We start from the raw sequence: 144,179 nt of genomic DNA on the forward strand, positions 1-144,179 counted from the left end.
AGATCCACCTCCAGTCCACGGATTTAGACATGGGAGTTGAGCAACTGCTCTGGTGACTTTTATGTTCAGGCACCGTATGGGGGTTAAGCACTTGAGAGCCAAGACATGGGCTGCCAAATGTAGCCAGGACACATGTCAGATTCCTTAAACCTTGAGTTTGTGCTGTGCCAGTTTAGATGTGCCTCAGGCTGCTGGAAGTGATGAGCTCCCTGAGCAACGAACCTGAGCAACAGCAAATTTGCCTTTGGTTCTCCATCTGAACATCTCTCCAGCTATGCAGTGCAGGGGGATTTCTAATCAATACATTCAGTGGGTTACTTCAATCTCTAGTCATGATGTGGTACCCAAAAGGTGATTTTTGCCTCTTTTTTTCCTTCTTAATCCCCAGATTGCTTATGAAATTTTAAAAGCTTCACGTTGCAGAACAATTTTTCTTTGCTTACTTGGTGTGATTACAAAAAGAGCTGCAGGAAGATGTGCTGTAACTACAATGTCATTAAAAAACATTCCCCATTGGTGGGTTTATTCTCTGCTTCATGTGAATATTGAATTGTCATTGGTGCTAACAGGAATTGGGGGTCTTTGGAGGGTGTGCAGATTAATACTGAGATGGTTGCCCAGCCAAGGAAAGCAGCAAAAAATGAAAGGAACATGTAAGAAAAATTCTGTAAATAAGTATCTGCCTCACAGTAAGGTCTGTAAAATTTCCCCCCCTCATTATGCAGTTTTCCCTTGTAGTTCAGATCATACTATGAAGGGAAGTTAAATTACACAGCAGGGGATGTGTCTTACAGATAGGTTCTGCAACCAGCAGAGCACCCGCCAGAGTTAGGAAAGTAGCAAGCACAAAGTCAATTGAATGGCACACAATTATCTCCCAGATTATAAAACATGTTTTTCAACCCCCACAGCATTTTATGGAATTGGAAGTTAGATTAAGGAATCCCACTTCACCTACTGCTGACCTTTCTCTGGCTGAAAATAACCTCTGGAAAAAATCCAGGGTGATTCTAACTACCAGCTCATAAAGCTAGTTGAGCCTCTGTGATGAGAGCAGATTTGTGTATTAATATGGCACATTGCTATTCCCAGAGAAATAGGAGCACTATGAAACTAGCCAGTGTTTGGTTAGAGTTAGCTCTCCCAGGACAAATGGCTTTGTTAGCCTAAAGGGGCAGAAATGGATTTATTTAGATATTTCAGATGCATTTCTCCCCACCCAACAGCTGCAGCTGACCAAAATGCAAATATCAATCTAGTTTCCCTAGGAAATATTTAATTCCTCATGAATGGAAATATGAGTAGAAATGTAATGTAGACTTCTTTTCTGTAGTTCTATAAATCCATTTCTAAGTGGAATGTGGCTATTTACATGCATGAAGTAGACTTCTTCTCCTCTCAAAATCTCCATAGAGGGAAAAAAAACCCCTTTTCACAAACTGAATCACAGAATCATAGAACAGTTTGGGTGGAAAGGGACCTCCAAGGGTCATCTAGTCCAAAGCCTCTGCCGTCAGCAGGGACATCCTCCACTAGATCAGGTTGCTCAGAGCCTTGTCAAGCCTGACCTTGAATATCTCTGGGGGTGGGGCCTCAGCTACCTTCCTGGGCAACCTCTTCCAGTGTTCCACCACCCTTACACTGAAGAAATTGTTCCTAACACTCAACCTAAATGTACTCTTCTCTAATTTGAAACCGTTGTCCCTCATCCTGTCACTGCAGGCCTTTGCAAACAGTCCCTCTGCGGCCTTCTTGTAGCCCCCTTCATGTACTGGAAGGCTGCTATTATGTCTCCGTGGAGCCTTCTCTTCTCCAGGCTGAACAACCCCAGCTCCCTCAGCCAATTGCTTTTTAGTTTCTAAGGCCCTGCAAGTTATTTTACTTAAAAAAACCTCAGACTTAAAGTCCTAAAATATTTTGAAAGTTTTACCTATCATCTCTCCCTTGTCTGAAAGCATCAAGCAGATCTGGCAAGAAGCCCAAAGTGGTATTAAGATGTCTATAATGTCATTCCTAATTTGCTGAATGATAAAAGCTCTAGCAAGGAGTCATTTGCTATTCTGTAAGGTTTGTACTAAGAATCCTTGACTCTGATAGGATTTAACCTCATTCTGACACAGAGCTGTAAAGCAAATGAATATTTTATAATGAAAAAGAGAAGCATTATGGTATTTGGGAGTGGGGGTGTGTGTGGTTCTGAGTTCATGGTTTGAGCCACCTTCAAGGCACTTTGCGGCAGCTGAAATCAGGCTTTTAAAGATTCCTCAAACAGAGCAAAAGCCTGGTGTGATAATTAGAGAAAAAGCTTGTGTGGGGCTGTCTGAATATCCACACCTCTCACTGAGGGCAGGCAGGGCTCAGGAAAGGCAGGCCCGCAAATCTGGGGCCCTGGAATGCATGGTAATGCGTAATGGTATATGTATATAATAATATATGTGTTATATAATGGTAAAACTTGCCTGAATTAATGTCACCTGCTGAGAAGGAGGAGGAGGAGGAGAAGCAGGGAGGCAGAGGATGAGGTCGATGGCACTCCCAGCTCTGGTGCAGCCAGCACTGTAAATCCCACACTGTCACGGCCGCTGCATTAAGGGCAAGGAAAAGCCTCGAGGAGAAGCAAAGTCAGTGCACGACTTGAAATAGCTGGCAGAGGTTATTGAAGAGCAGATTTTGGCTTGGAAGATGGGAAAGAGGTTTTAAGGAAAGAAGAAAAGCTCTCCCTCTAATACACCATCAGAAGTGTTTATTCTGTGGCAGTGAGAAGAACCAAGGATAAGGTGTGTGCACATCAATCTTGTAAAACAATTCCAGCAAATACAGCCTCTGACCTCCCTCACCACCCCCCCAACAAAAATACTTTGAGTGAACAAAACCTTATTTGACTCCTTTTTCTTCCACACCAAGTATTTGTTCAACTGGATTTGCTGCCATCACGTAGGAGGGGAGAGAAAAGTTGTGTGTGTGTGGGGGGAACCAAACCAAAAAGAAAAGAGCTTGAGCAAGAGAGGGAAGTTCTTCCTCAGCTCTGTCAAGAGGGTGTCTTTTGTTTTGAAATTCTACAGAAATGATAATAAGTCTTAAAAAAGTTTTCCAGTCACTGGGGCACTGAACACTTCAGAATCTGTGTCGCTTGCAAATCCTTGCTTGTTTTTTGTAGCTTGGCTAGATAGGATAGTGACAGAGGAATCATATCCATTGACATCCGTTGAATCCACCCTCTGCAGTCACATTAAAAGGATGAACTGGAAGGCAAAAAAAGATAAAACAGAGACAATGTAAGAAATGTTGTCCAACAGGGAAATTCCTATCCCAAGAACATACACTTAGATAAATCTCCAAAGCAGCAGCTCCTGGCAGAGATGTATGAACTAGTACAGTGATGGACAGGATGCTAAAGCTGAGTTTCATGATCTGATATGAACAAGGATAAATACAGTGAGGTGCTCATATGGGATTTCAGCCTCTGGAGAATGGGAGTATCTACTGGTAGGAGAGAGATGACACTGCAAGCTATGAGCTAGAATGACAAAGTTAAATTGCATGTACAAAGAGAGCTTCTCCTGACGCTAGCAGAGAACTTAATCCTACTTAACCGAGATAAAATTAGACACTTAGTCTCTGCTGATTTATATACCTGTGTTGTACCAGCTTTACACAGCTGCCACATGCTCCCACACCTATTGAAAGCATCCATTCTAAACCAGTTATAAGCATGATTTACTACTGATGGAAACCAAATGACCAGTTTGGACTCAATGGCTGACTTGAAGGTGGCCCATCTTAGGGAAAATGAGCACCTTGCACCCAATTTAATCACTCTGGAGATGAATAATGTTCCCCCATCTCATGGGCTCTGCCTGCCACATGCTTTTCAGATGCACTGTGCTGGCTCAACATTTAGCTGAATGGGAAGGAAAAGGTGGAGAGGGAAGGAAAAGGTGGAGAGGGAAGGAAAAGGAGGAGGGGGGAAGAAGAGGAGAAAACATTCAGTGTCTGCTTTTGTATTCAGGGCATGTCCCTGCTGCTTTATTATCACATCAGAGCCTGGACCCATCAGTGCTTTCATTACGCAACATTTTCCTCCCCCAAGAATTTCTAATTCCGCCATCTTAATTTGTTTTGGGGACACTCAGCAGTCTGATTCCCTATCAGAGAGAAAATTTGTTTTATTAGAAAACATCTCTGAGCAGTTAATCCAGCAACTTTATTTTAGACCTTGAGAGGTCAATGCATAATTTAGAAGATTTTGGATTCCGTTCTGATTGCTTCTCACTCAAAGACAACCTTGATTATACAGCTCAAGCTGCTGAGGGCCAGAGTCCTGCTTTAATCATCAGATGTGCTGCCACAGACCCCAGTCCCTCTGTCTGGTCTGCAAGGTTTTCTGTTGCTTGCAGACAGGGAGGCGGGAGGGTGGAGCAGACAGGGACCTGCCTGCTAAAGCAAGACCAGAAACAGCATATTGGCAACCTTGGTGGGGGGGTGCTGGAGGTGGAAGACAGCAGAGCACCAGACAATAGAGGTGTAGGGAAGAAATCAGCACTCAGTAATAGACATCAAACTAGTGATGGATTTCCAGCTGTGAATGGGCTTTGTGATGCTGGATCCACACAGATTGTGCCTTGTGAAACCAGCTTTTGGGGGCCAGCTGGGGCCTGCTGGAATTGATAGGAAATGAAGCTGGTGAAGGGTCTAGAGAACAAGTTTTATGAGGAGCATCTGAGGAAACTGGGGCTGTTTAGTCTGGACCAAAGGCTGAGGGGACACCTTATTGCTCTCTACAACTACCTGAAAGGAGGTTGAAGTGAGGTGGGAGTCCATCTCTTCTTCCAAGTAACTAGTGATAGAACAAGAGGGAATGGCCTCAAGCTACACTAGGGGAGGTTTAGGCTGGACATTAGGAAAAGGTTTTTTCACTGAAAGGATTGTCAGGCATTGGAACAGTCTGCCCAGGGAGGTAGTAGAGTCACCATCCCTGGAAGTGTTAATGAAATGTGTGGATGTGACAATTTGGGACATGGTTTACTGGCTGTGGTGGTGTTATGTTGATGGTTGGACTCAATCTTAGAGGTCTTTTCCAACCCAAACAGTTCCATGATTCTATAATAGGAGACTCACAGTGATCTCCACAGGCAGTAGGTCAGGTCCTCAGCATGCCAAGGCACCCTCAAACCTCTGCAGCAATCCATATTTTCAGGGGAATTGGAACAAACTGCAGCTGCAGCCCTCCGGTGTGTAAAACTCCTATTGATTTACAGCCTGCAGTGCATGGAGGGCTTGTGGAGATGAATCCTGTCAAGTCTGAATAGGGAAGAAGGGCTGGCATTATCTCAACAGCTACAGCCCCCTTGCCATGAATAAATGTTTCATTTTTACTGCATTTGTTTTGCTGGTCTTTACGAATCCCCACAATTACGCGGTCAGCGATACGAAAGGCATAAAAGGAATGGAGATCATTTACAGCTAGATGACAAAGGCTCCTCTGTAATACAGTGGTGCAGAGAAATTCTGTGTTGATGGGTCCTATTACAAGTGGAAGGAATGAAACTTTGAAATACTGTTATTTCATCTCTGTATGACACAGAATGAAGTCAATTCAAATGTCAGCTTTCAATGGGAGGCGAGATCTGTCGGGAATGGGATGTCCATTCAAACTCAAAAATAACAATGAGCTGCAGCCATACCCAGGGGGCTTTAAGGACAGGAGGCTGCAAATGAGGTGAAAAAACTTCTTCTTTTTTTTCCCTCCTAATTTTAAAGCTAAGAACAGGAAATAGTTCTCCAGATTTTACAGCATTTGTCTCATTTCCTTGAAAACCTCCAGAAAACAGTTTCATAGAATAGAATAGAATAGACCAGACCAGGTTGGAAGAGACCTTCAAGATCATCGCATCCAACCTATCATCCAACACCACCTAAACAACTAAACCATGCAACCAAGCACCCTATCAGGTCTCCTCCTGAACACCTCCAATGATGGTGACTCCACCACCTCCCCGGGCAGCCAATTCCAATGGGCAATCACTCTCTTGGTGTAGAATTTCTTCCTAACCTCCAGCCTAAACCTCCCTTGGTGCAGCTTGAGACTGTGTCCTCTTGTTCTGGTGCTGGTTGCCTGGGAGAAGAGACCAACCTCTGCCTGTCTACAACCTCTCTTAAGGCACTTGTAGAGAGCAGTAAGGTCACCCCTGAGTCTCCTCTTCTCCAGGCTAAGCAACCCCAGCTCCCTCAGCCTCTCCTCGTAGGGCTTGTGTTCCAAACCCCTCACCAACTTCGTTGCCCTTCTCTGGACTCGTTCCAGCAAGTCAACATCCTTCCTAAACTGAGGGGCCCAGAACTGGACACAGGACTCAAGGTGTGGCCTAACCAGTGCAGTGTACAGGGGGAGAATCACCTCCCTGTTCCTGCTGGCCATACTGTTCCTGATGCAGGCCAGGATGCCATTGGCCCTCTTGGCCACCTGGGCACACTGCAGGCTCATGTTCAGCCTACCATCGACCAGTCCCCCCAGGTCCCTCTCTGCCTGGCCCCTCTCCAGCCACTCTGACCCCAGCCTGTAGCACTGCATGGGGTTGCTGTGGCCGATGTGCAGAACCCAGCACTTAAGTGTGTTAAATCTCATGCCTTTAGATTCTGCTGTTAGATTCATGTTTATTTAGCTTTTAATCGAGGAGATACAAAGTCATCTTTTAATTAGTGATGAGCCAAACCTCATTCATTGTAACAGCTTAAATTTTATCAAATGGTTGATTTAGACATCCTTTTCTGACTCTCTTCAGACTAGTCATCTTGGGCACTATCAGTGCTAAAAGCCAATGTAACTAGGTTTTCCCTAAAAAAGGCATTGGAATAGGTTTTCCCAGGAAGGTGGTGGAGTCACCATCCCTGGAAGTGTTCAAGAAATGTGTGGACATGGCACTTAGGGACTTAATGGCTGTGGTGGTCTTAGGTTGACAGTTGGACTCAAGATCTTAGAGGCCTTTTCCAACTGAAAAAAAAAACTGATTCTAAAAATAAGGAAGGAGAAAAAAGCCCTCCAAAAACCTACATAAAGTTCCTTTCCTTTGGCACTTAGTTTGCCCTGGCTCATTTGAAGTGTTCTACAGTTTGAAACAGAACTAAAAGAATTACTTTAGGAAAACAAGCCAAACCCAAACCTTCCCTCAGACCCTCCTAGCCCCTTCTCATCTCCCACAGCTGTAGCCTGTGAGATAAAGCAGCATCCCCTCTTCAGCTTTTCCTCTGAACAAGTTGTCTATTGTTCTTTTACAATCGATAGAGAGGAAGAGGCAAGATTAATCTTGCTCATTTAAGGAGCCTGCTTTGTGCTGAGATGAATGGTGGCCTAGAAGTGCTATTTCCCTTCATCACCTATAAAATAAAATAGATGTCTCACTTAGGTGACATGAATCCCATTTCAATATTTAAAAGCAAACATGAGGCTGGGCAGCACTTGCCTTTCAGGCTTCCCTGTGTGCTCCTGTACCTCCCTGTGTGAGTGCAGCACTGGTGGAGCTGGGCATGTCATGCTCTAGCCACTGGTTGGTTGGTTGTTTTCCCTGAATGACTGAGACCCTCAATGACTAACCCAATCTCTTACTTGGAGGGCTTCAGAGCAAAACCATTGCTTTCCCCAAATTGGTGATATTAGGCTATTGTCAGTGCACTGCTTGCACGTTGTGCTTAGATTTTGACAGGATTTGATAGTGTTTTAAGGACTCCTAGGGGCATTGTGACCAAATATTTGATATGATTTCACATCTCGGTGTCACAGCTGCTGTAGGAACCCAGCAGAGGTGATAGTAAACCTGATCAGGGTGGTAAAGTAGCCATGGCCAAAAAGCAGGCAATGGATTTCACTGAGATCTGGGAAGAGGGCCACCTCCCTGCCTTGCACCTCACAATGCACATGGCTCCAGTAAATCCGGATGTATTTTGTTGTGAAGGAAAAAAGCCCTGAAACTCAGCAGAAGAAAGGTCACAGACTGACAACAGTTATTACTGCAGGAAGGTTGGACTAGACGACCTTTAAAGGTCCCTTCGAGCCCAATGCATTCTATGATTACAGGAATCTGTGATTTCAACCCAATCCAACCTTCCAGTCCAATGCATTCTATGATTGCCCTCCCCTTCCCTGGAGGTGTTCAGGGCCAGGTTTGATGAGGCCTTGAGCAATCTAGTCTAGTGGAACATGTCCCTGTCAGTGCCAGGGGGTTTGGAACTAGATGATCTTTAAAGTCAACCCAAACCATTCTATGAATCTCTGAATCCCAGGGAAGCAGGTGAGTTAAGGACTTAGCCCACCTCTTTCTGTGGAGAAAGCAATGATGGTGCATCAATACCCCATGTATCATACCCAGCAGGGATCCTACTGCAAAGTGCTGAATATCTCCTTATAAAATGGTCAGAAAACTTGCAGGGTAGGAAGAGAAAAGCAACAGAAAACAAATAAGGGATGACCAACCTCACAGTCCAGTGAGAGATGATCCCATCCTTTGCTTGTGTCCTGACAGACCACAGTTTGTCATGTAGTCATGAAGCCAATCCATCCTACACACAGTTTCTGGTACTTCCTGGTGAACAGAGGAACTAGGCTATCCAGGAATCCTGGTCTGGAGAAAGAGTAATGCCACGTAGCTCTGTATTATTTCCTGGAAGCTGACAAAAGGGGTCGATGCTAAGAGCTGTCAGCACGTGCAGAAAACCAGTTGTTGGGTTTGGGTTCCTTCATTCTTTTGTGGGCTTTGTTGTATTTCTTTTTCAATAGAAAGAGTGTTGTTCATGAGGTCCTCTACTGACGAGCACAAGTGAGTCGGAGAAGCAAGGGGTTTGACGGTGAAGGAAATGGTCCTTGTTTGGGTCCCCTGCCTTTGTGTGCTACCTGACCTTCTGCAGCTCCTGTCTCAGCCAGGAGGGGAGGGGCTGCCCCAGCCTGTGCAGCAGCTTGGACAGCTCCACATTGTGGTCTCTGTAGTAGCTTGACAGAAATGCTCGAGACTGAGAAGGGTCAGAAAAAAACGACAGTTAGGTGATGGAAACTGACCTGCTGGCAGGTCTGGGGAGCTCCCAGGAGGGGCTCTTGACAGGGTGGTTAATCTCTTGTCATTCAAAGCTCATTAAAAGTTTCTGATTTTTTTACAAGTATCAAGCCAGCAAAATTAATTAATTAATTAATTAAATAATAGTAATTAATTAATGGGTTGGTTTTAGGAGTCAAACACAAGGCCAATATGAAACAAAATTAACTTCAGTCTCCAGCAAGCCCTTACCTCTTGGTCCATGGGTGGGTATTTTCGACCTTTGCTTTTCCCCAGGCACTTTGTTTTCCCTCCTTCCAATAACTGGCACCAAAAGCCTTTCTGAGGGTCAAACCTAGAGAGAGTTCTATTTTGAGAAACATCTCACTGCAGAAGAATCTCCCAGCTACAAAGACATCAGTGTTAGCCAACAATTACTGCTGCATACATCTCTCTAGGTGACTGAAATACTGAAGGCAGAGTGGGAAACAGCTTTCCTCTCCTGGGAAAGCTCTGGGAATTTATTTTTTCCACAAATTTTCCTTGGGAGTGGCTCAAGGTGAGAAGTTTTTTACCTGCACTGCCTAATCTACATTCTAGTTGTCCACCATACAAGGTACAAGGGTTGGACAGATCTCTGAGCATACTGCTCATTGCAGGGAGGGTTGGATTAGATAATCTTTGAAGGTGCCTTGCAACCAAAACCACTCCATGATTCTGCTCCAGTTAAGTCCTGAACCTCAGTGTCAAGGACCTTACATGGCCCCACTCCAGCCTGTGACTCATCTTCTATTGTCTGGTTTTGGTCAGAGATTTTATCCATGTCAAACTGATCTCTTTATCCCCCTGAGATGTTAATGTTTTGATCAATTAACACTTGATCAAAGAATGTTTTGTTGAAAAAATATCTAATAGGTTCTTTTCCTGCAATTAGATGTGCTACATTCTCTAAGACATCATCAGCTGGGCCCAGGAAGGACTCTTCAGTATGGCCAGCTGGAGCTGATGCTGATGTAGGTCAGCACTGTGAAGGTGAGTGGGGCTCAAAAGGGCAAGTGGATCTGTTTGCTGACTTGGATAGGAAGGGAGTCATTTTCTGGGTCTATACAGAGAAGTGTGTGGCTGTTGCATGGTGAGGAATATAACACTGAGATGTTTGATGTTGATTTTTGGGTGAAATATGCAGCGTTCCGGTCTACTGAAGGAACCTCTGGTTTGTTGATAATTTAACTGCACCTGAGAGGATGATGGTTCCATATCATTAGATCTAAATATAATTCCCATTCCAGAGATGGCATTAGAGCATAAACACTGTCCTAGCAGTCTTCTCTGAGATATGCAATTTGATTTTGATGTTTGAGATTCAAGGAGATAGACATTTTAGATTAAGGCTTTAAGCAACGTTCTCACTGAGGAATGAACAAACAAGACGTGGCATTAAGTTTGGGATTTATTGCTGTGGGACTTGCAGCATGCATTAAACATTGGGAAAACTTAGGTTTGTGCTTCTCAGCAGATGTTTGGGAAGCAGAACTGGCTGGCACATGGTGTCAATTAGTCACAGCCTACCATTTTTGCCCTGGGTCTATCCCTACGCCTGCAATTGGCTGCTGTATGTAAGTGATTCTGCTCTGGTGAGACTTCACCTGGAGTAATGTGTCCAGCTCTGCAGCCCTTTACACAGGAAGGACATGGAACTGATGGGGCAGGTCAAGAGGAGAGCCATGAGGATGATCATGGGGCCGGAATACCTCTGCTATGAGGACAGGCTGAGGGAGCTGGGTTTGTTCAGCCTGGAGAAGAGAAGGCTCCATGGAGACCTAATAGCAGCCTTCCGGTACCTGAAGGGGGCTATGAGAAGGCTGCAGAGGGACTGTTTGCAAAGGCCTGCAGGGATAGGACAAGGGGCAATGGTTTGAAGTTAGAGAAGAGGATATTTAAATTGGATGTTAGGAACAAGTTCTTTAGCATCAGGGTGCTGGAACACTGGAAGAGGTTACCCAGGGAGGTAGTTGAGGCCTCATCCCTGGACATCTTCAAGGTGAGATTTGACAAGGCTCTGAGCAACCTGAACTAGCAGAGGATGTCCCTGCTGACTGCAGGGATGTTGGACTAGCTCACCTTTGGAAGTCCCTTCCAACCCAAACCATTCTATGATTCTGTGACTTATTTTTATTGCAGATTATTGTAACTAGAGCAGGTTGCTCAGAGCTCCAAACAACCTAACTTGGAATGTTTCCAGGGGTGGAGCATCTACCACCTCTCTTGGCAACTTGGGCTAGGGTCTCACCACCTTCAATGTGAAAAATTTCTTCCTCATATCTAGTCTGAATTGGGCAGTATGTGTAAGAAGTGACAGTCTAGTTGCTCATCTCAGCTGTGGCTCTTACTAACTTGGTGTGACCTCCACTTCCCTCTAGATGCTTGAGTCCTGCCTCTGCCTTCTCTCTGCTCTCTTTCCATGGCTCTGATCAGTACTTTCCCTCCTCCTGGGTTGAATTTACTCTCCTGGAAGACGTTCATTAGTCAGGGTGATGAACTTGTTGCTCACTGGTGTTTGCAGGCCTGGGTCCTGAGGCTGCTTTGTGACAACTTTAAAAATGTGTGGTGCACAGTTATTAGGCAGTAATGACTAGGCACCATCCTATGCAATCTTTTTTACTTTGACAGCCCTGCCATAAAGCAACTCCATTCTTTAATGCATTTTTCTCTTCCATCCTAAATCCATACTGAAGTGTGTGCTTCCACAGCACATTTGCATTCTTGATGCCTCTAAACAGTGATTGCATAATTTTATAGATCTGTTTACAATCCATTTTTCCTGTCCAAACAAATATGAGAGGCCAAATTTTTTTTTCCTGCTGTGTGACTCCAATGGATTTAATTTAGTTGCAGAAAGGAAGATCTATGTCTGTGGGTGTGTATTTTTCAAAAGCTAGCAGAAGGCACTGCAGATGTGCAGCAGCAGTTGTTCAAACATCACTAGTTCAGCTGTGTATTCAAACCCCTCCTCCTGTCTGTCCACTTCAGAAAGCAATGACTGACAAATTCAGTCTGAAATGCAAAATTTTTCCTCTCTTAAAAACAGAAAGAATTTGCCAGAGCAAGATGTTTAAGACCCAAAGCACAACAAGCACTCAACTCTCACTTTATAAGTAACTAGAATTCTCCCAGTAGAGGGAACATCAACCAATAAGCAGAAGCAGAGGGCAGGTGAAAAGACCTTGCTCTCATTTCCCCTCCGTTTTTCCTGGTACCAGCTTGCAGAGAAGGTGAGCTACAAGCTTTTTGACTTCCCACTCTACTTGCAGGCTTTCTGCTTGCACACAGATGTGATGAAACCTCCACCACAGTGTGAGGGTTGTCATGCATGTCCCAGGGCTCTCCCAGCCCAGCCCCATTAGGAGATGATGCTCCTCATACACAGAGGCTCAGAGCTAAAGCCGCTTACAGTTTTCTGATGGACTAAAAGAGAGATGTTCAGCCCACTCTCACCCCAGCAGGGACTCTGCTTTCCTGCAGGGGACTGAGGAGTGTCAGAGAGTGCCACCCAGGCTATTAATCCTCTTTCACAGGGAAAGCCTCACCCTCTGGGCAGCAAGTATGAGAAATGGGATCTGAGCTCATCACAGCTGCTGGATTCGAAGCAAAGGCTGTGGGAAGGCAGTCCAAGGGTTTTCCCTGTGTTCAGAGGACCTTGATTTGGGCTCCTGCAGAGCACTTGCAGTTTTGGCACCCAGGCTATGAACAGGCTTCTCAGTCTGAGGTGTTTGTGCTTCAAAGGCAAACACAAGTTTCTCCCCAGGCTCCAGGAGCCCAGCACTTCCAGGATAGGGATGTACTATTAGTAGCTTATTTTGTCAAGCTCAGGCTAAATTCTTCTGTGCCATGTGTCTGGCTGCTGCCAGGTAAAAGGCTGGCAGAATTTGTTCAACCATCTATGAAACTGGGATTAGGGAATGATAGATTTGGTCCATGTTAGAAGCAAACAATCAAAGAAACCATGCAACCAGATGAATCTTCTCCTACTGGGTGCCTCTAACTCTGTCTCTGTCCTCAGACTGCTATAGGAATGGGATAAAAATGTTCAAGGCAAACTTTTCACACCTGACACATGTTTTACATGAATCTGGGCTTATGTTTTGTGTCTAATCAAAAGACTCAGCAGTCATTTGTTCTGTGTGTTCTGCAGATGTGCTCATGCAACTAAATTCTGCAATGTATTGTGGAAGTTCAAGGGAAGCTGGGTGAGTGTTCAGCATTACTTTAAGGAAAGCCCAAGCTTCCAAAATTATCAGTGTTGGAATGTGGGGTTTGTTTGTTTGTAGTTAATGATGAAGTGATCTTGGTGGGAGGGGATGGACACCCTGGTCCCATAGGGCAGATGATAAAGGAACAGACTCACGTTAGAGCTTCGGAGTAGTTATAATGAGGAGTGACTCCAAGAAACTTCTGCACTTCATCCATCACAGTAGCTGGGTCACTTCTTAGCTGTTGTCCATCAATAATAAGCAACTGTAGGGATAAATAAATTTATTATTTATAAATAATTTACTGGAACAGGCTGCCCAGGCAAGTGGCTGAATCGCCATCCCTGGATGTATTTAAAAGCCATCTAGGGGTGCTCAAGGGTATGGTGTAGTAGTGGCCTTGGTAGAGTTAGACAATGGTTGGACTTGATCTTGAAGGTCTTTTCCAACCACAGTGATTCTGTGTAAGAAAGACACAGAATTATTCCCCTTCTGTGAGAACTTGGATTGAAATTAGCCCATGACTTTGTACAGTGCTAGTAACAATCATATGGGTGAACCTCTTGTCAGGCTTATATTTCACTTCACACTGTTGAATTTGTAAGGGAGGGCACCTTGTAATTCTGTGAGTTGCACATCATTCAAATGGAAGAGTTAAATTACACAAGCCCACGACAAGTCTTGGAGAATCCTGAGGAAAAGATAAGGAAGGACAGCAAAAATATTGTGAGTTGTGCGTGGAATAAGGAAAGCACCAAAAAGCTCGAATATATCTTAGAATGAAATGCTCAGAAACTTTAGGGCAACAAAGCTGGTGAGGGGTCTAGAGAACAAGCCTTGTGAGGAGTGGCTGAGGGAACTGGGTTGTTTAGTCTGGAGAAGGCTGAGAGGAGACCTCATTGCTCTTTACAGATCCCTGAAAGGGGAGGCTGGAGCTCGGTGGAGCTTGGTCTCTTCTCCCTAGTATCAGGTGATAGAATGAGAGGAAATGGCCTGAAATTGTGCCAGGGGAGATTTAGGTTGGACATTAGGAAAAATTTCTTCCCTGCAAGAGTGGTGAGAGATTGGAACAGGCTGCACAAGGAGGTGTTGGAGTCACCATGCCTGGAAGTGTTCCAGAAATGCATGGCCATGAAACTTTAGGACAGGGTTTAATGGCTATGGTAGTCTTAGGCTGACAGCTGGATTCAATGATCTTAGGGGTCTTTTCCATGAAAAGGTTCTATGATTCTATGGAGTTACATGTTCAGAAGTAATACTGTGGCAACGTGTTTGAAACTTGCCAGCAGCCTATCAACCATACAGGCAGGCAAAACTGTTAGCAAGGAGGTGGGGTTTGTTTTGTTTTTAATTAAAGATTGATGTGCTGTAAAGGTACATTGACTTCCAGCAGCAAATGTATCAGAAGTCTAGTGGAGTACCAGGCAGTATTACTAATAACTATTCTGGGCAGACCTGTTTTGTATTTATTGTGAGGGCTTATTATGAATTATTAAGTTTTTGAGTGCCCAGGCTGAGTGAATGCACGTTACTGAGTGCCCATTAGTAAGCGCCCCGAGTGCACTCTCTGTGTGCACTGTATTAAGAATGAGTGCATTTTGTTGTGTATCTTGTAAAATTAATCACCCTAACGAGGGAAGAGGAGTGGGTGCTGCTTTTACAAGAAGTATGTCAATGGGCCCCTGAATGTTTAATAAGGGGCTGCACTTGCTCTGTGCTATAGAAGAGCGATCTTCGTAAGGTGGGGCAGCAGTTGGGTGAGGGCAGAGGAGGGGCATGGGTGACAGGACATAGCATGTTCAGCACCCTTTGCTTGCTCCAAGTGTGCCAACCCCTTCTCCTTTGGAGGAGTAAGTCAGGACATGGTGGCTGATGAGCTGTGTCCCCTTTGCTACTGCCTACTACTGCCCAGGGATGGCCTTCCCTGTAAGCTCAGCCGCTTTTGAGAGTGCTCCTTCCCCGCTTAGGAAAGAGTAGAAAGGCCAGAGATGAAAAAAGAAAGTAAATAACTAACTGAGACTTTCTCCTGGAAATGGGATTGACCTGCTTCTCCTCTCTGTTGTACAACTGTATAAAAAGAAAAGTGAGGACTGCAAAAAGACAGAGCTTCTGTTTCTTCTTCTTGTTGGTTTGTTTGTATTTTTTTTCCAGGTCCCTGACTAAATAGGCAACACTGAGTTCTGCCTCCTCTCAGCAAAATTCTGTCCCACATAGAGCAGTCTCTGGAGACATTTGTTCACTTAGCTTGTGCATTAAACACCTTTTGACAACTTTTTCACACAGTAAATAGGCATGAACTGAACTTTGGACAATGCCCCTGGGGAAAGAAGGCCCACACATATATTTTGTAGTACTAAAATGTTGCTTTAGGTTTGTATCTGCAAGCCAATTGTTATTTAGTGGTGGGAATATTTTTTAGGTCTCTGTGTGTTTCATGGGCAAGATTACAAAGACAATTCAATAAAATGTCTGGAGGGAGATGGGGTAAAAAGAAGGATTTTTTGCTCTAACACTGAGAAAGGCTAAATCTGTATCAGGATCAAACAAATCTGAGATTTTCTATGAAAGGAAGTGAGTGGGAAGTAGAACCAAATTTCATTATAGAAAAAGCCCTGGCATTTCCTAAATGAACTTGTCAAACCTACCTACAGTATCTCATGATGCAGCCGCTTGTTTCATGGGACCTAGAAGCCATGATGACCTTGCTTGATCCTGGAGGGAAACCCCAGAGTTTTTCATCAAGCCCATGTGGCAGTTTGTAGAATCCTCCCGTGGCAACTTTTCCATCAGAAGACAGGAAAAGTCCACACATTTCTGCCAAATATCCTGATCTTGTCAAATCTGCATTTCCTAACAGCTGAGATTCCACCTGGGAATCACAGGATGTTAGAGGTTGGAAGGGGCCTCCAGAGACCATTGACACCAACCATCCTGCCAGAGCAGGATCACCTAGGGCAGGTCACACAGGAATGCATCCAGGCAGGTATTGGAAGTCTCCAGAGAAGGAAACTCCACAACTTCTCTGGGCAGCATGTTCCAGGTGCTCCATCACTCTCACAGTGTAGAAGTGTTGAGGTGGAACCTTCTGTGTTCCAGCTTGTACCTGTTGTTCTTTGTGCTGTCACTGGGCACCACTGAAAAGAGCCTGGCACCTTCATCTTGACACCCACCCCTCAGATATTTATAGATATTGATAAGATCCTCTCTCAGCCTTCTCTTCTCCTGACTAAATAGCTCCAGGTCTCTCAGTCTTTCTCCATAGCAGAGATGTTTCAGTCTCCCAGTCACCCTTAGAGTCTCTATTGGACTCTGTCCAGCAGATCCCTGTCTCTCTTGAACTGGGGAGGCCCAAGCTGGACACAGTATTCCAGATGTGGTCTCAGCAGGGCAGAGAGGGAGGAGAACCTCTCTAGACCTGCTGGACACAATTTTCTTAATGCATCCCAGGGTGTTGTTAGCCATCTTGGCCACAAGGGCACATTGCTGTCCCACGGAGAACTTGCTGGGTGCTACCCTCTAATGATGAGACCAGACTCATCTGGGGACACCCCAAGAGCTGATGAGCTCGGTGTAAGAGCAGGCTGGCAATTACCTGTGAAGCAGGGTAGTGTGCTAGCCATCGCTCGATGTGGACAGCGTACCAGCCGGGTGTCAGGCATCTCTTCTGCAGAGCCCTGATCTCGGAGGGGGCCCACGGGGTGGACGTAATGACTTCATAGAAATTGAACTTCAGGGCGGTGGGGTCCTCATGGGATCGCTGGTGCTACCAGGAGATAAGTAGACACATATCAAAAGGATGCTGAAAATGAAGCTGTGAGTGTCCCAAGAGCTGTTGGGAGGGCTGTGCTGGCACTGCCTCCCTACTAGGGCCAGTTCTGCTGGGTAGGAGTAGGGAGGTGGGTGAGGAAGCAGGACTGGGCCACCACTCACTCAAGGGACAGGCAGGAGAAGCCAAATTCCACCAAACTAGGGCACAGTATTTTTTTACTACTTTGCATCTTTCATCAGCAGTTGTAAAGGTGCAATTGAAACATCAAAAAGGGTGGAAATGGCAGCTTCAGGGCATGTTTTATTCCTTGCAGAGCTCATAATGACAGGGTGAGAACCAGTGTGGTTTATGCTTATTGAAACAGTATTATTTTGGCTCTGTTTTAACGCTGCTTTTAGCATTTCCTTTATCTGTATGACTGTGTGCTTCAACGTCTCTTCAAAAAGAGTGTTTAAACAGAGCAGATTTTGTTGGAAAAGTGTGGGCTCACTAAAAGGCAAGAAAGAGCATCCCAGAGTTTCCCTGGAAAAACAGTAGGCTTTCTTTTGTTTCCAAAGGGAGGGAGGAAAAAAACCCCACAACTCTCCAGACAGCTCTTTTTCACTGCTTGGAAACTTCAGAAGCCTTTGAATACATTTGTGCATCACTGCTCAGCTTGCTCGGGAAGGAAGGGCTGAGGCACCTGCTTCTCAGCATTAATAGCTCTGATTTTCTGGCTAGGCCATGTTCATTTTCTCTTCCCGGGTGAGGAACACTGCTTTTCCTCTCCACAGTGTCAGCTGTAATTGAGATTAAACTGTTTGTTTACAGCTCATGGCAGCCCTGTGCCGAGAAGTTTCATCATTTATGACACTAGTGTCACAGGTGCCAACTGCAAAAGCTGGCATTCAACATCCTTCCACTTCTACACAGCACAAATGCTCTGCAATCAATCCCATTCTTGCTGAAGGACACCAATTTCCCCTGGTGCTGGCCGTCATCACCCCTGCCATTGCTTTCACTGGCCTTTTCTCAAAGGCAAGGTCCATACCTGGTACCAGGAATATGCCCGATCAGAGGGGTCAATGAGGATGGTGATGATCTTGGCCTTGGGGATGAGGGAAGCAGCTCTCTTAGGAGCTTCCTCAGAGTGGAAATAGTTGGCACTTTTCTCAAAGAGGAGGTCAGTGGTGATGTTGGAAGGAGTGGGGAAGAAATCCATGTACCTGAGAGATGAAGGAACTTGTTAGAATTAGCAGTATGACCAAAGGGTTATATCCTTGTGTTTGCCTTTCCATGGAGGGTGAAAAGGTAAATTTTCAGACATAATTCTTAAGAAACAAAATTGAATTTCCCAGCTTGCTCCAGAACTGGAACAGGGAGAACACATCTTGGCTCTTACATGGTGCTGGTAATAGCTAAAGCCTCCATGAAGTCAGGTAATTAGATTTTTCCCTTTGATGGATGGGATTTTTGCTAGTAAGTTCAATGTCAAAGGGATATCTTTCACCAGTTTGGAGTGAGTTCAGTTTTAGCTGCAGAAAAAAAAAGGGGGGGAGGGGGGAGGGGAAAGCTTCAAAATGTCAACCATTTCATTTTAACATTGTTGAAGTATTTCATTTTGGACCTGACATATCTTTTCTTTTAGACATTTGCAGACTGCAGGATTTGAATTTTGGCTTTGGATGGCCTTTTCCATTTAAAATCATCAACCAGAAGGTTCAGCTGAAAGGGGGAAGAATACAAATGAAGGAAAAGATGAAATTGGTTTGAAGGCATTTTGGGGTTTGTTTAGTTTTGCTGAGCACTCCGGGAGGAACTTCCAGTTATGATGGGACTGGTTTTTGTGTCCTTTCTATGGAAACAAAGTATGTGGGGCCTCTCACCCTGCACACAAGACCTTACTGATGTTTGGACTTGCAGGTCAGTTTTGGAGAAGAGTTGCTGAAAAGAGATCATCATTGTGTCCTCTACATGGTTGTGCAAAAGGCTGCAGAGGCAAGCTGCCCTCTGTCACTGCTGCTTCTTCTCTGAGTCTATTGCACCATGTACTTTATGAAAGCTATAGGTGATCTTTTCCTTATGCAGCATGGGGAAACAACCTCCAAACATTTCTTTTCCCTTATTTTCCATGACACCCTGAACTAAGAAGCTGTCTGATAATTGCAGGGACAACCTGCTTTCATGGGCCAGCCTCATTAACTGCTCCTCACGCTCTCCATACCCTACGTGGGCAAGGAAAAGCACTGGAGAGGAATCAGTTTTGGTGTGGTGTGATCTTTGTGTCGTATTTCAATTTTCACACAAGGATGAGAACTGCTGTTCCCTGTGGAAATGAAAGCCTGACAAAGAAATGCTTTTCTGAAGCTAAAATAGTAAAAGCAGTATTTAAAATGGTGAGAGGAATAGCAGCTGGAATGCTTTAAAGTGTGTTTGTGTGTGGGTTTTCTCAGGAAGAGATAAATCAAACCTTACTTCATGAAAAGCCACTTTTGAAGGAAAAGAGGATAATTCAGTGTAGAATTACTCAGTTATGAAAGACAGCAATGCTATTGAGCAAGAAGGGAGACATCCAAACTGAGCTGGCTATTGCATTCCTTTGTGAAAGACTAAGGAAATGGTTACTGTAATACCTAAACAAAATTAAGGGCTTGATGAAATGTCCCCTCATTCCAAATTAGTTTCTCTTTCTGTCTGATAATGCCAAGCACAACAAATTCAGCCAGTAGTGATGCTGGTGTTATGCATGCTTCTGGAACTGTTCCATTCTGATTTAGCATGCATGTATACTGAACACTCCTTTGTGGTTATTCTTCTTACCAGTCAATTCCTTTGTGGTAGTTGTTTCCATTGAAGAACTGAACTTCTTCAAAAGTTTTTGGACTAGGGAGGTTACTGATAATGGAAGGATGCATCAGGAGAAATAAATAAAGTGCTGTTGTTCCTACAACAATGGAAAGAGATGCCATTAGGAGAGAGGAAAAAAACCCTTTGACTTTATTCAATCAACAATGTGCTTTAAATCAATGCACATTGAGAGAGACAGGAAAATGAGATCACAGAATCATAGAATGTTATGGGCTGGAAGGGACCATCAAAGATCATCCAGTCCAACCCCGCTGCCAGAGCGGTATCACCTAGAGCAAGTCACACAGGAATGCATCCAGGTTTTCAATGTCTCCAGAGAAGGAGACTCCATCACCACTCTGGGCAGCCTGCTCCAGGGCTCCAGCACCCTCACAGTGGAAAAGCTTTTCCTTATGTTCCCATGGAACCTCCTGTGCTCCAGCTTGCATCCAACTGTCCCTTGTCTTGTCATGGGACATCAGTGAGAAGAGCCCAAGTCTGGCCTCCTAACACTGCCTTTCACATCTTTATAACCATGAATGAGGTCACCCCTCAGTCTTCTCCTAGCTGAAGAGCCCCAGCTCCCTCAGCCTTTCCTCAGGAGTGAGATGTTCCATTGCCTTCAGCTTCTTTGTGGCTCTGGGCTGGACTCTTTCAGTCAGTTCCCTGAGGTCCTTCTTGAACTGAGGGGCCCAGAACTGGACACAATATTCCAGATGCAGGCAGGGATCCCCTTTTACAAGAAAGTTTCCTGTTGATGGCAGGCCTGTGTAAGCACAAGAAGCTTTTAGGGGAAGGGGAGGAATATGTGCAAGCTTTCCTGCTCATGAAACATTTCACATTTCCAGACTCCACTGAATTCCACTCTCTGATGCAAGCATGCTCGACTGTGCTGTTCCCCAGGGAGGGGATTTGGCCTGAACATGTTGGTTTTCACACTATGTATATTGTACAAAATATTTCAAAAGCACTAATTGTGGGAATACATTCTTCTTGCTCCCAGAGCTGCACTTTTGCTCTCCCTCTATTTTTCTGGAGGCCTGCTGTTGAGGAATAAATTGTTTCTTTCAATGTTGACAAGTCTGTATGTGAGAAGTGTGCTTTAAAAATCCCAGTAACAGTACTTTAGATACTTGTGACAAAAGCAACTGGAAAAGATAAGTGACAGTAACCAGAATTTTGGAGATTGTAACTCTTAACTTGCTCTTCAATGATTTATGGACTCACAGAGTTGTTTTGGTTGGAAAAGTCCTCTAAGATCATTGAGTTCAACCACCGACCCAATATCACCATGGGCATTAAACCGTGTGCTGTGTTTCTTGAACACCTCCAGGGTGGGTTCTTAACCACCTCCCTGAGCAGCCTATTCCAATGCCTCACCACACTTTCAGTCAAGAAATTGTTCATAATCCCCAACCTAAACCTCCCCTTGAGGCCATGATTTTATGCTGTTCAATTACCATTGAGCTGTGAATCAAGACCTGCTGTCTCTGTCATTGTCACGGTATCTCTATATGGCCTTGGATTAGTCATTTAGTTCCCTACCTCAGCATCTACTTTCTATCAGATCTCCACAACAGTAATCACTGTTTTGGGACTGGGAATATGTGGCTTAATTCAAATATTGGCCTCAGACCCTTGGAGGCCTGCAAAGTGGGAAAGTAATGTATTGTCAGTTAGGGTCTCAAATGGTGTTGAAATAATTTGCCAGAGTAACTATCTGAAGACAGAGCAGCCTGACAGCAGGGGATGGATAATGGGGAATGAAGGCAATTCTACTATATAAAACAGTTGTCCCTGTCTGTTGGCAGTGGAGATCCTTGATAGGATGTCTTGATAGGAAAAGGAATCATTGCTTTAAACTGAAAAGGGGGAAATTCTTCACCGTGAGGGTGGTGAGACACTAGAACAAGCTGCCCAGAGAGGTTGTGGGTACTCCATCCCTGGAATTGTTCAAAGCCAGCTTGGATGGGGCCTTGAGAAACCTGGTCTAGTGGAGGTCCCTGGCCATGGCAGAGGGGTTGAAGCTAGATGATATCTTAGGTCCCTTCCAACCCAAACCATTCTGTGAATCTGATTCTATGATCTCAATAACATAGGGATCAAGAGTGCCCCAGTTCCACAGCAGGGAGCTGGTTTCAGTTTCCAGGACACAGAGGCTGGGTTTGGTTACAAATTCATTACCTCTTACCTGTTTTCTGGGGTCCTATCACAAGAAATTTGGGTAGGTGGTCACAAGTTTTGTCTCTGGACCAAATGTCCCTGTGTCGTTTATCATCACATGGATTCTGAAGAAGAAAAGGTGGTTGTAAACATCACTTTGTGGGGATCCTAGAGGTTTGCATGCACACAGGTCTTTGCAGGATGTAAATGTTGCACACTAACACCAGAGCCTTACACTAAGTAATAAAATCCCACATTTCCTCCTAGTAATTTACTCTGGACAGATATTGAGCACTCTGGTACGGATCTGTGGAAGCATTCAGGTACAGAGGGAACAAACTCCTGAGTATCCTTTAGGACCAGTCCTTCCAGTGGTCCCAGTGAAATCAGTAACGCTACAGAGTTGTGCAACTGTGGTTTCAAAAGCCACACTCTGTGAGACCGCCGCATTTCCTCCTCTCTGTTAATCAGGCTCATTTCATAAACTCAGAGACCACAGGCACCTATGTGGTCCCTTTGCCTAAAATTCAGTCTGTCTATAATGGTTTTGCATGACTGAGGATTAAGTTCAGTCATTAGGAAAAAGAAAAAAAAAAAGGAACAGAAGAAAAAAATAGATTAAAACATTGATTTAATCAAGTTTTCATTTGAGGTTAAAATGGAAACTTCTGTTAAAATAGCTTCAAGGCATTAGTTTCTTAGGTGACAAAATGGTTTCAGATGCACGGGACTTAGTGCCAATTTGAATTTACATAAGAGCCCAAAAGGAAGGACAAATTAGAAATGGGGGATGTTATTCATCTCCTTATCTTTCTGCTACCTGTGAATGCAAAATAAAGGCCCACGTGAACAAAAGGCTCGACAGAAAAGGTTAGGGCTGGCTGCTCTTTAAAGCACTTAATGTATAGATTATGCTTTGGCATAGTAGTGGCTGGTAATAGCAGATACACTTTGCTAGTAAATAAAATTAACAAAATATAATGGAGGAAATCATTAACTGATGTGAATCACTGCAGGTCCACTCAACTCAATAGAGATTTTATAGATTTCTACTTCTCTTGCATTCAGGCCAGAAATAATAGGGAAATTTTCAGCTCCTATTTTCCAGCATAAGCCCAAAATAACTGCACAGATCTCCGTGGTGTCACTCTGGATTTCTGCCTGCATAGCGAAAAGCCCAGTGTGGCACTTCACACTCTGAATAAGAGAAGAGCCAGATATGTGTAACAATGATTAGGAAATTACAGTGTTGAGATTACAAGCAGCACTATTGTGTGTTTGAAACAGAGACAGCAAAATGGTCTGCGTGGAAATCCTTTTCCACTCTTAAAAGAGCTGCCCATTCTGACCCCTCCTGCCCTCCTATTTCCTTACTGTTCCATTGAAGGGGGTTCAGATGGTGAGAAATCCTCCTTGTCCTGCAGTGATCCCACGTCAGTGATGCCCCGTTAAGTGGTGCAGTGAATCTTCATCGTTTGCTTTGTGGCAGCTCTGGCCGCCAGCTGGCTGTGAGCACCTCACTGATGGTACAACACCATTAGTTAACACAACACACTGCTTCAGCAAAACTGCACACTGGAGGGAGGGGAAGGGAAGTTTTCTCCCACTGAACTGGCAGTTAGGTGTTTTTCCCATGCTGGATTTTGTGTGAGTGGAAGCTGGTCCATTCCTAGTCAAAAGCAGCGGCCTCGCTGAAATAATTCAATAACCTCAGGAGGTGTGCAAGTTTATTTTTACATTCCAATCTCAGCAACCGAGATGTGAGGAAGAGGATGTGACATTACCTGCCAAAGAGGGTCTGTCTGCTCTGGGAAGAGCTCAAAGTACTTCTGAGCCAGCTGAACTGGGGGCAGGGTCTGCAGGTTCAGGTTTGTTGAGCTCTTAACAAAGCTGGCTAGGTTAGCAAAGGTGTATAACCCCAGGCGATCGTTCCCGTAATTAGACAAATGGGTCATGAAGATGCTGATCTGAGAGGCAAGAGAAAACTTTCAGTCATGGCACATCAGGAGGTAGCAGTATCTGGCTGGAAGGGCAGGTCTGGGGGCTCCCAGGAGGTTTGCCAAACCGTCTTCCCCCCACCCAAACCCAAAAGAAGACAATGAAAGCCTTGAATTTGTAAAGAACATATAGAGCAATCCATTCACTTTCAGGCTGGACTGGGTTCAGAAGATGAGCATGGGTTCTATGTGCCTGATTTTGTGCCTGATTTTGGTTAGGAAACTGGTTTGTACACCCTTGGGAGGGTGAACCATGGCTGAAGCAATAGCCAGCTGTGTTGCGTTACCCAGCAAGGTTACTCAGGCCTACAGGCAGGGGTAGGGCTATAGTTGAGGCATATTTTGTGGTCTGAAGCACCTGACTCTGACGAGACTAATCACCAGAAGTGAGGACACCTGCTTCACAGGGCAGCTGCTTGTTTTGCACACAGCTATGTCCAGGTGAATCTCATTGTGAGTGATTAGAAAGGGTGGGGCTGAGGGTGAGCTTATAAAAGGGGCTGCTGAGGAGGGGTTGGCGTGTGGGTCTGCCTCAGTTGGGAGCTGCAGCTGGACACCCGGGCTTCTCTCACCCCACCTTTTGTGTTAAGGTAAGTGAGCTTTTTTTTTTGCTCTCTACTGGTGTTTTGAGGGAAACTGGATGCAGTTTGAGTGATTCCTTGCACAATTGAGATGCAGGAGACAATGTTTAGAGTCACAGAACGCTGAGCTGGAAGGGGCCTCAAGGAGCGCCTGGTCCTGCCTCTTGAATATTTCGGCCGCAATCCTTCAAAGCCTGACACACATCTTAGGTAAAATGGAGATGTGAAGGTGTAAGCTGTTCTTGCTTGGGGTAGGCTATGGCTGGGAAACCAGATGGGTTCTCCTGGCCCCCCAGTCCCTGAGTTAAGTGCCCTGGAAACACATATCTCAACTGGGTGGCAACCGGGCTCCTCAGTAGCTAAGCTGGTGGAAAGTGCTGAGTCTGAAAATGACTTTCACACCTAAAATGACTGCAAAATGCCCAGTGGTGTCTCGGGGAGGTTGTTATCACTGATCCTTGGTCTTGCTGACTCAGAAGCACTTTCCAAAACAAACCACTGCTGTCACCTGAAGATGAAAATTGTTGCTTTGTGGTCCCAGGCTTGAGCTTTAGTAGAAGGAAGTAATGTGTTGGTAGCACACCAGGCTGTCCTGCCTTCCAAAATAACCACTGACTAAAAAGCCACAAGCTTTCCACTTCCACTATCTTGCTCTGCCAAGGGGGTGCTCCTTTAAGCATCAGCCCACAATGTTTAAAAACACATCCATTAGCTTGGTAAATCATTGATAAGGCTTTTAGTACTTCTATAAGGTGAGGATGGATGGTCCCTCGTGGCCTGTCTGCAATGTGTTTGTGCTGTGCCCACTTCATTCCACAAAAGGTAATTTATTCTTCACTTTTATTCTGCTCTGAGCCTCAGCTGAGCAAAGATTGGCAACTGTACAAGATCTTTTTTTTTTTCCCCTTCTGTTGGCTTGACTTTGTGGGTTCCAATGCCTTTGTGTTCTGTGACTGTTGGTGTTTGGCATAACTGGAGTGAATTCTAGAGTTGTCCTGTATCTTGTCTATCTCTGTCTGTAGTACCCTAGGAACTTATAAGCAAGGTAATGAATCTTTGCACTGCCGGTTTAGTGACCTCCCCACTGGAAAAATCCCAACAAACAACACAGCACAAATGTATTCCTCTCAGTTTAGAGTTCAGCTCCTCAATGTCTGATGAGTGCTTCCTGCAAACTATGTCAAAGTGATGAGAAGGAAAACTCTTAGGGGAGATGCTGCTGGAGAATATCATCTTGTCTCTGAAGTGGTTTTTGGTAAGGGCTAAAAGGTCTGTCAATGCCATTTAATATTGCACCAATTGAATATTACTGCAACAAATAAAGTGTGCAAGTAAATCTCCTTGCTCTTTTTGTCCTTCCCCCACCCCTCCCCCCCTTGAATTGGAACAATATTTTAATACAAAAATGGACTTACAGGAGATGGATATTGGCTTATTTTAAGAGTTTCATTAGGCTGCAGTCCAATTCAAAGGATTCAACTGACCACTCTTTATGGATTCAAAAGATCTTGGGCATCTCTCTAGAGTTTTTTGCTCCACTGATCTTTTTAAATTAAAAAACTTCCAAATGTGATGCATTATTGATGGGATAAAATCATGTCTAATTCTTTTGTATCTTCACATCAGCTGGGACAAAAGGAGATGGATATTAATTGTTCATGTTGGCAGCATGGGTAGACATACAAGCTTGTTTCCATGCTGCTGCACCAATCCATAGGAAGTGCAATGGTCTAGAAATGTGTTGAGGTGGCAAAATGCTGCTGTGTGCCTCGAGGCTGGAACTAGGGTAGGCAATGATGTGCTCGTTTGGTGGACCTAAAAATGCTTCGCATCCAGGGCAAGAGCCTAAGAAAAAAATATCCAAGAACTATGCTTTGTCACAGTGGTCTCAGTAAAATTGGTAAATAGAAGCCAAGAGTTTTTTTCATGCTTTCTAAGACCAAAAATAAGCTGGAGAACACAGGCTGATACTAGCCAGCAAGAAGCTCTTTGTCAAGGTGAGACTAATATTTCTGGGAAGGAGACAAGATGCTGCTCTCTGCAACCCTGTGCTACAAAGACAAACTGTTTGGAATTCTTGAGGCTGGGAAAAGGGCTCTGGCTGCATCCTATTACTTCTAAGACTCTAATGGCTTAAGCAATGTGCTGCGCCAGTGCACAGAGAGGCCTTGAGTAAAGCTCCTTGCTGTTGCTGTACAATTTCTTGTGTTGGGTGTGGGTTACTTTGGTGCTGGTTGTGTTCCCTCATCCAGTTGTCATTTGCTGTCTCTCTCTCATACCCCTTAATACGGTTTTCTTAAAATCACTTTCTCTTTTCTGCAACCAGGATCCTTTTGTTACAGAAACACTATTTGAGATTGTTGTTGTAGCCCTTCCTTTTATTGTAAGAACATCTACATGTCTTAGATATGGCTTTCAAAGACTTGACCTCCTCCCCCCCCCCACCCACCCAAGTATTTATATTTTGCTAGTGACAAAACTGAGGCAGAGAGCAGCCCTTCCAGGAGCATCCTATTTATATAGAATGCATTGGGTTGGAAGGGACCCTCAAAGGTCATTTTGTCCAATGCCCCTGCACTGAGCAGGGACATCTTGAACTAGATCAGGTTGCTCAGGGCCCCATCAGTATTTGCATTAACTAGAGAGCTGTGGCCCACAGATGGTAGGAATTCTGATTTTGCTGTTGCAATGGGCTTTTTGTAATGGAAGGCCTGTGAATAGATGGTAGGTATCATGTGGGAATCCTGCTCCTCTAGGAGCAACCTGTTGCTCACTGTCAACAACTTTTTTTCCTCCCCATGCTTCTGCACCTCTGAAATAAAATTTGCAAGAAGGAAGAAATTCATGTCAGCAAAATCAACCAAGGTATAACAAGACAAAGGCATAGGGAAATAGATGGCAGAGAGATCCTAGTCTTGTAGAAATGCAGTGGTGTGTTTACTGCTCTTCTCTGCTCCTCTCTTTGCATGAATGTTACCCAGGAAAATGAATTTTGCTCTTCCATCTTTTTCCATTGTGTTCAGCAAATGCTGTAGGGTTGCTCCAAGAGCCAACTCTCATAATTGGATCTAGATGGCAGCGTGTTGTATTTCTGGATGTGTAAATGGGATGTCACAGCTGAGAAATGCAAAACTGTCAAGTGTCCATTTCCTAATTCCAAGTAGCTCTATGCTAGGCTGACCGCAGAAATACCTCTTTCAGTTTCAAGTGTTTAATATATTTCACATCCTGACAGCCTCCCATTAGGGATTACAGACTTTTCTGGTACCTTATGAGCCAGAGCCCCATTCACTGGTAATGAATCCCAGAACACTGGGGCCCTTAATGCAGCTATTTGTGCAGCAGCACGAAAAGGAAGCCGGGAGTGAGATTTTTAGTGTTGACAAAGCACTAATTTTAATAATGACAAATTGTTTCTCTAGAATTCAGCACTATTCATATTCATGACCCTTCTGCCACTGAAGCAAAATCATTTATGTGCCTGAAAATCACTTTTCCCCCAGTTTTCCTCTATTTCCACTCTGCACATCTTTTTGTATTTTAGCATTCTTGACAGAACAATAAAATATTTTCCAAACTGGGAATCTCTAAGAGAAAGCAGCAAAGGCAGTGTTTGGAAAGAACATTTTTGTCTTTTATTGTAGGGGAAGCAAAATTCTGGGATGGTGTTTTATTTCCCATCAGTGTCTGTATTCCACCCAGAGTGCTCCCCAGTGATGGGAGGGGACAGTGCTGTTGGGCGGTGGTAGTATGTGGCATTGGGACAGCCCTATGCATGCTGCAGTGTATCTGTCTTGTTTTAACCTTCCCTAGTCAAAGAGCAAAATTGTTTCTCTTTTGCCTAGGAATGCTTTCTGCTTTTCCATTATTTACTTGGTATGACTGAATTCTTTATTATTGACAGAAAAATCTTGTGTGCTGTTCCTCTCCCTACTGAGAGTCAAGTTGCTGTGTTTCTTTTTTAATGTTTATTCTCTGATATCTACCTGTCTCTCACTAAAATAAGGTGAACTCATGACCATATTCCAGTACAGCAACTCTTCCCTTTGTTAATACATCTTTGACACATGGGGTCCTAGATGGTGAAAGCTTGTTGGAAGTCTGTTAGATTCATAGAAAGATTTGAGTTGGGAGAGACCTTGAAGATCATCTGCTTCCAAATGCCCCTGCTGTGGGCAGGGACACCTTCAATTAGACCAGGTTCTTCAAGGCATCATCCAAGCTGGTGATGAACACTTCCAGGGAGGGGGCACCCACAGTCTCCCTGGGCAACCTGTTCCAGTGTCTCCTCACCCTCACTGAAGAATTTCTTCCTAATCTCCAGTCTAACTCTCCCCTCCTCAAGCTTCAATCCAATCCATTCCCTCTCATCCTGTTGCTACAAGCCCTTGTAGAATGTCCCTTCCTGGTTTTCTTGTAGGCCCTTTTCAGGTACTGGAAGGCTGCTATAAGACCTTCTCTTCTCCAGGCTGCACAGCCTCAACTTTCCATTAGTTATATTTTCAAATTTTTTAAAGCCTACATTTTAAAAAGTAGCTTTTTAATTTTTGTTATTTTACTTTTTTTTTTTTTTTTACACTCTTAGGGTCTGCTTTCAAAGCCTGCAGAAAAAATTGCTGGTTGATGGCTTTATGCAATCAGTGCAGAGCTGCATTAGGGTGGAAAAACCTAAATGGATTTTTTTTTTATGTCTGTTCATTTGTCACACTTGTATAAGTGATCAGCAGCACATCTAATTGTGGCCAGAGTTTAATGAATTCTGCACAAATGTGGTGCTATCAGTTACATCTGTGGCTCCCATGAACTCTTTGCAGAGCTCTAGAGCAATTCAATCCTCCTCTTACAAGCAAATATTTGCAGTTTGAAGTGAAATTCATGATACAGGAATTTTGGTTGCCATCTGTGTTTTCTCATTGAAAAGACTTCCTTAGACTAAACTTCCTCTAAGAATAAAAATAATCTCTCAGCTCAAACTCGAGAATAACCCCAACTTCAACTCGGGCAAACAGACCGGATGAAAATGGATTTGGGTGCTACTGTCTTAAGTCAGATTTGTACACCAAGCTTTTCAGACAGAGCAGTAAAAGTACCATCAAAGAGATGGTTCTGGGAAGTCTCAGATGGGTTTGGTCTTCAGCTTTCAAACATGATCAAAGGAGTTTGTCTAAGGAGATAGCTATCAATAACCTATTTCCCTGATGGTGTATGTGTTGCCTGATCCCTGTTAACGTCTATGAGACAACTACAAAATGCTGGATGAGGCTGTCAACCTCTTTAGTCACAATCCTCTGCAGATAAAAATCAGCTCAGCCTCAATTATTTTGTGCCAGTGAATAATGTGAGCATTTCTTGGCTTCAGTTTAGGACACCAAATTGCATCCCACTCTGGCAGCATCTACAGAAAATTGCGAAGCTTTCTCTATTACTGCGTTGAAATAATGACAGCTCTCCCTTAATGTGACAAACATTGTCCTGACAGCACCCCCATCACAGCAGGAGGGCTGTTCTGAGCTTCTGGCTTAATGACCACCATGGGCCAACCTCAGTCTAAGGGCCTCTGCAGTGCCTTTGAGTGATGCACCATAGGCAGCACCATCTTCCAAGCCTGATATTTATCCCAGCATGGAGAAATGCAAAACCAGTTCTAAATAGCACACTCTCTTCTATACATGGGTAAAGTAAACATTTTAGCTTTTGGGATTGCAGGAGTGAAATAGTGACAGCCCTGATCATTTGGGCTCCTCACTACAAGAACATTGTGATGTTAAAATGTGTCCAAAGCTGGTGAAATATCTAGGGCACAAGTCCTGTGAGATGCAGCTGAGGGAGCTGGGATTGTTTGGTCTGGAGAAGAGGAGGCTGAGGGGAGACCTCACTGCTCTCTACAGCTCCCTGAAAGGATGCTGGAATGAGGTGGCAGTTGGTTTCTTCTCCCTAGTAGCAAGCATAATATAAGAGAAAATGGCCTCAAGTTGCAGTAAGGGAGGTTTAATTTGGATATTAGGAAAAAAACTCTTCACTGAAACAGTTGTCAAGCCTTGGAACAGACTGCTCAGGGAAGTGGTAGAGTTCCCACCCCTGGGGGAATTTAAGAACGGTGTAGCTGTGGAGCTAAAGGACATGATTTAGTGGTGGATTTGGTAGTGATAGGTTCATGGTTAGACTTGATGCTCTTAAGTCTTTTCCAACCTAAATGATTCTGTGGAAATATGTCACAGGGTGTTAGTGCTGATTGGTGCTGCACAGCAACCATAGGAAGGGTGGGAAAGAGCCATGGATCAAGCCTGTTCTTCCTGCAGGAGAGTGGGCTGGGGATGGCACTTTTGGACATGGTTTAGGGGCTATGATCTTGCTGAGGTGACAGTTGGACTCCATGATCATAGAGGTCTTTTCCAACTTTGTTTTAATTGCAAGGGTAAATAGAATCACAGAATCATTAAACCTCTGAGCTAGCTGAACTTCTGGAGACATGTGCTCATGTATCTACTGATGGTAAATAATGGTGAGCATCCTTCTTCCTGTGGATGAGCATCCATAAATGACTGTTTCTTTGCTATTTCTCTTTATGGATGTGCTTAAATAAAAATCTGATTTTGTGTTTCGAATGATGGAATGAATTATGTCTACTGTCAGTAATATGGCACTTCATAGTCTCCAGGAGGATGAGTGTCTCTCCAAGCCTAGCTGACATTCCCTGTGGAAATGGCTGCCCAGGACCCTGTGCAGCGCACAGTTGTGCAACAACTATCAATCATCCTCTTCAAACCGAGCCCTTTTATAAATACTGAGTAAGAGTTCTTTACATTCAAACTGCAAAGGAAGATATGCCAGGCACGTTGATATAGATTAGAGATGCAGGAAATCTATCATTTGTTTTTCTAACTGTTCTGCTGTCATGTTGCTATTCCAGCAGTTTTATGAAGAGCTGACTGCTTTACGCCATGGAGTATTCATAAATGATGATTAATTAATCCATTTTGGTGGCCTACTCTGAGCAAACAAATCTCAGAGTTAATTTAATTCTCCACTCTTGGTTTCAGAGGAGAGGAGAGGAAAAAAAAAAAAGGCAACAAAAAAAAATTCCACCATTTTCAGTTCACTAGAGGATATAATATTCTCAAATCAGCCACTTTCCAATTAATTTTGAATGGTGAACACAGCAAGGAAATTTTGTTCTTGTCCATTTACTCCTATTAAGGACTCATTTTCAATAATCAGGGAATTCTGACTCAGCTCATTTTTACCTTAAAGGCTTGCTCCTGACACTTTAATAAATTATTGTATGGTGTGTGCTTGAAGGTAACAGATTCTATTTCTCTTTACCCAATAACCCTCTTGTTGACACACAGTCATTTATTACTGTTTCTGCCATCACCTAAACCTGCTGGGAAGTAATTCTGATAAAGTACCAAAAGGCATGGTGTGGAGTATCAGCTTCCATAAAGAAGGAAAATGTCATGTAGGAAAGAAAGGAGATGTGTTCTTAAAATATTTTCTTCATGCTCTGCGTTTCAAGCTAATTAGTTTCTAAATATGCTGCTGAAGGCTTGAGTTTCCATGGGATAATGTTCTCCTATAGCAGCTCTTTGCAGCTGGGGTAGCCATGAGGGGTGAAGGAAAAAAAGAATCATGGAATCACTAAGGTTGGAAAAGACCTTTGAGTCCAACCAGAACCTAACTACCGTGACCACTAAACCAGCTCCTGAAGCACTACATTCCTTGAACACCTCCAGGGATGGTGACTTCACCAGCTCCCTGGGCAGCCTGTTCCAACATCTCAGCACTCTTTCATGAAAGAAATTTTTCCTTATATCCACTTTAAACCTCCCCTGGCTCAACTTAAGCCCATGATTTACAAAGGGGGAAGCCAGAATGATTTACAAAGGGGAAACAAAGGCCGATTCAAAAGGCCAGGCAAGGCTGGAGTGGATTTACTCATACACCTGGAGCTGCAAGATAAAGGTGGCTTCAACTTTTATGTTTGTATAATACTTCTATTGTATTATCAGTGCTTGCAGGACTTTGAGTTGCTGAAGGTGATGCACCTTCTGCAGGGTGCTGTCTTTCCAACCAATTGTGTGTAGGTTGTATTGAACCTGGACACCTGCTGTGGTAGGAAGACAGCTGAAGGGCTTATGATGCTGAACATGCAGGGGATGCAGAATCATAGAATTGTTGTGGTTGAAAAAGACCTCGAAGAGCATCAAGGCCAACCATTAACCTAACACTGCCATGGTCATTAAATGGTTTAAGAGGTTTTCTGAATAAACAAGAGATACTATCCTCTTCCTCAGGCAAAGGTAAATGAAAGAGTGGTCAGGCATTGGAACAGGTTGCCTGGAGAGGTGGTGGAGGCACTGGAGGTGTGTAAGAAATGTGTAGATGTGGCACTTTAGGATGTGGTTTAATGGCCATGATGGTGAGTGTCTGGCCACGCTCTCGTGCTTCACTGTAACACTCCATGCAGTTAAAATGGTCCTTCCTACAGCTATGCTCAGAGAAACAAAGTAAATAAAAAGGAAAATATTATCAGCACTCCAGATGCTTCACAATAACATTCCCAATTCTCTTGTGGAAGGTATAAATTAACCCCTCTCTGCATTTACTTTCAATCTTCCAAAGCAGTAATGTGTGATTCTCATCTGGTTTTGTGAGGGGTGAGAGCAGGAAACAAGAACAAAATGTCCTGAGTATGGCATGTGTGGTACATGCAGAACCTACATCTACCAGACTGGAAACCAACAGTAACCTCTTAGGTACAGAGAGAGCTTAAAAACCTAAACATATTGAAGTGGTTTTCAAAATGAAGTGTCCCATCACACTTGGAAAGAGTTTGCCTCTCTCTGCAGTGTGTGGTTACACCTTGTTCAAAGGAAGCATAATAAAGGCCCTTATTATGGACTGTCTGCAGTTTCTCCTGAGTTGAGTTCAAAGTTACCTTTCAATCACAAGTCTGACTTCACTCTTGACAACCAAATTCCTGCAGAAGAAGCTAATCTTCGAGATTCATATGCTGCATTTTCATCTCATGTTAAAGCATCTTAGAGACATTTGATTGAAGCAGGAAGAGGAGTTTTAAAGAGGTGTTGAACTTTTCCCTTTTTCTGCTACTTTTCCTTTCTTTCTTTTTAACTTCAAAAATGGCTCAATCTGCTGCTTGCAAATATGCTTCATTTTGTTGGCTTTGTGGACAAAGAGTTTTGTGCAGGGCATGCATGTGTTTCTAGATATGATATGGTAATACAGATATAAATCAAGAGTTCAAATGGTTTATGTGTACCTATAAATAAAATGCAGGAATGACTTATCAGAGCATCTCATGAGTTAAGACACTGGGTATAAATCATGATCTGATTTGATCCTTGGTAGAGATCTTCAGCTTAACCACCTCTAAGGATATCTGACCACCTCAGTTTGGGATACAGAAAACCTTCATCCATTGTGTTCAGCTGTGACCAGGATGAAGATGTCTTGACATTGTGAAGTCTCATATTAGGTTTTGTTTTCTGCAAGCTTTTCTGCACTATTTAAATGTGGCCAAGGATTGGGTCATACTTGGCAGGAAACTTTGCCCTTGCATACACAGCAAGGTCTACAGCTACTTTGACTTCATGGAAGGAAGGGTGCTGCAGGGAGGTGGGTGACAGGATTAAGTTTTATCTATTAGCTGTTTAAAGTGAATAGGTAACGAGAGAAACATACTTGGCAAGTAAATCAAATTAACTGACTGCTTAGCTGAGCAACTAAGGCTTGCTAGTTCTTCTCAAAGCTTGAAGCACTTAGCTTTACTCTTGGTGCTTGATTGAGGTGCCTTTCGTGCTGTCACTTGCTGGCTTAATAAAAAGCTTTCTGGTTTAAAGAGAGTTTCAATTTTATTTTTTTCCAGGAGGAATGTCTCTTGCTCTTGTTTGTAGGGGCAATAATATTTAGGGCTGTATTTATTAGCTTATCTTGGCTGTTAAAGGTTTATGACTGTTCTTTATTGTCAGTGAAGCAGGGGAGTAAGGGAGATGAACTAGAGAACAGATACTGGAAGACCTTGTGGATGCTGCAGATGTGATGTATAGGACAATTTGTGAAGGCACGCTTTAAATATGTAAGTGCATTCCCCAGGAGACTGAATGGAGGGCAATGGTCAGAGAGCATGGACTGAACCCACTTAGTTTGGAGCCTGACATTTGGATGTGAAAATTCTCCTTTAAATTTTGCACTCCACCAGAGTTCCCTTGCTGTTCTTATGAGAAAGTTGCCCTTTTTTTGGCAGTTAAAATATTTCTGTTTGGGAACAGCATGTCATGACTGTTTAATTATAGATTGTCATGGCTTACATTTTGAAGCAAAGCAAGGGATTTGCTCTGCTCATCCTATTTCCTCGCTCCACCTCATGCTCCATGTTCACGAGAGCAGATGATGTGACCATGAATGTGCCTTAGGAAACATGTTACTGTGACTCGCACATCCCAAAGCTCTCTTTTAAAAGAGTGTAGGGATCTTAATGCAGGTTTATTTTAATACCAGTTAACTTGTCTTTCTCTGTGTATGTTGGAAATGGAAGTGAATAGAATAAACCAGGTTGGAAGAGACCTTCAGGATCATCGCGTCCAACCTATCATCCAACACCACCTTAGCAACTAAACCATGGCACCAAGCACTCTATCAATCTCCTCCTGAACACCTTCAGTGATGGTGACTCCACCACCTCCCCAGACAGCCCATTCCACCAGGCAATCACTCTCTCTGTGTAGAACTTCTTCCTAACCTTCAGCCTAAACCTCCCCTGGTGCAGCTTGAGACTGTGTCCTCTTGTTCTGGTGCTGGTTGCTGGGAAGAAGAGACCAACCTCCACCTGTCTACAACCTCCCTTCAGGTAGTTGTAGAGAGCAATAAGGTCACCCCTGAGTGTCCTCTTCTCCAGGCTAAGCAACCCCAGCTCCCTCAGCCTCTCTTCATAGGGCTTGTGTTCCAAACCCCTCGCCAGCTTTGTTGCCCTTCTCTGGACACATTCCAGCAAGTCAACATCTTTCCTAAACTGAGAGGCTCAGAACTGGACACAAGACTCAAGTGTGGCCTAACCAGTGCAGTGTACAGGGGCACAATGACCTCCCTGTTCCTGCTGGCCACACTGTTCCTGATGCAGGCCAGCATGCCATTGGCCCTCCTGGGCACACTGCAGGCTCATGTTCAGCCTACCATTGACCAGTACCCCCAGGTCCCTTTCTGCCTGGCCACTCTCCAGCCATTCTGACCCCAGCCTGTAGCACTGCGTGGGGTTGCTGTGGCCAATGTGCAGAACCCAACACTTGGATGTGTTCAATCTCATGTCATTGGACTCTGCCCATCTGTCCAGCCTGTCGAGGTCCCTCTGCATGCAAAGTTGGTTAATGTTTGATGGGAAAGTATTTAAAGAAAAAAAAACTAAGGGGCAAAGTTGAGAAATAAGTTAGCTGAAAAGAGGGAATCTGTTCACTGGAGGAAGAGGGATTTTACAAACATATCCTGGAAGTGACTGAAATGCTTCAAAGGGGCAATTAAGCTAAGTAAATAATAAGTAGAATAAAAATAAAAAGCTGAAGGTCACTGAAATGTTGGACTCCTTCAGATGCTGTATTGTTTTGATAGTTATGTAGCCCAGTGAAGAAAACAGTCAAAAAAAGTTCAAATGGTCTCAAAGCAGTGCAAAAAGGTTGTAAAAATCACCAAGGTTGAGGAAGAGAGAAAAGGAAATGATGCTATTGGAAATGGCTTGCAAAGTAAATAAAAGTAAAAGATGACTTAGTTGTTGTTTTTTTTTCCTGGAGCAGTGGAATGTTGCACACCTGCAGAAAAAGTAAATATTTTTTTTTCACAAGGAATGGAGTTGCTACAACACTGCTCAGAGGCAGTTTTCTGTCATGGTTACATAGCTGGGTAGTGTTGTAGTCACATTAAGGACATGGTTAGTCTTCCCTGGTGCTCTTCAATTTGTGTTTTTGAAGATGTAGCTTGAACAGCAATGTGTTTTCTTGAATTATAAGCATAGAATCATAGAATGGCTTAGGTTGGAACAGGCCTCAGAGATCACCTACTCCAACTTTCCCTGCCATGGCACCTCTTGATTAGGCTTGGTTGCCCAAGGCCTCATCCAGTCTGGCCTTAAACACCTCCAGGGAAGGGGCAGCTGCAGCCACTCTGGGCTGCCTATTCCAGAGCCTCACCACCCTCGTATTGAAGAGCTATTTAATCCAATCTAAACCTGGATTAAAACTATTACCCCATGTCCTGTCTCTAGACACCCCCATGAAAAGTCCCTTTCCAGCCTTCCTGTAGGTTCTCTTCAGGTATTGGAAGGCAGCTCTAAGGTCTCTTCTCCAGGCTGAACACCTCCAGCTCCTTTAGCCTAACCTCATTGCAGAGGTGTTCCAGCCCTTGGATCATCTTTGTGGCCCTTGTCTGAACTCGCTCCAAAACCTCTGTGTTCTTATGCTGGGGATGCCAGAACTGGATGCAGATTTCAAGGTGGGGTCTCCCAAGAGCAGAATGAAGGGGCAGAGTCCCCTTTCTTGCCCTGCTGGCCACACTCCACTTGGTGCAGCCCAAGACACAATTTGCCTTCTGGGCTGCATAAGGGCGCTGCTGGCTCACAGAGAGCTGCTCACAACAATGACCTGTCTTGCTTTAAGACCTGACTGCTATTAATAGAGACATACCTGATCTGCTAGCACGGTGGGAAGAACCTTAGTCTTGCAAAAGGTTTTATTTTACTGTCAAAATTAGACTAGGTACAAAATCAGTTTGGTAACTTTTTTGGTTTGTTTTTGTTTTTACAGAAGGTGTACATGTCTTTTTCTCTCTTCCTTTCCTGCTTTCTTGTCATTGTGGTGGTTTTGCTGCTTTCTTTTCACCACTGACACACAAGTGCTGAGGTTATGAATGAGTTTTAGGAGATCTGCCCTAATTAAGATTTAGAGAACCACTGATTTGTTGATGTTTGTCAAGCCACAATGTAAATAACATTGGTAATAACAAAACACTGGCTGAACATCTACCTTTGAGCTGGCAAGGGAGAAAAGAATATTTCAGTTGAATGCTTCAACGCTTTTCTTGTATTGCATAGCAAAGGAAAAAAACAAGAGCACAGTGGTCTCTAAGTTTGTTCCAAACTGTGTATTTTTTACTTGTAAATACATCTGAAGATCCTTGATATTGTTCTAAGCCTCCAAATGAAGGAAACCCTCGAAAGAGAAGCAGAGTGATACTTTCTGAAAGAGCAGAACTGTTATTTCAAACATAGTCTGTTCACTGAGGCTTTTCCCACTGACTTGATTGAGCTTTGCTTTGAAGTGTTTATGCAAAGAGTAAGCACCCCAAACTCGAGATTTGAGCAGCCTCCTGCATTAGCTGGAGCTTGGAGAAGTCTGGCTGGGATTCTTGTAACTCCCTTTAAAGCTCAAAGGAAAGTTGGTTTGATTTCTTTGTCCTGGTGGAATATATCCCTCCTCTGCATGCTGCAAAATTGTCCCTGCCAGACATGACTCATGTTTAGGATTCATAAATGAGAAAGTGGAAATATCTTTCTGGGCCACAGAGTATTCAGCAGAAGCCATTTAAAAAGAAAATTCACCAGAAGATCCCCTTGGCAATCTCTGCAGACCCTTAATCCTAGTGCAAGGTCACTTGGGCATTTTAATTTAACCATCTCTGTGGTGTACTTTCATGGCATTGCAAACATTTTAGGTAGACAAGTTTAATATTTATTTCTAATGTGTTTTCCAAAATTGCCAACTCCAGCCTGAGGCATAGAGAGGGTTTGGGTTAGCCTCTTGCTTGTCAAGGCTTGGGGGGGGGGGGGGAGGAGGGGGAGAGATAATTTACCAGTAATATTCTTTGGTGGCATGGTTTAAAGTTAGGAAGAACTAGCAGATATTCAGCTCTCTTGTCTTTATCAAGGTTTGGTTGCAGATCCCTTACCCCATGTGACAAATTCATTGTTTCCCACCTGCTCCCTGCTGAGGCCACTTTGTGATATTCTAATATATGAAGTATGTGGAGCAGGCTGCCCAGAGAGGTTGTGGAGTCTCCTTCATCTGAGACATTCAAAACATGCCTGTGTGACCTCCTCTAGGTGGTCCTGCTATAGAAGGGTGATTGGACTGGAAGATTTTTTTTGAGGTCCCTTCCCACCCCAAATATTCAGAGAATCACAGAAGACAAACATCAAAAGCTCTGCTTGCTATTAACATTAAGAAAGTTGCATCTGACCTTAAATTAGCTGTAAAGAAATTCTTCCCATCTGATACATTATTTTCATTTAGTACATTTGCTTCCCACACTTAATTATTCTTGAAATGTGCTTCAGTAATCAAACTAATTGGGGGAAAAAAACCCCAATGTTTAATCAAAATTTAAGTTGTTCCTACTTGAACTTGTTTGGGGGGATGGGATAAAAGATTATCAAGGCATGTCAGAACAGCCTGCGGAAACACGAACTTCTCTGTGCTGTAGTTGTAGAAGGGGCTCTATGAAATTAGAGAGTCCCTTTTTGTATTTGATTGATTGTTGTTTTTATGGTTGGTGGTTGCCCCTGTGACTTTCAAATGGCACCTCACCCTACAGGGCAAATAACTACCTGCATAAGGAGATTTGTAACCTGACTCTGGACCATGGTGTTTGATGGGAATAACACACATAATCTGCACGTAACTTCAGTTGTCATGGTAGCCTGGCAGTGCTGAGAGAATGCACATGCTATGTCCTCCTTCCCATCTTAACCCTCCAGCAGAGCACTCTGGAGGGGTTGCCCTTTCCCTGTTGTAACTCATGCTGATGCCACACTTGACACCAGAGCCTGCTGAGCAGGAGACTTGTGCAGTCCTGTGGCAACAGAATTAATAGGAGCTCCTCTGTTTCTGAGAGTCTCCTCCCCACTAGGAATATGTCTGGCTGATGTTTTTAGGGAGTACATGGAAAATATTTGTGAACTATGTCAATAATGCAAAAATAATGGTTCAGGCAGATGTACAACAGGATAACGGAGTGTGTAAAGCAGCCCATAGAGAATGTATTGGATTGGAAGGGACCCTTGAAGGTCATCTTGTTCAATCTCTGCAGTGAGCAGGGACATCTGACTAGATCAGGTTGCTCAGGGCCCCATCAAGTTTGACCTTGAATGTCTCTAGGGATGGGCTCTGAGAAACCTGATCTAGGGAAGGATGTCTTTGTTGACCGCAGTGGGATTGGACTAGATGACCTTTGGAGGTCTCTGCCAACTCAAACCAGTCCATGATTCTATGATCTCTGGCCAACCTGTTCCATTATTTCACCATCTTCATTGTAAAGGACTTCCTCCTTATGTCTAACCTAAATCTACCCTGCTCTAGTTTAAAACCACTCTCATATGCTAGAGGGGACAGTGTATTCTGTTTTCTGGATATGGTTTCTATCTGTGGACTGCATTAAGTACCTCATTCTATGTAACTCAACAACATTTTAAATTAGGGTTTTGAAAAGGTCTTCACATTCCAGACTGTTCTTTTCTATAACCCAAAATACTAAGGAAGCTTATTAATGATTAAAGTATGTGAAAAGCTTCTGGGATATAAGATGTGAAGTGTCTTGTTGCTATTCAGTAAGAACTGCTGCCAGGTTGGAGAACACTTCACATTCAAAGCAGATTTTTTTTATTGAAGTGAATTTGTGACTGGCCAGTGGAATAGGCACTTGGATCCTTTTCTGAAGATGCCTTGAATTTTTAGATACCACTCTGTAACCTTCTCAAAATAACCACCAAAACACTCCACCTTCTGTTAAACTGCATAAAAGAAAGGTCTTCCCATGTGTTCCTTTGTACTGTCTTGGGGTGCAGTTCGTTAAAGACAAGTGAGGAGTCCTGCATCTGGGGAGGAATAACAGCAGGCACCAGAACAAACTAGAGGTCATGCTGCTGGAAAGCAGCTCCGTGGAAAAAGACCTTGGAGCCCCAGTGGACAGGAAGTATTCCAAGGGTCAGCAATGTGCCTTTGTGGCCAAGAGGGCCACCCTGGGGTGAATTAAGAAATTTGTGTCCAGAGGTCTAGGGAGTTTCTTTTCCCCTCTGCTGTGCCCCGCTGAGACAGCACCTGGAATACTGTGTCCAGTTTTGTGCTCCCCAGTTTGAGAGACAGGGATTGGTTGGAGAGAGTCCATCGGAGATCTGTGAGGGTGACTGGGGGACTTGAACATCTCTGCTGTGAAGAAAGACTGAGGGACCTGGGGTTGTTTAATCTGGAGAAGAGAAAGCTGAGAGGGGATCTGATTAACGTCTCTAAATATCTGAGAGGTGGGTGTCAAGATGAAGGTGCCAGGCTTTTTTCAGTGTTACCCAGTGATAGGACAAGGTGAAAAGGATTACAAGCTAGAATACAGGAGGTTCCACCTCATCACAATGCTACCCTTCTTTACAGTGAGGGCAACAGAGCATGGGAAGAGGGAGCCCAGGGAGGTGGTGAAACCTCTTTCTCTGGAGACTTTCAAATCCCCCCCTTCCAACCACTAACATTCTGTGATTCTGTGAATATAGCTGACTTTATTTCCTACTCACACCAGTTTCCTTCTGAGATAAGGCGAGGTTTTGCCTTTACTGTTGTCAGTCAGCGTATTTCACAGTGTGTACCAACCTGCCTTGAATGATGGTGGGAGCTTGTAGTATATCTTACTTCAGCTCACACATGATTAAATTATATTTCTTCCTGTCTGAATAAGCACTTACATTGGAACAGATTTTTACTGAACTGAGAGTTAGGCAAGTGCATGTCAGTATTTCACTTCTGTTGCTTAGCTCAATAAAATAGCAGTTTTGATGAAGTAAAGATAGAAAATCATAAAAGATGGAGGGGGAAATCAAACATTAATAGTATGGAAAATTTGTTCTTTGCAAATACCACCCAAAAACATGCACTGAACTCTCAGGTTATTGGAGTATAGCTTGGTCAAAACAGTGGCTTCATGTACTGCAGAAAACCAAATAAAATCTTCCCACTCTCCTCCTTTTTTTTTGGCTTTAGAAAATGGTCTTCTAACACTGTCAGGAACATCACAGATGCATGATTCAGTCTGGGGCATTTTGCCTGCCGTTGCATATTGCTTTCCTTGGACACGTCCTGTTTCGCATTGCTCCTGAGATCTAAAAGGCAGAGGGTAGAATTGTCTGAAGTATTTTGTGCCATACTCAGCAGGGCATCAAGAGCACCTTTCTGTGCTGCAGGACCTGCCTCCATTTTTCCAGGGATGATATTGGCAAAGATGGCTAGATGTTAGGAAAAAGTTCTATACAGAAAGAGTGATTGCACATTGGAATGGGCTGCCTGGGGAGGTGGTGGAGTCGCCATCACTGGAGGTTTTCAGGAGGAGACTTGATGGGGTGCTTGGTGCCGTGGGTTAGTTGTTTGGGTGGTGTTTGATTGGTTGATGGGTTGGACGCGGTGATCTTGAAGGTCTCTTCCAACCTGGTTTATTCTATGCATATGTATTCTATGTATGTTCCAGCACCTGGGGGACTGGTCTTGTTTGGGAGCTACCTAGAGAGCCCAGGTTAATGGATTATAGGGAGTGTAAGAAATGGTGGTATGTGCCTGTCCGATTTCATTCAGAGTTCAAGAAGTAGCTGCAGAAATATCCTTCCCCATAGCCTCAGCTTGTCCTTGGAAAGAACACTCGGTTATCTTGAAGTTGTGCTTTCCAACTGTAATGATCTATGATGCAATCGTTTTAAAGATCCAAAGGCTGAAATTTCTAACAAGCAAATGTGAGCTTGTGTCTTGCTTATTTGTTGTCCTGGAGAAAGAAAAGCCTGTAAGTTGGAGTGGCCTGAGCGTGTTCACAGGCTGGGACATGGTGACAGACTGAGGAATTGGGGTTGTTCTTTGCATCTCTCATGGGGTAAGAATGTACTCTGCTACAGACTGCTGCACTGCCTAAACCTGAGGAAATCTTCAGATTGCAGTGGAAGGTGCACAGGTATTGACCAAAGCATTCTAAAGCTAAAGATGAATTCCAACAGCATCCTAAGAAATTGATGAGCCAAGCTACACCTAAGGAAACTATAGGAAGAAAAGCTAGCCTGAGAGATCTGTGGGTAATAGAGAGACAGCATAAAGGACAGGGATATTTTTTATTCTCAAATTAGGTGTCACATGTATGGTCCAGAAAAATTCCTAATAGAAAGGTCCTATTTCTCTAAGTCCACTGCATCTTTGTCTCTGCTCCCCAACCAACATTTTTCACTTCATTATATCGTACCAAACTTTATATTTGGGACTCTAAATAAAAGTGACCTGGATTTGAGAGCTAGCTCCACCTGAAGTCTCCTTAACTGTGCAGAGAAGTCAGTGAGCACTACAATTTAAACCCACTGAAAATGAGGCCAGCTGGCAAGACACAAGACATCTATCTTGTGAGTGGTGTGGCTTGTTTGGGTGGAACACGAAGGAAAAACAATAGAGAAAAAATAATTAAGATGCGAATTTTTTTCTTGTCCTTTCTTCTTCCACCTCTAGCCTGCTGTTCTATATGGTACCAGACTACTCTTATTCATAGGCAAGAGAGTCATAACTTCAAAATACAGCATTTGCAGTCAGGTTGCTTTCTTCCTTATCTTTGTTAAGCCTCATCACAACTATACCGGCCACCTACATCATGTTGTGAGTGTTTGTGCATTAACACAGCAGAGTTCAGCTTACTTGATTAGCTGAGAGAGAAAACTGTGTGATAGTTGTGCAAGCTACTCTTAAAATCAATGGCACTTTTGATGCAACCATGTGTAGTTACACATGCAGTTATGTGCACACACACATACTTAGATGTAGTTTGATTCATGTAATGTTGAGGAAAACAAGTGCAGCTCTGAGCAAAGCCAATGTGTTATTTAAAAGGCTCTATACTGCTTGGGGTACCTTTTTTAGCTCCTCAAAACCTCTTTTTAAGACTCAGTGGTGGGGGAATGATATCAAAGTCTGAGCCCTGGGGTTTCCATCAAGCTTTATCAGGAGTGTCTGAGGAGCCAAGCTTATGGAAAAAAAGAAGTGGAATAAGATCACAGTTTCCCCCACTCTCACTGGTTTCTTTTAGTCTCAGACAAGTCCTTCCACTCTTCTCTCATGGGGACCTGGCTTCAGGTTGGGAAACATTATAGCTGAAATTAATGCATTTCCTAGTAACTTGTTGCATCCAGTTGTAGTTAAAAATCAGCAAGAGACATTCTGTTCCATTCCTTTTCAGCTGCTAGATACTTCTCAGCAAGTAGTCTAGATTTTTATTTCCCAAATGTGGTCAAAGACAGCAGAGCTCCTTCCCTTCCATCCTCCCTCCTCCCTATTAGTGCAACCCAAAAATAGGAAAAGAAGGTACCTACGGGATTCAGGAGAATGGTGAGAAAGAGTTCACCTCCTCGGATGCTTTTGTCCAGCTCCTGAGGACCCCCAGGATATTCCTTGTAAAAAATAGTATGAGTGAAAAGGCCACAGGTCTGTCGAGGGAGCACCTGAGAACAAAACAACAGCGCGGTGATATTGACTCCTTTCTGCAAGCTTACCCTGATGCAACTACCTGAATCCCTCCAGCAACTCCAAAAAACCACAGAGCAACCCCTCTGCCTCTCTGCTCTAGTGTGTTTATTTGTGGGCTTTTGTGTTTTCTGGACTCTTGTGGTAAGCAGGCCTGGTCCTGCAGATGTGGAGATTGCCGGATGCCAGCTCTGAAAAGCTGTGACATATGTGCCGAGCTTTCATGCAGCCTGATTTATTCAGCTCCTACACTCAGAATAAGTGCTTGCTTCCTGGCATTTGGAAGAAAACAAAAAGCTAAACCTCTCTTCCTTTAGCAAAGTTAGTTTATTAGCAGATAAATAGCACTTCCTGGCCATCTCTGCTATCTCAGACAATTAATCTTGGTGAACTGAATTTGTGTTCAAGGCTGCGGAGCACAATGGATCTGTTGCTTTGTATTTCCCTCAGTCCTGCAAACCTTACTGAGCCCTTCACTCCTGTTTCTGAATGATGTACAGGACTGGTGGGGTGCTCCCATGAGATCAGCCTGAGGTCAGCTCTCTGTCCTGCCCTAAATCAAGCTGCTGCCTGTCAAAATGGAGGGAAGGGAAACAAACCCTGTCCTCTAGAATGAGATAGTTTGGTCGCTTTATCAGCTAGTTACTATCTAAAGGCTCTGGTAAAGTAAAGCCAGAAGCTTTATGGGCTCTTGTTTATGGCTTTGAGTTTATGGGCATTGCCTAATCCATGAAGAGACTCGTTTCACCTGGGGAATGCTTTTTGTTTCCCTGCAGTCAGGTGGGTTTTTGTTGCTCTTTTACTCAGTTAAAACAGCAACTAAATGCTATATTCACCAGAGCATTTTAATATATGTGTAAATGTGCTGCTGTGTTTGAGTCTGTTCCAGCAGTAATTGGACTCTGGGCAGGAACTTCTTGGGCTAGATGAAGACACTCCTTGGCCTTGTTTAGTGGATCACAATTGTGACTTCATATGTCTAGGCAATATGCAAGTCAACTGGGACTTGAGGCATGCCCTGAAATATTTCTAACTCCACTTATGCATATTCAGTTTGTTTCACCCATCTGTAGGCTTATAGCTGTCTGGCAATGCAGTCTAAATTACAGACATTTTCCTGCCCTTCTGCAGCTGAAGTGTGTCTGTGAGGAATCTTCTCTATCCACACAAATGTATGGCCTGGAGAAGAGGCGGCTGAGAGGAGACCTCATTGATCTCTGTAACTACCTGAAAGGAGGTTGTAGTGAGGTGGGGGTTAGTCTTTTCTCCCAAGTAACTAGTGATAGTGAGAGGAAATGGTCTCAAATTGTATCAGGAGAGGCTTAGTTTGGAGACTGAGAAAAATTTCTTTGCTTAAGGAATGTTCAGGACTGCCCTGGGAGGTGGTGGAGTCACTGTCTCTGGAGGTGTTTAAAAAAAAAAGAGTGGACATGGCACTCTGGAACATGGTTTAGTAGCCATGGTGGTGTTGGGTTGACTGTTGGACTCAATCTCAGAGGTCTTTCCCAACTGAAACAGTCCTATGATTCTATGTCCTGTTCTTGGCTCTGGGGCTTTTGAAGCAAAGCTGGGAAGGAAACCTCTGTCTCGGAAGCATCACACTTGCTGGAGGAAGTTCCTCCTACCTGCTCACCTTCCCAGGTGGTGCATTTCTGATCCATTCGCGCATAAAGATGAACCAAAGCTTGCAACATAGGTCTTAGTTGGAATTTCAAAGTATGTAATTATAACTGAGCTGGTAGTTGATGGGACTACATTTAGTTTGAGGATCACATTTGCAATTGCTTGAGTTTGTGTGAGTTGTATGTTTTGATTTCCCCCCCTCTTTTCTTTAAAGCTAGCTGCATAACAAATGCCCTGTTCTGGCGTGCTCACAAACCCTCGATCGCAGGGAATTTTAATGACTGCTGCAAAAGTTGAAGCATTTTGGTAAAAATAGCATACTTCTGAGGGCCTTAAAGTACTATTGCTATGAAGCATGGAAATGCAGTGTACCATGATGCCATTGTGGATGAAGCCCCGTCTGTACCGTGCAGGCTTCAGGTGTGGGTATTCTTCTGTGCTGGTCACTCGGATGTGCCAGACCTTCTTCCAGGCCTCGTACAGCTGGATGTGAACTGGGTAGACCCCGGAGTGGTGCGGGGCCACCGCGTAGCCCATGCCGGTCGGTATCCCATGCTCCTGCAACGCAGCAGAGGGAGGAATATGTTTAGGAACAGAAGTACATGGAATCACTCAAACCTTATTTTTGCTGCAGACAGCAGCATTGGAGGAGCTGTTGTCCTTGGAGAACTTGTGTCTATTTGTATGCAGCACCAGCTGAAAAATGGGGGGGATGTCAGGGTAGCAGGAGACGAGGGGAACTGGAATTACAGTTTGATAACCGCAGAGTGATAAATAATCCTCTTGGACTGCGTTGAGTTGCTGCTACATGGAATAGATTTGCCTGCCTGTTCGTTGCATATTGTGGGTACTTTAATATGCATCCTACCTGTCTGCTGCCTTCTCAAAGGCAAGCCCCTAAGCTGATGCTGCTTATTTACTAAGCTATCAAACAGCATTAGAGCAGTAAACAGATTGGAAAACCACTTGTTGCAGTGACATATGTGGGATTTCTTATTTCTGGAATTAGAACATGATTCCTTCCATATTTTAAAAAAAATAATGAATAACTATCCCCCATGGCTTCTGAATCTGCTTATATTTTCCATGGTATTAAGGTAGTAGAAAAAAAAAAATTAAAAAGCTGGACTTGGAAGGATATATTCTTCATTTCCTAAATATTTATTCAGGTCCATTTCTGTGAGGAAATATGTGCATTTTCATGAGCATAATCTATAGGTTATCTTGAAAATATCTTCCGATGGCACAAGGAGGTAATGTGCTGGCAGAAGGAATTAAGGAAGAAGCTTAACTGCAAGCGTTGCCTTGAATGTTCCCTTCACTCCTGCCACTCTCCTGCCTTTGTTGTGCTCCTTATCCCTCCCGCTTCTGACTTAGCGTGGGCTGTCTGAAAAGCCCATCTGACGAGGCGGCCTGCTAACCACATCTATAGCCTGAGGTATCTTTAAAAGAGAGCAAATGATTTGAAGTGTAAACTATACATGTGAAAATGAGGTAATTAGCTTCATTGGTCTGAGTGACTGTTCAGAAACACATCCGGCATTCATCATCAGCTGCTCTTCTGCTGAAGCTCAGTTCCAGCAGGTCCAGTAAAAGCTCTGCTTAACTTTGCCAGGGCATCTCCACGTTGCGGGGTGACTCTTCACTGGATCCCTTCCCCTGCTCCAGGTATTTACTGAATGCATTTTACTCCTGGTACTACAGGCAGCATCAGCTGTTCTCTGTTCATATGAAATTGATGTTCAAAGGGAAAAGGCTAAAATTGAGATGGTGATTCTTTTAGGGGTTTAGGTCCATCCTCTTGCCCACACCATCCAAGAACTGTTAATTACTTTAATTCCAGGACCAGAAGGTTCCACTTGGCTTGTTCAAGTATTTCAAAAAGAAATGGGTTTGGTTTATTGACAAAAATCAAGTTAAATCTGTGGAGAATACTTGTTCATACATCATGTGATGCAGCCACTTAAAATCATCCATTCCTTATCAGTAAAGATCTTGGATCACTGGCTGATCTTGAAGAAAAGAAACCCAAAGTCACTATTTCTTATTTTACTGAGAGCAAAATATAGTTGCTGCTTATTAGTGGTGTTATCTACCTAAAGGCATGAGTCAGTTTAAGGGTGGAACAAAGAACAGATCTATAAAGGAGTGGTATGATATCACTCTTTTATCTATTTTTTTTTTTTTGCCATGAGGCTATATAATGGGAAAAGCTGTATCTAGAACTTCCTGATAAATCTGGCCATTTATTCCTGCAATGCTCACTGTCAAACACAGTGCTAACTTCAGCATACATAACTATATCTAAATATGCTTCATTTATTTATTAAGTGTCAACTTAAATATAATTAACTGATCGGAGGGCTGGAGCACAAGATGAGGACAGGCTGAGAGAGTTTGGGTTGTTCAGCCTGGAGAACAGAAGACTCTGGGGAGACCTAAGAGCAGCCTTCAAATACCTGAAAGAGGGCTACAAGAAGGCTGCAGAGGGACTGGTGCCAAAGGCCTGTAGGGATAGGATGATGGGCGCTGGTTTGAAATTAAAGAGGAAGTAGAGCTTGGATGTTAGGAACGAGTTCTTCAGTGTGAGCATGGAGGAGCAATGCAACCGGTTGCCCAGGGAGGTATTTGAGACCCCATCCTTGGAGATATTCAAGGTGAGGCTGCTCTGAGCGACCTGCTCCTAGTGGAGGATGTCCCTGCTGACTTCAGGGGGTTGGAGTAGATCACCTTTGGAGATTTCTTCCAACCCAAACCCTTCTGTGATGCTACACTATTAAACTGAATCTACAAACATATTAGGTGTATAGAGACATATAAACATAAGACAAATGTGTCCTGAGATAGTGAGCCCTGCTCTCAATGATCTGTCCAAGAGAGGTATCTGGATGAATACATGCAAAAGCCTGTTTTTCTACTTTGTATTTGCTGCTGCTATTGCCATAGTAACAGAATGGTGAACTGGTAATCTGCCACTCACAAATGAAATAAAGAAGCTTTTAGTAAGTTCTCAATATAAAAAAACTAATTAGCTACTGAAACAAACCTGCAGACTATGTGGCTCATCACAGAAATCATCTCAGTCACTCTGATACCCAATGTGATTTAAAGAAACAACTAACAAATACCAGAGTTTCTTTGGTCAGTTCCATCTTCAGTTTACTTGAGTAAATTAAACATTGTCTGTCCTCTTTTAGTGATTTCTTTGGCTCTGTTTTATTTTCTCCTCTCATTTTAATATTAAATTTGGTTTGGGAGCTAATCTGTTGAAGGAGGACTATAGATTTGAATCAAAGCTGTTGGGGTATACACTTGAGTGTCTAAGATGTATCCTTTGGGAGATGCCTGTAGTGAGTATGTTTTCATATGAATTCTAAGGAACAAATTCCCACATGATTTTATTGGGTGATGTTTCATTTTTACATTCAAGACTTCCAGAGAGTAGTTGTGGGGTGTTTTCTCTTCCAAAATGAGTGCAAAAAAGTTGTGTGTGTTTGGTTTGGGAAACTGCTGTGCCTTTTGGGCACTCAAAACAGCAGCATTACTTTTTTTGTGTGTGTGCTTAAGATGGGAGCCCAGAGCCATTAGTTTTAGACAGGCTAAATTCATATTACTTTTTTACTTGTGCATGAAGGCAATTTCAGTTCTGATTTCAAGGACAGTGTAAGCTAAAGCTGCAGCAGTGGAGGAGTTCAATAGTAAAGGAGATAAACTGTGAGATGGAAGATAGATGATTAAAACAGATGCGTTTTGGGCAGAAATTCCTTCAGCTGTTGCTGTTACCCATGCTTTGGTTTGCACCAAGGAGCCATCTGAGATCACAAAACTTGTCTTGTTTTAAGGGTTAGACCAGAGTAGAGGATTCTGTCAAGGGGCACACCTCCTGTCCTCCAGGCACCAGTGAGTTCATGGTATGTGGATGTATTTGGTTTGGCTGAGCTGGAGTTAATTCTCCCCAGAGCATCTTTCTAGTGCTGTAGGTTCAACAGTAGCAAAAATACTTGTGTGTTATCAGCACCCAGCTACAGCACTGCTAGACACAGCACTAGAAAGATGCTCTGGGGAGAATTAACTCCAGCTCAGCCAAACCCAATACAGTAGTGGATCAGACTGCTACCGGGTCAAAATAACCCTCCTTCTGATGGGCAGTAGATCTGGCCAGGGGCAGCCCTTCCCATCACAGTCCCCAGGGAACTGCTGTCTCATGCCCATGCTCGTGCACCCAAGCCAGAGCCATGGGAACTGGAAACAAAGTCCTGCCAAAGCCCTCTGGCTCATCTTTGCACCCTCCAAAGTTAGTTTGCCCGGAGGCTGTGTGTAGGACAGGTACTTCTAGGGGTGATCTGAAAGACTGCAGCCATCTCCCAAGGCTGCTTATCTCTCTCAATTATCAGCTTCATTCAAGTAAGTGAAGATTTGCTTGCAACTCCTAACCTCTTTTGACCTACCTTCCTACTTGAACAGAAACAAGCTGTGTTTGCCAGGAGTCAGCATGTGCTGTGTGTACTTACTCTGCATTAGCAAAAACCCCTCTCTGCTAAAGAAAGGGAAGGGTGGTGCAGGATGAGCACTGCTCCCCAGAAGGAGCTATATCCTCAGCAAGCAAGTTTGCAGTTTTGCTGTGAGCAGGTGTTGGAAATCTGAATGAAAAACATTGTATGGAAGATTGATTATTCATATTAGCAGGAGCTTGTCCAGCTGAACCTTTCAGGTTTTGATTGCACCAAATATTACTCGTCCTTGTTAAAATGCAGTTAGAAATAAAATGAGGCAAACCCTAAAACTATTGAAACCAAACCTAAAACTGTTGGCAAAAAGCCAGCATTCTGGTTTTTAAAGATCACTGGTGATGTGTTTTACAGTATTGGCCACTGTCAGGGAAAGAATAAGAAGGCAATCTTTTATCTTCATTTATTGAATCTTAGATAGTGTAGAACTTTACACCATCAGCTGAACTGCAGGATTCCCTTTGGTGTAAAGACTTTTATGAGATGAAAAAGTAAACAATACAACCTCAGACAACTTTGCTGAACCTTTTAACTTTGTCCAACAGTAGGTGGTAGAGTAAACGTAGCACTTCTAAAAATGCTACCTTCCAAGGCTAAGAGATTTTCATAAGCTTTGGATATTTTTAGTCCTGGGATATATTTCTGATCTTGCTGCTCATGGATGAGATTTCCTATAAGAGATTATATATTGCTATGGCAGTTTAAAATCTTAAGTTTCCCTTATTTGGTAAATCACAGAATGGCTCAGGTTGGAAGGGACCTCAGGGATCGTCTACTCCAACACCCTGCCATGGGCAAGGACCCCTCTCAACTAGACTTGGCTGTCCAAGGCCTCATCCAGTCTGGCCTTAGCTATGACCTGAAAAGGGGAATCCACAATTTCCCTGGGTAGCATATTCCAGAGTCTCACCACCTTGGTACTGAAGAACTTCTTCCTATGATCCAGTCTAACCCTCCTCTCTTTCAGCTTTAAACCATTCCCCCTTGTCTTGTCCCTAGACAGCCTTAGGAAAAGTGCCTCTGCAGCTTTCCTGCAGGATCCCTCCAGGTACTGGAAGACAGTTTTACATACATAGAATACATAGAATACATACATAGAATAAACCAGGTTGGAAGAGACCTTCAAGATCACCGAGTTCTCATATCCTCCCAAAGTCTTCTCTAGGCTGAACAGCCCCAGCTCCCTCAGCCTATCCTCATAGAGGTGCTTCAGTCCTTGGATCATCTTTATGGCTTCCTCTGGACTTGCTCAGCAGCTTGGTGTCCTGCTTATGCTGGGCACCACCAGAACTGCATGCAATATTCAAGGTGGAGTCTCACCAGAGCAGAGCAAATGGGTGCAATCCCTCTCTTCCCTGCTGGCCACAGTCCTATTGGTGCAGTCCAGGATAGAGTTTGCCTTCTGGGCTGCATGAGCACACTGCTGAGTCACGGTGATTAACTTGCTTCTTTCAGCACCCAGAAACATTGTGTTGTATTTTATCCTTGATTTTTTTTTTTTCATTCTCAAGGCTTACATGTCTGGGTAATTTTTATGGAACAAATATTTCAGCCTTCAATTACCTTGAATTCAATCCTAAAGTTTAGAGGTCTATTTAAAACTCTCTAACTCAGCAAAGAGATGATTGTTACGGAGATATAGGGCTCTGTAGGGGGGTATTTGTTCTCACCAATGTTTTTCCATCTCTGTGGTGAGCTTCTTTGCCTTGTAGCTGCCCAATGCATGAAGCAGAGAGTACAAGGGGTCTTAATGAAGCAAGTTCTCTCTTGTCCATCAGATCCAGGGCTGAAAAGGATTGACAGGGCCACGGGAAAAGCCAGCTTTTCATCCGTCTTATACTGGAGTCTCCCAGATACCACCATGACTCCTGTTCTAGGCATGCCTCACACTGTCAAGTAGCAGAGATGATGTTGAGATTTAAGATCTTGGATTTCTGAGGATGTGAGATGAAGAAAGGCAGCCCAGCACAGAGCAAGCTGTACGTGACTAGGAAACCTGCAGGCTCTGCATGCTTGTGGTACCAAATAGAGCTGAGAAAGTAGAGGCAGTCAGAGATGTGCTGTCAAAGCATGCTTCTGGCTGGGATGAAAGCATTAATGAAGATGGAGTGCTTCAGAAGGACCTTAAGGTTGGGCAGAATAAATCTCATCCTGTCTGCACAGGGCAGTGTTATCCTATCTATGCAGAGCATTTGCTGAACACTTTTAGAGACAATCTCCAGTGGTTCTCTCCTTTCCAACATTAATAATGGGACAAATTAGACTTTCTGCATCATGTTTGCCTTTGATATGTGATCTCTGATCTTTATATCTTTTGGTATTTAATTGGTATATTAAAAGCTCTTGTTTTCATTGTGGTTGAGCAGCTCAAAAGTTTTAGGCAGTGGGAATTGCATCTGTAGCTGGTTTATAAAGAGGAGATTGAAGCTAAGGAGTGTTATTGGACAGGCTCTGAATTGATTTGTTTGTTCTGTGTGCATCTCTGAATCAATGTGCTTGTTTTGTACATGTCTCTTTTTCATATCAGATACCAGCCTCCTTTTTACAGCTGATGGCAATTTTTGCCCTGTCTTGACTGTGCTCTGGGCACACATGCTTGTAAATGAGCACAGAAGATAATTACTGAGCAAACCAATCGAGAGACAAAATAAAAAGCTACAGGCTTTGGATTAAATATATTCTGTTTGGGTTTTGTTAGATAACAATATACCAGAGTGAGGAGGAAGAGTATCTTGTGATTCAAGGATGGCAGTGAAAACCTAGTTCATTTTTTTAAAACATGTACTCTCAGACTTCAGCTTGAGCAATTTGTTTCTCTTTTATTGTATTGATTGCATGGCCTGTGAACAAGGGGAATAATACTGCAGATATTACCAGTTTGCAAGCTTTAATCCAAGGCTTAATCCATTAGTGTCTTTAGAAGATTTTAGGATCTTCTGACAAGAAAAACCCCACCATATAATTAAGTAGGCTCCAATTGATAATCACAATAGATGTCATTTGCCATTACCTTATCCAGGCTCTGATGCATGCCTTCCATATCAACATAAGATGACACTGGGGTAGCAAAGTCCTGGGTAGTCTGCAGGTTACTTAAGCAGAGTTAAAATCTCTCCCCCCTGTTCTGAGGCTGAGGATATCATGAGCAACTGAGAGCTGTGGCAGTGAGGGCAGTGGGAATGAGGCTGTGGATAGGCCATCACTCAGGCATGTGTGGACATGGATTTTGCCAGGCAGAACTTCCTGTACTGTTTATAACATTTAAGACAGAATGTGAGAAAATCTCTTCCACTCATCAGCTAGGTGTGAAACAGTAGGAATAAATGTCAGGCACAAGCTAATAATTTGGAGGGTGCTTGTTAAAGGCAGTCTCCTGGATAACAAGCAATTCCCATGCAAAGGAATCCTTTAAAGACTGTTGATTTTACAAAGCCCCAGACACAGAGGTATACCTGCACTGAAATCAAGGCAATTAGATACCTAATTAGCAATTAGTTATATGTATACAAAGCTGTTTAGATATTCAACTTCTATATGCATTTTGTGATGCAGCTGTTTGAGGCAGGCTGCTGTAAGCCCCCATTCTATAGAGCAGCATTCCAAGGCATGGATATATCCATGTAAAACAGGATGAGCTCTTTTCTCTAGGTGCCAGCTGTAACAGCTGTATTGCTCACTGCTGTTCATCAGACTGTGAGAGAGCTCCTGCAAACCAAAGGTTGTGTGCATACAGTGCAAATACAAGAGACCATACAAATTGTGCTGATGTGCATCTAGAGCCCTGGGCAATAATACCCAAGAAATGCTGCTTCAGGTGCACTGCTTTGTGTTTAAGACTGACTTTCATCTACAATAATCAAGGGAAGGACATTCTCTTCATAAAACTTTTTTCCCCCACAGTGAACAACATCAATCCCAAGCCTGATGCCCTTTTTCATGGACAAACTGTTGGCTGATGGGATTTGGGTTCAGGTTGCTGAGCAGTCTGATCTGGTTTAACTGTTTTCTGAAATGATAAAGCCAGGAGAAGCCAACAGGTCTTCATGAACAGAATTTTTATTGTGCTATCCAGGATCTGAAAGCAACCTTGACTGTACTTCTCAGTCATGATGATGTGCTCTCCCATCTTGAAGACCCCATTTCCTTCCTACCCATGTTCAAAAACTGAAGAAATTACCACCTTAGGTGAAGAATGGAGGTGATGAAGGCTCCAAATAATTACTATATTCCTTGCAGAAACCGACACAAAGTGTCACTTCTACTTGCAGCTTAAAAAGGGAAATGCAGGAGAAAATGACATCACCATCAAGCTGTGTCTGAGTATAGCATTAAAGACACCAGAGCACAAATAAACATGTATAACATTAAGATGATTTTTTTTGGGGGGTGGTGTTCTAGATCTCTGATTTTAAATCTGGATCCACACTGTGAAAGTCAAGGAATAGTAACGAGGGGTTGGCTTCAGTTTTGGGAGATTTCATAGAAGCGTTGCTGCAGAGCAGCGAGTTCCTTCCCCAAATAAGATATGATGCTGAGAAGGAGAAAGCAGAGGAGGATACAGAGCTACTCTGAAGTCATGGCTGGGACCTCTCTGATGGCTATCAGGAAGGCTGTCATAGCGGGAAGATAAATTTCTCCCACAGAGAGGATTTCACAGGAAGCCTTTTGGAAATAGCTGTTCTCATAAGTAAATTGTACAGCTCATACAGATTCAAGGTTAAGAGGTTGGTACAAGCCCTGTCCAAATGTTAGCAGGAAATAAAACTGTAATAACAGCAGCCTTTCACTGACATCAGCTCCTTATTTATAGGCACCCTAAGGAGTCTCTACCCTTCAGTGATGATAGGGACGTGGGCTTTATCCTTCTGTAGCTGGAGTTGCAAACAGATTCCATTACAAGCTCTGTTTCCAGGCTATGCTATAGATTTTACTCCTAAAGGTTATTTGACCTGGAGGACTTCACGTTTCCTGCAAATACTAGGAGAATTTCCCTATGGACTTAAAGAGGATCAGACCATGTGCTTTTGAGAGACAAATGATTTAAAAAACATTGCTCTTGCTTTTAAAAATCCCAACTCTATTTGGGTGTCTGAGCCAGGCTACACAAAAGGCATGAGCAGGCCATGCCAGGAATGAGGGCTGACAGTAAAGCAGAGCTATAGAAAGGCAAAAAAGCCATCCAAACCGCCTCTGCTCAAACACCCTGCCAAGCAGGAGGTGGGAAGGGGGAAGTCTGGCAAGAGGAGTAAACAGCTAAGCCATTTTTAATGAATTTTCTTTAAAGGTTGTTAAGAAAATATTTTTGTAAACAAGAGAATTAATTGCTTCCAACTGCTTGTTCAGGCATCTGCTGAGTTCTCGATATGCCTTGGCTCACATGAGGGATGGGAGGAAGGGGCAGCTGCTGTCTTGGCCTTTATGAGCTATGAAGGGCTGAGACTTGCAGTCTCTGAGCAGCACCAGAAGCCCCACTATGTCACTCTGCTCTTTGGAGTGGCTCTGCTTGCTTGGCATTTCTATGCCTTGTCAAACACCACACAGTGTCTTATCCAATGTGAACACTTATGGATTTCAGGTTTTCTTTGTCATGCTCAATTGGCAAGTAGAATTACCCTTGAAAGACTCTGAATAGTTCCCACCTGACCTTGGAGTACAAGTACTCTGAGCACTGGGCAATGCTAACAGAATAGCTCTTGTAAGTTAACAACACAAATGAGCAGAAATGAAGCATCATTATCTATAAATATTAGCTACAGGTTAGCTATGTAAAACCAACATATTTTAAAGCAGATCATCTAAAAAAAACCACAGCAAAATCCAGCAGCTTCTGTCCTGTGCTTCATTAGCTTCAAGATTCCTCACAAACTATAAGCAACATTGGGGGATCAACTGCAGCTTTCTCCTTCCTGTTGAGGACATTTGCACCAGACTTCAGGAAGCTGGTAGCCTGTGTATAGACACTCCCTGAAGCTTGAAAAGCCAGCTGATAACTGCTGAGATTTCATTGCTTCTGGTCCCCCCCAAATTTGCTTGGGTGAAAGGCTGCTACCTCTCCATAAAGCCTAAGTCAGTGAAAAAGGGCAGGACAAAATTCAGGCCCAGTTTGGGTCACAGAAAGGCTTTTTGGGGGCTGAATGTCCACTTTTGCTGCCTTGTTTGCATATCAGTATAAATATAGAAATATATAGAATAATAATATAGGTGTATATTAATATATAGCATAGGTAGCTCTGCTTTCCAAGATGATTTTATGGTTATCTCATGGAAAGGTATCCAAGAGAGCTTTTGGTAACTTCTACTTACTATTGCAAATTCTTTGTTGAGGATCATCTGCTCCACCAGTGATGATTCATTGTGGAAAAGGTGAGGCTGCATGTGACTCCACATATGGGGAAACCACCAAAACTCATCTACAGATTTCAACAGCAGATCATCACCTTCATCTTCCTCCTCAGTTCCTGCAAAAGAAAGGAAGGAAGGGGAAAAAAAAAAAAAAAAGAGGCCAGTAGGAAATGCCCATAATTGTTTTTTAATCACAGGAAGAGGCTGACATAAAACCCAATTTCCTTGGCCTGGATGCCTCACTGTGCTTCAGATAGGTTCTACCATTTCATCTCAAAGAAGTGAGGTGAATTACCATGGATGGAGCTATTGCTCTTTATTCCTGGCATGGTGTTAACTGACAGTAACTCAAACAAGAATCAGTTTTTGAGGGCTGATTGTTGTGCTGGGTAATGCTCTGGGAGTATTTAGAAGTTCAGGCTTCCCATGAAGGTGGAGGTTGTATCCATGTGCTTTGGTCCTGCCAGCTACTTGTGCAGTTGTAGCTGGCCGAGGTGGCATCACAGAGAGCTGTGTGTCAGAGCCTTGCCAATCGCCCTCCAGATTGTGGCTACTTCTTTATTAGCCTCAGTAAGTTGAAATCTGATAATTTTGGGTAAAGTGTGAAACAAATTTGCGGTAGTTGCAAAATATAATTAGGTGTAAAACATGAAATTGTGATGACTAAAGCTTTCCAAATGGTTCAGTGTTCAGTTTTTTGCCAGCTATAATCTTGCAGTGAAAAAAACAATAGGGAGTCCTGTGTTGAAGAGTATCTGCTGCAGGCAGAAGCCAGCACTTGTGGTTAGAACAAAGAAAACCTTCCCTGTGAGAAGGGATACAACACTGCTTCCACCATCTGCAGACATGTCTGTGGTGCTTTGGTCATTTCAGCAACTTCACCTTCAAATTGCTCAACAATATTCAGGTTATTAGCAGCTTTCCTTCTTGTTCCTTTACCATTTAGGTGATTTTATGTAGCTTCAGTCAAAGAAATAGTTGTCAAAATCAGTTCTATTGATACAAACAGTACAAGTACAGTCTTCTTGCAAGGCTTTCAAGGTGGTGTAAAAGTCACTGGAAGAAAGTGCTCCATGGATATCCCTGCTTGCTTTTGTGGCATGAGGCAGGAACATACCGAGGCAGCTGCTTGGAGCACACACGTTGGCTCTTTAGTTTTCACTATTACAGTGGTGTTTGAAGAATGCTACTGCACAAGGAGAGCTTTACTTTGAAACTTTCTCCTGGAGTCACTGAAACACTTTATTTCCCTCTTTGCAGCGCTCTGCAAGTTCTAAGAAAGCAGCTCCTGCTGGTGGGAGTGCTGCTGGAAAAAGAAAACAACCTTGTTTTGTAGGTAATTCCTTACTGAAAAGCTGCTCCTCCTGTGAATGCCTGCACCTTTGTGCAAACCTTGTGTGCTGCTCCTCTTTTTTGAGATGCTTGGTTCACTTTCATTCACCCAAGCACATGGAAAGGAAATGTGATTGGGGGAAGAAACTTAACATAGGCTTTCAAAATAGGACAGAAGAGAGAGGGACAGGAGTGTTTGAAGCTATTGAAGATTTCTATGGTAACTCAAAGGTAGAAAACTGAAGGTAGGGATGAAGAGGTGGGGGGGGAAGTGGGTACTATAAATGTATAAAGAACTACAATCACTTGACATAAGATTTAGGTCAAAGTATAATGTAGTGCCTCATTACCATTTAAGGTAGAGCATGGTTCTTGAAATAACTTCATTATTAAAAGGTACCTTTTGAAATCCTGGCTTTTTCCTACCATTTCCTTGTGAACTTAGATGCCGCTGCTTATTAAATACAACACCTTCCAGTTAACCAAAACCAGCCCCACCCTGTAAGGGCAGAGCTGAGCTGAAGCAGGAAGGTTGGAAGTTAACATTTTGTGGTAGTGGTGTCACTTTGGAGGATAATTTGCTTTAGAAGCCTTTGAAAAGAATACTGTTTGGTTTTTATAAATTCTTAAGTAGTGCTGTTTGCAATAAGCCTCCTTCAAAGGATTAATGAAGCACTGGGTGAGTGCTTATATTTGTTTAAATATTTTTGCCTAATCCCTTAGTGTTGGAAGCAAAACATGGGATTTTGAGGTCTGCATTTCTCTTACAATCAGCATTCTTTATGTAACTTTCCATCTTCATTTTAACATCAAATCTGAAAAATGCAGCAGCCCTACACTCAAGGAGCTGAACATAGATCTGCTTTGAGATGTAGTATGCACTTTGCACAAGTAGGTAATAATTCAGAGTTTGTGCATAATAAATAAGCCCATATCTTCAAACTGCAACCATAATTTAGAGGTCTCTTTTGAGCTCAAAACTGGAATTAAGTTTGGAGTTGCTGTCAGTAATCAAAAGCAGCATGGTCAGCAAATTGAGACGGCTGATTCTGTCACTTTGTTCTGGCAATGCCTCACCTGGAGTACTGGGTTCAGCTCTGAAGCCCTCAGTAAAGGAAAGACTTGGACCTTTTGGAGCAGGTCCAGAGGAGGGCCACAGAAATGATCAGGGGGCTGGAGAACCTCTCCTATAAGCACAGGCTGAGTGAGTTGGGGCTGGAGAAGAGAGTACCTGAAGGGGGCTATAAGGCGGCTGCAGAGGGACTGTTTGCAAAGATCTGCAGGGATAGGGCAAGGGACAATGGTTTGAAAGGAGAGGAGACTGAGACTGGATGTTAGGAACTTGACCATGAAGGAGGTGGAACACTGGAACAGGTTGCTCAGGGTGGTAGTTGAGGCCCCATCCTTGGAGATGTTTAAGGTCAGGCTTGAAAAGGCTCTGAGCAACCTGATTTAGTGAAGGATCTCCCTGCAGGGGGCTGGACTAGCTGACCTTTGGAGGTCCCTTCCAACCCAAACAATTCTATGATCTTCTATATCTTTGATGTGAATCCTGAGAACCTCTTGATTTCTATTGCCCCAGAATTAACAAATAGAAAGTGTTTGCTGAAACTGCATGACTGACTACTAGTGCTGAGTTTACCAGTGCCACAGAAGGGAGAGGAGATGGTGAGAGAATGAGCAGCAAGGCTGATGTGTCAGCTATTGTCCTTGTGCACAGGCATACCAACTAGAACTGGTATTTCTAGTACAGATGTCGGCAACATCTTCTGATGAAAATGTATAACTGTTTAATCTGCCAACACATGCCTGTGCTCATCTCCCTCCTGCATCTTTGAAATGATTCAAGTTTGGGAAAGGAGAGCAAAAATCACACATTAGGGAAGTCAATAAGGCACAGCAGTTGCAGTGTGCTAATAAAACATGTTGAATATTGGATACTGAAAACCTCTCTGGGCAAACCATCCACATTCACAGTAATTAAAGAATACCTTTCCCTGTTTTATTTATAATGAGTCAATAAAGTATATATTGCATGGAGAATACTTTGAAACCTTTCCACTAAGCTGATGTGACAAAATGCCACCACCAACTTGTAAATGAAGTATTCACTTCAAAACTCAGCTGCATTGCTAAGTGCAGGCAGCAGCAGGTCTCTTAATGGAGACCATGACATGCTTCAACTCATTAAGTAGTTCTGGGCTATTTTTGTAAGCCTGGAGAGTCTTAGGAGGGCAGGCACATAGGCATATTGTCCTATTTTCTCTGAAATTGGTCAGCCTTAGAGCAACTGGGCAAGAAAATCTGTGACAGCAATCTGGAGACCATTGGCATGAATGAAAGAAAAATGCATTGGCGGGTCAGGGTTGATTTGGGGGAAAGGCTGCAGGCTTGGTGCCAGCCACTTTTCTGCATGTCATACTACTCATAATAAATTCTCCTCTTTCTCCCCTCCTTGAGTTACCTCTTTCTGCAGTGGACACTGGGATGGCTGATACCAGCTTTGCTCTGTACATGGCCACAACCAAGCATGCTCCTTTGAAGCAGCTCTGAGCCTCAGGCCGTTTTTCTTTCTTTTGCTGTATTACGTGCGTGTCCAATTAATCTCCAGAAGGAATAACGGCACAGGCAGGTCAGGATGAAGTGAGGACAATACTGGAGTTCTGTCTCTGAGCCTGCTCTCTAATCACAGGTCTGCCACTGCCTTGTTATATGACTCCAGGCAAACAATTCCATCTCTCTCTACTTCTCATTTTTTCTCAGGCTCTCCAGCCTGTGCCTTTAGCCTGTGAGGTTTCCTGGGCAGCAGTTGCTTAGCATTATGTGCTTACACAAGGGGAAAACAGTTTGGACTTTGAAAGCAATGGAGATACAAATACATAATTTTGGTTTACTTCTCTCTACTAGTCTCTGAAATGCTTGCTCATCTCTTTGTTCCAAGAACCTCTACAGTCTCTTAATGAGTGGTGAAACAGAGACATAAGACCTGGGTGAGGTCATGTTTGGTGTTCAAAGGCTGGCAATGAAGAGGGGAGTGTTGATACAGCTACACTGAGAGGAGAGACCTGCCTCACTCCCCAGCTAGCTCATGGCCTGTTACAGCTGAGACCTCATAGTTCCTGGCTTTTAAAGGTACTCTCCCAATCTCTTGCTGTTGTAATGCCTCCTCTGCTCCAGGTAACCTTCTTAGCTTCTCTAGCATTACCCAGTGAGGGCCTCTAAATGTGGCTGAGGATTTTTGAGCTGCTCGCCAAAGATGGGAAGAGTTTTGGGTTTGGAAAGGACAAAGCCTTCTTTGCTTTAGCGGTAGTAGGGAGCAGTGTGGCTCAGTGGCAGCAGAGGGAAGCCTGAGTGGAGGTGCAGCACAGTGTTAAGGCAAGGGAAGAGTTTAAAAAATATTAAACATTCCAAAAGACCAAAAATAAATGAAAAAGGGGGCATTGTGCTATGAAGAAATGGAGCAGAGAGAGAAAGGAGTTAGGAGGAGGAGGAGATGTAAAAGCATTGAATCTTTCACAAAATCACAGTGCAAGCATGCAACTTGTTCCTGAACAGAGTGTGAAAGGAGAAGGCTTTCAGTGTGAATTTCTTTTCATCTTGTTTTCCTTTTATCATCCCTCCTGATTTGCAGGCCTCTCAGACAGATTACCTTTACAGTCATAACACAATCTTGTGCATCCCATTCTAACACTTCTGCCTCTTCAGAGGTTAAGAGAGAGGATTTTTCTAATCTTTTGTCTTTCATCATATCCATCATACTGGAAAAAAAACCCCTTTGTGTCTTCTGTGCTGCCCTGTCTTTTGTGGGATTATAAGATCTATTAGCTATATATATAACCTTAAGATTTACTACCACACAGCATTTAGAAAAGCACCAAGGGCATCTACATGCTGCTGAGAAGCTCATCCATAGCATTGCCTCTTTGGATACTGAATTAAGACACTGGATGCTGAAATGGTGGAGGGTGTGTTTCCCACTCCTCCACTGAGTCAAGGTGTTCTTTACCAAGGGCCTGTTTAAAGCTAGGTTTTAACTCCTGTCAACTATTTAACATGTAGCTACTTGAGAGCATGAAATTCCTTCTTACCTGTGTGGTAAAATTTTCCTGAAAATCCAAGGTTGAAGGTAAAATTTGCAACCTGAGTCCGCAGTAAATTTTGAGTCTCTAGCAAAGCCTGAAATAAAGAAGACATGAACAGGTGTTTAGAAAAATGACTATTGGCTTTGGAAATGTCTTATTTGAAAATCTGTGTCCAGCTGAGGAGATAGAAAAAAGGTCCTGTGAAATCCATCAGGGTTTGATGTGGAGGATATCCCTGCTCACTGCACTGGACTACAAGACCTTTGGAGGTCCCTTCCAACCCAAACCATGCTATGATTCTTTGATGGTTTAACAATGCTCACAATAATACCTAAGCAGCTCCTGATTCTGTAAACTGGACCAAGATACTAAACATTGTTTTCAGTGACCCATGGCAGGACTTGAATCCAGCCATCCATAAGCAGCAATATGCTAAGTCATGAAGTCACACATGCTTTGGGTTATTAATGAAACTTGACAGTAGGTGTTTAAAATGTAAAGTAAAGTCAGGAATGCTACTTGGTGTCCAGTTGTGGAGGTGTTGGGATTTACTCACCTGCAGAAAGTTTTGCCTGTGTCTGAATACCAAGTATTCAGTGTGAATGAGCAAAACTCCAGTTTTGCCTGATGGTAAAAGTAGTGTCCATAGCAGAAATAAAATCCCTGTTCGGTTTTAGTCTTTTCTCCAAGCAAAGACAAGACCAGTCCAAATAGAATGGAGGGAAAAGATATTGCTTGCAGAAGACACAGATGTAGTCTTGACCACTTCTCCATTCTTTTTTGCTGGACATATTTCCAACCACCAGAGAAAGAAAAAAGATGGTTTGGCCTGTGTGAGATATCTACATTGACCATTAACTGTCAGCTCTGCACTGCTGCTAAGGATAGTCCTTGCTGCACAGATATCTGTCCACCTTCAGTCACCAGCCCACGTAATTTGGACGTCCTACATGTGAGATGGATAGTGCATTTATCTCCCTCTTGGTCTTGCCAATGTTGAATGGGTTATAAGCTCTATTTTCATCAATTTTCCGTGTCTCCATTATGTGGCTCTTGAGAACTTTCCCCATTATCTATTAATAACATTTCTATTGATTGAGTGTTCATGTTCTTGCACAGTTCAAAGACAAAATGGATGCAGTGGTGTACACACAGTCTGAGTCCAGCTAATGTTTCCTTTCATTTGGAAAAATTAATGTTTTGTGTGCTCATTAGTAATTTCACTTAATATTACAGGAAAGTAGCTCTAATTGTTGTTCAAGGCCCTGCTTTAATTTAAAAACCCACCACCACCACCAAACTCTACTTGTGACCATAAACCAAATGTGTCACCAGTCCAGAGTAAATGATGAAACCAGGGATTAAACAGCTGAGATGCAGATTGATGGCCTGTGCAGTCCTGCTCCAGAGCTGAGCTAAGCAGGTCAGGTTTCTGCAGTCTCATGGTTTATCATATTTCCTTTATGCTGCAGTGGGTTGGGAGGCGCTGTCAGCTCCTGTCAGCATTTGCTGTAGGACATTAACTACTTAGAGGTGCTGACTCCTTCTTTATTATGCAGGTATTTGGGCACTGTATGTGCTGGAGCACAAGCCTCTTCTGAAGTATCACTTGCTAACAGCCACCTTCTAAAGAGGCATCAGTCGTGTGCCAGGCAGTCTAGGAGTGGAGTACAAAAGACTGTCAGACAGAGTGTGTCTGCCTTCATCTTTTAAATAGAAACGTCTATTGGGTGGTAAGGAAGATGTAAAACAAAGTGGCTATCAGCTACAACAGTCACCAAGCAAATTCCTTTCCCTGCTAAAGGAAATAAAGTGCTCTAATGACAGTAAATCTGCTTGAGCATTAAATATTAAGATAGCAGCATGGTTTCCAGCCTATCTTGCCAGGCATTTAATAAGTTGATTATTTCAATGCTGTGACAATTTCACATGCGGGATTATATTTACATAACGCGTAACAACTGAATGTTGCTCAAATGGCGACTCTTAGAGATCAAACCACTGTTAGCTAAGACAGGGAGGAAAATCCTCAGCTGGTGAAAACTGGCACTGAATTAAAACCTGTAAAGTCACAAGCATAGAATGGGAGTCATTATATTTTAGGGTGTAATTTTGCAAGTTATCTAGAGCATTTTATATATGTTGAGAGAGACTGATGGGCTGAGCAAAATCAGTTAAACTTTAGAGGAAAGACTATCTTAAGAACACCTACCATACAGGGTAAGAAGGTACACAAAACAAGCATCACTTTATCACTTGGGGTTTTCTTTCTGGTTTCCTATCTCAGTAACATGGCAGAAGTGCAGGATAGGCAGAAGCCTTCTAGCCCGGTGAGGCCTCATTAAAACCACAGAGTGAGGATTAAGATGTAAATCCTGCAACCTGCAGCGTGTCAAACATTTTCCTCTGTCTAAAGGGCAAATCTGTCACTCAACTGCATTTGGCTTGGTCCTAAAGAATTAATTTTTTTTGGTATTGCTATTTCTCTATATGCTTAATAATTCATATAATATGCAGCTCAACTTCATTTTTGTGCCCTCACCTCATTTTCATACTAAGAAGATATTGTCAGTAATCAGTCCAAACTTTTGTCACCCTTTGCTTGTTTGTAGAAGGGGGAGGTAAACATCTTCCAAACCCTTGGTATAAAAATCAACCTATTGAGGTGATTAGGATCTGTCTCCCTTATAGTAGGGGGCATAATGACTTCACTGATCATGTTGCCCAGTAAAGAATGAGAACTTCTGTCTCCTGTAGGTAGAGACCTTAGCAGTGCACGGAAACATTCCCTATAAGTAGAGCAGACAGCTTTCATCTTTTAAAGTAGAGCAGGGTAGATTTGGGTTGGGTATTAGGAGGAAGTTCCTCACAGTGAAGAATGAAATACTGGAACATGTTGCTTACAAATGTGGTGGAGGCCCAATACCTGGAGACTTTCAAGGTCAAACTTAATGGGGCCCTGAGCAACCTGATCTAGTTGGAGATGTCCCTGCTCGCTGCAGGGGGCTTGGACAAGATGACCTTTGAGGCTGCCTCCCAAACTGATGCATTCTATGGTGTGTGATTTTTCCATCACTCTTCTTGCACTTTATTGGGTGAGTGAAGCCCTGTTTGCGTGCCTCTTTGTGAGGATGACTGCAAAACCTGCTGCTCAGATAGTCCTCCAGCTCCTGAATGGTGCAGGACGAAGGAGCTGCACATCTCTGGCACCCAGTGCCAGAAACCTCTCTGGGGCTTGTGCAGCCTTCACATGAGGCGGAAGGGATTTATTTGATTCCTAAGAGGTTTGTAGGATGGAGAAGAGCTATTGAATTTGCACAGCTGGAAATCCTCCTGAAAGCCAGGTGCAACCACAGCAATTCACACTCTGCTTGGTCCTGCTGTGCTTTCCCCAGCTCCCCTTGGCAGCTCTCCTTCCTTGTCCCATCCCTGTCCCTGTCGCATGCTGACCTTGGGACTTTGCTGCTTTTGCTGTAGGAGAAATGGTAGGGGCTGCCTGTAATTCAGCAGGAAATTCATGTAGAGGAATGTAGATAGGGAGGAGGGAGTGTGTGTAGAAAGGGTATGACAGATCTTATTTGGTAGAGAAGGTTTTTCTCCTGGATATTTTGCCCCACCACAGTATTTAAGTTCTGCCAGTGTTGTGTCTTTTCCTCAGTCTGTGGGATTAGGCTTTTCTCCTCTGGGTACTGGGGCTTAAAAAAGCTGTAAGTGGAGAAAAGCTGCTTGCATGTGAATATACAATTGGCATTCCCTCTCCAACTCACAGGGTGTGTTAAAGCAAGAGCTGGAACTTGGTGGTGTTTTATTGCTGGGAAGTTAAATAGATCATGCTAAATAATTATCATTCTCCATGGAAAGAACTTGCACCCAAGCAGCGACATGTCTCAGTGCCAGGCTAAGCAAAGTGTAGTGTTTGGGTTTTTTGTAAGGTGATCCAAGCTGTTCTTTCAGATAGAGACCTTTAATTGCCTGGAATCTCTCGGAACTCATGGGTTTCATTTTATTAATTGATTCTTTGTTTTGCCAATGAGGCTTCTTTTTGTGACATCCACAAGATCTGCTTTTTCCTTCACATTGCATTCACATTCAGCAGCCTTTTACATTCCTCCATACAATTACCTTTTGTGGGCTTGAAGTTGCCGTGTCTTTATTCTCCATAATTGGTGCATCTATTAAGAAGAAGTGATATTTTCCTGCTCTGTCCTTGTTAATTATAACTCTATCCTTCATTTACATAATAAACTTTTTGGGGCAATTTCTGCAGTAACATTTCATGCCTAATAGGAAGCAATTTGCTTTCCTTTATTAAGCATATTAAAACTTCATGCCCCAGACATCATTGACTGTAAACATTTGATTCTGCTCAAATTTAATGCACCAAGGCATTTTGCTCTGCCATATTAGGTTTATTTATGTGCCATGTTCTGGATTGTTAGCTGCTAATGAGACTTCAGCTCTTATTGCTCTAAGGCCTGAACACTAACCTCATTTTAATGAGTTCATTATTTGCTGCCTTCTGAATGGAAGACAACAAATTTTCCTTTTAATTAAAGGTCAAAACACCTCAGGCTAAAGAAAGCGTAGAGGTTATCAAATCCTTAGAGAAGGTAAAAGAGGACTTTTTCTGATCTTGATGGCAAGCATGGGCAAGCCAGGCTGAGGTAGGAGGTGTTTCTCTGGGGACCACAATTCCAAATCTAAGCCAAGTGATAACTACACTAAGATGTGGTAGTAGACTTCCCAAGGTACTGTTAAGAAATAAAACCAACCCAACTCCTGAAAGTCAGCCAAAGTAATTAAAGACGCTTTACTCCTAACCCAAAGGTCTGCCTGGATCAATATTACTGCTAAAGCCTGAGCCCTTCTTTGCATATGCAATGATTTGTAGGGTGCAGAGGACAGATGCCAGATTAATTGAGCTAACAAAAATTAATCTCATGTTTCTGAGCAGGAAAAGTGAGAAAAAAGGTGGTTGATATTGGGGGCTGTTTGTAGTCAGAGGTTTCATGCAGCTGGGTGTTTGTGTGTGTGCAAATGCACATAAAGGGGGTTGGTGATCAGACCTTGCTTGGAAAATACAGAGTGGAAACTTCAGGTACACCGAACAGAATTAATACACAGATGTTTGTCCTTTGTCTAGCATTTTATACCTGCTCATCTTAAAGGCAGGTTTCCAAACCTTGGTTCTTGTGCCTGTAAGAAGCTGCTCATGTTGCAGCAGGAAGGGTAATTGGGGAAGAAGAGAGCAGCTGGTGAAAACTTCAAATCTGATTTTGGAGGCAAATCCTAACAGTTTGTGAAACATAGATATTGTTTAGAGTGAAAACTGAAGTTATCAAAATCTTTCTGTGACTTCTAAATATTATTCCTGTAAAACTGAGCTCTTGCAGGTGTTTCAGGGACCTTCCCAGAAGCTGCTGAATATCTCCAAAAGCATCAGGAGGACCTGGGAGGGACACAAGATTTGCAGGATTCAATATTCCCTCAGTGTGGTGCAGGAAGCCCAATGTTTCTTTCAGGCTTCTGGTCACACATGTGGCCTTCCAGAGGCAATATTGTGAATGTGAATTTTGGGAACCAACAAAAACTTAAGATCTTGGAGATTTCTGTCTCTTGGGCAAGTATCTCTGTGATCATGGTGCTCAAGGAACTCAGCCTATTAGGGTGCTCCAGTAAGCAGAGCTGGCCAAGGAAACATGACGCCAGGTTACTACGTAGTCTGTCCATGAGGGCTGCACAATGTGGAGGGCAGATGAGAAGGGACATCATTCTTCACACAGTTTGGAAGGAGATCAAAGAAAGGAGGGGAAGTTTGACATTTCTGCCTTTCAGTGTTACTGTAATTTGCTGTCATCATGAATTATTTTATTTCCACAGATTCATTCTAGGAAGTGCTTCTGGCACAGGAGGATGTGCCAGTGTCTGGCATCCCAGGGCTACATGGCCAAGGTTATGTTTTTCCATCACCATCTGAGGGATATGACTGAGAATCTTGTCAAAAATGGGAGAAGCTGCCATTAGTCAAAGTCATCATTCATTTAGGAATGGATCCTACGGCTGGGCAGCGAATCCACTGCTGCAGGTATTGCTTTTACTTTCATCTGTGTGTACATAACATGTATCAATACAACTGCTCACTTTATATACATCACTGTTTATAGGTGCTCTAGAGATAAACTATGTGCCACTGTAGATGTTCATTGCAGTAAATCTTTCTCTAGGTGATATTTATATACATTGCTTAGTAAACTGGATTTTTGCCTGGGACAGGTTACCCAGAGAGGCTGGGGAATCTCCTTCCTTTGAGAGATGATCTGATCTAACTTTGAAGTTCCCTCTGCTTTAAGCAGAGGCTTAGACTGGGTCACCTCTAGAAATCCCTTCCAGACAAACTTATTTTAAGATCTGATGAAATTTTCCCCTGCATTTTTCACTTTAAGAAGACAGATTTCTGAGGCTTCTGTGGTACATACTTGTTATTAACACCGAGAACTCTTTTAACACATTGTTTCCTAACATCTGTCCTTAATGCTTTTGCAATTATATAACCCTGAAGTTATTCCTGAGTGATTCTATGCAGCAATTTGCTGGTGGTCTGTGGGAAGCTGGAGGGCTACAAAGTTTATTTCCAGCAGAAAACTGGGGAGGGGGGGGAGAAGGCAAGGAATACTTTCAGCAATGGTTCTTTTCACTGCAAGCAGCTGCTGTCACAATGTGATTTTTTGATTGCCTCTTCCTGCTCTTGCATCCTCTCTGAAATCTATGCTAGGGGGGAAAAAAATCTGACAAGGTGGTTTTGGCAATCTTCAAAGCCAGTGCAACCTTCACAACACTATCAAGAAATAGTAATAATCAGAGCAGCTATCATAAGGAGGTTGTGAAAGCTAGTCACAGTTTTTCTGATAGGAAAACTGGCTTATGTGCAGCAACAAAAAAAGCAATGTCTAGCCTGACACCACTGACAAGGGCACTGCAAGACCAGGACTCTAGGCTCCTTAGTTTCAGCTCTTGGATTGGAGCACAAGTTTTTGCTCCAAGGGGGACAATCAGATTGGCTCTATCTGAACTTCTTAAAACAATTTGGAGAGGGATTTATAAATCTGGTGTAGCTGAGTCATTCATTTCTACATGGTGAGCATTTCAGCCCACTGCATGTGCACAGAACAGAATTTTAATAGGAGATTCATTAGTGCCACAGTGTAGGAATTATAAAGAGTTCATATTACTGACTTGCTGGCTAGAGGGACAAGAAAGACATAGACCTCCTGTAGTAGGTCCAGAAGAGTGACACAAAGATGATCAGAGGGCTTCAGCACCTCTCCTATGAAACCAAGCTGAAAGACTTGGGGATGCTCAGCCTGGAGAAGAAAAGGCTCTGGGGAGACATTAGAGTTACATTTCAATATTACCTTATTGCTATCTACAGCTACCTGAAGGGAGGTTGTAGCCAGGTGGGGATCAGTCTCTTGTCCCAGACAAGCTGTGACAGAACAGGAGGACACAGTCTCAAGCTGTGCCAGGGGAGGTTTAGGCTGGATGTTAGGAGGAAGTTCTTCACAGAATGAGTGATTTGCCATTGGAATGTGCTGCCCAGGCAGGTGGTGGAGTCACCACCACTGGAGGTGTTTCAAAAGAGACTGGATGAGGTTTAGTTGATGGTGTTGGGTGATAGGTTGGACTCAATCTCAAAGGTCTTTTCTAACCTCATTGATTCTGTGTTCTAATATCTGAATGGGAGCTACATGAAGGCTGGGGAAGGACTGTTTAGAAGGGATTGTGGTGATAGGATGAGGGGCAATGGCTTGAAACTGGAGCAGGGTAGATTTAGGCTGGCGTCAGGAGGAAGTTCTGCACAGTGAGAGTGCCTAGGAATGTGGTTGAGGCCTCATCCCTGGAGACATTCAAGATCAGACTTGATGAGACCCTGGGTGGCCTGATCTAGTTGGAGGTGTCCCTGTTGACTGAAGGGGGGTTGGATAAGATGACCTTGGAGTGCCCTTTCCAACCCAATGCAATCTGTGAATCTGTAATTTTTGAAAGGAATTTAAGAGTGAAAATTAGTCAGATACTTAATGGGATTTTGAACTCACTCTTTATCTTATGCCCAAACCAATTGGAATTGGTGTTAAGCAGGCCCTGGATCAATGGGCAGCTGTCAGCCCTCACAGATTCACATTTCCTCTTAAGCCACTTTTCAGCCAGAGCATTACACAAATGGTGTCATTCCCAGTGCTGGCTGCAGATCACCCACCACCCCCAGTGAAGCAAGCAGAGCTTTGGTTGTCACCCTGCCTTCCTGAGCTATGAGACTTCACTGCTGCTTGTATTTCTTTCTGCAAAGCCCTATGCTAATCTATGGTGCCACAGAAATAATTGCTAGAAAGGGCTCTGCTGGTGCTGAACGCAGCCAGCTCTGTCTGCAGATCTATTTTTTATTATAGAGCTATTACTTAAGTCTGTTCAGCATGTCCCTGGAGTTGCTGTCTTAGTGTGAGGTCTGAGAGGATATGTGGCTTTATTTGAAGGAAGAAAATAAACTCATGTTTTGCCCTCACATGTAATGTATTTATGGCAGGCAGAAGAATGTATTTTTCCTTTGAGTGGACTACACAGTGTGTCAGACCTACTTCTGCTATTTCTGCTCTCTCTGTTCTAATGTCAGAAAACTACCAGGAGTCTAACTGCATTTAATTCAGCACAGAAGAATGTGTGCGTTCCAGGAAAGGTTCAGCTGAAGGAGATGAATGGGGTGAAACTGCCTCAAAATTCACTAGCTACTCATGACTAAGTGGCTAATAACATCACTTGAGAACTCAGAAAGTGGCTTGAGATGATGTTGTGACAGTGATACATAGTCAGCAGTGAGAGCACCTTGACCTTGAGACCACATGTGTGGGTGTATGTATAAACAGCCATGGCAATTCAGTCTCTCTTCCTGGAAGAAGGAATTCATAGCCAACTGTCATGTACTTGTTAGGACATCCACCCAAAAAAGCTTCAATGAAGAGCAAGAGGAGAGGCTAACAGGGCAAAAAGTATAAATTAAAAATAAAGAGCCTTAATAAAAAGTGAGGTTTGTTTTAACCAGGTCCACATAGATGAGTAAATGCAATGACTTCCAGTTCTCCAGCAGCATCTGACTGGGGAAGATCAAAGGCATCAGGCAGTGTGGTGAGCAGCCACAGGACCTGCTGCTGAGGCTGTGGGAGCAGAGTCTAGCTGCAGTGGTTTCCTGCCAGCAGTGATTGCTGCTCTGGGTTGGTGTTACTCACTGGAAAGATTTACAGCCTGTATGGGAAATCACTGAGGGTCTTTAATATAAATCACTACTGACCCTGGAGGAATTTTTTTGGGGGGGGAATACTAAGCAAATCTGCTGATAAATCCTGGAAGGGAGAAAACCAGTATGTGCCCAAGCTGAGAATGTTCCCTGTGGCCAGTGGGGACACAGCCCAGTGGCACCAGCCCCACTGCTGACCGAGGTCCCTCCCCACAGGTTCTATACAGCAGGGACAGGATCCAGTGGCACTTTCAGCAGGGAAGTGAAGGAGCTTACAACTAATTTCTTATCAATTCTGATTTTTTTCAAATGCTTTAAGCATTTTCAGCAATATAAACCTGTTGAAGTGCTAGCATGAGAGGCTAGAAAGGCAGAAGCATCATCTAGCTCTGATGGTCAGGCAAAAAAACACCCTAAAATAAGCATTGAACAAGGAAAGCATCTCAAGGCTTTAAGGGGACAACATCAACATTTCAAAGAGTAGGTTAGTGAAAAATGTCATGTTCAGCAGTGGGATCCTGTTGTAGCAAAGTGTGTTGGTGTCATTCCTTGTGCTGCCTGTTGCTATCAGCAAAACACAGAGACTGGTATTGACAATTCCTCTCAAGTTCTGCTTGGGCTGTGCCAAAAGGAGATCAAAGGATCTCCTTCTTTGGTACACTAACACATAGTAGCATTCCTTGCTGTGTTATTTTCTTGTAGTTGTATGCTCTCTGTCATTTTTTTTGTTTGCTTCTTGGTTGTTCAGTATTGCTTCTTTAAGCAAAAAAAACCCCTGCTGTAAGAAACTTTCAACCTGTGATAGGTGAGCACTCAGTTGTTATAAATTATTTAAGGCCTGGACTAATGGAGGCAACCTTATTTATCTTCTTTAATTTATGGATTTGGGTGTACCAAGGTTTAATCAGAGTGGTTTTCTGCTCTTTTACTGCCCTAGGAAATCATTTACTTGAGTAACCTTGTCATAACAGAAAAATCCCTTACAATTCTCATTATGGACATTAATCTCCAAATTCTCCTACCAGCAATCTCAAATTTCTGCTTTAAATTTACTGCTGAAAATCTAACTGATATATATCCTTTGTGGTGGAATTAAGCTTGCTTTTTTTTTTAAGCACACATTCAGTCATAAAGGAGAGACTGGAACTGAGGTGATGCATTCAAAACCGAGGTCTGTCCTGCACTTTCCACAATGTGTGTTTGTGTGATCACAGGATCACAGCATGTCAGGGGCTACAAGGGACCCAAATTGATCATCAAGTCCAACCTCCCTGCCAGAGCAGGACCATACAATCTAGCTCAGGTCACAGAGGAATGCACCCAGACAGGCCTTGAAAGTCTCCAGAGAAGGAGACTCCACAACCTCTCCGGGGAGCCTGTTCCCTGTCTGTGACCCTTACGGAAAAGCTCCCCCTTGTGCTGAGGTGGAACCTCCTGTGCTGCAGCTTACATCCATTGCTCCTTGTCCTATCACAGAGAGCAAGTGTGTAGAACCTGTTCCCTCCCTCCCAGATATTTATAAACACTTATTAAATCCCCTCTAAGTCTTCTCTTCTCCAGATTGAAAAGCCCCAAGTCCCTCACCCTCTCCTCGTAAGGCACGTGTTCCAGTCCCCTAATCATCCTCGTTGCCCTCTGCTGGACTGTCTCTAGTAGATCCTTGTCCCTCTTAAACTGGGGAGCCCAAAATGGAATGCAGTGATGATGGATGGAACAAGTGGCTTCAAGAAAGTGCCACCATGTGTTTAAATGAAGAGCTGCTAAAGCTTTAGGACAGGAGGGAGAACAAGAAGACCACAGCAGTTAACTGGTTTCTTTGTTTCTGCTATCAGTGGTAAAAAAGGGGAATGCCCTAGGCTCCTAGAATGGCTCAAACAAGAGGATGGCTTGCTGGGAAACTTCTATCACTCAACTTGCCCTGGTGGTGCTGGGGAGACATCCGTGTTTGTGTCAGCTATTCTGGAAAGCGCAGTTGGCAAAATCTTGACAGATAAGGAGGTGCTTTAAAAATCACTAGGATTAAGTGTTGCCTTTTAATATTTTTGAGATGTTTGATACTTCTCTAGCAGAGCTTAACCTTTTTGACCCTTCTTCCTTTTTCTTGATGCTGTCTTGCATTATCTAGGGAGCTCACTTCAGTGTTCTGATTGTCTGATAACCAGAATTGGAAGTTTCTGTAAAATGAAAAGGGAATTGCAAGGCAAATGTTCTTTATACCACACTCATCTCTTTCAGCAGAGGTCAAACTGCTTCCGCCACCCCCACGTCCTTCAGCTCTAGAGTTGAGGGAGATAAAGTCTGTTTTGTCCTGGAGGATGGGTTCAAAATCCCTCTGCCCCAGAAAATCCTCCTGCTTACCACTGCTTTATGATCCTTCCCAATGTGAGGACTGCATAGCCCAGACGAGGAAGCTGGAAGATCCAAAGCAAAATAGCAACACCTATGGGAAGATTCTACTCGGTTCTCTTGAATAGGAACATCAAAGACCAGTCTGTTCTCCAGTACAATCAAGGCAGATTACCAGAAGAGGCTGACAAATTTGCAGTCAACCATTTCAGAGGTTAATGGCCTCAAGTTGCATCAGGGCATGTTTAGGTTGGATGTTAGGAAAAAATAGCTTGCAGAGAGTGGTCAGGCTGCCCAGGGTGATGGTAGAGTGGTGACTCTTGAATACCTCCCTGGAGGTATTCAAGAAATGTGTGGACCTGGCACTTCAGGACGTGGTTTGTTGGTCATGATAGTGTCAACTGGGCTTGATCTCAGACATCTCTTCCAACCTTTATGATTCTGTGATTCCAGCCATTACTTTTATGTAAAACTAAGGAATTTTAGGCAAAATTGAGACCAAGTCTCTCTAAGAGCCAGAGGAAAAGCTTTAGGTCATAGATGTGCAGTTGAAAAATATCACCACAGCTTTCCAAAAAGCAGGAAAATTACTCAGAGCAGAGCTGAAGCACTGCCCTTCTTCAGATCCCTCTAGGTTGAAGGGGTGTAATTCTCAAAGGAGTCTCAGCTCTTCCAGTGACTTCCTAGGAGGGAAACTTCTGATAGCAGAAGGTGTTTCTACCTGACACCTCAAGCCAAGACAGAAGCAGGGGCTAAGTCTAGGCTTCTGCTGGTTATAACAGATGAAGCTGGATGCCCAGATCATTGGATGAGTTTCTACAGCTTGTGTTATTTAGGATGTCACATCAATTATCCTAATGGTCCCCTCCGGCCTTCCCAGCTTAACCTTATGTAGGTGCTCCTGGCAAGCCAGCCTGTCTTTGCCCCCTGAGTGAGGAAGAGGACCAGCTGTCCTGCCAGCCTCTGGAGGAGACCCTGAGTAAGGACAGTAGCTACTCCCTCCCCCTGCCAGGGGAAAGTCTGGCAGGGAATTTGAACCATCACAGAGAAAAAGAGGGTCTGGGTGAATTTCCTACCATCTGATGGAGCACATCCCTTTCTAGGTAGTACTAAATCATTCTTGACAGGGGCGACTTATCCCTAGGGCTTCTAAAACTGTTTCTGACAAGCAACCTCTTTTGGTATGAGAATGCATTGAATCTCCCCAAGTATCATGCCTCTGAAAAGTATTTCCTGCTAGAAAAGTAATGCTTGTGCTCTCTTCGAGCTCCTCAGCCCTGATTTTCTCAATGACACAGGCTGAAAGCTGTGCTATGCCCTAAGTACACAAAGGGAATTATTTGGAAGGGAGAATAAACATTTCTAGCAAGCATTTTTTAATCAGAGAGTGTTTACTGATGTCTCTTAGGCAATGTTTTCCTGGCTGCTTGGAAGAGAATGTGAATGCAATTTTGAGGTTTCTTATTCTTCTCCCCAGCTTATAATATTCTAGTACCTGCTGGCACCTAAATCCTTCCCTCTTTCAGCTTAAAGCCATTACCCCTTGCTCTATCACTATAAGCCCTTGCACTGGCATAGCACAGAATATTTTCTGAGGAAAAGGGAGGACAGGTACCTGTGGAAGAACATGGTTCAGCCAAACATTTTTCCCCCAGCACATTTAGTCAATTAAACAATTTCAAGTGACTTTCCTCTGGCCTGGCAAACATTCAAATGGTGTTCAACCATCCTATTGTACCCTCATGTCAATGGATGGACTTTGTATTGCCTGAGGAGAATGCCCAGTGTGGTATAGACAAGCTTGTTGGCTGTGCCCCCCCCCCCCCCCCCCAGCATAAACCATAATAATGATGGCAAGAAAGCAATAAACTCCCTTTTCTGAAGACAATTTCTTTTCCCTTATGGCTTAGTACACTGTGGTACCAGTTATTGGCACACGAGGGGAGGGAAAGGAATCTCCTCTTGTCCATCAGTGGTGAGATGCTGAAACAGGTTGCCCAGGGAGGTCATGGATGCCCCCTCCCTAGATGTGTTCAAGGTCAGGTTGGATGAGGTCCTGAGCAACCTTGGCTAGTGGAAGGTGTCCTTACCCATGGCCAGGGAGTTGGAGCTTGATGATCTTTAAGGTCCCTTCCAACCTAAACCATTCTATGATTCATGGAATCTGGGAAGCAGAGACAGAGTATGTTGAGAATAGGTGATTTCACATCCAAATCTCAGCAGAGATGCTGATCTTTGGGAGTTTCTAAACCTGCTTTTGGCATAATCCTAAACTCCTGATTTCAATGTGTGTATCTTCAACTCAAAATGTTTCCTTATCTTAGGCAAACAAATGACAAGCTGTCACTGCTCTGAGGCTTTGCCTCTTGTTGATGAGCTTTGAAATGTACCTGAAGGCTGAGAGTAAATCCCCTCTGGTCTGTGACAGAGCCACCTTGCCATAGTCACAGCAGTGATGGGTAGCTTTGATTTCCTGATAATGTACTGGCAGCATGCTCCCAGTTACCAGAGAAATAATAGTGAAAACAGATGGGGAACCTTATTCCCTTTCCTAATAACAAATACAGTGGAATTACAATTTATAATACCACAGACATATTTGCTCATGATTCATATGAACCTTGGAATATGTTACAAGGGAGACACATGCAGAGCTGTATTTCTTTATTAAAGCATTCACATTCTGCAGGTGAACATGTATCTTTTTTTTTTAGGAGAAATGCATTAATTATTATTATTAACCATGCAAAGTATGGTCTCAGCAGCTCACACTTATGCCTGGAGTGCCATTCAAGATTTCCTAAATCAGTAAGATTTTTGAGTATTTAGCCTTAATTATAGATATATAAAGACTAATGCTTATTTGTCTGTGTATATTCAATTAATTTCCAAGCCTTTGTGCTAATTTGTTGCAAAACCTACAGTAAATGTTATTACAAAGGAGATCTTCAGCCTTTATAACCCTTAAGGATTAAATACTGCTGGAAAATGTAGAGTACACAGCACTGATCCAGGGTCAGATATTGATGTTCATCCCTTGAGCCTCTGTCCTATAGACCCATAGAACGGTTTGGATTGGAAGGGACCTTGAAGATCATCTACTTACAACCCCCTGCCATGGGCAGGGATACCTCCTGCTAGCCCAGGTTGCTCAAGGCCTCATCCAACCTGGCCTTGAACACCTCCAGGAAGGGATTATCCACAACCTCCCTGGGCAACCTGTTCCAATGTCTTACCACCCTCACTGTAAATAACTTCTTCTTAATATCCAGTTTATATCTCCCCTTCTCAAATTGGAATGTGTTCCCTCTCATTCTATCTCTACAGGCCCATGTAAAAAGGCCCTCCCTGGCTTTTCTGTAGCCCCCTTCAGGCACTGAAGGCTGCTCTAAGGTCTCCTTGGAGCGTCCTCTTCTCCAGGCTGAACAGCCCCAACTCAGCCCATCCTTCTATGAGAAGTTCTCCAGCCCTCTGATTGTCTCTCTGGCTGTCTTCTGGAGCTGCTTCAACAGTCCAATGTTCTTCTTGTGCTGTGGGCACCGGAACTGGAACTGTGTTCTTGTTATTCACCAGGATCCCTTCTCCTGGTACAACTTGCTGCCTGTGGCATCTTACAGCCACTTTCCCATCCAAGATTCCTGCCTTCTCTCCTCACATGCTTGCAGCAATGAACCAGACAGAGGTGGCAGGTTGTGTGCTTAGAGCTGGTTTATCTGTGGCTATCACTTCAGGAAGGAGCACTCAGGCACCATAGATGTGGACAGATGTGGCCTCTCCACTCTCCATAGCCCTGACATCATGTCTGGAGCTGCTCTTGGAGAACATATTTTTGAGGTCAAACCCTCTTGTTGTTGAAATCAATATCAAAACTTCTATTGACTAAAATAATCTTGCTCTTGGCTTTGGGTCTACATTCTGCACTCTTAATGTGCAGACCTCTACAGGCTTCTGAGGAGTTTAAAAACCCAGGGAGTAGAAAATTAGAGATTTACCCTGTTAAAACATTTGGATCTCAACCAAAAAAGCACTTGTGCTTTCCAGAATCACTGACAATTTGAAGAGCCAATATTTCATGAGTTTGGGGGAAGGTGAGCAAATCCAGTGTGCTGTCAAAAAGAAAAGGGAGTTCAAGCAGTCTTTATATGGCCTGTACTTGATGGGCTGATTTTTTGGGGTGAAAAAACAGGTCCTGTAAAGCCCATGGCTTTGATTCAGTGGATGCAGATGAAGCATCATATCAAGACAACTTTTAGATGTTGTTATTTTGGGTTTAATAGGTAATGTAAAAGTGACATTAATAATTCTGGAGTTTACATAAAGTGAAGAGGCAGGAAACACCTGAAATGTCACTTTGCTGAGAGGCTCTTAGCAGAGTGTGAGTTATTTGTCCTTTATTTAAAACTTTCTATATCAGCAAGACCAAAATTACATTGAATTCTGATCTTTTGGTATTTATCTTTTAATATTCCTCAAACTGCCCACTTTTCCTTCAGCCTGCCAGAGCAGATGAGCTGGAATAATATAATAAACAGAGTGGTTTGGGTTGGAAGGGTCTTTAAAGATCATCTGCTTCCAGCTGCTATGTGCAGGGACACCTTGTGCTGGACCAAGTTCATCAAGGGCCCATCTAACCTGGCTTTGAATACTTCCACCCTTGAGCCTGCATAACTTCTGAGCAACCTGTTCCACTGCTTCACTGCTCTCACAGTGAAGAATTTCTTCCTATCATTTATGTTCTTCCTATTATGATCTCCAGAGGTCCCTTCCAACCCCTACCATTCTATGAGTCTATCATGTTTAAATCACATTCTAATGGAACACACTTCATTTAATAAAACAATACTTTTGGTACTGGAAACTGTTTCACTGGAGCACTCCAAGTGGATTGAGTGACAAGATATTAACTTCATTTTCCATTGCCTTCCCACTTTGCCAATTTGGATGGATTTTCCACCCATTTAGTCCAAGGATAAATGGCTAAATGAGCTGAAAGGAAGGAAAATTCAAATCCTAATCCCCAATTCTTTGATTTTTTTCACTATACTTTGGCTAGGAAGTATTGGGAAGTTGTAGTGGAATCACAGTCACCCATGACAGAGGTAGGAACTAGTTTTAATATATTTAATTTGTGGGTTCTTTCCTGTAATGAATGCAAAAGTGCCAATTAAATGACTGCACCAATTAAAACCATAAAACTCATATAACTAATTCAACCTTCTCCAGTCAGAGGTGTTAAAAATAGCATGGATGTCATGTGCTGGAGAGGCTGAGTGTGCACCACACCAGAGATCCTACTTCTGTTTGGGTGCTGTCTGGATGAAAACGTGAACAGCAGATTAAGAGGGTGCAGAGAATATGAAGACAGACTAAAAGCATAGGGAAGAGTGAGGTTTGCTGATATCTAGACACTGCCATGGCTTGTTAAATTGTATTTCTATTTTGGGCTCCTGAAGGGCAAAAAAGAAATAGTAAGCTGTGGCTTGGTTTTCTCATAACCATATCTTATGAGAGAGAAACATTGAGGGGAAATTCTGTTAACAGAAAATTTATGGGGAGGGGGAGGTGTTAGTTTCTCCCAGGTGAAATATGCAGCCCAGAGGCCAGCCATGTCCTGGGCTGTATCAAAAGTGGTGTGACCAGCATGATGAGGGAGGGGATTCTGCCCCTCTGCTCCTGTGAGACTCCACCTGGAGTACTGTGTCCAGTTCTGGTACCCCCAGCAGAAGAGGGATGTGCAGTGGCTGGACTGGGTCCAGATGAAGGCCATGAAGATGATCAGAGGGTTGGAGAACCTCTCCTGCAATGACACACTGAGGGAGCTAGGGTGGTTCAGGCTGGAGAAGAGAAGGCTCCAGGGAGACCTTAGAAGAGCAGCCTTTGACTACCTGAAGGGGGATACAAGAAAGCTGGGGAGTGACTTTTTACAAGGGCTTGTAGTGCTAGGATGAGAGGAAATGGTTTGAAGCTTAAGGAGAAGAGATTTAGACTGGAGATTTGGAAGAAATTCTTTTCAGTGAGGGCAGGAACAGGTTGCCCAGGGAGGTTGTGGGTACCCCCTCCCTGGAGGTGTTCAAGGCTGCCTTGGTTGAGGCCTTGAGCAGCCTGGGCTAGTGGAAGGTGTCCCTGCTGATGGCAAGGGGGCTTGAAACCAGATGATCTTTAAGCCCCCTTCCAACTCAACCCACTCTATGATTTTAACCACATTTGTGGGCTGTATGGACTTGGACCACAGACTCAGCTAAGAATAACTGGAGTCTCAACAGGCAAAAATCACTCTTAAACTCTCATATGTGAAGGACATAATTTTGCTTAGTTGTCTTTCTGTGCTAGCCTTAACTGGAAACAGAAGAGCTTTTTCTCATATGCTCTACTCATCAATGCTAACCACTAACATTCTAAATCAGAGAACTTTTTAATATGTGCAATGTGTGGTGATAAATCAAATCCTAATGAACAAAAGTACTGCTCAGAAAGCTCCAGAATGGCTTTCCTAGTACTCTGGTTTGTGGGGAATTATAACTTCCCCTCTCATTTTCTTGTTCATCTTGCAAATGAATTTCTAGCAAGGTTAAAAATAAAAGGGGGGAAAAAAAGTCTGATTTTCACCCTGCCATTTCTGGAGAGAAATTCTTAACTGTTATGAAGTATTCTCTATAAAATATTGCAACTATTGAAATTCTACTTCATCATATTTAACATTCCTATTCTGAGTTTAGAGATGTTGTCTGCAGAAATACGTTTAAATCACTGAATAGTCTTCTAATTGCTCATGAGAATATAAATTCCATAGTACTTATATAAAAAAATATTACTAGACATCAAAAATCATTTTAATGGGAGGATTGTAGAACTAGGGAGGGTTTTTTTTACAGTGTCATGTTCAATAATGAAAGCAAGGATTTGAAAGAAAGATGATCTTAATAAATGAAAAGACATTTATACTGTAAGGTCCTGCTCAGATGAATCTCATAACCAGTTAGAAGTGTTGATTTTAGGAGCACTGCATATTCTGGCACAGATAGAAGGCTAATTGTGAGGAGAAGTATTGATTTATCAGGACAGTATTTCCAGGATAGGAGGTTGCCATCAAAATAAAAGTGGCTTCCTCTCTGTGGGTGATGATGCTGTATGGGCAGCATGCCTTAAATTACATTTGCTTCTTATCTGCAAGGAAATCTTGGAGTGCCTTATGCACAACTCATAGAGTTGTTTCAGCTGAAAAAGACCTATAAGATCATCAAGTCCAACCAGCAACCTAGCACCACCATAGCCTTTAAACCATTTCCCAAAGTGCTTTATCTACACATTGTTTCAACACCTCCAGGGATGGTGGCTCTGTCACCTCCCTGCCAGCCTGTTCCAATGCCTGACCACGCCTGCAGGAAAGATATTTTTCCTGGTATCCAACCTAAACCTGCCCTGCTGCCATCTGGCTGTGGTAATGGAGAACAAGGTGACCTTCCATGTACTTCTGGTTCAAATAATGAAGGGTTTACCTATCACTTGACATGTGCAGTTTGGTTTTTAAGCTGGAGAGCCTTGATTTGTGTCTCCACAAAGGGTTGGAGAGTTGCCATGCCCATGGTCATAGGTCAAAACCTGACCATCATGTCTAACTGGTCAGCATCTGATGGAAAAACCACAGTGCATCACATACTGTTTTATTGCAGCTTATGCTTTCACAGCAGACCCTGAATGATTTGCACAATTTTATCTTGTCTTGCTTGGCCAGTCACCAGAATATTATCTGGTGACATAAACATAAAAGGCAGGATGATTTTCTCATCAAATTTGATTCTTTGTGTGTGCTTATGATCATTGCAAAAAGCCCCAAGAAGCTCCCTGATGCACAGACATCCCCTTCAGCACTCAAATAACTCTATCAGACTGTCACAATTTCAAATGCTCAGTGAAATCATTCATTTTTTGCTCATTTATTAAAGTAGCTCCACACAGACCACATGAAATTTCCTAAATAAACCAGATTCTTGTGGAGTGAATTTCTCCAGCTGAATCAATGTGTTTGTATGCAGGGCACCATTCTCTGCTGAAAGCAAGATGTGACTCATTCCAGTGATTCCAAGCTCTGCATGACTCATGTTGAACGATGGAGTCAGAAGGTCATTTATTCTTAAGTCCCTGTAAGAGTATTTGGTGTCTGTATATGTGCAGAGGAAAAGCAAGCCCTTATGGAAATTGTCCAGCTCTTTATGGAAAGGCTAAATCTTCCCATAGATGAATACACAGCTCACTACAAGCAATGATCACAACCAAATGTGGACTAAAGGCTTTTTTTTTTCTCCCCCTTTTTTTTAACTCTCCTGAGATACAGCAGGAGGTTTAGCTTGGAGGTTGTCCCATTATCTCATAGCATAACCTGCTTAGGATTTGCCAGTTTTGAAGTACCACATGCTGGCATGGTGCCTCCAGCATAAGAAGGGGATGGTGCTGCTAGATTGGTTCTGGAGGAGGGCCATGAAGGTGATCAGAGAGCTGGAGAGCCTTCCCTGCGGGGACAGGCTGCAAGAGTTGGAGCTGTTCAGCCTGCAGAAGAGAAGGTATTCCAGTTCCTGATGGGGGGGGCTACAAGAAAGCTAGGGAGGGTCTTTTCACAAGAGCTTGTGGTGATAGGGTGAGAGAGAATGGATTGAAGCTTGAGGGTGGTGAGACACTGGAACAGGCTGCAGATACCCCCTCCCTGGAGGTGCTGAATGCCAGGTTGGATGAGGCCTTGAGCAGCCTGGGCTAGTGGAAAGTGTCCCTGCCCATGGTAAGGGGTTGGAACTAGATGAATTTGGTTTAGGTTATGGCACAGAGGTGAACAGAAAATGTCTAGTTAACTATTGCTAAGTAGATGAATTTTCAAAGTTCTCCTTTCCCCTTTGAGATTTTCTCTGTTGTGTCACCTATTTGTCCATCCTTCCATCCAGCCACCCTTTCTCTGGGCATTGCCATTTTCAAATCATTTGAATAATGCTAATGACAGCAAGCAGAGCTTTTGCTCTGAGTTTTTTTTTTCCTCTGCTCCCATTTGGATGACAAAGGCATATTTAAACATCCTAAAGTAACTGCATTATATATGGCACTCAGGGTAATGTGTTTATTGCTGCATCAAGTGCTTTTAAGGCAATAATTATGACTGTTCTTAAAGCCTCCACTGGCTGGCCTCTCTAGAAAGGTATTTGATTATTTCATGGAGTGTTATTTTGTTGTGCAGGAAGCAATTGCTTTTGCTCCTTTTAAACTCCTAGGTACTGTTTTAAAACAGGTTAATGTAGATCTCTTGAGAGGTTGCTATAAAGCAGTCATGGTTTTTGGCTCCTACAGATTCCTTAAATGTTAGGAAAATGATTTAAATTAAATTAAATGAAGCTAAATCGAGTACCACATGTATCCTGAAATACACTGCAGTCTGATGTAACCTGTGGCTCCAGCATGATGTTGGAGAAGGGAGTTGAGAAATAAGTACAAATCCAGGCAGATGAGAAGCAGCACAAAGGAACGTGTCACAAGAGAGCATTGCTGTGAGCATCAGGTATTTCTGCATCACAAAACGTTAGGGACTCGAAGGGACCTCCAGAAATCATCCAGTCTGACCCCCCCCTTGCCAAATCAGGATCACCTAGGACAGGCCATACAGGAATGCATCCAGGCAGGTTTTGGAAGTCTCCAGAGGAGGAGACTCCACCACCTCTCTGGGCAGCCTGCCCCAGGGCTCTGAATAAAGATGTCTCCTCATATTGAGGTGGAATATTCTGTGTTCCAGCTTGTACCTGTTGTTGCTTGCCTTATCACTGGGCACCACCAAAAAGAGCCTGGCACCTTCATCTTGATTCCTATACCTCAGGTATTTATAAACATTGAGAGTATTTCCCCTCAGCCTTCTCTGCTCCAGACTGAACAGCCCCGGGTCTCTCAGGCTTTCTTCATAGCAGAGATGTTCAAGTCCCCCAGTCATCCTGATAGCTCTCTGTTAGACTGTTTCCAGCAGATCGCTGTCTCTCTTGAACTGGACACAGAGTTGCAGGTGTGGTCTCAGCAGAGCAGAGTAGATGGAGAGGAGAACCTCCCTAGACCTGCTGGCCCTCAGAATCTTGTTGAGCCTGAATCTGAACATCTCCAGGGATGGGGCCTCAACTACCTTGCTGGGCAACTTATTCTGGTGTTCCACCACTCTCATGCTAAAGAACTTGTTCCTAACATCTGATCTAAATCTCCTCTCATTTCAAACCATTGTCCCTCATCCTATCACTGCAGGCCTTTGGAAACAGTCCTTCTGCAGCCATCTTGTAGTCCCCTTCAGGTGTTGGAAGGCTGTATTAGGTCTCCCTGGAGCTTTCTCTTCTCCAGGTTGAACAACCCCAGCTCCCTCAGCTTGTCCTTGCAGGTGAGGTGCAGATAGACAGTCATTCCCCCAGACCACCAAGGAGAGAAAGAAACATTTTGCTGATGGCAAAGGAATTGTGTTTTTTAACCACACAGGGATGGAAATTCTGAATGAAAGAGCTGGCTGTAGTGAAACAGCAGAAGTATGAAATGTTTTGTGTGATGTGTCCTGACAAGGCACTTGAGCAGTATTCCACACTCAAATTCTTGCAGGAAGAATTGGATGATTCAAGAGACCTGAAGAAGGGAAATATTGAATGAACTGTCATCTCTGCTAAAGCAGAGTGGTGTTGACACTCCCATTTTAAAAAAGATTGTCTGCTTATTAGATTTTTACTTCCAATGCCTTCTCAGCTGCTTTTCCAATTCATTTCTGAAGTCTTTAAGTGGGAACTTCAGAATTTCACTTCATTGTGTTTTGTGCTGCCACTCCCCAGTGCTTTCAAAGGTGATATAAGAGCAACACAACCTATAATGACGAATGCTTGGCTGTCTCCTCCAGCTTCCTGTGCTCATACATCATCTCGTTGCAGTTTCTCCCTGTGTTGTCCATTGGCAGGAGTCTATTATAAAAAGGCTATAGGGATGGCCATTGTATCTCACATTAGCAGCAAGGAAGTGATTGCTGTTTGCAGCTTCTGCTGAAGGAACAAACAATAGAAAAATAGTTTGTTTCTAGTGCCTCTTTATAGCACCAGTTTCAGATATGGAGCACACTTGGAAGTAACTGGTGAAAAGTGAGGTATTGGGCTGTTGTACCTTTCATCTTCCCTACAGCAGGGTGTGAGTGTAAGATGGGTACAAGACTATAGAGCATCCAGAGAAACTCTTCAGTATCCTGAGTTAGAAATGCAGGTATTTGTTATAACCTTTCCTCACTCTCAGTTCTGGCCTTGAGCACTGCTGGCAAATTCCTGTGGAAATATTCTGTGACAGTGGATGACCAATTCTGTGAAGGGATGCAGCAATGTGTTACTGTGTATTGCTAAACAGTTTCATCACCCACGTGTCTGGCTTGGGTATCCCATCCTGCAGATCATGCTTTTGATGTCCTAAGTCATCTTCAGCTTGTGACCCACTGAGAAAATGGGATTTGTAATACATCAGGCAGTGTTATGTGAATTCTTGAAAGGTTGCTTTAGAGACCACTTCTTTCTTGGTACCTCCTGGTTTGCTAAGTTTGGTTTAAAAAATACTGTGAAAAACCTACATATTTATGGTATTTTTTGGTAGACTTTCCTTTGGTAACCAGGAAAATCAGCTTCTATAGACAATATGGGACCCTGAGCAACCTGGTCTAGTGGAGATGTCCCTGCCCATGACAAGGGTTTGGAATTAGATGATCATAGAATCTTAGAATAGTTTTGGCTCAAAGAGACCTTTAAGATTGAGTCCAACCATCAAAGATCAAACTTTAAGGCCCCTTCTAACCCAAACCAGTCTATGATCCCACCAACTCCAAATGGCATCAGAAGTAAGGCATCCACACACAAAAGAAACAGGAGTGGGCATTGGACTACTACTGCTTATCAAACTCCTTTCAAAGGACATTTAGACTTTGCATGGACAGGGAGGAGAGTTTGCACACAGCAGCATGGAGACCTTTACCCACCCTGTGCCCAGCTTTCTATTGACTATTGTTCTGCTGTGCCTGGAGATGTGGCCCAGGCATTTCTAATTATTCCACCTGAAAGCAACTGTCCTTGGAGAAAGATCAGAAAAAGCCTGTGCTGGAGATATTCAGTTACTGAGCTCAGCCTCCTGCTGAGTTAGTTCCCTTTAATCTGGAATTATCAGAAAAGATGTGACTCCAAAATGAATTCCTGTCTTGAAAATACTAAAATGAGCAAGAAATTGCAGCCTTTTAGTGTTCAAGGCATTTTAATGATGGTGAAGGTCAAAGACAAAGTGCAGACATGTGGAAGTGAGGAGGTGTCAGAGACTAATGTAATTCTTATTTCCACTGAAGTAAGTGGACTGAGGCTTAGAATAGAAGAAGGGGTGAGAATGCAAATGGGCTATTCAGTGCTGTGAGAAGGAGGAGGAACTGCAGTCATCAGTAACACAAGGGACATTCTTAAGCATTGCTCCATCATTTTATAGTGTTTCAGAAAGCACAAGGATGCTTCTGCCCTTCTGGTAGCAATTAGAGGGAATACAGAAGCTAGAAGCTTGTAGATAAAGGAGCTTTGTGGTGTGACAGTGCTGGGATGAGCAATTTCTCTTTGATTGTTAGGTTCCAGCTGGGAGAGTGGGGGCAGAGAGGGAAGCAGGTGGCTCCTGAGAGACCCCACCTGGAGTGAGGCTATAGAGGGGAAAATAGGTTGCAGTGTGAGTTCTAGGGTAGCAAGTGAAAGGCTAATGCTTCTTGGTTTGCTCTGTTTATTAAAGAGCAAGAGCCTTAATGATCTTGCAGGGTTTTCTGAGTTAACATTAGAAAGTGTATTTGTGACAGGTGCTGAGAAATTCCTGGTCACTGCACTGAGCTCTTCTTGGGCGACTGAATATTGTACTAGCTCATAGTATAGCAACAAAAATGACTTTCATGTTCAAAAGACTTTAGCAAGCTCTTACTGCCTGTTTGGGCAATGCAGCTCTGTTGGTGCTCAGTTGTAAGGAAACTTGAAAGGTAAGAGTTTTGTGTTCCCTCTGTATAGCAATCCCAGACACAGCCAAACCAAGATGTTTCTAGGGTTTTATGCTAAATCACTGGTGCCAGAGATCCTGGACTTGCTGTGTGCCTGAGAACCAAAATAATTTGCAAGTATGCAAGTTCTGGAATTCTGCAAATTGACTGATGGATTCTTGAGTCTTTTGCCTTCTGAGGCCAAGCAGTGAGATAATGTATTGGCAGGAGGGAAAAGGAGAAATTCATTTGCAGGGGCTTGGTAGGCTCAAGACAGATCTCCGCAAAGCTTGGGAAAATAGCTTTCTGTGGCTCTGCTGAGTTCCTGTTTAATTACTTAGCCAGATATGACCTTGCACAGCTTCTGTCACAGAAGGGACGAGGAGGTCTTTTGTGGTAAACACAGCCCATAATAACTCTGCTCTCTAATCTCTGTTTCTCCAGCTCATGCCACCCTTTATAAAACTATACATATCCCTGAAGCACCTAATTGAGAAATGGCTTTGTGAGGGGATAAAAACATTTGAGTTGCAGGAAGTAATTACACAGGAACAGTGTTACTTGTCTTTTTGTTACACACCACTACTGGGTAGCAGAAGGCTCAGCTCTAGTTGCATGTCCTTTGGGCTGGCAGTTAATCTATTCGGTGACTGGAAGGAAATGCCTAAGAAGTTGACCAGAGTGATGTTATTTAGTTCTGGTTTTCATAGAGTTTAGGAGGTGGGGAGCTGTTCATGTGAAGGTTTCTTGCACACAGCTGCATAAGAAAGTGTTCCCATGGGTGTGTGGCCCCTTAGGAGAGCCTAACAGCATCCACATACCTCTGTATACTGAGCTGATGCTGTCTGAGCACCAAATGTGAAGAACTGAAGGAACTGGGGATGTTGTGATGTGGCACAATGCAGTGGTTATATTGTGTTGAGAAATTGTTGCAATGCCAGCACTCCTTCATATGGTTCTCTTGGTTTGACTTTGACAGCACTATATAAGTAAGAAATGTTTTGTGTTGGTGGTGCTGGTATCTTAAACTTGCATTGCAGATGACAATTGGAGGGGACTCATTGCAGCTGAAATGAGTTCTGAGGTGCATGGCGTTACAAATGTGGAATATGGGGTTTTCTTTGTTTTTTATTTCAATGTAAATATGCCTGTAATGTGCAGTTCAGGAAAGAATGGAGATCATAAAATCATAGAATGGTAGGGGTTGGAAGAGACCTCCGGAGTCCAACCCTCTTGCTAAAGCAGGGTGACCTAGGACAGGCCACACAGGAATGCATCCGAATTCTGCTACATTCTTGTTGAAGAACAAACAGAGCCCGTGTTAATCCCTCTAGCTATCAAAGCCTGTCACACTCCCACCCTTTTCTTACAGGGCAAGCACAACATGCCCCTAAATCTTCCATTGTGTCAGCAGCAGCCCCTCACCTGCCATAAATACACAGCCTTCTCAGCACCTCATTCAAAATGCACAGCAGTACTCTGACACCACTTAAACACCAGCCCCTTAAATATTATCTCCCTTTGCTGTGTTTACCTTTTAAGCAGAGGAGCAGCTCTGCCCTATGGGGTGAAGGCAGGCCCACTGGTTCTTAATTGCCTCCTTCCCCAAGTGACTTGGGAGATTGTTCTCTTAGCAGCTGTAATTACCCTTTACTGTAAACTACCCAAGGTAGACTCCAGTTTCGGTCTTATGTTCATTAGCAAGCGTTCTGTTCAGAATGTTAATGCATCCTGGGAATGTCCAGTCTGTAAGAACAGACTGATTTGTGTAGCAAGCATTTGTCAAACACCCCAAGGAACAAATCTGTACCAGGGAACTGAAACCCATGATGCTAAGGACAGAATATCAATGCATGGATTTAGGTGTGAAAATTGTCTGAAAGAGAGAAACTTTTTATTGCCCCCAGGGATGGGAAGGTTGGTTCTGACCATGTGCCTGCAAAAGATTTCTCCCCATGGCTAACACTTGTGGCGTGATTACTTGTTTGGGATGAGGAGGGGATTTACCCCGTGAGTGGAGTTAGTGATGGTTTTCTGATGGAAGTGGGCTGCTAATTTAGCACTGGAGGTATGTGGGAAGAATGGAAGCTTCCCTTCATACCTTCAGTCAGATATAATATATAGAAGACTTGCCATAATAATAACAAATCTGTGTTATTAAGCAAGAATAATTAAAGAACTCTGAATCCCCTCAGATGCTTTTTTATCTTCAAGACATTCAGCAGCATGCACAGCTTGGTTTTCAGATGGGTAAAGGTGTGCAGCACATGAAAGTGCTGCTGAATGCTTTTAAAGGCTCTGATTCTGCCATCCAGCCCCTACTGAAGCCCCTGGATCTGGAATTTTCTGTTGTTTCCTATAATGTGGAGGGAAGCGTGGCTGCTCTGCCAAGCACTTGTGGAAAGGTTTGCCTTCTCTTGTTAATCACTGGGGAAAGTCCTGGCAAAAGTATGATTTGCATTTACAGGAGACTCTGTGTATCAGGTGATAGAACCAGAGGAAGTGGTCTGCAATTGTGCTAAGGGAGGTTTCGATTGAGCATTAGGAAAAAAATCTCTTTTCTGAAAGAGTGGTCTGGCATTGGCAGCGAGGTGGTGGAGTCACTGTCCCCAGAGGTGCTCAAGAAGCCTGTGGACATGGCACTTTGGGGCATGGTTTACTGGCCAAGGAGGTGTTGGGTTGACAGTTGGACTAGGTGATCTTAGAGGTCTTTTCCAACCAAAATGAATCTATGATTCTATGACACTTTTCTTACAGTGACTCTTTAACTGTGGTGGAACGAGAGACTTCCTTAGTGGAGCAAACCACCTCAAAAAAATCACGGGCAGAAAGCTGTCACCGAAAAATTTGTTCCACAATTGCCTTTTCAGTTAATTTCCTCTTGTATACAAGCCCTTCCTTAGAGCTTTTTACCATGTATTTCTGGAGAGAGAGAGAGCACTTGAACACTGAGTACAGTGCTCAGATCTCTAGGCACCAGGCTCTCGGAGTGCCTGGTGCTAGAAATCAGCTCTGATGAGCATTCATATGCCTGGTTGGGCTAACAGAATCACTCTAACTGTGCTGATGTGCAAAACTCTTAACTGCTGCTGGGGCTGGGTACTTTGATTTCTCTCTTCTTAATGCTCTGGATGAGAAGGAAGATCAATAGAGAAGAAGTGGAGATGTAGAAGTGGAAAAACGAAGCAAAATAGAAATCTAAGTTTAAAACAAAAGGCTTGTACATAAAAGCATTGGGGTACTTATAGGGGAAAAAATCCTCCAGAAGAAAGTCTTGGGAATGTGATGTTGCATGCTTAGGAACTTCAAGCAATCTTTGAATATGATAATTCCCACATGAGGAAAATTGCAAGCAATGCAAGAAGTGTGGCAAGCAAATTGAGAGGTGATTTTGCCACTTTGCTCTGGTAAGACCTCAACTGGAGTACTGTGTCCATCTCTGGAGCTCTCAACACAGGGAGGACATGGACCTCATGGATTTGGTCCATGAAGTGTAAAGTATGCTGTTTAAAAATTCAGATATCTCAGCAGCAAGCTTGCTCCAGAAACAGAGATCCTTTTATTTAGCTTAAAGAAAGGGGACTTTTTATCTCACAAAGATCTTAGTTAGCCAGGTGCTCTGGGTGAAGCCCTTGAGCAGAACCTAAACAAGCAAGAGGCAGGCAGGAGGCACTATGTGCATTGCTGTATGAGGCCATCTCTGTGCATCAGCATGTTGACTCATACATGAATGTACAGAGGCGAGGAAACAGACTTCCAAAATCATCTCAGGCTGTGGTTTCTGCATCTGCAAGCTGCATTTGTACACTTAAAGCCTTCACAAGGAAATGGAGCCTGACAGCTTTTTCAGGCTTTGCCTCTTTTCAAATACCCATTCACACATCTGGGATGGTATCTCCCAGTTCTTGCCTTACCTTCACATCATTGATGTTCATCCTCGTTCCCTCCTTCCCAACAAAGATATCATCAATGTCAACCAGAATGTACCTGTCCAAGGATAGTATGAGCCTCTTCCCTGACAGGAAAGAGATGGCATCAATGAAGATCAGTTTGTGCAACCAGAAGGTCAGGTTGTTTCCAAAGAGAACTCTTTGAATCCCATCATGGAGCCCCAAGTCTTGGATGACAGTTGCATACAGAGCAGCCTTTGGCAAAGCTGCAGGGGGTGGTCTGGAGGTCTGCAGTTCACTTAACAGCACAGGCTGGTAAGTGGAATGGTTAAACTGGAAAACTGTCCAGTCTTCGCCGGGCAGTGGACCTTTCTCAGCCCTTGGTGCTTTGGTAATGTGCAGCAGGGGAGACTGAGGGTTGACCACACAGTCTTTGAGGGCTACATTATTGTAAAGCATCAAGGGCAGTCCTTTCAGTTTCGTGCTGGGGGAGCTATTCTCGTTGGCTTTATGAAAACCAATTATGCTAACACTGTATTCCACACAGTATTTTTCCAGAAGCTCTCTGTTCCACGAGTCCATGGATACATACTTCAAAATGTTCTCATATATAACAATTGTGTATTTCCCTCTTCCATTGTCTGTGAGAGGGGGAATATCCCCCTTGGCTGGAGCGATCACCATGTGGTACTGAAACCTGCTGGACTCGAGGATGGCTACGATGTCCTGCCCCAGCTGGGAGTACTGGCTTTCCACAAACAGCAGGACAGTGGGGTCAGTTTTAGATGGGTCAATTGGCTTAGCTGTTTTCAGCTCCACAGATCTGTATGGGAGAAGCTTGATGTCTTCACATTCTGCTTCTCCTGTGGTTTCTATGAGGGCCATTTCCTGCTTGTAGCCAGAGTAGAGGTAATAGGCAGAGATGAGGATACTCGCCAGGCAGAAGGTGGCCAGGAGGATGACCAGTGTTCGGAAACTTCTGCGGAGCTTCACGGGCAGATTCATCTTTTGCAGGGCTTCCAGCTTCTGGGGGACTTGCTGCTTTTATTTGCTTCTCTCTTCCTAAAGTGCCATAGGAATGAGGAGATGCAGAGGTGCCAGCTCCCCTCCAAAGGCATTCATGTCACCATTGCAGAGCATTTATGAAGCTGTTAAGGAGGTTATAAAGCTGGTGGAGCAGGGAGTCAAAGCATCCAGAAAGCTAAATTGGAAGATGTTTTCTCAGAATGCAGCAGATGCCAATAATCAGTGAAGGAGACTCTTAGCATCATCTGCAACGAGAAGTGAAAGAGGAGTAAATAAAATCCATAAAGCAATTAAAAATGCATGTTGATAAAGACTGTGATTGATGCTGGTAATCTGAGCTAAGAGGGAAGTTTATGAACAGTTCAAGGAGCACTTGGTGTCACTTGCTTTTGTGATGTGTTAAATCAAATCTGCATTCAACAGCTCTCCCATGTGCTTAGGGGATAAAAATACAGCCTAAACAGAACTTTCTGGGGACATGTATCTCTTAATGTGTGGCCATTTCTTATCTGAAGTGGTTCATTCCTATTGCAGATGGGAATGACTGAAGATTGTAGGGCAAGATTTGGACAAAGGAAATGTTTGGGCTTGTTCCATGTCAAACTCAAACTAGATAAGTATTTTGAAGGGGGTGACAAAGCCTGTGTTGGGCTGATGAGAACAAATTGAAAGACACTTTGAGAGTGGAGTGATCAGTATTTTACAGCCTAAGGTCTGTCTTTGACATTAAGGATGGTGCATGGATTTTCCAAGTGAATGAGAGGGTTACTAAAACTGCAGGGTATGGTTGTGCATACCTCTGCCTCCGTCAGGGGTGAAAGGGAGGTGGTATGGGCAAGGAAAGTACCACAGGGGAGTAATTAGAGTGCTGGGTGGGCATGTAGGTGCGTACCCTGTGACATGAGGCTGGGCCTTGTTGAGTGCTCAGAAGGAAAACCTGAGTCAGGTAGGCAGAAGAGATGGCTCTGAGGAGATTTTATAGCAGCTTTCCAGTATCTGAAAGGGGCTGCATGAGATCTGGGGAGGGACTTTTCCAAAGGCTTGCAGTGATAGGATGAGAGGCAATGGCTTTGAGCTGGAAGAGGGGAAATTTAGACTGGATATTAAGAAGAAATTACTTATAATGAGGATGGTGAGACACTGGAACAGGGGTGCCCAAGGAGGTCATGGATGCCCCCTCCCTGGAGGTGTTGAAGGCCGGGTAGAATGAGACCTTGAGCAATCTGGTATAGTGGAATGTGCCCCTGCCAGTGTCAGGGGTGTTGGAACTAGATGATCTTTAAGGTCCTTTCCAACCCAAACCATTCTATCAATCTACCAATGAACCTCCAGCTGAAGGACTGGGACTTCAGTCTGTCCCTGCTCTGCTCTCTGCCTGAGGTACAAGGTGCTTAAATCTGAGTCTGGCCATCGATGAAACCCTTATGTAATTCCTAAACTCATGCCAAATTACCATTGGTAACAATGAGCTGTATGAATCAGAAGCAATTAAAACTACCTAACTAAATAGGCCATGCTGCAATATGGCTTTCAAGAGGAATTAACAGCTTCCTGAATTATTTAGATTGTTTGTCTATCAGAACAATGTGAGACTGTAAACAATAGATGGGTTTTGAACTGCAGGGAAGAAACACTCTTTCCAGGCAGATATGTGTCAGTTGATGTGTTCTCCTCCATTAACTCTGATTACACCTGAGTTTCATTCTGCAGCCTACTCATTCAACCTTCAGTTTACACCTAGGAGAGGAAAACATTTGTAAGAAACACACTGAAGAAATTTGTCTAACAGTGTATTTTATGACTCTGGTAGATACCTCTAAGGAACCTCTTGGTTGTGTCAGTTCAGGGTCTTAAAAATGCAAGGGAGAAGTTTTAATTTTGCTTGAAATGCCTTGTGTACCACTCCCTAGCAGAGTACACATTTGGGGGGGAGCTTATCGAGCAATGAACAGGATGCTGAAGCCATTGTTAATGAATAGGTGCCTGCTCATGAGAGGCTTGCTGCTGCCCTCATGTCTAGAGAGAGGAAGGTGTTGCTGAGGCCATTTATGGCCATCCTATGTTCAGGTTATCTGCATTATCTTTGAGTTGGAAGCTTGCTAGGGGATTCCTACCCCTGTATTGTGGGCTGCTCCATCAGGGACCCTGCTGTGTGACACAGCAGTTGGCCAAAGGGTGAGTGGGGTGGAGAGTTTATCCATGGACAGAAGTGAAGTGTTCTGTGTTTAGTAATACCTTATGTGTGAGAGAAGGAATAGAAAAAGGAATCAGAGCTATCACTAGGAAATTAAAATAATCCTGGTAATTGTAAGAGTATTCCCCCCCCCTTTGGTGCCTTCCTTGTTCTGTGGTTGTGTTTGCTTGCTGGGATTTCCCTTCTTATTAAACCTCCAATTAAGATTTTATCAAAAGATAAAACTGGATCAAGTGCTCCAGTTTTGGTGATGAGTCACTCAGCCTGAGTCTGAGGCTTTACTGGAGCAGGAGATTTGCTCCAGTGGGAAGAGCAGCCTGGCTGGTGGCTAACCTTTCCCCAAAACAGCTAATTGCAGCAAGCCTTAGTTTTGGCAGGAAGAGATAGGCAGCTCTCTTGGAAATAATGAGGAAACCCTCTTGACTGCATCCTCTGCGTCGCTTTCAGCACTAGAGGGCAATATTTTCTTGCTTTTTAGCAGCCAGCACCTGCTATTACCTGACTGGCAGCAGATAGCCCTGGCTGCGGGCAGGCTCTTTCCACAAGGGCTTCAGAAATCCCCCAGGGCAGGTAAACCACCTTAATTAAAGCTCTTATGTTTAAAAATCAGTAAAAGCCAGGACTTCTGTTTCAAGGAATCAGCCACTCTGTCACACTGAGGACTCGCCCAATGCCTCAGCTTGCACCCTGGAGCACATCAGAATAGCATGCAAAGAGACCTAAAACTGCACAGTTTTTCCTCCTTGGATCTTTCTGGACCCAAAGCTGCCACAAGAATCCGTTTCATGGGCCAGATCTTTGCTGCTCCTGTTACTTGTATTGCTAAAATATGAGAAGTCAATGACTTCATTCTAGGCAAAACAACAATGTGATCTGCATCCCCAAAACTTTGATCCAAATAGTATTATTAATAATATTATTAGGTCTGGTAAGACCTCACCTTCAGTACTGTGTCCTGCTCTGGAGACCTCAACGTGGGAAGGACATGGACCTCATGGAGTGAGTCCAGACAAGGCCCATGGAAGTGATCTGAGGGATGGAATGCCTCTGCTGCAAGGACAAGGTTGAGGGAGCTGGGGGTGTTCAGCCTGGAGAAGAGAAGGCTTCAGGAAGACCTAATAGTAGCCTTCCAGTACCTGAAGGGGGTTACAAGAAGGCTGCAGAAGGACTGTTTGCAAGGAGCTGCAATGATAGGATAGAATGAGGGGCAATGTTTTGAAATGAGAGAAGAGCAGATTTAGATTGGATTAAGAATAAGTTCTGCACCATGATGCTGGAACACTGCAACAGGTTGCCCAGGGAGGTGATTGAGGCTATATCCCTAGAGTTATTAAAAATCAGGCTGGACAAGGCTCTGAGCAAGTGGAGGATGTCCCTACTGACTGCAGAGGAGTTGCACTAGATGACCCTTGGAGGTCCCTTCCAGCCCAAACCATTCTATGATTCCATGGTAATATTTATCATATTAAAAGTAAACTCATACATCTGTGTATGCAGCTGTTATATCAAGTGCAAATATTCCCACTGATCTAGATGTCTGAATGTTAGACCTGATGAGGAATCCTGGCACAGAGCAGATCTTCTTTTCAGTTTGCATATTGTTTGAACTGCTCAGTTGAACTGATTGTACTGTTCAGTTGGAGGGGAAAAAAAAAATACATTAAAAAAAAAAAAAAGGCAGAAAAGGAAAAGTGTGAAGTAATTAAAGTTTATGAAAATAAATCAGCTATGTTAGCCATTAGTGGGACATTTTCCAAGGCATAATTGGAAGTTAAGTGCCATTTGTGCCTTTGAAAGTCTCCCCCTTAAAGTTCAACAGCTTTATAGTCACTGAAAAATTCAAATATCTGTGGAGTATTTCTGTGCTATATTAATTTGAGAAACATGCAAATAGGCTATATTTCATAATTAGTGTTACTAATGGAGTTTCATTTTAGAAACCAGTGGTTGAGGTTCTGTGTTCCTGTGGTTACTGGACAGCATTCCCTAACTCTTCAGGGGAAAAAGCCCCAAGCTGGGTAGATTTGATCAGGGAATCAAGGTTACATTCATCCAGAGTTGGTCCTTCAGTAGATGTTCAGTCTTGCACTCAGCTGACTCCCTAGACATGGGGCCTTTCCCCAGGAAGAGCAGAACTCTGCAGCACAACTCTTTGTGATGCCATAACCATCTGCAGGAACTGTAATTTTTCTTGAAATCAGGAAGCCAAAGAAACAGTGGTTTAAAAATTGCTGCCTCCTAGCTAAATAATACTTCCTGCTTCCCCCCCAAAATGCACTTGATTGATGATTAAAGAATGATGATTTTGAAGATGATTGATTGGGAGATTAGTGCTCAACTATTTAAAACCAATAGCACAATGGTGAAGGGAAAGAGCTATTTATTCGTACCATGTGTTAACGTGGCATCAGATTAAAGCTGATTCTCTCATGGTCCACTTCCTGTATGCAAACCTCCTCCCAGAAGTTAGTGATTTAACAAGCATCTTGACCAAATTAGGTGCAATTAATGGGACACACACACACTACAAAGACAGTTGCATATTGCAGATGCTAATGGGGGATTGCTGAAATGATGAAATTATTGCCTGGGTAACTGAAATGACAAAGTTATTGCCTGGGTAAATAGAGAAAACTCCTTGAAGAGTGAGAGTTGCCGTCTTCCATCATCCACCAGGAGTGATAGGTGATAAGTGAAGACACTTGTGTCACCACAATATGGTCATTTCCAGTCTGTCTGCACCAGAGTGCAAGGCTGTGTGGAGCTCTCTGTGGGTAACTGATCTGAAGGCAGGTCAGGGATTTCCTCTCATCTTATTCCAGCATCACTCAGGAGTCAGAATGTCTTTATTTTCTATGTATAAAACTTCCCTTTAGGCTAAACAAAATAACATAAAGTCTTTCCTCTTTTCTTTCCTTGCTAAGCTTGTATGACTCCTGCCATCTATTAGCAGCCCAATGATCCATGGTACCTGCCTGCTACTCCTTACATTGCTCATTCACTGCAAACTGAGTTGAATGGAAAATGACTGACCATTAGTTCAGGGTTTTGAATCACTGCAGAGGTTGAAAACAGCTGCTTTTTTTTCCTTTCCTTTTCTTTTCTTTCCTTCCCCCCACCCCCTTTCTCAGAAAAGTTTCCAAGAGATTTTTTTTTCCTGAGCTCATCAAACTTGGGTGCTTCTTGGAAGTAATTTTGTTCTTTTTCTTTTCAAGTTTGAAGTTGCAATGTGTTTTGTGTCTGTAAACTCTTCACTCTTCATCAGCTGCTAATGTCTGATTGCCAAAGACAGATTCCTGTAAAGCTAACAGTTTGCCTCTCTCCCTGACCACCAAAGTTGATCTGTTATCTGTTTTTGTTATGATTAGTGTTGTCAGATGTGATGGGAAGCATGCTGATGCTGGGGTTCTCTTTATTTTCAGTGTTTTACACATCTTTTAACTGGGCAGGGGAATTGTGGTTAGAGAAAACCTTGTAATGACTGCTTCTATTCCTGCAATACTTCCAAAGGTGTCCTGATAGCCAGCACTGACTTGCATCAAGTCCCACTCTCCTGAACACATGCGGTAGAGGTGCTGCCATAGCAGTGTGTAAGCAGACATAGGTAGTTCTCATGAATTCACATGTTATCTGAAGTTGCTGGCTCACCAAGTGTTTGGGGCTTTTCTCCTGATAATGCTTTTTGACAGGTGACTGTAGCCTTTGCTAGTGAGCCTCCCCCTTACAGGTATTCTCTGTGAATCAGTGGTTAAAGCAGGCTTTGCTGTTTTGCTGAGGCAGCCTGCAAACCATTCCCCTGCCCTCATGCAACAAATCTTCTGATCTCCCTTGGTTAATGGCTCTTCATCACTTTTCAATTCATAGTTTAATGCTTCAATGGAAGGCAATTTGAATTCGTTTCACTTTTCAAGTAAAACTTTTGTGAGGTGCTGTATCAGATGTTTTATTACAGTCCATCCATTCTGTTGCCATTTTCTGCTTTTACAAGGCTGTCAATTAGCTATCCACTTTCAATAGAATGATTTGTGTTGTGAAGTCAGTTGAGACACAACATTTGTGCAATATAATGGCTGCCTAACTAGAACTCCTTAAAGTCAATCGATGCAATAGGCAAACTCTGTATGTCTTGTTTGATTCTTTGTAAAAGCTAATGCATGGGAAAAAAAGATCCTTCAAAAACCCAAAAATCTTTTAATAGTGCTATTGGCAGCTGAATAACTGCAGATTTGCTGTATCTGGTTTGAAAATTGACCAAGAATTGCTTTGCCTTTTGGAGGTTTCTTACAGAAAAGTTTAACAGCTCCTGTTCTCAAGAAGGGGCCCTTTGCCTACAACACACAGTCACAGAATCACAGAATGTATCTGCTTGAAAGAGACCTTCAAGATCATCCAGCCCAATCTTTGACCCATCACTGAAGGGTCAACACTAAACCATGTCCCCACACTGCTTGAACACCCCCAGGGATGGTGACTCCTCCACCACCCTGGGCAGACCGTTCCAGTGCCTGACAAAGCCTCATATACAGCCTAAACCTCCCCTTGTTCAGCTTGTGACAGGCTCTGGAACAACTTGATAGAAGCTAAACTCTTTGGTCTTTATAATTTATTTTTTTAAGTAGTTACTGGCTTCCCACATTTTCTGGTTGCCTATTGTTTTTGTGGAGCCTAAAAATGTTTGCCACCATAGAAGATAATGGAAATGTCTCCACCCTTATATCAGTAACAATATATTTCACCAGATGATATGTTTTGTGGTCTCTGTATCCTGTCACAGGGACTAATTGTGAGAAAGTCTGATGTGGTCACATCTGTGTTCAAGGAATTAGGAAGCCACTCACTTATTTCAGAGATACTTCTGTTACATGGTAATGATCTATTTCTACAGCAAAGGAAGTCTATTTAAACCTAGGTAACAAAGACTTTGTACCTAAATCCTTCAAGCAGGGCCTTTACCACATGAGCTCTGGGTACATTAACTGCCTCTGGAACACCTTCCCTATGTTTATTTTTAAAGTGAATTCTGCTGCAGTCCCCTCTCTCCATCTTTCCCACCCTGGATGAAGAGTTTTGCAATCGTTGAGAGGATTTAGTAGGAAAATGGGTAGAATGTACAGTGAGTGAGCTGCCTATGATGAGAGCAGGAGTGTGGGCTAGGGCACCACCTAAGTCATCAGCACTGGTGACAGCCTGGCAGGTCTTAGCCAGCACATAGTGGTAGGGGCAGGCAATGGCTTTCAGACAAAGAAAGATTGAGGAGAGTAAATTAAAAGAGTGAGATTCCACAGACCTGCACAATTTCAGGCCATTTCCTCTTGTTTTATCACTTGATACTACGGAGAAGAAACCAACCCGTACCTCACTGCAACCTCTTTTCAGAGAGTGTAGAGAGCAATGAGATCTCTCCTCAGCCTCCTCTTCTCCAGACTAAATCCCAGTTCCCTATAGTATCCTCTGGGGGCCCTTGACTTTTTGCCAGTACTTCAGTTTTCCTGCCTGGGTTGTAGAAATCACAGCCCTCCTCTCCGTTTCCATCTGCATCAGCTGTGAAATGCTCAAAGGTGATCCTTGGTCAGTTCAACTGTATGCAGCATGGAGGGTGCAGACAGTGCATGCAAGGAAGCCAGTGCAAAATTCCCACTCTGATGTATTTGCTTGCTTCCTTTTTTGCCCCTATGCTTCATGCACTGCTTCAATTTCTTTGTATTCATTTCTGCTGCTATTTTATGGGGTTTCTGTGAGAGAAGCCACTTTGTCAGCCGAGTGAAAGATCTCTTCTGAGATTTCTGGTATGTCATCTGTGACCTATAGATACTGGTTTTTCTCTCTCTTTTTTTTGGATCAAAATATAAACAAATGTTTCCTTTCACAACAGCTCTTCTTTGTTTTGTTTAGATAGAGTTCAATTTAGAAATGCCACTAGTAGGATAAGGATCCTACTTGGGAATTCAAGGGATTTGTTGTGTGTGTTGAGTCATGCTAAGCTCAGAGACTGGAACTAGAACTAATAGCATTAGAGGTATGTGATGGAATAGTGAGGCTTTGATTAACCTGTTGTTTTCATGAAGAATCTCTGCTTATTGAACTACTGAAGCGTTAATTTATATTTGGAGGTAGGGAATGGAACAAAAGAAGTCCATCTGGCTCTCAAAATCTTTCTAAACACGCTGTCCCTGCACCAGGCTGGTGTGAGCTGTGTTTCTTTGCTACTGTTCTCTCCTCTGACCTGAGTGCACAGCTTTACTGTGTTTTCCAGCATGCGTCTCCAGGATGCATCTTGGAAGAGGAAATCCAGCCTAGCTTTCTGGCTCATGGAAGGGGCTTAGAAGCCAATAAAGTGATGGTAGTATCATAGAATCTACCAAATCTGATGGTAGATCACACTTGTTAGACCATGCCCATCAGATCCACATTCCTGCATCTTTTAAGAGTCTCCAGGGATGTTCATTCAACCACCTCCCTGGGGAGCTTGTTCCAATGGTAGAGAAAACCTTCAGTGAAGAAGTTTCTTCTAATGTCCAAGCTAAACCTCCCCTCGTGCAACTTTGGGGCCATTTCCTCTTGTCCAATCACTTCTTGCTACAGAGAAGAGGTCAACCCCACCTGGCACCAAACTCCTTTCAGGGAGTTGTAGGGATCTGGAAGGTCTCCCTTGAGCCTCACCTTCTCCAGAATGAGGTCTCATTAGTTGGCACTGCTACATTGTAATCTATAAAGTTCTCTTTTAGACAATATATGCATAAATACTTAATTTTCTAAACATAGATATTTTCCATGGAGGAGAGAGCCTTTTTGGAGGTACTTTAATTACCAATCTGACCATGCAGAATAACTCCTCATTCAGGCTGCCATGTGGAGCTTGCTTCAAAGCTGATGAAGATTGTGTCTCATGGGCATTGGAGAGTGTTGAGGGTTTTGAGGCAAGCACTGCTTGCTCTGTTTCTCATGGAATCATAGAATTGTTCCTGTTAGAAAAGACCTCTAAGATCATCAAGTAAAGCTGTTGACCTAACACCACAATGGTCATTAAACCATGCTCTGAAGTGCCACCTCTGTGCTTTTTAAACAGCTCCAGGGATGGTGACTCCTCCATCTCCCTGGGCAGCCTGTTCCAATGCCTGACCACTCTTTCAGGAAAGAAATTTTTCCCAATATCTAACCTAAACCTGCCCTGGTGCAACTTGAGGATATTTCCTCTTGTTCTGTCACCTGATATGAGGGAGAAGGGACTTATCCCTGTCAATTCAAAACAAACTTGGTCCCTCAGGTGCTAACATAGTTGTTGTGTGCCCGGTGCCCTGCAGAGGAAGGAAACACTGCGTGCATGTTTCTACACCTAATATAGGCATAGAATAGTGAAGCCATTTAAATGGCACAATAAATACAGTCTACTGACTAGTAATGAATAAAAATGCCCTTGTTCATTATAGCAGCTCTTTAGGTAGATAAGATGCAGGTGGTCTGGCACAAGGCAGATGGTCCTGTTTCTGTTAAATTTAAAAACCCCCAACAAACACCAACCTACAACTCTGAGAGCTTTAACATCAGAAGTGACCAGCAAGGGGAAAGTCTGTGTCTTTCCCAGAAGTGTAATCACTGCTGCAGTTTTCTCTCATTTCCCAAACTTTCTCTGTGAATCAGTGACCACCTGCCCTCCCCTCTGGTGATTTGGAGGGTGATAAATATCCCAGTGAGAGAGAATAAATTCAAAGAATACCCTGAGGCTCTGAAACTTGAGCTCTGGTGGTCTTGTAAAGTGCAGTCCCATGCAAAAGGAAAACACCTTGGATAAAACATCCCCTGAAACTAGAACATAGAAGTGGGTGCATATTTCATGACAGACTGTTTTAACTTTCCAAACAGTTGCCTTTTTTATGGCCAGTAGCTACTATTAATTATTTATCAGAACACTTATTTATACACTAAAAGCTAAATGCAATCCTTTCAATGGAAGGCTGGCAGAGTGCAGGCTGAAATAAGTAGACATGGATAGTCCTTCAGAAGGATAGGTTTTGTGCACAGCTCTGCTCAGGGAAGAGCCTGTTCACATTATTCTGTCTGCTGCATGTCTGATAATGATATATATGTGTGGGAGATTAAAACTCAGGCACTGGTAAAGCTCAATAGCTGTAGATCATCGAATCATGGAATTGCCTGGTTGGAAAAAAACCTTAAGATCAAGTCTGGCCATAACCTAACATCTCCTTGTATACAACTGTCAGACCAGACCTGAGTGTTAGCTCTGCATTCATTTCTTGGTGTTCTTGAATAGAATAGAATTAACCAGATTGGAAAAGACCTTGGAGATCATCAAGTCCAACCCATCACCCAACAGCATCTGATCAACTAAACCATGGCTCCAAGTGCCTCATCCAGTCTCTTCTTAAACATCTCCAGGGATGGTGACTCCACCACCTCCCTGGGCAGTCCATTCCAATGGCAAATCTCTCTCTGTGAAGAACTTCTTCCTAACATCCAGCCTAATCCTCCCCTGGTGCAGCTTGAGCACCATGACAGGATAGCAGATACTTCTCTCATCCTCTGACTGTGTAAGGGCTTACTGAAGTAGGAAGACTGTCCTAGCCAAAATGCTGCAACAGCAGCCTTGGGTGCAAAAGTATGCTCTTTGGGACATCATCTGGTACAACCACCTCAGCAGCTACATGTATCAGGAATAGTGTGGCCAGCAGGACCATGGAAGTGATTGTCCCCCTGTACTCAGCACTGGTGGGGCTGCACTTTGAATACTGGGTTCAGTTTTGAGCCCCTCACTACAAGAAAGACATTGAGGTGCTGGAGTGTGTTCAGAGAAGGGCAGCAAAGCTGATGAGGAGTCTTGTGAGGAGCAGCTGAGGGAACTGGGGTTGTTTAGCATGGAGAAAAGGACTCTGAGGGGAGACCTGGCTGTCTACAATTCCCTGAAGGAAAGTTGCAGCCAGATGGGGGTCAGTTTCTTCTCCTTAATATCAAGTAACAGAATGAGAGAAAATGGCCCCAAGTTGTGCCAGAGGAGGTTTGGCTTGGAGACTAGGAAAAATTTATTACCTGAAAGAGTGGTCAGGATTTGGAACAGGCTACCCAGGGAGGTGGTGGAGTCAACATCCCTGGAGATGTTCAAGAAATGTGTAGACATGGCACTTCAAGACATGGTTTAATAGTGATGTGAGGCTGATGAGAGGTCTTTAGAGGTCTCTCCCAACCAAAACAACTCATGTGATTCTGTCTAGGGGCTGTGCTAGGAGAACCTTGTCTTGGCATGCTTTGTGAGAGGAAGACAACTTGGGTTGTGAAAAGCAAACCAGAGATGCTTTCCCTGTGCCAAGCTAAGTAAGCCAAGGACAGGTCTTATTTCATCATCTTCCTTGGAACAAGGAGGAACCCCTTTCTTTTTGCTTCCTTTCTCATGAAAGCAGCCAAGCCTGCCCCAGCTTCTATGTCAGCAAACCCCATCCTCACAGCAGAGGGAGGACTCATCTGCTCCTCTTACCTGCACTTGGGGAAAGCAGCTGTGACCCTTCCTGCAGTCACAGGGATGGAAATGGGTTTAAATACTTCTCTGCTCTTCGCAGAGCTGAGTTTAAATCACCTCATTACAATCTATTACTTCAGTGTTTTCTTCATCAAATACTGACATGGTGTCTACACTGCTGTGCTGTTGCCATGTGATTTGGTGGCATTACTGTTTAGATAAAATATTATTAGTTTTCTATAGCAACTGTTAATTTTGGAAGGATCTGTGATTTCATTGTAATCATTACTGACAGTCGATGCAAGAAATGTTCCGGCTTGACGTGCATGGCTTTCATTTTCTTCCAGCACATAATTATTGTTAAGTTTTTTGATAGCTCAAACAATTTTTCTAATTTAGATGTTGACATAGATGGAAAACAGATTCTCTGTCTGTCTCTAGTGCTCCTGGGTGGCTAGCACTTCCTGAGGGACATTGCTCTAACATCTCAATAGGAGAAGTAGACTTGTTGCTGTGAGACTCTCAAGACGTGAGAGAAGACTTGAACTTAAAGCTCTGAGCAATTTCCAGCTCAGAGACCCTCATTCTCCCCTAGTCCAGCTCCACAACTTGCTCTAATGGTCCTCAATTCCATCCCAAGTCTGAGAATAAGGGATTTTATGGGTAAACTGACACCTTACCCTGTACTCCTTGATCCTTGCAAATGGTTTTAAACTCAGGCTCTCCTCACCTTGGAAAGTGTGGAGAGCTCTTGGCTCACTTTAAGTATAGTGCTGTGTTCCTGAAATGACTCCACAGGCTGGGGAAATTGCAGCTTTCTGCACAATTCTGAGTTCTCCTTTTCTTCTGCCACCCAGCTCCCGGCATGAAATTCTTTGCTGCTCTTAGCCCAGGGTTTGGTTTGTTCAGAAAAGCCCATTTTGCAGGTATGGAAAGCAGTTTCTTGGGTGTACCTAAGCTTGAAGCACTATGAAAGCTTTGCACAGCAAACACTTGATGGAAGCAGACATCAGTTTGTATGTGCAGCTGAATCTCAGCCAGCACCGTGGTCCTAGAGGCAGTCAAATCAAAATTGTTTGTGGGATAAATCAAAAAGATTTAGAAAGGAAATTACTTTTTTTCCTTTTGCTTAAGAATCATGATATTCTTTCCCTTATTGCTTGTAGAAAAATTAAATGAGAATCATCTTTTTCTGGTGGCGTATGATTAAATGTAATCTTCTGTTGATCCGACTGCAAACTCAGTCACAACTGCTGGTACCTCATCAGCATTTTGGTTGCTCAGTGTTGCTTTGGCTTTGCAATATTTGACCACGTTTCTCTTAAAGTATCTCATTTCAGAATCATAGGATACCTCTGAGATCATTCTTGTGCTGTAAGTCTTCAAAAAATATTAAAGCTTTAATATTAGCATATTTTTCTCTCACTCCTGCTGAATGGTAATTGAACTCCAGAGAAGCTCACAATAGCCTCTGTGCAGCCCCATCAGCTGAGTTTGATCAGTGCCATTACAAAGAGCAATCTGACAGATGGAACAACCTCTAAACAGCCATAAAGTTCTAATAGGACTTCCAGAACTTTATAGTGCGAGTTAACAGGATGTTCAGACTGAAATGGAAGTGTATGTGGGGGTGTAGATATATGTGTCTGTCTGTGAGTGATCAGTCACTCAAGCATCCTGCTCTGTGCTTAAATCTCACCCTCTGTAGTTGATTTTCTCCAGCAAAATGCAAATTAGAGGAGCACTTCTCCAGCCTCACAGCAGACAGTGGTGTCAACAAGACGTTAAGATACTTCTGCTTTCAATTTTGAGGCTTTCAGACATTAGGCATTTGCTATGAAAAGAAAGAAAAAACAAGGAAAAGGAAATGGCCATGTTCTGGAAAGGGACACAAAAAATAATACACATCCTTAAACTTCTGCCCAGAGCAATGTCCTTAGGAACATCTCATCTGAGCAGATCATGTTAACTGAATTGATAATATTCAGAAGAAAACTGGAAGCCAAGAATTTCTTTAGTTAAACACGACTTGGCATTTCCCCCATCTCTCCCTTCTCTAGAGCAGCATTTCGGAGAGCAAGTCTGACAGGGCAGCTTGGCTGATAGTAAAATGTGCATGAGCAAAGTGTGCAGACACGATGAGGCAAGACAGGGAAGCACCTGGCAACAACCCCAACTATTTAAACTTTATGAACAAGGAGGTTCTGCTCTTCTTCCACAAACAGCATCTTCTAGCAGGAAGAACAAAATTAAAAACTACTGAAGAAATAGGGTGCAAATGACTGATGTCTCTTCATCTTTTGCTCTGGTAACATTCAGAGGTAGGAAAGACAGAACTACCTGCTACATGGTGTAGGCCAGATTCTGCAGCATTTATTGACAGAGAGAGAAGGATCCAGTCAGAGTGATTAAGAACTGCAGAAGTTAGTAAAAAATGTTGTGCTAAATTCCCTGGGGAAAGGAGAACTTACCAAGCGTGGTTTCTATATGTATGTGTGGTTACATTGGTGTAGTGCTTGTAGGAAGGGATTTATTCACCTCTGAACAGCTCTCCTTTGAGTGTTTATTCCCAGCAGCAGTGATTTGGAGCCAGTGTGTCAGCGGGAAGATAAAAAGCACTGGGCTGCTGCTGTGTTCTGCCTCTGTAGTCGTCTGGAGAGCAAACACTGATTTCTTCCCTTTACCTCTCGCTGCCTACAACAATCCTGGCTTCCACACTAAAACATCATGCTGTTCTCAAAGGCAATGCTGCTGGCAGATGTTTAGATACCTGTGCTGGAAGAAAGCAGATCTGTGGGTCTCGGTTTCCTCACAGGACAATTGCTCTTACTTAGTGCATCTTTCCCATATATCTGTGGAAAGCTTTCAGGCTGTCATTTTGATATGCTAGTTTTTCTTAACTTTGGTAGCTGGCAGCAAATAAACAAAGTAGATTGAGCAGATGAAAGAAGAATTGCACCCTTATCCTTCTTTTTCCCCCTCGCACAATGTCCCACGCTCTAACTTCTGTGATCTTTCATACATTCAGCCAGACAACTCTTTCCCCTCTCTTTACAGAGAGGGCACTTGCATGCAAACTTTCCAATAATCCTTTGAACACCAGGCTCTAGGCAGCTCTCTGAAGCACTTGCCATACATAATTAGGTTCTAGGCAAACCATTTTACACACCATGTGGATATTTATACCTGCTCAGGTACTGCTTCCTTATCTCTGAGTACAGGCAGTGTCTATATAGTCGGATGAACATATCCCCAGTAGTACAGGTTAATGTAGCAATATGTGCAGAAGCTGAACAATAGCTTACCTAGAGGAGAATTTCTCTTCCTAGCGTGCAGGTAAGAGACATCTGCTATTCAAATCTCTTCACATGGCTCCAGGTAAACTCGGGAGAGTTTTCAATGGATAGCAGCTGTCTGAGCAGCATCCCGGGAAGGCTCCTCTCGCTTCAGCCCCGGGAACTGAACTCTACCGGCACGGTCACATCTCATTTATACACAGGCTGTCCTTTTCAAAACAAGCGGCCAGCTGGAATGATTCAAACCTCGGTTCAGCACTCTGTTAAAGATGCAGCTTCCTTCTTGCACATGGGGCTTACAGCAGAGAGCAGGCAGGCTACAGCAAAAAGGCTGGGAGAACTCTGAAATCACCCGAAGCCCAGCTGCTCCCGTTGTGAGTGCCGGTGCTGCCGCCGTGCCTCCTGTTTGCCGTCTCAGCCTCCCTCTCGCTCATATCTACAGGAATATCGAGGAGGCTTTGCAGGCTGGTGATTGGCAGAAGCAGCCAATTCCTCCAGCTAATCAACCCCCAGACTTTCAAGGACTCGAAGCTGCTCTGATGTCATTCCAAGCGAGGGGGGATGCTTCACACGAGGAGGACGCGGCGACGGAGGCTAATTCGGAGATGAGCTGCATTCCTCTCCCGGCGCCGTGATTGATTAGATGCTCTGGGAGGGTTTGCATAATCTGTCATTGTGCAGTTGGACCACCTCCCCTTCTGCCTGCCGGAGGAAAATGCCACTTTCAGCCTCTGAGTTTACACCTGGAGCCTCCAGCTGAAAACCTGGGGAAAAGGAAAAGTTAGAAGAGTCATTTTTTTTTCTATTCTGGCAGGAGAATGCTTGAGCTCCCAGACTCCCACACCATCCTCAGATGCTAGAGGAGGCTCCAAAAAAAACATAGTTGGAAGGGACCTTAAGTATCATCTAGTTTCAGTCCCCCTGCCATGGGCAGGTGCACTTCCCACTAGACCAGGGTGCTTAAAGCTTCATCCCGCCTGGTCTTAAGCACTTCCAGGGGAATCAAACACTAGAAGACTTTTTGTCTTCTTCTCTTGTTAGGCCACTGATAAGATGACCTGGGACAGCAAAAGGTGGGTTTTAATGCATGGCCAAAATCAAGCAGAGGTCACCCACCAAGCTGGTCATGAATGATCTCCCTGACACCACCCCTGGGTGGGTAGCAGCAGCATTCAGAGGTGCAAAGTATTTTCCTCCTGTATGCGGCACAAATTCCACCTGTTTGATGCATAATTCCTTATTAAAATCATTTCTCTCATCCAGCTAGAAAGGCAACCTCCCTCACAGCCAAAACCATGATTGTTATGCGACTTTAAATGATATTACAGAGGAAAACCTAAATGCTTTCTACATTAAAAAGAATTAGATTTTCTACCAATCTAATTTTCTGTTCTTGCCAACTTGACACCTTTCAATCCAAAGCCGTTCTTCGTACGGCACACCTTGGAATTGAAATTCAGCCAATTCTGTGCAGCAAATGCGAGGAGAAAATAGTTTTGTTCAAGGAGACTGGAACAAACCCATTCTGAGATGATGAATGACGCTGTAAACTCAGATTTGAATCATAGGAGGGTCAGCTCAACCTTTCGTGTTTCCAAAATAGTATAAATAAATGGTGTTCCATGCAGTTTGCCATTTACATCCTTCAGCTGGGACCTTCTGCAGGAAGAGCTATTTGCTCCCTGTGAATATCCAAGTTTCAGAGATGGTAGATATTCCAAACTGGGAGCTAATTTATTTCTTCTGGCTACATTAGAAACTGAGGGGAAAATTAGAATTCAAAGTAAGTCTGAGTAATTTCCTGCAATTTCTAATTACAGAGCATTCACTGGGGGACTTACACCTATGGCTGGCTCCGGATGTGGGATTTGTTTTCCTAAGTTGGGTGTGGGATTCCCTCCTTGCACCCTCTGTCACCATCAGAAGTGGAGTCAGGCTATAAACTAAAACCTCAAAATCAATTGAGGAAGGCTTCTGGTGCAATAGGTTGAAAACCATAGAAAATGGGAGCACTTCCTATTCCTAACCTGATGGTCCAAAAGAAAAAATGTCTGATGCTTTTGTCCTTCTTTCTCCTGGTACACTTGACTCCTAACTGTGCTTTGAGCACCACAGACATTCCTGCGAGTGGAAGGGTTTGGCTGTGGGAAGTGAGCGAGCTGCAGGACAGCTGTTGGCTGCTGTCAGATGTGGGAGCAGCGGTTCGCTGCTTTGAAGCCATTGCTGCAGATGTTCCCAGCTTGGGCCTGTGGCCAAGTGGTTACACATACCCTGCAGAGGGTATTTTAATTCAGATGCTAAAGTTGCTCTTTGAACTTAAATCCTTGGCTTAGGAGCATGCCATGCTAGATGAATTCAACATGAAGAAGCATGGCTGTTGGTTTGGGCTGCCTTGGTTTCTGCTGTTAGTGATTCATTTTAAGAGGAGGCTTGGGTGGCTCCCTGTGCCAGGGTCTGCTCCTATTTAGAACTGTGAGGACAGAATTGCTCTAACTCTCTCTATGTAATAAAAAGACCACAGCAACCCTTGGGGAAAAGACAGTGCAATTTGAATTTTCACTTCTCTCTCCTTTGGGTAGTAGTGAGAATTGGACTCTTCTTGCTCTGACACAAAGGCACTGGAGTTACTTGGGATCTCCTTCCACTCATGATATTATTCTCATGCTCTGCTTTAGGGAAAAAAATATGCAAGCAAGAAAATAGGGCAGGAAGAAACAGAAATGAAGTATGAATGGAGAGAAAAAGAAGGGAAATCCTAGTAATCAACCTAAATACTTCTTTCATAGGGTGGTTTAAGTCCTCTGCACAGGATGTGTGTTTCTCTTGCTCTTACCTACAGCCCAGGTTTTTGCATCAGCCATGGAAATTCAGTTTTAGTCAATATTTGTCTGATTTATTTTCCACTCTGTACAGGTAGGTGATCACAACTGCCTACCTAGCTCTCTTATCCCAGTAGTTGAAAAATTATAGTTAAAAACCTACCAGTACTTGGCTTAAAATTGGCATTATCTTCCAAAAGTAACTTTTTAAGTTTATAAATGGGTTTGTTGAGATGGCTTTCTTTTTTCTTTTGGTGTGCTTTAGTTCTAACTCCCTAGAGGAAGCAAGAGTTGCTTTGTTCTGTGTAGATTTTCTTGAAGCTTACATACATTACAAGACATACAAATGCTTTGCTTTTCTAAACCAAGTGCTTGCACCTAGGCCCTGCTTAGCACTCTGCAAGTTAACAAGACTTGGAGCCAGATCTTTTTTCTTTTAAAGGCACATCTGTATTTGCACTAAAGACAGCTGCTGAAAACCAGCATCCTTCTCCTGTTTAATGCTGAAATCCAGACTTTAATGTGTGCAGTTACCTTTTCTAAGTGCTGCACTGTCACTACAATGTCTACACATCTCTTTTTAATGTATTTATCTTTCCAGCACATTATGAGGTAGAAAACCACAATTCCTGCGGTTCTCTTCTTAGAAACAGGGTGCAGCGCAAGCAAATCCCTTCAGAAATTAAGAGGTATAATATATGGTATCTCCCTGCTTTACTCTTCCAGACTGTTTGAAAGCTTTCACTGAAATATTTGGATTGATGTTCTGTTGTTGTTGTGGTGAGCTTCTGTTTTCTCTCACTGCCCCCAGTTTCCTCGCCTGTTATTACAGTGCTCCCACGACATTTTAATAGGTGTTCCCTACTTCTCCTCTCAAAAAACTACCTTGCACCACAAAAGCCAGGCTTCAAAACTGACTGCAACACATATAACTGTCTCAGCTAAAGACACCTTTATGGCCTGTATTGAAAGACAGATGGCTTTTGACACTGAGGTTCATAATGAGTTTAAAAGAACAAGGAGTGACTGGTGCTGAAAGGACCAGCTTTTGCTTGAGCTGTGGAGACTTCTGATGAACTTCCCTGTGATTAAGCAACAGTGGGGTTTTTATTGAACACACAGAGCGGTTCCTCAGCTGATGTAAGCTGTCAAAACATCCACTGATTTCAGAGGAAAGTATGACAACTTATAAGAGTTATGGATTAGTCTCTAATTCTCTAGGAGCTCCTCAAGATCTGCAGAACTTAATTACGCTCACATCAAAAGTGCAAGAAGCATAAAGGCATAGCAGAATGTGATTTTTTTTGAGTGTTCAAACATATATTTCATTGTGAAAAGTCTGTTTGGCTTTTTGATGTCTCAGTAAGTTGTTAGGGGCTTGAATCTGAATATTTTGGTTCTGACTCTTAATGTGTAAGAGGTTTTAAATACTCAGAATTGTAGGGATGAAATATAGATACGCTGGGAGTTGAGCTGCATGCATCACAGCTCAGCTAAGACATTCATGTCTTCTACTGAAAGTGCCTGCTCTGGCATGGGTCACTCTTGTTTACCAGTGGCAGTGCAGAATGTGCTGCTAGTGGTCTCCTTAAGCATGAAGCACTGCAGCAACATCCACAGCAAAAATCATGCAAAGTCCTGCAAGCAGTAAAAAAAGCCATCATCACCCAAACCCACAAAACCAAACCAAAACCAACCAAAAAGTACCCAAACCAAAGCCCACTAATATACCAAACCAACCAACCCCCCAAAATGAACTAGATTTCCCTGTCTCTTCTATTCAGATTCTTTTGCCCTCTCCTCTTCATGATTGGACACACTTCTGCCAATGATGAAGGTAAACCAGTGCAGACTAGCTCTGTAATGAACTTCATCTTAAACTTTTATTCCTTTGTAAAACAGCTTTAGTATCCTAGTGTGGTTTTTACCTGCAAGAGTTTAGATGCATTAGTTTCAGAGAGTGTGTTGATACAAACTGATGTTGAAGTATCTGTTAAACCAACATAGATTCATTAACATCTAGCATTAGAGCTGCTTCACATCTCTCTAATTACATTACTATTTTATGCCTTGAGTGCTTACTCAACCATAAAAATATAAACTCTGGTCTTTTAAGTGCTGTTATCAAGATACTATCAAAGAAAAAAATGAGTTGGCTCTGCTTAATCCACAGTCTGATCTGTGTCACCACTTCCCACATTACTGTGACACTGAGACGAGGGTTCATGTCACGTGAGAGGAGCGCATCCTTGTGTATCCATAAAACATTTTGGGTTCTTGCACATAGTTTTCCTTGCAGAATCCTTCCTGGCTTCAGCTTTGGCCTGAAGTCAGCAGAAAGCTCCTGGGGAGTAACTGAAGGTAGGACTGGAGCTCAGGAGAGCAGCTTTCTCCCAGGCTACACTTTAATGCAGTGGGAGAGACTGAAGCAGTAGAGAAGGTTTATGTTCTGTGCAGGTCCCTTGTGATTTGAGTTTGCACTTTTAAGGCCTCAGAAACACGCCAGAGCTGTTTCTCAGCTGGTACGTTTTCATGAACACTGTTTTGTGCCCTCTTCCCACAAAACTAGACTAAAAGCAGGTCCAATTCATCTTCTTGTCTCACTCAGAACGGCTCACTGCCCGTTCCACTGCAGTGCAAACTGTCCAGATATGGATGCTTGTTGATCTAGAAACTCCAGCAGCACTCCCATTTCCCCTTTCTGTGGAAATACGGAGAATTATTTGCTGTATTTCTTTCTCCTGTGACTCACAGATGTTATGCTCCACTGGAGATCATCACAAAATTTCTCTCATCTTCAGTACTGCAGACAGCAAAAGTGCTGTTATCCCATTGTGCAGCAGCTGTGGTGCAAGTCTCCAGTGCTCACTCATAACCAAGCTTCAGGCTGGAGAAGGGACTTATTTTAATGGGTAGGGTATTTTGTACAGCATTGCTTTACAGCAGCTTGAGGAACTCCTTACAAGAAGACTGTGTAGTACTCTTTTCTGGAATGAATTTCAGCAAACCTCTTTACCAGCTCCTGTTACCAGCTGCTGCTGATCTCTGGCCAACCCACCACAATTTGGTGGGATTTGCAGAGTATGTGCAATTCCACTCTGCCTCCAGCGAGGGAAAAAGCAAACCCAGGTCTGGGGGAACTGGTTCCTGCTATGTCACTTTTCAGCTGAGGTCCTTCAAGCCTTGTGTGAAAGCAGAGTCAGGAACAGCGAAGCTGCAGCAATGCTGTTGAAATCTCTAGAGGAAGGTGGCTTCTAATAGAGGAATTCAAACCAACTGTTAGCAAAGCCTTTATCACAAAGAGCATCACCCATAAAATCGAGTTATAGCATAGAGATCTTAAACCCAAGCATTTCTTCCTTGATTCTGAAGAACTAAGAAGCTTGAACTCTTGATTTAATGTATTAAGTGATTTTGTTTTAGTATTATTTTTTTTTTAGTTATTCAAACTGTGGAATGATTCAGAAAGTAGCTTAATTAGACCCTAACTCCAATGGGAGCTGCCTTTAACCTGTCTACAGAGGCTCTTTAAATACTCTAATCCACTACTGAATAAAAGGTGAAACCAGGAATGATATTTTCAAAGGAGAAACTACAAAGAGCATTTGTCTTTGTCTTTTCTCTTCTCTGTCCTTGCAATCTAGCTATCAAGCTCCTATTACATTGTAAGGATGATTTTTTTTCTAGGTTAGCTCTCACAAGGATGGCTTTTTATATATCCTTATTTTAAAACTCAAAAAAGCCCCCAAACCCAAAACCCACCCTTAAAGTGAAGCATCTATCACTGAACCACTTTCAAACTGGTATTCCAGCATTACTGTAATTAGATCCTCTTGAATAGAGCATTTTGGTTTTCCTCCCTAGTAAATTTCTTTTGGTTTAGATAATCCAAATATCATTTGTGTTCTTCTTCATCTGGTTTTATAGGAGGAGGTTTCATTCATAAAGGGCTACTTTTGCTCGTGCTCCAGCTAACATGGAAGATCTTCAAGCTTTCTTGATGCATCTTGAAGCTTTTGTAGATCAGGTTCTATTCTCTTCTGTGCTCTCCTCCTTTGCAAATCACGCTGCTCTGAGCCATGTTCATGATACTTCAAGAGACTTGGTCTTCCCTGTATGAAGAAAGCTGATTTCTTCCTAGTGGTTATTGAATACACAGATGTTCTGCACTTGAAAAGACTCTAGAATGTGTTGTACAGCCTTTTGGTTTAAGGCAAAATGTTAGATTTTAGGTATGAAAACATGTCTGCCTCAACTGAGTATCTCTGTTAGCTTCAGTGGGATTAATTATGCAGTGGTTTTAGGTTACATTAAGTGATAGCTGTTCACTATGGGAGCACTTCCAGTATCCTAACTTTCAAAACCATGCTGGGATTTTGGCATTCTCTCCAGCATGGCAGAAGGTCTCTCTTACTCTGGAACACATTTGGAGTGCTCTCTTCATTTCTCTTTTGAGCCACATCATACTATGCTGAACTGCACCAGTACAGACCATGAAACATGACCTACCAGCTGAAACTGGGAAGAGGGAAATATTCCCTCTGAAATCTGTATTTGGACTGGTACAGCTCTGAAGTGTTTCAGCATTAACCCCCCCTCCACAAACCTGGGCCCAACAAAAGGGGAGCTAACATACCTCAAGGAAATTGTAGTCTGACAGAGGAAATCAAGCTCATGGCACTATATTTACAGTGCACTGACTTTCTGTAGCAATGTGAAATCTCTTTGCAGTATCTGTGAGAAGCACAGAGTTAATAAGATAAAGAAAAGCTTTCCATGTTGAACTGCTATTGATTCACTTTTCTTGAAGCAGGAATTAGGTACAGACTTGCAGCACTGCTCTCCTAGAAAATCATGAGGGCACAGGTGCAGTTCTGTGTGAACAATACACAGTGTCCTCATTCTTCAAACAATCCTCTTTGGATTCAGATCCCTTTTTTAAATTACATTGTTCTTATAGGAAGGAAATAAAGATGATTTAATTAAAATTATCAAAGGAAAACATGGATTGAGTAATCAAGTGTAAGAGTACTCCAAGTGAACAAGCTCTTGATACTTAACTATTATACTTTGTCATGTTTGTTCCTTCTTTTCTCACGGAGCTCATGCTCTACAGTTTACATTTGAAAGTATCCATCTATAAGGATGTTTTGAAGTTGCCTCTCTCATCTCTGAAAACTTCTGGGCACTTTAAAAATAGTATTCCAAATGTTGTTTGCCTTTTTCTGCCACTGGTGTAACTGCTGGGTTGTGTGCATTTTGACTGAATCACAGAATCCCAGCAAGGTGGGAATGAGAAAGGGCCTCTGGGGATCATCTAGTTCAGCCTACCTGCTAAAGCAGGGTCACCCAGAGCAGGCTGCTCAGATTCACAATGTCCAAGTGGGTTTAGAATCTCTACACATAAGGAGACTCCACAATATCTGGGCAGCCTGCTCTGGGTCTCCAGCATCCTCACAGCAGTTTTGCCTTCTGTTCAGGTGGAACCTGCTGGGTTCCAGCTTATGCCTGTTGTCCCTTTTCTTGTCACTGGGCACCATGGAAAAGGGTCTGGCCCCATCCTCTTGGCGTCCCACCTTTAGCCATTGATCAGCACTGTGGAGTGTTAGGTTTTATTAAATCCTGGCAGAAAAGTGCACACACTTTGAGCAGTGACTGTGAACTGAAATGAAAATGCTAAAGCTAAACACCAGCAACAGATCTGTTTGTTACAATATAAAAGATGAAACAGAACCTTGAAAGAAACAGATTAAATGATGAGAGGGCCAGAGGCTGATTTTGCCTGATGGCACAAAACTTTTATGTTACAAAATGTTTGAAGAAAGTAGATATTATACTAAAAACATCTAGCTAAGACATGCTTCTGTCAAATCTGTTATATCTGGTGCTCCCATAGAGGGCAATATTGTATAAAAGATGGTTTTAGGCCATGTATCAGGGACCTGCCAATTCATCTGCGTTCACACACCTCGAGGAATGTTGCTCTTACAATAAATTCCACATTGCGTTCCCCTTCCGTCGGGCTGTGACTAATACACACAACAATGCACACCAAACCATGGAACAGAACCTCATTAAAGGTGAAGGAAATTAATTGTGTGGATTACCTAATTGTAGGTTGCAATGGAAAATCCCTCATGTTTTGGGTTCAGTAACTGAGTTGCACTGAATGCTTGTTTCTGTTAAAGTTGGTTGAACAAAGGCATAAGAAAAAGGACACAGGTTTGTGTTGTCAGTCCTGGGAGTAGGGTTTGTAGAGAGATGTGTCTTGGCTATGGTGAAATCATCTGCATTTCACTGTTGTCTCTGCTGTTTTGGGTATTTTCTGTGGAATGCATGTGTGAATGTATCAGAATTACAGAATGGTAGGGGTTGGATGGGACTTCTGATGATCATTGAGTCCAACCACGCTGCTGGAGCTGGATTGCCTAGAGAAGATCACATTGGAATATGTCCAGGCAGGCCTTGAAAGTCTCTGGGGTCAGAGACACCACCGCCTCTCTAGGTAGCCTATTCCAGTGCTCTGCCACCCTCAAAGTAAAGAAGTTCCTTCTCATGTTTATATGGAACTTCCTAGGTTCAAGTTTGTGCCCTTTACCTTGTGTCCTGTCACTGGGGACCACTGAGAAGAGTCTGGTCCCCTCTTCACGACACCCACTCCTCAGATACAATGTTCTAACATACTTTTGTGCTGTTCTGATTTTGATGTGTTGTCAGCACCAGGCTCTGGACTTCGGTCTTTCTCAGTCTCCTGGGAAGCCAAAGATGGAAAGATCCACTACCCTTTGAAATAACTTCATGCATTACATTTCTGTCCTGTCCTTATTTTCCTGCTTCACAGGTAGATAACTGAAAACTTGAGCTGTCAAGTTGTGTCATGATGAGTGGTCCCCATCATACCCTCAGTGATGAAAGAGAGGCAAGTTCCCCTTTCAGAGGAGTGGGAGCCCCATAGTAATATGTCTACAATTAAAAAGTATGAAGTGTCTCCACTCTCTCAGGTAATGTTGTTTCTGGCAAAGGCAATAAAATTCATATGAAGAAAAATCCTTTGCAAATGTCCTTAAATGATTCAGTTGGATTGGAGATGACTGTGATTAAGTCTCAAGAGGTGATAAGTTCTCAGACTTCAGCTGAAATTAGAATGGTTGATGTATTGATAAAGGCCTCCTGAATTAAACAGTAATAATTATTGCTCCAGCTAGCATACTGCTTACCTTCAGTCCTCCATTAAAAATTCAGTTTGTTTAATGAGAAATATTTGCTTATGACTTCATGGGTCTATTCTTTCAGTTCACTGCACTTGACTGACTTTAGGCATGTCTTTGAAATGTGTGTAGGTCACTTAGGGCCAGGGTTCTGTATTTTTATTGCTCTCGGCATGTAGCACTTTCTAAGAGGAAAACCTCAATGTCCTTTGATCAACCAGGCAGAAATGCCTGTTGGAGTTTGCTGGATTCTTCACCATCTCTGCTCATGAGCTGGTTTGTAGTTGAGCTCACAGCATCTGTTGATATGGGAGGGAGGAAAAGCTTTGCTGTGAGGGTGACAGAGCCCTGGAGCAGGCTGTCCAGAAAGGTTGTGGAGTCTCCTTCCCTAGAGATTTTCAAAAGCTGCCTGGATTCATTCCTGTGTGGCCTGCCACAGGTGGTCCTGCTCTGGCAGGAGGCCAGGACTCAATGGTGTCCAGGGGTGACTTCCAACCCCACCATTGGGTGATTCTGTAGAATCTATAGAGTTCTCTGATTTCTACAGAAGTATAGAATTGTTTTGGTTAGAAAACACCTCCAAAATCACTCTACTACTGAAGAATTTTTTCCTAGTGTCCAATCTGACTCTCCACAGCATCTCACCTTGGCATGATATGATTCCTGTGTGATCTGCTCTAGGTGATCCTGCCCTGGCATGGGGTTTGGACTAGAGGATCTTTTTAGGTTCCTTCCAACCCCTAACGTTCTGTGATTCTGTGGTGGTGTAGCTGAGTTGCAAGATGGGAAATACACTCTGTGGCCCTAGTGTGCCCATAAAGAGCCCTTCCAGGAAAAGATGTTCCACAGGTGTAAACAGAGGTATCAGCATTTGGGACTACTGCAAGTTGCTGTAGCTAAACACTAAAACGATGTGTACTCTGATCTGTATTTGAGTTATATGGGTGCAGTGATGGGTACATTCTTTTTTAAATCTATATTCCAGAAGTGATACTGACACCAAGCCCCACTGCAAATGCTGTATTCTACCCTGAAGCTCAGTCAGCCAGGCTTAAATCCATGCCACTACTTGTTTCACTAACTGTTTACCAACAGAAGTGGTCCAGGGAGGTTTACAGCAGTTTCTCATTGCTGTCATCTCAGAAATCTTCATGGACTAGGAAAGAAAAATCAATCAACAGGAACAGATACAAAAGTAGTTCTTCTGCCCACTGCATATGTTTCGGTGCCCCTATAGGGATGCAAAGCCCCTTTCCATCTGCCAAAGAACACCAGCAAAACTAAGCACAACAGAAAGTGTAGTTTAGACGTCTGCAGTGTGACCTTACTGGATGCAGACTAAGTGCAGAGTGTTTTGTGAGGTAAAGAAGTAGAGCTTATTGACATGGTATGGCCATCCATGTGATGCAGGATACAGAGGCACTGTCAGGGGCAAGAGCAGTCTACTGCAAAGACAGGGATGTAACTTGCATCAGAAAAGGGACAAAATGTCATAGCTAGATCAAGGAAAAGGTATAAGGGGGACTCTATTCAATAAGTGCTAAATAAATTCAATAAATACTGAACTAAAATTTCCATCCAGCTCTCCTATTTGGTCTCCACCTGTGGGGTCCATGTGCAAGCTATCATAGGCTGATGTTATCAAATATCAGCAACAGATTCAACTCAACTCAACCCATGGCGAAGCTGTAGGGGCTCTCCCCTTGCTGACATGGAAACCTGTGGTGGCAGCCAGCACCTCCTCCGTGGGGCCATGTGTCTCAGTTTCTGCCCTCCTCTACTTTGGGAATTTGGAAAGATCAAGTTTTGATTGTCTGTATTACAGGCTCCAAAAATGAGTAGATTCAACAAAAGAGAAGAGCTACAGGAATCTTGCAGTTAATATAAGGCTCTATGTTCTGTAAATACTATTTTCAGCTCTTAATTAATTCAGTATTCAGCAGACCGTGTTTTTCTGTGCTCCTGTGGAGTTCTTGTCTCATTAATTTGCATGTTCAATGATTATTTAAAAGTGAGTTAATGATACTTTGTTGCCTTTCTATCCATCAGTCTATATTATCCTTATTCTGTGTAGCGTAGCAGTGAATTCTGTACAATCCCATCTTGGAGTTGAGTATTTGTATGTCCCCTGCAGATGTATTGTTTAACACCACTTCAATAATTTCATCATTTCCAAGTTTCATAAATACAGGGGGAATGCATTGGGAAACACACATTAGATCAAAAATTAAACTGTTAAGAAATGAACTCCAATAGATTTACCTCAGGCTTTCTAGAAGGCCATGTTTTTATGGTCGCAGAGACTACTGAAAGGAAGGATGAGAAAGAAGGAAGCTTAATATGTGCTTTGCAAGTCTAAGTTCTATTCTATTTAAAGCTAAATTCAGGCCTGACATTTCCAGTGTAATGGAATTGCATCTGATTGCACTGGATTCAAACACTGTGTTGACAGATATCCATGTTAACCACTGAGCAACAGGTAGCTCTAGCAGTTAGCCATGGGAGAGAAAAAGAACAAAGATCTTTCCTGATGTCCAAAACCCTCTCCATTTCTTTCTTCCTTCTTTAGTCCTGATTTGCTAAATGAGACAAGAGTCTAAAAGGGTCTTCTGGGTTATTTTTTGTCTTTCTTTTTCAGAATCTGCCTTAATGGACTCTAATCAGCCTTTCCCTTCCTACTTCAAGATGAACTGTAACCACATTCTGATCTTTTCTTCTTCTTCCAAGAATTTAAGAGTTTCCTGGAAAATGTAGATATCTATGAGATAATCCCAAAGACTAGATATCAGATAGGATATATTTCATATGTATCATATATGTGTCATATCATATCATGTTTTGGATTGGAGGAGACCTTAAAGACCATCTAGGTCCATGGGCAGGGACACATTCCACTAGGCCTCATCATATCTAGCCTTTAACAGCTCCATGGAGGAGACATCCATAACCTCCTGGGCAACCTGTTCCAGTGTCTCATTACCCTCATTGTAAAGAATTTATTACTAATCTCCAGTCTAAATCTTCCCTCTTCCAGTTCAAAATCATTCCCCCTTGTCCAATCACTACAAGATCTTCTATACCAGTTTTTTTGGCCAAACGCGGGTTTTGGTAAATTGCAGCAAATCAAAGCACACATTGCTGCAAGATTGGATTAATTTGAAAAGTAAATAAATCTTCTAACAGGAATCTTCATCTTCAACTATAGAATAACTCCTGGCTCTAGTAAATACTCTTGTGAAAGAACATGAACACTTCATGTTTTTTGACAGCATCTTACTCAAAAATCGTTAGCTTTCCAACACTGGGGTTTTTTTTTATGGTTATTGTTTGAGTCCTATGAAGTCATCAACAATGACATTCCAATTGCAAACATAGATGGAAAGTGAAAGTGTGTCAATAGCATGTATTGGAAAATTATGTAAACCATGAATAAGAGCACTAATTAGGGCAGGGGATCTATCTTCCTTTAGGTATGAATGAGGTGTGGAGCAGGGAAGTTAGTGTTTTCTTCAGAGCCCTGCTCTGTGTAACCAGAGCCAACTTCAGAACCTCTGGGCTTTGCGTAATCCCACAGTAACATGGACAGAAGAATTTTAGGTCCATTGTAAAGCTCCATGTTTGGGTTTTGATTTTTTTTCTTTTGAGCTTTGTACAGCTTGGTGTGAAGTATTACAGCACTGCTTCTGCAACAACTGAAATGCTGCCAACAGAGTTGTAATTGGGAGAGGAAAACTTAAAGAGCAATTGGGTTAGAAATGGAAAACTAAAGAGTAAAGGGTGTCTTAGAAGTTATCATGGAAAAGATAGTGAAGCCACATCTGGGGTATTGTGTCCAGTTCTGCGTTTCCCAGTTCAGGAGAAACAAGGAGCTACTGGAAGAGAGTCCTACAGAGGACTAAGAAGATGCTGAGGGGACTGGAGCATTTCTGTGAGGATGAAAGGCTGAGACACCTGGGGCTGTTTAGCCTGGAGAAGAGCAGCCTGGGAGGGGATCTTCTCAGTTCTGATCAATAGCTAAAAGGTGAGGGGCAAAAGGATGGGGTTGGGCTCTTTTCAGTGGTGGTCAGCAACAGAACAAGGGACAGCAGGCACAAACTGGAACCCAGGAGATTCCATCTGGATAGGGGGAAAAATATATTTCTTGTGAGGGTGCTGGAGTGGGCTGCCCAGAAAGGCTGTGGAGTCTCTTTCTCTAGAGACTTTCAAGACCCACTCAGGTGTGTTCTTGTGTGACCTGCCCTAGGTGATCCTGCTTTGGCAGTGGACTTGTTCTCCAGAGGTCCCTCCCAGCCCCTACCATTCTATGACCTTTAGTGTCTGTTGAAGTTAATATATATCGGCAGGGAAAAAATAGCCTAATTAAAAGTATAATAGGGAATGCAAAAGGATTCAAGAGTAACTAAACAAAGACTCTAAGAAGAAACAGTGTAAAAGGCTTTGTTGATTCTGCCTCATTGCTTTTCTTGTTATGAGGTTACACAGGCATGCAGAGGAAATGTTACTAGCAAGAGATGCTATTTAAGGCAGCATTTCACATCCATTTTTCCAGACACCAACAACTTGTAAAACAAAGATGCAAATCCAAGATGAGTCACAGCCTTAAACTCAGTTTGGGTAAAGAGGCCAGATCAACAATGTGCCAAACCACTGAACTCTCAATCCCTCAGCTGTCAAGGCAGGGTTGACATTATTGTCAGACAGGGCACCTAGCCTTAAAATAGAGTTTAAAAATCACAGTGCTTATTGCTTGGATTTATTTGATGTGATCACCAAAGTTTTCCTGAGTCAGCAGCCCCAAATGGGTTTATTCTCATGCCCATTGTGGGAAGTAATTCTACTATATATCAAGGCCCCCCTTCCACTTCAAGGAAATGCTAATTTAATTTAAAAACAAAATTAATTCCTCCTCATTCCGAATTCTGCTCACCGTTGGTCGATGACCAGAGAATATTCACACAACCCAAACTTGCTTAATTGCAATTCAGGGCTGCTGCACAGCTTTCTGGACTGAAAGAATGAAGCAGAGAAAGTCAGCTGAACTAGAAACAGGTGTTTGAAACCTAGCAAGAAGATAGGAACATGAAAGCTTTGCTATTAGGGGAAAAAAAAAGAAAGGCAAAAAAAAAAAGCTAATTTTCTCAGTGTTTAAACTTACTTTTTTGGTGGTTGCTATGCTACCATCTCTGCACCTACTTTATGGTGCTTTGAACCATAGCAAAAAGAACCTTTTTATGAAAAGGGGAGGAAAAAAAAAATCAGGCCAGAACTAAAATGAAAGTTTTTATCATGGATAAAACTTGATATTTGGCAGTACTTAATTCAGGCAGTCTGAGGAACCAGCTAGCCCAATGGAGCAGTCTTGGTTTTCCAGCACTTTTTTTTTATGTATAATATCTTTCACTAACCTTGCACCACCAGTCTTAACATTATTTCTGTCAGGCTGCAAGCAAGTTGCAGCTACTGATAACAGTAATAGCTGTTATACCCTTTAATATACATGAAAACAGATCAAGCTCTCAGTAAAAATATTATTTGCATAATAGGGAAAAAAATAGGCTTCATTCAGATGATGTGTCAGAAGAGCACTAAGCAAGTTCTCTGGCAATCAGAAAGCAGCAACTTAATACTAGGCAAATGAGCTAAAGATATCCAGAAGCTTTAATAAGCATATTGGTGAGGTAAGAAATACGGGAAAGGAAGAGCAGCCTTTGGAAAACCAAGGGCTGCAGTCAGCTATGAGCATAAGATTTCATGAGAGATTCCTTTTAAGGCTATATTTCCAGTAGTCCTTTTAGGGAAAATAAAGATGTCATGAAAAAAGAAATGAGGGGAATCACATGTGAAATGATTAATTCTATGTAAGGGGAAATAAGCTGGAGCTGAAACTGAAGACTTAGAGGGAAATGAGCTAAAGGCCCTAGTGAACACTTGTGTATTTCTGGTCCTGGTTCAACCAGGTAAGGAAACACAACATAGCTTAAGATACGGCAGCAGTTATGGTGACCTGCTCTCCTAGAGCCCTGAGGCTTAACACTGGGCTCAGGCTCTAAAGCAAAGCAAGAAAATCCCAGTGTTTAAGGGCTGGGCAGCTAAATGCAGAAAACAAAGCAAAATGCATAACATTGCATTATTATGCAGTGCCTAATGGCACAGAGGTGGACAGGATCACCTCATATGCCTTACCTTGTATCCAGGTTGATTGTTTTTGTGAGGTGAAATAAACAAAATTGCATACTGATAGATCCATCTCACTGCTCTGAAAACACCTTCAAATAATCATTCCTGGTGGGAGAATACTGGTCATGCTGGAAATCCTTTCTCTTTTCCCTTCCTCTTTTACACACCTGTACACACACATACATGCTTGTGCATGGGATTCCTCTTTATGCCTTTGATTCCTCTTCATGCTTTTAAAATCTTCTCTCACATGATTCCTTAGTTTATCAAGTGGTGTTGCTGTTTACCATAAGCTTGTCACTCCCATGCCTCCACACTGAAGCAATAAGGAAGGGACATACTTGTCTATAAATACCTAACTATAGTGACACTAAAGATGGTCTGGAATTACTGGATACTGAAAATGGGCTTAAACAAGAAGAAAGTTCATTTTATGTGTCAGGAGAAAAGGCATTTTTAGGGGAAGGTCAGTCTTACCACTGAATGACTTAGCTAGAGAAAGTTCAGCATCACTGCAGAGGTGATGATGATGTGACTATTAGAGAGGGTAAGTGAGAAAACAGAAGGGTATAGAAAATAAAACTGTAGTAATTCTTTTGTAGGAAACATTAATGCACCAATGAGCAACCAGAGGGGAGAGCCTGGCATTTCTTTCCCATACTTTTGCTATTTAAGATTCTGTTCCTGTGGCAGTAGCAGTTGTTAATAGCAATGGGAAAGGAGACAGAACAAGATGATCTAGGAGGCCCCTTTCAGCTTTAACATCCCCAGGATTCATTTGGCTTCCTCCTGGCACAGGAGTGAACTCACCCTGCTCTGATTTATATATCCAAAGTTTTTATTTTAATACTCTTGCATGGAGGGGAAAAATATTACAGCTTGACAGGAACCTTAAAAAGTTACTTGCCACATGAAGAAGTGCATTCTTGCTGTTGTCACCAGGTATTGCTTATTTTCTGCCCACTGGCCACAAGTGCATTAAACTCTCAGTAATGGTAACCCCAGTAATAAATAATTATCGTGAGCTGCAATATATGCTGCGCAAAGACTTTTAGCCATCATAAAGATTACTTTCTGTACTGTCAGATTTCCGTACTGGGGAATTACAAGGATTTATTTTGCTGAAAAGAAAAAGCTGTCTGCTGATAAGATCACATATCAAAAATATGCAAAAATGTTCCCCTTACATTTGGCTAAGGCAGAGACTGCATTCTTCTTCTGCATCCTGATTTGGAGAGCCCAAAAGTACAGCAGTGCTAACGTAGAGAGAGCCTCACCAATCTGCTTTCCTCGCATTCAGCCACATCATCTACTAAAGTACAAGGAGAAAGGGAGTAGTTTTTCATACAGCACCATAACATTGGTGTGCAGCCTTGGGTATTTACTCATCTCTGGAAAACTGAAAAAAATCAGGCAGGGATAAAACTTGGCCTCTCTCTTAAGTAAGCACAGTGAGCCAAATGAAGACTAGAGTGGGAGGTGGGAAAAGAGGCACTGTGTCCCTCTGCCTTTTCTTGAACAACCTTGTGGAGCACATACACTTCCCAAGGGTGAATCCCTTACGAAGGTATTAACAAACATGGCTTTCCTGTGGGATGAGAAGGATCTGTTTTAACTCAGTTTTCAGCAGTATCAGTGGAATAAATGGAATAGTTTTCCTGCTCTTTTGTTTCTAAAACTGCCATCTCGGGGGAAAGCAGAGGTTTGCTTACTAGAGAAGGCATATCAGTAGGTGCTCTGAGCCATCAGAGCTTCGTTGACTATACTTTATGACAAAGAAGGGTACACCCCAAGGATTTTCATCTCCCTGTGCTTTCCAGACTTTCCCCTAGGATGGTAAACAGCAATTATTTGCCCAGTGCAGATAGACATATCCAAGATGTTCAATTTCCAGCAACTGCAAGGCAGCAGGTGTGGATAAATGTTGTTATTTCCTGTTTAGTTCTTGATTTCAGTCTTTATTTTTCCCAGAAGAACTTTCTTTTGTGCTTTGTTTTCCTTGGTGAAGCACAAGAGTTTGTAAGCTTTATCTGCACAAGCCAGACTACTTTGTAACATCGATATACTTCCCTGCTCTTTAAAAACTTAGGTAGTCAAAAATGTGTGCAATACAGAATTGGTGGGGTCCTTGCTTAGTGACCTTTATATCTTATCTCTAGTCCTTAAGCTCTGTGCTATCTTGTTGCTGTATTAGACATCCATTTCTGAATGATGCAGGTTTCTCAGATTTCTTCCCAAGCATCCTATAGAAAAACTCAGACACATCCATCTTGGTTTTAAATTCTTCCATTACTAACTAAACATTTCATACTGGGAATCCTTTCAAAGTTTTGCCTTTCCCCCTGTTTTTTTCCCCTGATTGTGAGGCTGCCATATTTCAGGTGACCTGATTGCTTTCTGAACTTTCAGTCTTCATATTCCAGCCTCCTTTCCCCGTTCCCAAAGCCCTAAAAATTAATAAAATCAGACAGGAGACCTCATTGCTCTCTACAACTCCCTGAAAGAAGTTGTAGTGAGGTGAAGGTTAGTCTCTTCTCCCTAGTATCAAGTGACAGAATGAGAGGAAGTGGCCTCACGTTGTGTCAGGGAAGAGTTACATTGGAGACTAGGAAAAATTTCTTTACTGAAGGTGTGGTCAGGCTGCCCAGGTAGGTGGTGGAGTCACCATCTCTGGAGGTGTTCATGAAACATGTGGAAATGGCATTCTGGGACATGGTTTAATGGCCATGGTGGTGTCAGGTTGATGCTTGGACTTGATGATCTCAGAGGTCTTTTTCAATCAGAACAATTCTATGATTCTGTGGCACCCTCTGTACATGATTATACCTTGAGGAGTCTCTAGGAACAGAACTACTCATTGTCTGGTGCCTTCTTGCCTAGAGCAATGTATAGGTAATTAATTAGCAGCAATGTGCTGCCCCAAGGAGGGAGGGAGGGATGCTGTTGTGCTTGCCTGAGGAGGCTACTTCCTTCCCTGGAAGCCAGGAGACACCAGTGTTCAAGATTGAAGAAACTGAAGAAGTGGTCGGGAGAAATTGTGAAATGATGGACTACAACGAGGGCTGAATAAAGTGGATGCTGGGTCTGCATTTCAACAGGCTGTGTCTGCAGAGGTGTTGTCAAGCCCTTGCAGTGAGCCAGGCATTTAACAGCGTGGCAGATGCAGTAAATTGCTTTTGTAAGCTGTGATTTTACACAGGTTTAAAAGTCTCATTTTCTGAACTCGTGCAATTTCAAATGGAATATCAACACTCCCATTTCACTGCTTTCCCTAGGAATTTGTTTTGAGACCATAAGCTTTTCTCTCCATTGACTATTGTGAGGCACTTCACAAGAGCTCTCAGAGCAGTATCTCTGTGACAAAACAACCATGCCACCGGCTAAAGCATTACTGCAGGCAGCTGCACTCTCAGTGATGCTACCACACTACATTAAGCGGCAGCTGCCACTCCAAGCCCGTGGCTGAGCGGAGCCTGAGGACTCTCATGCTCCCTCCATAGCACAACAGCTGCAAGAATAGCTGCACAGGCAGCAAATTTCCCCCTCTGAACTTCCGTCATGCTCAAGATTGAGACTTTGGTATTTGTGTCAGAGTGGGGTTGGAACTTGGACACAGACTGAAGCCGAATTTGCAGCTACTTCCTCTCTTAATCCTAGATAGACTCATAGAATCAATTTTCCTTTCCCTCCTGCAACATGTTAAGGTATTCCTAGCACAGCTCCAAAACAGAAACTGAAAATCTGTGTGTGTAGAATCATAGAATCACAGAATTGTTTTGGTTGGAAAACACCTTTAAGATCATTGCGTCCAACCATCAACCTAACACCATGATGGCCATTAAATCTTGTCCCCTGGTGCCATGTCCATGGGTTTCTTGAAGACCTTTGGGGATGGTGAATCCAGCCCATCCCTGGACAACTTACCCCCTCTGTGACCATTCTTTCAGTGAAGAAATTTTTCCTAATATCCAGCCTAAACCTTCTGCGGCACAATTTAAGGCCATGTCCTCTCATCTATTGCTTGATATGGATATTGATTGATTGCTTGATGAGGTGTTGGGTGATGGGTTGGACTTGATGATCTTTGAGGTCTTTTCCAACCATACCGAATCTATGATTCTATGAGACTAGGGTGAAGAGACCAACCCCTACCTGTATTGCTTGATACTAGGGTGAAGAGGCCAACTTTCTTATCACTCCAACCTCCTTTCAGGCAGTTGTAGAGAGCAATGAGTTCTTCACTCAGCCTCTTTTCCAGACAATCCCAGCTCCCTCAGCTGCTCCTCACCAGACCTGATCTCCAGACCTTTCACCAGCTTTGCTGTCCATCTCTGGACACACTCCAGCAACCCACTGTCTTTCTTGTAGTGAGGGACACAAAACTGAAGAGAGATCAGAGAGGACAAAATCCAAAGGGAGAAGGGAACATAAAGACGTACCCTCACCAGCTGTTCCCACCATCATCCTTTCCCCAGAAACAAGGAGCAGCTTGGGAAAACCACATCATTTTCTTCTCTACAGGGAGGCTGAGCGATGGTAAGATCCTGTTACTCTTCCCCTCATCCTCTGCTGATGGGTGGCTCTTGCCTGGGCTGCAGAGCCTGGCTGAGATGCCAGCATGTACGGCAGCTGAAGGCAGCCTACTCGCTCAGACTGTGTGCGGGTCAGAAAGCTTGCCAAGGTGTCCGCGTCGACACTCCGAGGGAGTTGAAGGCAGCAGATATGACAGCTTCTGTGTGCATGTTCCTTAACTATAGTCACTGTAAGTAGGTGTAAATTGCCTACATTTTAAGAACATTTTCTTGTTTTCATTGACATGCCACTGAATTTCTGGCAGTTTTTGAGGGGAAAAAAAAAAGGCCTTGAAGGGAACTCGCACATCAAAGGCGGCTTAATGTGGTGTTTAAAAATCCATTTGGCCTTTATCATTCTTCTTGTTCTGTGCCACAGTGTGTGTCCTGAGAGCAGTGGGCAAGTTAATGGAGCAGCATTGCTAGTAAATGTAACCAATGCCTGATCTAATCACATTATGCATTGCCACCCCCTTTAACTTTACACTGTGTTTCTCTAGGTTGAGGCCCAGCGTCTGGTTTCATAGAATGCTTTGGGTTAGAAGGAAGCCTTGAAGATCATCCTGTCCACCCCCCTTGCAGAGAGCAGGAACATACTCAACTAGATTAAGGTGGTCAGGGCCCCATTAAGTTTGACCTTGAATGTCTCCAGGGATGAGGCCTCAACCACATCTCTGAGCGTCACGTTCCAGTATTTCATTGCTCTCATTGTGAAGAACTTCTGTCAGATGTCCGTGCTAAATCCATGCTGCTCCAGTTTCAAACCAGTGCCCCTCATCCTGTTGCCATTCCCCAGCCTTAATGTAGGTCCTATTAAGATATTGAATTGTGTCTATTAGGACTCCCTAGAACCTTCTCTTCTCTTCTCTTCCAACACTCCCAGCCTGTTTTTGTAGCAGAGATGCTCTGATCATCTTTGTGGCCCTTCTCTGGACCCACTCCAGCAGGTCCATATCCTTCCTGTGTTGGTATGTCCAGAGCCAAACGCAGTACTCCAGGTGAGGTCTCACTAGAGCAGAGCAAAGTGGCAGAATCACCTCCCTCAACCTGCTAGCCTTGCTCTTTGTGATGTAGCCCTGGCTGCCATTGGCCTTCTGGGCTGCAAGTGCACATTGCTGGCTCCTGTCCAGCTTCTGATCCACCAGCACCCCCAAATCCTTTTCTGCAAGGCTGCTCTTAATCTCATCATCCCCCAGCCTGAACTGATAACAAGGATTGCCCTGACCCAGGTGCAGGACTATGCACTTCTCCTAAGTTTCTCCAGCCTGCCTAGATCCCTCTAGCTGACATCCCATCTCTCAGTCTTGTCAACCATACCATGCAGCTTGGTATCATCAAGTTTTTGTTTTATGAGTTTGGAATTGGTTCTGAAATGAGCTTATGGTTCTTAAAGGCTTTTCTTTCACTCCTCCTGTCAGCCTGCCTTTAAGTTGCACATATGAAAAGGTTTTGAATTTTGTTTCTTAGGCACTACTTCATTTTATTCCACACTGCATGAAAACATCCCAGGCCAGGCCCATAAAATTAGGACAATCCTTTGGAATAGCATGGTTTTGTTCTTATTTTTCTATGTAATATCTTTCAGTAATTAGACCAAAATTATGGAGCAAAGTCAAAATCTTGTCTTCATTACAATGATCTCAGCAAGCTACAGCAAACAAAGAATGAAAAATCTCCAGGGCTTGGGGAAGTGGGGAGCATACTGCACAACCTGAAGTCCAAGCATCTACCTTTTTTGTACAAAGAGAATGTGAAGTGCTAATGATACTTTGGACAGAGAAAACAGATGTCAGCAGGGGAATTTTTTTTACCTGCATTATTCCCACAGTGCTTTTGAAAATGATTATGCCTTTTCTGTATTATTTCAATGGATCCTCATGCCTACTGTATTACAACTGTGCAATTCCAAGTATGAAATCACTAATTAAAATGTATTCACAGCAAGGTTATTTATTGAAATGAAATAGCTGGGGTGGATGTGGAACACTCTTGAGACTAAATTAGCCTTTCACCTATCAATAAAGCACAAAGGAGAGAGGAAAAAAAGAAAAGATCCTGATTCCAAATTATTCTACTTTACTTGCATGTTTGAAGGGTTATAGGTGAGAGAATTGTGGTTTATTGCTGTACAGCAAAATTATTTAACCATTTTTCACCTTTCCACCAGCTACCTGGAGTCATGTTCATACTGGAAGTCTCAAAATGGAGGGAAAGGTAGAAGGGGAAAAGGTAGAAATGGTGTTGGAAAACATTGAGCTAAGAAGCTGCTGCTGCCGCCACATCTGTGAGAAGGAGCAGTTGTGTGAAAGCTGCCAGAGGACACATTGGCTGAGTGTGCTCCTTGTCTGAGCAAAGCATTTGCTGGCAAGTGGGAACCAAGGTCAATGGGAAAGTGGAGGGGGCACAGTTACAAGTGAATCCCTTCTTAGAGCTGATTCTGGCCTTGGAGTTGTCAGATGCGATTTCCTGTGCCAGTCCTGGTGAATATAGCCCTTGGACTTTTATTGTAGATGCCTCTTGTCAAATTTGTTGGAGAGTATTTTGTGTCCCTCATCCCCCATCACACATTCCATATTTGAGCCAACTGTGTTAGTTCATCTTGTGGGGTTACAAGCTAGGCAATCAACACTAGTCAAAGCACATGTTTAAAGCCACAGTTGCAGAGCTATTACAGCAATTACATTGGGAATTGTGAATGTGAACACCAGGACTCTGGTGTTCTGAGAACTTGCCTACAAACAGGAAGCATCTTGCTATTGAGAGTGCCAAATGTTCCATCACAATGTTTTTCTTCTTGAATATTGGTTGCTCATGAATACTCTGAAATCAAGGAAATAGTTTATCAACAAATAAGACCAGAGTATCTGAGTACCAGATATCTAACTTCAAACTGAGTTCCTTAGTGTCTTCTGCAAAGAGCCTGGAAACATGACAGAGCCATGCTGTGTTTTCTCAGTTGTGTAACTCACTGCTGTACTTGGTACAGCTTGGGGTAAATCAGGGTGGTTTGTTTTGCTAATTTCTACATTCCACATGCTCTCCAGAGCCAGGCTTAGCATACAAAATGATTTACTGACATATCTGCCAAAAGAAAATGTGCTTGTGAATACTGGAATAAGCTTTATCTTTGGCATTCTGCATTAGAAACAAAACAAAGTGTGGCTACCTCAAGTTCTAAGATACTTGTGGGTTTGGTTCCTCAACTTCCAGCATTTCAAAGTAGCTGCTTTTGAAGGAAGGGCACTCAACACTTTTGAAGGGCCTTGCAAGTTTGGCATCAAAACTTCTGGGACTCAAAACCATCACTTGCTTCAGACAGCCTCAGTTCTTGCTAACTGCATGTGAACTTACCAGTGAGGTGTGGAAATGCCAAGGGTCAGTAAGGAGAGTTGTGCCTTCATTGCAAGTGCCTCTTCTGCTTCATTTGGCATTCACAGGGAATCTTAGGACTGGATTATTTAGCTAGAATCATAGGCAGTAGGTCTACTACTCTGCTGAACCTATAGATGTCTTTGCCTTATAGGGAATTTACTCATCAATAGGGCTAAAGTAAAACTGCTTCTGTGCTTTAAATTCAGCTAAGGACACTGCTCCAGCTCAACTGATCTTGTTATATAAGCTGCACCAGTGTTTTAAAGCAACCTCAGAGAGCTAGGTGGAAGGGTTTCCTACACACAGCTCATAGCTCTAGCATTTAGGTAGACTGCTAATCCCAATCTTCAGTGCATGCTCAGGGAACCTTTGAACACCTTTTACAGTGTGCTCTTCTTTGCATGTGTCTCCTGGTGGCACTGCCTTCCATAATTACTCTTTTAAATGGATACAGATTAGACTGGTCATACTTATAACCTCTCACACCTAATGCACTAAGTATTGAACTTCCATTTCATCTTTTTATAGCTACTAAATCTGTGATGGTCACTATGAAATTGGTTTGGAGACTTCAAAAGTGTTTCAAATAACAGTAATATTTTTACAGTGCCTGTTACTTGGCTGTGTTGAGGTTGGACAGAGAACTACTGTTTCTGTATTATCTATGATTCCTTGCTTTTGGTTATTTTCCCAGACACTTACATTTCATCAAAATGCTGGTTTCCACCTCTAAATCTCATGTGAAACAAAGCCTGAACTGAAATGCTCTGGATTACATGGATGTCTAAAATATGGCACATCATATTTTTGAACACGCTAAGAAGAGACTTGGAATCAAATAGGATCAAATGGGGTTGCCCTTCATTTCCTGAAGAGTGGATGGCACATCTCTTCATCATGTTTTTATATTTCCATTAACCAAATCTTAATAACTACCTGATCTCCTCCCATGTTAGCAAATGAGCATACCTGAATATGAGTGTCTGGGTACGTGAGTAAAACTTCAGAGCCAGTGCTCTTCAAGAGAACTGAAAGACCACTCTTTTCCCCAACAGAATTACTTGGTAATAGCTGTGCTGGTTACAGTGATTAAGATGTACTGGCTAGCTACAATCATTATTTACTTTTTTTCCCCCACACTAGACATTTTGATACTTCACCTTACAACATGGAAAACTGCAGTTGGGCTCCTGCATCTGTTCAGCCTCCCCAGTGCAGCCAGGCTTCTGCCCAGCCACACCGTGCTGTTATCCAGCGTTGCCTGAAAAGCTACTCCTGGAGGATTTGTATCCACACTCAGGACTGCACAGACCCATTTAGCAGGTAAACAGGCATTGCCAGGGGTACTTTAGCACCTGATTATTCTGCAAAAACAGATAGAGCTGTACTTTTATGGGTGAAGCTCTAAAGGCTTGCTTCATATTTTTCCTAGATGCTTACATAAAATTTTCTAAACTCCAACAAATACATTTAATGTTCAGTCATGTGACAGTAATAGTGGTGCAGTGCTGACAAAAGAAGGGCTGTGGGTATACATCTGAGAATGGAATTTTCAGTTTACCTTTATTTACTGGCACACAGAGCAAGCTGTCTTTTTTTTTCCCCTCTCCCCCTTTCCCCTCTCCCCCTTTCCCCTCTCCCCCTTTCCCCTCTCCCCCTTTCCCCTCTCCCCCTTTCCCCTCTCCCCCTTTCCCCTCTCCCCCTTTCCCCTCTCCCCCTTTCCCCTCTCCCCCTTTCCCCTCTCCCCCTTTCCCCTCTCCCCCTTTCCCCTCTCCCCCTTTCCCCTCTCCCCCTTTCCCCTCTCCCCCTTTCCCCTCTCCCCCTTTCCCCTCTCCCCCTTTCCCCTCTCCCCCTTTCCCCTCTCCCCCTTTCCCCTCTCCCCCTTTCCCCTCTCCCCCTTTCCCCTCTCCCCCTTTCCCCTCTCCCCCTTTCCCCTCTCCCCCTTTCCCCTCTCCCCCTTTCCCCTCTCCCCCTTTCCCCTCTCCCCCTTTCCCCTCTCCCCCTTTCCCCTCTCCCCCTTTCCCCTCTCCCCCTTTCCCCTCTCCCCCTTTCCCCTCTCCCCCTTTCCCCTCTCCCCCTTTCCCCTCTCCCCCTTTCCCCTCTCCCCCTTTCCCCTCTCCCCCTTTCCCCTCTCCCCCTTTCCCCTCTCCCCCTTTCCCCTCTCCCCCTTTCCCCTCCTTCTCCTCCTCTTCCTTCTCTTCTTCCTCTTCCTTGACCTCCTTCTCCTCCCATTTTTTTTCCCATGGGTATTAATTTACTCTCTGGTACTTGAACACTTTGTCTGTGTCCACCCATCCACTATTCTTGCTGTGAATATGTTCTTAATTAGTGTTCTAAAATGTGGGTTTATAATTATGACACAGTAGGCGGAGAGGACTGAGGAGGAACAGTGCTCAAAGGGCATAATTATAGTCAAAGGAAACCAAAGAAAAATTGAAGCTTCAAATGTTTTTGCTTTCCATTAGGTTTTGCTATTGATTTCTGCATTAGCTCATTCACAGTGGTTCTGAGTTCAGAGTTAAATCATGTTGTCTAAGTTTGGAGCTTTAGGCCTCACTTCAGCAAGTCCACTCAAATGTTTAAAGTCAATCATGTGCTTAATTTCACCTTTCAGCTAGAATTTTAATAGCTTGTAGAGGTTCACAAGAACAGAATTTACACCTTTGTTTCAAGCCTGTCCTGGCTTTGCCTGACCTGAATCAAATAGTTTTGACGATGTCATGTCTTACAAAACCAAAATCAGCAAACAAGCCACATGCAGTAACATTCTCCTTTTGGAGGTGATTTGGGAGTCTTTGTGTGATTGTGGCTGATAATTTTGAGATAACCGAGTTGAATAAATGGAGAGAATCCCACAGAGAACTATGATTGTGACAGGGGGACTGGAATGTCTCTCCTATGAAGAAAGACTGAAAGAACTGTGTCTGTTTAGTCTGGAGAAGAGAAGGCTGAGAGGAGATCTTATTAACATCTATAAATATCTGAGCGTTGGGTGTCAAGGTGAAGGCGCCAGGCTCTTTTTGGTGGTGCCCAGTGATAAGACAAGGAACAACAGGTGTGACCTGGAACACAGGAGATTCCGCCTCAACATGAGGAGACATTTCTTTATGGTGAGGGTGACAGCAGGCTGCCCAGAGAGGTTGTGGAGTCTCCTTCCTGGAGACTTTCAAAACCCGCCAGGATGTGTCCCTGTGCAGCCTACCCTAGGTAATCCTGCTTTGGCAGGAGGGGTTGGACTGGATGAGCTCTAGAGGTCCAACCCCCAACCTTCTGTGGTTCTGTGAAACAGAAATCTTGAGCACAGCAGAATAAAACTCAGTAATGGCCTATTGTGAAATGAAATACTAGATCTTAGGATGCTGTATTAGTGTATATGGTGTGTTTAAGGTATATATTTGCTTCCTAAAGCACCAAGAGCGGGGTCTGAGGTATTACCTACAGAAAAAGAGGAAATCTGAGCCCACCGTGGTCTGTAATAAATAACACACAGCTAAAGCAAAAACTGCAGCTAATATCCAGAGCCCACAAAACTTAAGTGCAAATATACCTTTAAGACTCCGAGTAATTTACTTTTTTAACTCACTTTGCAGCATGATAAAGTAACTTCCCCATTGCATAATGGCTGTGAATCAGATTATTTTTGCAAAGGTGCACCTCACTGAAGTTATTGATCTCAGTGGCAAATTAACATCTTATACAGGAGTTAATACAATTTTGTCCTAATGGTTCCTGTTGCTTGTAGCTCCATAAACAGGATTGTACTCTAAAGGAAGACAGACAGTGTTTTCCTAGTGATTAGGTGACATTGTATCAGTGTCATTCTGTTTCAGCAGAACCTACCACTATTTGCCAGAAGGAAAAATACAATAAGGAAAATAGTACCCTGCCTAAAATGCTGCTTAAATTAGTTTTGTGAGGTTTAAGTTCTTGATGTGATAATGAAAGATAAAAAAACCAAAACCCTCAGTCAGATCTGCTGGGTAAACTTGGAAACAAGAATCATTCTGAAGCATATGATTAAGTGAAAAAGAAAACAAACATCTGCATTTTGGCAGTGAGATTGCTGACATCACTGTTATCTAGAGGGGAAAGAGCATGGCAGCCAGGTAGATGGAGTCCCCCTTAGTTCCTCCTCACCAAGAACAAGGCAGTACTGAGAATGTATTGCTGAGGAGTTTTCTTGTAAAGTTGCTGCCCAGAGCTCTGCAGAAATGAACCCCTCACTTTCTGATGCAGATCTACATTTTTGAATACTTTTCTGCTCAGGCCATGGGGCTACATCCCAACTATGTTTGGTTTCTGGTTTTAGAACTGGCTGTACCCAGGGACATTCACAGAGGATTGAGGGGCAGAGATCAGGCAGGAATCAGTGCCTCTCCTATGAAACCACCTGCCCATAAAGCCAGTTTATTATTCTCTAGAATTAGGCCAGAACAGAGACTGTATGGACATCTGTGTCCATATAAGAAAACTAAGAAAGGACTTTTTACAAGGCTTGTAGTGATAGGATGAGCAACAGTGGCTTTAAGATTGAGGAAGTTAAATTTAGACTGGACATTAGGAAGACATTCTTTACAGTGAGGGTGGTGAGACACTGAAATGGGTTGCTCAGGGAGATTGTAGATGCCTGCTCACTGGAGGCGGTCAAGGTCAGGTTGGATGGAACCTTGAGTGAGCTGGTCTAGTAGAAGGTGTCCCTGTCCATGGCAGGGAGGTTGGACCTAGGTGATCTTTAAGGTCCATTCCAGTGTAAACCATTCTGTGAATCAGGAATTGTAACCCTCAGATGGAATTCTTGTCCTGAGATCTCCAGTCAATATATAGGAAACTGGCAGAAGACCCTCATGAAATACTGGTATCCATTTCTTAGTTTCAGAGAACACAGAAAACAGAGCAGAAGGCTGCAGCACCAAAAAGGCACTCTAAATTTGCAAACCAAGGGGAAATAAATGCATCTTAAACTAATACCAAGACAGCACAGGATGTACCAAATCCCAATCTGGATTATGGGAATCTGTTGTAATGCAGAAAGTCAGAAGCAACAGAGTAAAGTGTCTGTGGTTTACTGTTTGTTCTACCTAAATATAAACTTCAGTTAATTTTTAACTTGATATTTGGAAGAGAAATATTCTGAGCATTTCACTAACTGAACCCTGCAGGAATCCAGGTGGTGGCTGGATTTCAATCTGGATGTGATGAAAGAGATAAATTTAGATGTCCAGAGTAGGCTGGAATGTGATTTCTCCCATAAAAAACCCAACAAAACATATTTAATGTGGGTTGCTGACAGAAACACTAATACAATTGATGCTGCCAACTTACCACCCAATGAAAGCAGCAAAAAAATACACAAGGAAGAAGCCTGCTGCTTTACCTCATTTGAGAGAATGAAGTTTACTATTACTCAGATACTCAGGCTAAGAGGAAAAAAAAATAACAAATGTGTTTTATTTTGTTTTTATCTGTCTGGGTCTAAAGCTGTTGTTTAAACAGCATAACCTTCCACACAATATGCTGAAGAAAGGAATGTTTGGTTATTTAGTCTCTGGCACACAAGCATGCAGAGTGTAGAAAATTTCTCAATGTCTAGCTGCAAGTGTTGAGTTCCATTCACTTTAGAAGCACAGAGAAATTCTGGTTTAAAACTCATAAGCAGGGCATAATAACAGAGCTGTGCTGAGCTGGAAAGAATGATCACCTAGCCTTTTTCTTGATTAGACTACAGCATGTTCTCTTCTAACTGTTCCACTAGGTTGTGGATCTGCAGCACTTAAGGCTGTCGACTCAACTCCTCTTGAGTTTGTTGCTTCTGTTGGTTCACTTGCCCTCAGAGTTCTAAGTTCTGCCAAGCTTACATGGAAATGATTTGCTGCAATGTTTAATTATAAAACTTAAGCTCATTTGCAAATGTAACCCAGGATGGAGAACTAATGCCAGGTAGATTCTTTTAAAGGTTTAAAGCTTGTCTAGTTTATCTGTAGAAACAGCTTGATTTTCCTAAATGATCTCAGAATACCTTCTCAGTTGTACAAAGTGATCTTTCTGATCCCTGTACCAATCAGAACTGTAACCTTATTTTCTAAGTTCTTGCCACATCAACCTGTCTTCCAGGAGCTGGGTTTTGCTTCAAAGCACATGCTTTATTTTGAGTGTACAGAAAGTCTCTTGTCTTCCTTGCTATGAAGATGAGAGTGGGACAATTGCAAGCCACTAACTTTCTCATAGTTTGGACATTCTGGACTATTTATGAAATCCCTCTGACATAAGGAGAATTTGATCCTTCCAGAGTAAAGCAGAATAAAACTGTTCTTGCTGCTGAAGCCTGCTGGTCAAGCCAGAATTAAGCAAGGTGCATGGGGTATGAACTGATGGGAGTATAGCCTTGCAAAATTCAGGTGAGAAAGTATAAGCAATCCATCCCTAAGTCAGGGAAGCAAAAGATGTACACTTGCTGTCTGGGTTTTGGGGGTTTTTGAGCTCCTTGTGACTACTTTCTATGTTGTGTTGTTCAGTAATAACTAAGTATAAGTCCTGATGATGACTAAAGATTAACATTCTAAAGCTGATGTGGGTAATTATATTTTGGTAGGAAACAGCCACTATCTGATGCTCTAGAAAACAGAAATCATTGTTCTTGTTTTTTTCACTACAGAGGATTATATATGTCTTGTTTTTCTGGGAGAGGATGCTAGGGATGACGTTGCCCAGATTCCTCTACATCTTGAAGTAGCCTTTGTTTGCTAAAATGGTGTTGGGAAGCTTATCAGACAGATACGACAAGGGGAGAAGAGATCTACTTGCTTTAATAATCAATAGATCCCAAACTGACCTACACACAATTTGTAGCTATTATTTAGGGAACATTTATCTGTACTTTAGCTGACATAGTCCTGCTTTTCTGCAGATTTATTTTTTCAGGAACACCTCATGTGTAGTTAATGTCTCTGAATGATTAGCTGTGAGAAGAGTGTGGAGACAGGACAAATTTGAACAAAGTACAGTGCTGGTTATCTTTGGCATCAAAGTAGAGGCCTTATTTGCTGGATAAACTTGTGAGGTCATGCAATGCTCAAAATAAACTCTCCCTCCAGGATTAAATATAACTTTTTAATTGTTATGTAGTTGATATAATATCCTAATCAACATCTTATCTTGGTTTTATAGAAATGTTATTATAAACATGCAGCTTTAACCTTCATTGATTTCAAGGACTCTGTCATTATCCCATTTTCCAGGGTAAGGTGATTTCTAATTACTGAGCATTCTGGTGCTTAATTTTGTGTGATAAGCCTGAAACTATATAGACAAATAAATGGCTCGCTTCATTCTGAGTACAAAATCATTTGCACTTTGGCCACAACAACCCCATGCAGAGCTACAGGCTGGGGTTGGAGTGGCTGGAGAGCTGCCAAACAGAAAGGGACCTGGGGGTGCTGATTGACAGCCACTTAAACATGAGCCAGCAGTGTGCCCAGGTGGCCAAGAAGGCCAATGGCTTCCTGGCCTGCATCAAGAATAATGTGGCCAGCAGAAGCAGGGAAGTCATTGTGCCCTGTACTCTGCTCTGGTTAGGCCACACCTTGAGTCCTCTGTCCAGTTCTGGGCCCCTCAGTTTAAGAAGGATGTTGAGACTCTTGAACGTGTCCAGAGAAGGGCAACAAGGCTGGGGAGAGGCTTTGAGCACAAGCCCTATGAGAAGAGGCTGAGGGAGCTGGGATTGTTTAGCCTGGAGAAGAGGAGGCTCATGGGAGACCTTCTTGCTGTCAACAACTACTTGAAGGGTGGTTGTAGCCAGGAGGGGGTTGGTCTCCTCTCAGGCGGCCAGCACCAGAACAAGAGGATATAGTCTCAAGCTGCGCCAGGGGAAGTTTAGGCTCGAGGTGAGGAGGAAGTTTTTCACTGAGAGAGTTGTTAGCCATTGGAATGGGCTGCCCAGGGAGGTGGTGGAGCCCCCATCCCTGGAGGTGCTCAAGAGGGGATTGGATGTGGCACTTTTCAAACTTCTTTATTACCTGTTTATTTACTGCAATATTTTGCTAGAGTGTCTTAAGAATCAGAGAATCACAGAATGGTAGGAGTTGGAAGGGACCTCCAGAGATCATCAAGTGCAAATGCCCTACCAAAGCAGGATCACCTCTGGCATTGGTGAATACTCTCTTTGTCAAGGAAAAATATCTCTTTACAAGGGACTCTGGTTTTGTCTATGTATTCACCTCCTGTCTTTCTTAACTGTATCTTTATGAAGATGTCTTCATAGTATATGGCAATGAAATTCTGCAGGTGGAGTCACCATCATTGGAGGTGTTCAGGAGGAGACTTGGTAGGGTGCTTGGTTGCATGGTTTAGTTGATTAGGTGGGTTGGATGATAGGTTGGATGCGATGATCTTGAAAGTCTCTACCAACCTGGTTTATTCTATTCTACTTTGGAATTAGTGGAACACCAGCAAGGAGCCTCTAATAACTAAAAGAAACTCTAGGTCCAGAAGCAGCAGTTTAGTATTTAGGAACTCTTAGAAGTCATACCAACATTTCACCAGCTGATAAAAATACAGCAGCTGAAAAAAGTCTGTAGGTGTGGTAGGTATAATATCCTTGAACTGTCCAGATGAATCAAAACCAATTTGGCTTCCTTTAGTAAGGACAATAATGCATCCTTTATGTGAAAAGAAAAAATCCTTTGGTACAGTTATTTGTGTCTTCTCCCTCCTGTTTTTGCACCACAGGAAGAGAGAACAGAGACTGAAGGCACAGTTTGTAAATACCAGAAAGAGTTCTGGTTTTGTTCCTTCAGTTATTCTAAAATCCTACCAAGTATTTCCTGGGTTTTCTGATAGTGGTGTAGGACACAGACTTTGTGATCAAGATCAGATGTTTTCCTTCAGAATGAGGGCCTTGTTTTTCCTGATAGCTAGCAAAGTTCCTGCTGGAGCTGGAGGGGCTGAGATTTATTCCCATGCCTGTCCCATGGTGTTTCAGGTATATATACAAGGGTCCTGCTGTTCATTACAGAAAAAAACCCAAAACCCTAAACAAACCCTCACCATGGAACTCCAAGTATTGCAAGTCCTAAATGCTCAAGAAATAGCTTGTCTAGCAAATGATGCAATGCTAACAGTGTGCTGACAGCTGTCTCCCACTGCTGCCTAACCTGTGCCAACAAAGAAGAGGAAAGCTGGCAGTTGATGGTGATGTGAGCCACTCCTTTAGCTCAGGTGTTGATGGCCGAGTAGGTTTTGTTGCTGAAAGTCAAAGAAGTGATTCCTGCTGAGCCTGATACAGGTCTGCATGCAGCCAGCAGCTGCTCAGTGTGCTGCACTTGGTCACATTTTTATGTGCTATACTCTTTGCATATATGCAATTAATGTTACAGGAGTGCAGACCCCTTGCAGCAGCGGGCAGGACCCTTTCCTACATTGAAGCCATGCTCAGTGCAGGAGGTTGGGGGGAGTATGTGTGTCAGCAGAATCTTGAGCATGGCTTGGATTTGCTATTAATCATTCATCTTTGCACTGAATCTTAAAAAGGACTTAGGCACTCCAGTGCCTGGTGTTTAGGAAGCAGGCCCTTGCATTAGCATGCAGAGCCTCTGCAGGTTGTCTAGGCTCTCTAGACATTACAAGGTTATAGTGAGGATGTGCCTGTGCTGAGTATCATGAAGAGAAGTGAGCATGAGCTGAGTACTGCAGGAAAAGGATATTTGGTTGGATGTCTAAAGGAGTTCAACACAGCCAACATGCTAAAGAAGAAGTCCCACAAAATAAGGGTAGCCAGTGAACAGCTGCTGAGGACTGCCCAAAGTGCAGGAAATGATGAGTTTTCTCTGGAGGTCATCCTCAGAGGGTTGAGATGATTTCATAGAATCATAGAATGCTTTAGGTTGGAAGAGACCTTTAAAGGTCATCAAGTCCAAGTGCCCTGCAGTGAGCAGGAACAATTTCACTAATTTCTCTGTCAAGCATAGCTGCCAGAGATAGAAGACATGTTAGGGAATTATTCCTCTTATGCTGAGCTCTTAAAGTATCTCAGTGTATAAATCACTCAGGCACAGAAAACAGAATCATTTTCATTTTCTGCTTTAGGTTCTTAAAACCTTTACTGTTTCTCATTCTTTGAAGAGAAAAGGCTGGGATCAATTTTGAATAAATGGCCAAATACCTCCCCCTGTGTTTTACTTCAGAATTTTTATCCAAATAAATGGGCCAGAGAGACACTACAGGCAAAGTAGTGTTTAGTGGTTCTGGCAGAATTATCAATGGGTTACACAGTAGTTTGATGAGAGCTTTTTATTGACTCTGCCTTGTAATAAGGAGCTGTAGATTCAGTAGCATACCTATCCTCTTAAATAAAACAGTGCATTACTTCTGAAAATGTTCTATCCTCTGTCTCCATACAAAAAAACAAGTTCTATATCTGAAAGTTTGTGAATGACACCAAACTGTGTGGTCCATTTGACACACTGGAGGGAAGGGATCCATCCAGAGAGACTTTGTGAATGACACCAAACTGTGTGGTCCATTTGACACACTGGAGGGAAGGGATCCATCCAGAGAGACTTTGTGAATGACACCAAACTGTGTGGTCCATTTGACACACTGGAGGGAAGGGATCCATCCAGAGAGACTTTGACAGGCTTGAGAAGTAGGCCCAAGCCAAACTCATGAATTTCAATAAGGCCAAGTGCAAGGGTTGGGTCAATCCCAAGCACAAATATAGGCTGGGCAAGGAGTGTCTCAAAAGCAGTCTTGAGAAGGAGTTGGGGATGTCAGTTGATGACAAACTCAAGATGAGCTGGCAAGGGTTGCTGGCAGTCCAGAAAGCAACGTCCCCTTAATATAGCCTTCCAGTACATGAAGGAATTCTACAAGAAAGCTGGAAAAGGGCTTTTTACAAGGGCTTGTAGTGATAGAATGAGAGGGGAATGGCTTTAAGATTGAGTAGGTGAGATTTAGACTGGAGATTGGAAGAAATTCTTTGCAGTGAGGGTGGAGAGATGCTAGAACAGGTTGACCAGGGAGGCCATGAGTGTTCAAGGCCAGGCTGGATGAAGCTTTGAGTGATCTGGTCTAGTGGAAGGTGTCCCTGCCATAGCACAGGGGTTGGACCTAGATGATCTTTAAGGTCCCTTCCAACCTAAACCATTCTTTGAATCTATGAATTTCAGATACGATTGAAGTGATTCCTGTGTACAATGCTTTTAACAGACATGAATCAACATGCTCAAGCATGTTCATACGGATAATAAAGTGCTTCAGGATGTTTTGAAGTAACAGGCACATTACTAAGGTGTTGCTGTTGATGACATTGTCTCCTAACGCCATTTGTACCATGCTCATATTGAAGGCAGTTTTCCACTGTGCTGAAATGAGGTGGCTGTTTAACTCCAAAATGCCACAGTGCCAATGCTCAGCACTGTGTATTATCAAAACATGCATATGCATGCTTAGCTGGAAGAGATGAAGAGCTGCATTTAATTCTTCTAAAGTGCAACCCAGAATTCGGTCAGAGCTGAGATCTCAAAGGCAGACTCTGATTTGGATTAGTGGCATTTACACACTGAAGCAGGGACATTTCATATTGTGTGATCCACATTTCAAGTCCATTTGGCACTAAGGTATGGTCATTGTTCCATGCATAAAGAACTGTAGATCAGATAAGAATTGATTGCATTTGTTGCTTTAATGAAGTAAGATAGTGGATTTCTGACTAATGCACTGGAAAGTATTTATGCAACAGAGAGTCCTGCTGTCATAAATCACTTTGTGGTGAATGCAACAATTATTTATTTTATTTTTTTTTACTGGGGGGTCACCAGAGGTAGCAGCAAAATCAATTCAAATCAAATCACCCAGCTGCTGTGTACATCAGAAGACTGCAAAGGAATTAATACACTTAGATATTTGCTCTCCATTCGTGCCTAAATTAAATATTAATGGTTTGCATGAAGATGAAGATGTCCTGCATTACAGGCAGTTAATATGCTGTTACACCAGGCAGGCCAGGTACCTCCTCAGGAGAACCTGGCTGGAGTTTATCCTGCCTAAAGCACTCACATATAGTGTTCAGAGAAAAAGATCTAGTCTTGGAATTGCTCTTACAGTTAAATCATTCTTTTTGGCAAGTAAAGTTCAGTTCTGAACTTCTAAACCTTTTTTCCTGTTGCTGGCATTAATACCCACGGAGCAAAATTGCTGCAGTGGGTGTTGCTGAAGCCATTTCGGCTTCCTCTGCAGCTCAAGTTGGGAGGCTGCTATCTCCTAATTATGTTCAATGAGCAAATTCTACAATACAACAAATATTTTCCTTCTTTTGTTTTGACAGAACCTGGCACAAGGATATAGCACTCAGAGAGGTAGAATGATGGATCTTAAATGCCTTTTTTTTTTTCCCCAATAAAACCAGTAGTGGTTCTCTGAGGCAAAAACTTAAAAACAAAGAAGCAAATAAGAAAACCTTTTTCTTCTTACAGCCTTTTTTCCTTTGGGAAAAATAAATGCGGGTTTACTATTCAGCCTGCCCAGGGAAATGAATCATTATGTATGTTTACATTTTCTTCCCTCCTTTATCTTCTCTTAGGTGGTAGTAATTGATGCAAATTGTCAAACAAGTGGGTTCATGGGTAGATTTTAATATTTCTTCCTTTGAAATGACTTGATGGTTCACAGAATTGTCTCAGTTGGAAAAGATCTCCATGATCATTGAGTCCAACCATCAACCTAACACCACCATGGCCATTAAACCGTGTCCACATGTTTCTGGGAACTCCTCCAGGGACAGTGATTCCATTACCTCCCTGGGCAACCTATTTCGATGCCTGACCCAATTGTTCAGCAAAGAAATTTGTCCTAACATCCAACCCAAACCTCCCCAGGCACAATTTAAGATCTCTTGTCCTATCAGCTGATACTAGGGAGAAGAGACAATTTCTTGTGCTCAGTTTGACCCAGGACTCCAGAAGAGATTCTATTAGAAAAGTAGCAAGACAGAAGAGTGAAAGATCTGTGGGACTGATTTATATCCTGCAGGATCTTATGGTTAGTTCATACACCAAAGTACAGCTGAATGACAAAGCATATAGGAGTCAAAATGGGGAACCTCTGAGCAAAACATCAATGCAGAAGTTAGAAGTATCATCTCAGCAGGAGAAATACCACTTGATGTGATAGTCTGATGGAGAAGACTCCCTCTCATATTTATGAGCATCTGTTATGCAGAGGATGCTCCTAGGTTCTCGATGTACAAGAGGGAGGGAGTTTATGCTGTGTGTCCTACTTGCCACCATGACACAGTTTTCAGTGTGAAAACTCTGTCTCAGTTGTGCTGAGATCAACACCGCTGTGGCTGACAAGCACTGGAATGAAATTAAGCCCCTGCCCGTTTCCATGCTGCTTTTCATAGACTTCAGAAACCTGAGGAAAGAGCCAATCTTATCAAGCATTTTCATACCAAACCTTCAGTGTCCTCGGGAACATGGAAGAGGTTAGTGGCTCTGCAGTGCCTCAAACTTACAGCTTGGC

General features: G+C 43.1%; 1 protein-coding gene across 1 annotated transcript; it reads right to left on the minus strand.

The window, feature by feature from the left end:
* Nucleotides 1–2,971: 2,971 nt before the first annotated feature.
* Nucleotides 2,972–107,252, minus strand: LOC104310338 (N-deacetylase and N-sulfotransferase 4). Its single transcript, XM_009911757.2, has 15 exons — nucleotides 106,527–107,252; nucleotides 90,560–91,806; nucleotides 62,011–62,098; nucleotides 56,552–56,706; nucleotides 46,113–46,298; nucleotides 43,967–44,095; nucleotides 23,810–23,992; nucleotides 22,054–22,150; nucleotides 19,836–19,959; nucleotides 18,067–18,241; nucleotides 16,860–17,030; nucleotides 13,423–13,532; nucleotides 9,270–9,372; nucleotides 8,465–8,997; nucleotides 2,972–3,242 (listed from the first exon to the last, which is right to left on the minus strand). The coding sequence occupies exons 2-14, from the start codon at nucleotides 91,538–91,540 to the stop codon at nucleotides 8,878–8,880; spliced, it is 2,622 nt and encodes an 873-aa protein (XP_009910059.1). The 5' UTR covers nucleotides 91,541–91,806; nucleotides 106,527–107,252; the 3' UTR covers nucleotides 2,972–3,242; nucleotides 8,465–8,877.
* Nucleotides 107,253–144,179: the final 36,927 nt, after the last annotated feature.

This window comes from Dryobates pubescens, chromosome 24 (genome assembly GCF_014839835.1).
Source record: "Dryobates pubescens isolate bDryPub1 chromosome 24, bDryPub1.pri, whole genome shotgun sequence".
Taxonomy (NCBI): Eukaryota; Metazoa; Chordata; class Aves; order Piciformes; family Picidae; genus Dryobates; species Dryobates pubescens.

Bases quoted from the DNA above. Each gene is read 5' to 3' on its own strand.
- LOC104310338 (XM_009911757.2), bottom strand. From the start codon at position 91,540: ATGAATCTGCCCGTGAAGCTCCGCAGAAGTTTCCGAACACTGGTCATC. The intron at 22,151-23,809 runs GTAATGTCACAT...TTTCTTCTTCAG, and splicing joins AGACAGACCCTCTTTGGCAG to AATCCATGTGATGATAAACG. The intron at 9,373-13,422 runs GTGAGTCTGTTC...AACTCTCTCTAG, and splicing joins AACTACTCCGAAGCTCTAAC to GTTTGACCCTCAGAAAGGCT.